The following is a 137,838-nucleotide window of genomic DNA, read 5'->3' as shown; positions in this document are numbered from 1 at the left end:
ATGAACCAGCAACCAGATGACATACAACGTGTTGCTGAGACCAGTAAAGGCAAGAGCAGTATAAAAGCAAGTAACCCTTAGTAGAAGGGAAATTCCCTTAGGGTCTATGATGTTATAAAACTTGAAGGAAAAAAAATCGTTGGAGTGCCTCTCAGAACTTAAACCAGTGTTCTCAAGTTGAGTTCCACAGTTGCCTGCATCTCAGTTATGCGCCATGCTTGCTAAAATGCCTTCCTGCCTGCATCAATCTCTGAAGTCTCGAAACCTACTTTTTATGCTCCAGATGACTTACATAAACTAAAGCGTGAGGACTGCTAGTTTAGAGAAGCAAGTACCTTCTTCAGTTTCTCCTAGGGGTTACCGTGGCAGTACAGGAAGGGACTGACCTTTGGGTCACCTCTGTGTTCCTGAGTGCTTCCTGAAATGAGCCAGACCTCAGCCCCTAGAGACCACCACTGCAGTCACCTGACAGTTGTAGGCATGAGTGTGGATATCCTAGCCGGCCTCTGCCAGCTCTTGTGACCAGGGCTTGCTCCTTGGCTCAGTCCTCACTGTCCCAGAATGTCAGTCCTTCAGGTGTGTATGGGGTATAGGGGCTTCCCTTGACACTACAGTGAGTACAGCCTCTGACACGTTAACCCTGAAAGACTAGCTGTGCTCATTCCCATCCTCCACTGCCTCAGTTTCTGTTGTATGATGTTCTACTCTGGTGTGACTAACTGCATCCACACAGCTGGCTCCAACAAGCATCAAGAAGAATGAGCATTTATGGGACTTCCCTGGCGGTCCAGTGGTTAAGACTCCACGCTTCCACTGCAGGGGGCACGGGTTCGATCCCTGGTCAGGGAACCAAGATCCTGCAAGCTGCATGGCGCGGCCAAAAAAATAATAATAAAATAATAAAAATAAGAAGAATGAGCATCTATGGAGCCACGCCTGGGAAACACAATGCGCTAAGCTTCCAGATACCCATGAAGAAAATGTGAAGACTTCCTGTTCTAAGCCCCATTTTCAATCATTCATTCTTATACTCACGTGGTACCTGTTCAGGAATGGAATTTACTTGATCCAGATCGAGACACATAAGACAAAGTTTCTAACAAGTTAGTAACCAGTTGTATGATGCTTGGCTGTGTTACTTCCTCATCTCTAAACCTGCCAAGCTGGGGATGAGATTAAGTTGATCTCTAAAGCCCCTTTGAATTATAAGCCACCTCTAAACTTTCAACTGAGCCTCCCACTCATTTTTCTGTGTTGCTGGGAGGGGGACCTTAACCAATGAAACTCTAAATGAAATAGAGAGGCCATGGAGAATGAGTTCTCCAGTTTGATGCCAGCGATTTTTTCAAAGCAGGGCTAGACAAACAAGCAGTGTGAGAAGCAGCAGAAAATTAAGGTATTAGTGGGATATGTGATTGAAATGTCAGGGAAGTTCCTATTGGGTTTTTTGTTACTGTTTCATGCTTAATCAGACCTACTAATAGTCTTTGGATGGACCCCAAAGGCAGCTCTTAGGCAAGGACACGGAGGGTTAGGAAATAAGAAAAAGCATCAGTGCTTTGGAAAGAGGGTTAGGAAATAAGAAAAAGCATCAGTGCTTTGGAAAGTGGAGACCTACATAGGATGAGAATGAGCCTGATCACAGGAAACAAGCAGTTAAAAACCAGCATGACATTCTTAAAGGCCAATTACTTTTTACTTGAGTAAGAGCAGATATTCTAGGGGTCACCTGATAGCAGATGGGCCATATGGCTCAAGGTTTCCTAAAGTGGCTTCTGTTATGGCTTCTTGGGGCTAAAAAAATGGCTGCTATCATGCAAGATGAGAAACAGTTTTAAAGACGGTTACTTGGAGAAGGGAATGATTCACTCATTTAGGGCAACATGCCTCCAGCTTAAAGAATAAAAGTATGTGTTCCTTTTACATTAACTTGAAGTGTTAAAACAAATGACCAAAAAATATTAGTAAGTTTAGAATATGTTTCTTCCAATTACTCATGCCTCACCCTGGAAAGATGACTATTATCTGTAAGAGGAATGAGAGACAAGATGCTGGCTTTGGGGCAGAGGTGAAGAATGTGAGCAGTCAGCATGACAGATCTGAAGAAGACACAGAAGCTGGCAGGGCCTTTAGGGATTAATTGAGGCTGGAGCTGTGGGAAGAAACTCAGTGGGACACCTTCATCACTGCCTCTGTGTCCACACTGAATCACCAAGCACAGCCGAGAACAAACCGCTGGGTTTCTCTTAAAGTGGAAGAAATTCTAGGGACGGGTGCCGTGAGGAAAAGGCTACTACAACCTCTGCCACAGAAAATACATCTTTATTATAAAATAATGTTTTGTTTCATGATGAGAGTAGAAAAATAACACCATGAGCTCCAGAGAAAGTTCTGGAGCTCAGTCTCTGAGAAATGGGATGAGCGGCTTTTGCATCCCTCTGGGAGCACACCCTCCTGAGGTGCCCCGTGCTCCTGCAGGGCGTGGGGCACAGCACACACAGGGAGTGTGCAGCTCAAGTCCTGCTGGAAGCCCAAGGAGCCTACACGGTCCACACAAGATGCTCTGCCCACGACGATCAAAGAGGAAAACTTGAGGTCAGAAGGGAAGTAATTGGTTCTGAGAAGGGCCAGGATGGCGACAGCCTTGCCCCTCCCTATACTGGAGTGTAGAAGAGTCTCTTGAACTGATGATCCTGGTTTAGAAGATGGTGCCCAGTGGCCTTATGCTTGGTTTGTTCCCCAAGGTGTCTGGGCTGAGGAAAAGCTGCAACCTTTCCCAGGACAACTTGACCCACCATTTCTCACTGGTATGGCTAAGTACCAGAGGTATGTGTGGTCTCAGCCTGTGAGGGCTGCTGGCTGAAATTTTTGTACTTCAAATCCTGTCCATACTGATGGCAGAAAGAAAGAAAGAAAGAAAATGTTAAAAGACCAGTGAATAAGAGCAGCTGGCTGGAACTGTTCTATATTCCAAGCCTCTTGGCCCCAAAGAACAAGGAGAATGTCTACCCTAAGTGGGAAAGGCAGTCCCACGGACACCCTGTTTGCCCTTAAAAATCTTCTAGACCCCTCAGGCTTTAGACAAACAATGAATACCCCCCTGGGATGGGAATCCAACCCTCAGGTGGTAGGAAATGGTCCCTCAGCAGCAGTACCTGGAGAAAGCAGCCAGGGTGAGCACCTCAAGCAGCACCTCTGAGCCACAGAAGAAGAGCAAGATGCCGTTCAGGATGGCTTCCAGACGGAGCACGTAGGTCTGCAGCAGCATGTAATAGGAGGCCATCATGGCAGATGGGAAGGTCAAGGCCATGCTAATACCAAGCGGCATCTTTCGTTGGCAGAGGTTTCCCTTTGTACCTGTCAGACACAGCCCATGGAGTCACCTCCAAGTGGCCTGCTTTCCTTGGCCTCAGAGGAAAGGCGGGTGGGATGGGATGGACTGGCAAGCAGAGGAAAACGCTCCTGAATGGGGATGTGCAGATTTATAAATGCCGTCCCACTGCGTTAAAAACTAGAGGCTTTGGATTGCAGTCATTCGCCGAAAGGTCCTGCTTCCAGTCTGGCTCCCAGTCAAGGGACAATGGGCTCTTTATTTGAGGAAAACTTTTGTAAATCATAAAAATAATATATAATCATTGAAAACTTTTCAGTTAATATAGAAAATACAGAGTTCCCTGGCAGTCCAGTGGTTAAGACTCCAGGTTTCCACTGCAGGGAGCATGGATTTGATCCCTGGTTGGGGAATTAAGATCCCACATGCTGTACGGGGCAGCCAAAAAATAGAAAACAGTATATAAAAAATCATTTTAGAAAATACAGAAACTAAAAGACCACATGACTCAGCCCTTAGAGATAGCCATTATTACAGAATGATGTATACTGTTTCAGACTTTTTTATGTGTATGGTCATATATTACTATTTATTATTCTCAAAATAGAATCATACTCTGCATACTGTTTTGCAACTTATTTAACCATTTAACATAGTTAGACATCTTTCCACACATAACTACCTTACCCTTTTTTAATGGCTATGAACAATTTCACTGAACCAATGCCATAATTTATTTAACTAATCCTGTACTGATAGATGTTTAGGTTGTTTCTAATGTTTTGATGTTAAAAAATACATGGCAGGGGCTTCCCTGGTGGCACAGTGGTTAAGAATCCACCTGCCAATGCAGGGGACATGGGTTCGAGCCCTGGTCCGGGAAGATCCCACATACCGTGGAGCAACTAAGCCCGTGCGCCACAACTACTGAGCCTGTGCTCTAGAGCCCGTGAACCACGACTACTGGGCCCATGTGCCACAACTACTGAAACCCGCGCACCTAGAGCCTGTGCTCCGCAACAAGAGAAGCCACCGCAATGAGAAGCCCACGCACCACAACGCAGAGTAGGCCCCGTTCACCACAACTAGAGAAGGCCCGCGCGCAGCAACGAAGACCCAACACAGCCAAAAATAAATAAAATTTAAAAAATAATAGATTTATAAAAAAAAATACATGGCAATAAACATTCTCATACAGATATCTTAGCATATCTGTAGAAGTATCTGTCTTTTTCAACCAGTTTTGGAAGGGAAATTGTTAGGTCTAAGAATACGAATTTTACCTGGTAAAACTATTAGCAAAAAGGTTGTACTAATTTATATTCCCAAAGGGTATGGGAATATAAATACCCACAAGAGTGTGAGATCATAGAGACCTGTTCCTCACAGCCATTCGAATACTGGGAATTTGGAAACCTTTTTAATCTGATGGGTGAAAATGTTATCTTGTTTTTTCAATTTGCTTTTTGTTAGTGAGTCTGGGCATTTTATCATGTGTATTGGTCCTTTGTAATTATTCTTATGTGAATTGCCCATTAGCGTCCCTTGCTAATTGTTTCTTTTTTTTTGCTAGTGATAATTTTTTTTAAATTTTTATTGGAGTATAGTTACTTTACAATGTTGTGTTAGTTTCTACTGTACAGCAAAGTGAATCAGCTATACATATACATATATCGCCTCTTTTTTGGATCTTCTTCCCATTTTGGTCACCAAAGAGCATTGAGTAGAGTTCCCTGCGCTCTACAGTAGGTTCTCATTAGTTATCTATTTTATACATAGTATCAATAGTGTATATATGTCAATCCCCTTGCTAATTTTTAAAACTAGGTTTTTTTCTTAGCACTTTATGTGAGCCTTCTTTATCCTTTGTTATATATGTTGAAACTATTTTTTTCCCCTCAGTGTGTGTTTTAACACCGTTTTCAAGGATGAGATATTCTAACTAATAAGGGCTTGCTCTGTATTTCTGGGGATATAAAACTTGTCCTAGAGAAATCCTTATTCAGAGAAGTGGAGGGGATCTTAGTGCTGACCTGTGCAGGCGTCTACTGCCCTAGATAGGCGTCTACTGCTCTGGACATGGAGTTACAACTGAATCTATTCTCCCAAGCAAACCAGTGAGAGGAACCAGGAACTCTTGTAGCAGTTAGACAACTGGGAAGGAATTATCTAATATCTCATGTCACCACCTACTTCTGGCCCTGCAGAGCAACAGACAGATAAATCCTGACCCAAAATATGAAGCAGCTTGAAACTTCAGAGAGGGGGGGTAACAGGATATACCACCAGATCCAATCTCTTATGGTGAGCCTAGGTTATGTATTGAAACTTTTCCTTGTTAATCAGGTTACAGATACCAGCTCATCTCATAAGGAATGGAAATATTCTCTGGACAACACTCACCAAAAAATAGTCGAATTACTTCAATTCCAAGATAAAGGAAGAGCATCACCACATCCAGTACTAGATTGGCTGTTGGATATGGTAGCAGGAGACCTGCCAATACAAAAGTCAGAGCTTGCAAACAACATAGAACAATACACACAAGAACTCCCCCACACCTGGGAATAAAGAGAACACGAGTCTTATCAGCGTTCCATGAACTACTTATCGAGATGTGGGCAGGATCTGTTAACCTGCTGCAGGATCTGTTAACTCCTGGTGCGGCTACGTCTGTTAGAGGCAGGCTCGTTATTACAGGGTTTTACTCCTAACTCGGAGCGTCTATGGGGACTCTGCTCTCCACAGTAATCAGACGTACATGGGTACACAGGCTGCTGAAGGTCACCAATGGGCTTAAAGTGGAGTTCAGCAAAGAGGTGATGGGGGAGAGTCAGAATGGAGAAGTCCACATTTCCCAAACTCAAGAAAATATTGCCGAGGGGCTTCTTACTAAATCATTCTCAAGGAAGTCACCTGATGAAGAGACTTCCACCGTGTAGCGAAGAGGAGCCCCAGGGGGCAGAAAAGAATGAAAAACAAGAAGGCTTTTGGTGGCAGCTGGCTCTGGGCTGAAGTGGGGAAGGGTTGTTGGGGCAAGGGGAGTCAAACCCCAGGCCTTACCTTTATACAGAAATACGAAGAGTTCCAGCAGGAAACAGGTAGCATAATACCACCCGTTCAGAAAGAACAGGATTTCCAAGGGGGTGGAGGACAACCGTTTACCTGAAAATATGAGCACAGAGAAAAGAGATGGGCTGGAGGGCAGCTCAACCTCAGTTATTTCAATGGTTCTGTGTCTAACTTGGAGGAAACACGAGGTCGCAGCTAGTGGAAAGGGCCACTTGGGGGCACTTCTGATTGCTGATGAGGAGTACGTGTGTATATACGGTGTGGAGGGGGGTTTCCTTCAATCCCCTTCTTTCCGGAATACCGTCAAACTCGACTCCTTCGGCTTTGGGGCTGAAAGTCAAATCTTCTCTAAGATCTAACTCGTCACTATTTGGGAAGGGAAATTGGGGCTCAGAGACCAGCACTAGCCTGTTTGAAGTCACGCTGCAAATTCGCAACTGAGCTGGCCTAGAATAGGCCCAGCCAAGGATTTGGGGGTATCTGAGACCCGCACCTCGAGACCTTCAGGCACTCAGGGTGGGTGAGACCGCCAAACCCTGCTTTGAACAAGTGAGGAGTGATGTCCCTAACACCCGAGAAGGAAGGGTTTAGGTCGAGCACTGGGAGAGAAGGTTGGGGGGGGGGGTACTGAGGAGAGCAGGACCAACGACTCACACACCTCCGAAATCTCACCTCGCGGCGCCATCTTCAGTCCCCATGGAAACTGCATACGCGGCTACAGCTACTCCTGGAGCAGCGAGGCGTTGCCGGAAGCTGGGGACGGAGCGGCCCTCGATTCTGGCCTCTCTACCCGCCTACCTCACTCTATGGTTACGTGGTGCCTGGGATGTCTCGGTACCGACCGCGCGTGCCAGCAAATTGCTTTCGCTGGGGTTTCGGCTGCCGACGTGAGAGAGAACAGTGGCTGCCCACCGAGCAGTTGTCCTCAGGACCCCGGGGGCGGGAGCGGCTCTTGGGCTTCCCCATCCCAGGTTTACAGTGAGTCGTCTGAGTGTAGCCAGTAGTGGTAATGTGACCGCAGGATTGGCAAACAGGCCCCGGCCCCAAGATTCTCTTTACTAACAAAGGTCTGAAAATGAGAAGCGGTGTGCACGACAGCGCTATGCCAATGCGCGGTGGGGTTTGGGGTCTTTTGTCTATCAAGCAGCCTTTTTTTTTGGGGGGGAAGGGTAGTAGGGGGTTTTGTGCCTCCGATTTATGAACCAGGTAGTTAGAAGACACCAAAATTAATCTGAACTAGAGGCTCCTTTCAAGGAGCATAAGTGAGACAGGAAGATTAAACATGATCACCAGGTGACCCGAGACGTGTATGGGAGTTGAGAAGACAAAGTATTCGCGGTGGGAGTTGAGAAAAGTTTACAAGAGATGGTCTGTAAACTGGGCCTTGAAGCTTGTTTATGATGTGGAGCAGTAAAAGTGTGTTATTATACTCAGAGGAGTAGAAAGAAGGGTCCTGAAGTGGACTCAGGTTAACTTGACTGTTAGCCACTGTCAGTAAGGGTAGGGCAGGAAACATGGCACAGTCAAACCAGGTAATTTGAGTAGAGTGACTAATTTTTTTAAAACTAAATTTATTTATTTTTTTATTTTTGGCTGTGTTGGGTCTTCATTGTTGTGCTCAGGCGTGCGGGTGCTACTCATTGTCTGGCTTCTCTTGTGGAGCATGGGTTCCAGGAGCGCAGGCTTCAGTAGTCATGGCACGTGGGCTCAGTAATTGTGGCTTGCAGGCTCTAAAGCTCAGGCTCAGTAGTTGTGGTGCACGGGCTTAGTTGCTCCGCAGCACGTGGGATCTTCCCGGGCCAGGGCTTGAATCCGTGTCCCTTGCTTTAGCAGGCAGATTCTTACCACCAGGGAAGCCCCGACTAATTCCACCCCCCCACACACACACACACCCGACTAATTTTTTTTTTAAGTGTACAATTCAGTGGCATTAATTACATTCACAATGTTGGGTAACCATCACCATCATTTACGAAGCTTTTTCATCATCGCAAACAGAAACTCTGTAACCGTTAAGCACCCACTCCCCCCAGCCCCTGCTCATATTTAATCTACTTTTTTTTTTTTTTTTTTTTTTGCGTTACGCGGGCCTCTCACTGTCGCGGCCTCTCCCGCCGCGGAGCACAGGCTCCGGATGCGCAGGCCCAGCAGCCATGGCTCACGGGCCCAGCCGCTCCGCGGCATGTGGGATCTTCCTGGACCGGGGCACGAACCCGTGTCCCCTGCATTGGCAGGCGGACCACCAACCACTGCGCCACCAGGGAAGCCCTAATCTACTTTTTATGTCTATGAATTTGCCTATTCTTTATATTTTAAATAAGTGGAATCATACAATACTTGTCCTTTTGTGTCCGGCGTAATTCCATTTAGCGTGTTTTCAAGGTTCATTCATGTCGTAGCATATATCAGAACATCATTCCTTTTTATGGCTGAATAACATTCGTGTGTGTGTGTGTACACCACATTTTGTTTATCCATCTGTTGAGGAGTGGACACGGATTTCCATCTTTGGGCTAGAAAAATGCTGCAGTGAACATCGTTATAGAAGTGTCTGTGGAAGCCTCTGTTTTCAGTTCCTTTGAATATATATCTAGGAGTGGAATTAGCGTTTTTTGGTAATTGTATGTTTAACTTTTTGAGGAACCGTCAACCTATTTTCCACGGTGTCTGTAACCACTTTAGATTCCACCAGCAACTGTACAAGGGTCCCAGTTTCCCTGCGTCCTCATCAGCACCTTTTATTTTCAGTTTTTAAAATTGTTATTATCACTATCCTATTAGGTGTGAAGTGATATCTCACTGTGGCTTGGACCTGGGATCCTTTGCTGCAGTGCTTGCACGTGGACAAACATCTCCCGGAGCAAAAGAATACAAAGAAACTATAAGGGACTGAAAATAACTGCATGCATGCACGGTTTGGACAAATTATGAACAATAAGATACAAAAAGGCCAAACCCCAACGGCTGCTTTTGGCGGGGGGGGGGCGGGGGGGCAGAAGCAGGGTACTGCGCATGATCCCTGCACACAGCACCACCGAGGGGGTGGGCAGACCACCAAAGCCACCCCTCTGGCCCGACCCACCCCTACCCTCACCCTATTTAAGGACCCAGCTCACTCCCGCCCCCTCTTTGGGGAGTGAGCAAGGGCACCTGTTTCTTGTTCTCACTCCCTCCTGCTGCAGCATGAGTTCAGTAAAGCTTTGCCTAAATTCCTCATCTGTCTTCTTATCAATTTCTGTTGATTAAGGAGTTCAAGGACTCAAGTTGGTAACAGCTACACCAATTTACGTTGCCACCAACAGTGCAGGAGGGTTCCCTTTTCTCCACATCCTTAACATCGCTTGTTATTTGTTGTCTCTTTTTTTTTGGCAGCATCAGGTCTTTGTTGCAGGATCTTCGTTGCGGCATGCAGGATCTTCCAGTTGCAGCACGCGGGCTTAGTTGCCCCGTGGCATATGGGATCTTAGTTCCCTGACCAGGAATCGAACCGGCACCTCCTGCATTGGAATGCGGATTCTCAACCACTGGACCACCAGGGAAGTCCCTGTTGTCTTTTTGATAATAGCCATTCTGACAGTTGTGAGGTGATATCTCATTGTGGTTTTGATTTGCATTCTGAGTGACTAACCTTTCAGACAGTGCTGTACTCCTAGCTAGTTGGGGTGGAGGTGGGGGTCAGGGATTGTTTTTTCTGGGCTGAAAGGAGAAGCAGCAGAAGCAATTCCCTGAAACTGGAGAGAGTAATATGCATGGAGAAGTCCCACCAGGAGCTGTGAAAGTCTGAAAAACCGGTGAATTTATATCTGAGCTCTTCCCCTCCCCTCTCCTCTGCGCTCTGATCTCCGCTTGTGCCTCCCCTTGGAACTGAACTGCAAGCCTGAGGGGCTTTCTTTAGTGTCAGCGGAGCAAGGCACACAGCAAGCCTGGGAGGGGTGGAAAGGGCTCTGGAGCCAGCACATCTGCCTCCACTGCCTGCTAGACAGGGGTTAGGCACGTTCCTTCTGTGAACCTCAGATGTCCAACTCTAAAAGGAAGGTGGGCCAGCTGTTTCCTTTTGTAAGTAAAGTTTTTTGGGGGAACACAGGCACACCCACAGATTTACATTTTGTATACAGCTGCATTCATGCTACAGGCTTTCATGCTAAGTTAAATAGTTGCAACAGAGACTATGTGGCCCATGGGCTTAAATACTTACTATCTGGCCCTTTAAGAAAAACTTTGCTGACCCCTGTCATAGAGGATGGCAAGGATTAACATGCCACAACTCCACAGGTGCTATAAGTAGGCAATAAGATTGAACTACTCATAGCACAGCAAACAGCAGGAGCATCATCATGGCAGCCTGTTTCCCCAGTACCCAAGTCCTATGAGTGACACAGTGAACCCCAATGGTGGTGCACACAGTGGGTTATTGCCACATCTGAGGAGCCCAGGGCCAAGGGCTCAGAACTTTTTTTAGCAAAAGCAGCAAATAAGCTAGGCTCCCCCTACTCTGGGGGAGGGAACAATTACACTGTAGTCACACTGTGGTGGCCTTGGCCTACCTAATTGCCTCTGTGCTCAGTGTCAGGAGACAGGCCTTTCGTTATGGAGTTTTCAGCAAAAACAACGTGCAGATCATTGTTGCTTTTGTTGTGGTCATCCATTTACAATGCTTGGTGTCAGTCTGTTTATCTCTTGTAAAAATAAAATACAGTGTGTGTGTGAAAAAAAAAAAAAAAAAGACCCAGGAAATAGGAGAAGGAAAAGGTTTATGATGCTTCTATTTAAAAAAAATTTTTTTTTCTTTTGACTTAATAGTAAACTATAGAGAAAATTGAAAAAATAAGAAATAAAAAAAAATGGATAACCAACAAGATCTACTGTATAGCACAGGGAACTCTGCTCAATGTTATGTAATAACCTAAATGGGAAAAGAATTTGGAAAAGAATAGCTACATGTATATGTATAACTGAATCACTTTACTGTACACCTGAAACTAATGCAACATTGTTAATCACCTATACTCCAATATAAAATAAAAAGTTAGGGGCTTCCCTGGTGGCGCAGTGGTTGAGAGTCCGCATGCCGATGCAGGGGACACAGGTTCATGCCCCGGTCCGAGAAGATCCCACATGCCGCGGAGTGGCTGGGCCCGTGAGCCGTGGCCGCTGAGCCTGCACGTCCGGAGCCTGTGCTCCACAACGGGAGAGGCCACAACAGTGAAAGGCCCGCGTACCGAAAAAAGAAAAAAAAAAGTTAAAAACAAAAACACAAAAAAAACAAAAAAACAACGTGCAGGGGCTTCCCTGGTGGCACAGTGGTTAAGAACCTGCCTGCCAATGCAGGGGACACGGGTTCGAGCCCTGGTCCAGGAAGATTCCACATGCCGTGGAGCATCTAAGCCCATGCACCACAACTACTGAGCCTGTGCTCTAGAGCCCACAAGCCACAACTACTGAGCCCATGTGCTACAGCTACTGAAGCCCACATGCCTAGAGCCCGTGCTCCACAAAAAGAGAAGCCACTGCAATGAGAAGCCCACGCACCACAACGAAGAGTAGCCCCCACTCGCCGCAACTAGAGAAAGCCCGCGTGCAGCAATGAAGACCCAATGCAGCCAAAAATAAATAAATAAAATAAATAAATTTGTAAAAAAAAAAAAAAGTGTGCAGGGATGCTAGGGCCCAAGGCAGGCTGCCTCTCCCAACATCCAGTGCCCTTGGTAAATCAATTATTTCTAGTAGGCTTTTATGATTCTTTTGAGTTTTAATGTACGTAATATCACATTATCAGAAAGTATAGTTTTACTTCTTCCTTTTCAATCCCTGTACCTTCAATTTCTTTTTATTACCTTATTGCACTGGCCAGGACCTTCAGTATAATGTTGAATAGAAGTGGTGATAATGGATATTCTTGTCTTACTCCTAACATCAGGGGAAAGTATTTATTTATTTAATAAATTTATTTTATTTTTGGCTGCGTTGGGTCTTCGTGGCTGCGCGCGGGCTTTCTCTAGTTGTGGTGAGCAGGGGCTACTCTTCATTGCGGTGCTTGGGCTTTTCATTGTGGTGGCTTCTCTTGTTGTGGAGCACGGGCTCTAGGCACGCAGGCTTCAGTAGTGTGGCACGTGAGCCCAGTAGTTGTGGCTCTCAGGCTCTAGAGTGCAGTCTCAGCAGTTGTGGCACACGGGCTTAGTTGCTCCACAGCATGTGGGATCTTCCCGGACCAGGGCTCGAACCCATGTCCCCTGCATTGTCAGGCGGATTCCCAACCACTGCGCCACCAGGGAAGTCCCTGATACATTTTATTGAATACTGTCTCTGCATCTGTTGAGATGATCATATGCTTTCCTCCCTTTATTCTGCTTATGTTATGAATTACATTGATTTGCAAAGGTATAATCAACCTTGCCTTCCTGGAAAAAACCAATATGGTTGTGATATTGAACAGAAAAGAGTTGTCATAGCAGGCCTGAGACTGCTATCCTTAGAAAGTCCTACTTGCAAGGTTGGCCTTTGCCTGGTGTCTGGGAACTTGTATTTCAGAAGGGTTTCCACCAATCCAAAGTAGCTCACTGTCTCTAAAATGTTAGTACAAACTATGTGGTTTATGCTGAACACCTGCTTCCTTCTGGAGTCTGGAATTTTGGTACATGCTAACTATTCTTAGTTTGCAGAGAATTTTTATCATGAATGAGTGTTGAATTTTGTCACAGATACAGCTAATGAATGATCAAATGTTTTTTCCCCTTTATTCTACTGATTCGGTGAATTTCACTCATTGATTTTTAGGTTTTTTTTTTTTTTTTTTTTTTTTGCTGCGCCATGCAGCATGGAGGATCTTAGTTCCCCGACCAGGGATGGAACCTGTGCCCCCTGCAGTGGAAGCAGAGTCTTAACCACTGGACTGCCAGGGAAGTGCCTGAATTTTAGACGTTAAACCAACCTTACATTCCTGGGATAAACTCCACTTGGTCAGTCTAGCTGAAGATTAATCAACTAACTTTTCAAAGAATTAACTTTTAGTTTCATATATTTTTCTCTATTATTTACCCATGTTTTGGTTTTTTTCTGGTTGTACATTTAGCCTTCTTTCTATCTACTTACTTTGGGCTTAATTTGCTCTTTTTCTAGTTTAACGTGAAAACTTAGACCGTTGGTTTTAGATCTTTCTTCTTTTCTAATGAAAGCTGCATCATATGCATTTAAAATGTATTTTCATCACGATGTAGTTCAAAGTGCTTCCTAATTTCTCTTATGGTTTCTTCCTTGATCGATGGTTATTTACAAGCGTATTATTTAACTTGTAAGTATGTAATGGTTTCCTAGTGTGGCAGTTACCAACGTATTGCTCCTCAGCTCCGGACAAACACTTCCGCACCCGTTCTGTGCGAATGGACTCGTCTGGATGCGTTTCTCCGTTACAGCAAGCACAGTGTTAGGCTCTGTCAGTACGGGCACTAGACGAACACTGCAGGAAGAAAGGGGCTTTTCTTCCTGGTTCCAGCGTGCCGTGTTTTGATTTTTCTTGCTCCTGCTGCACAGTCCATCCGAGATGCATGTGTGTGGGGACTTCCACTGGTGCTCTGCCCAGCTGCATGCCGAGGGGGTGTGGGGCTCACTGATCTCTTAGGTGATCACCTTGCCTCTGCCTCACACCTGCAGCAGCATCCTGATCCCCTATGTACCCCTGCCCGCCAGCCTTAGCTTGCTGCACCCCAAAGGGTTGTTTCCCAGGGATTTTCTGGTGTGGACACCACACTCTCCAGACTCTGCCCCTGCGGCAGTGCCCCAGTTCCTCTGTAATCCGCCCACCAGCCTTGGGTCACTTCATAAAAGTGAAGTTTCCTGGGGTCCTCCCAACAGAGACATGGTGTGTTCCTCAGGGCATTCTGCACAGCATTGCATCTGACCAAGATCCTCATTTCACAGCAAAGGAAGTGTGGCAATGGGCTTATGCCTATGGAAATAACTGGTCTTACTACACATACTTTGTCACCTGGAATAAGGTGGTTTAATTGAAAAGTAGAATGGTTTACTGAAGACTCAGTTATGGCACCAGTTGGGAGACAACACCCTGAAAGGATGGGGCTTCTGATTTACAGAATGAAGTATGTCTTTGAATCAGAGACTATTATATGGTACTGTCAACCCCCTGGCCAGCACACATGGGTCCAGGAATCAAGGGTGGGAGAGGAATGACTCCTCTCACTATTATACCTAATAACCCACCTACAGAGTTTTTGCCTCTTATCCTGAAAAATTTGAGCCTGCTGATTTGGAGATCTTAGTTCCCAAGTGAGTAATATTCCATAAGGGGACACAACAATGGTACCACTGAATTGGAAAATGAGATTGCCACCTGGCCCATTTGGGGTCCTTATGCCACTAAACCAATGCCCCCCCAAAAGGGGAGGGGGTTCCAACCTACTGGTTGGAATGACTGATCTGAGTCCCAAGGGGAAATTGGGCTGCTGCTACACAATGGAGGCAAGGAGGACTATGTCTGGAGCCCAGAGGATTCTCTGGGGCACCTATTAGTATATCCATGGCCGCCCCCAGAAGTAGGACTCAGATCATTTAGGAATGGGGGTTTGGGTCACTCTACCAGTTAAAGATCCCGGAGCAGCAGCAGAAGCTCTAGCTGAGGGCAAAGGAAATATGGAATGGGCAATTGAAGAAGAAAGCCATGGATATTAACTATGACCTTGTGAACAGTTACAAAAACGAGGGCTGTGGTAGCTTTGTGTATGTTTCTTTGCTTCTTGTATGCATGTGTTTATTTGTATATACTGACCACTTTCTCCTTTTTACTTCTCTATTTACAATTTGTTGGAGGTCAACTTTGTAATTTTTTTAAAATAAATTTATTTATATTTTACTTATGTATATTTGGCTGCGTAGGGTCTTCATTGCTGCATGTAGGCTTTCTCTAGTTGTGGCGAGCGGGGGCTACTCTTCGTTGTGTGCGCAGGCTTCTCATTGCAGTGGCTTCTTTTGTTGTGGAGCACGGGCTCTAGGCACACGGGCTTCAGTAGTTGTGGAACACGGGCTCAGCAGTTGTGGCATATGGGCTCAACAGTTGTGGCTCACGGGCTCTAGAGTGCAGGCTCAGTAGGTGTGGCGCATGGGCTTAGTTGCTCCGTGGCATGTGGGATCTTCCCAGACCAGGGCTCGAACCCATGTCCCCTGCATTGGCTGGCGGATTCTTAACCACTGCACTACCAGGGAAGCCCCAACTTTATAATTTAATCTTTAGGTAATAGAACATTTAGTGGGACCACGACAAAGTTTGTGGAGTAATTAATACAGTCAGTAATGGATACAGTGACTGTTGGGACTGTATGTCTTCTCATTTTTGGGGAGGGGTGAGAACGTCACTTTTAAGAAGGATAGATATACGTTGTTAGTAGGAATACGGAAGTTCAAATATGTGTAGAATGGTGCATGAGAAAAGATGGACATTAGCTCCACATTCACCTGCAGAACCTGTCCTGTGATAGCGGTACTGGAATCAGCATTTCTCCCTTACAGTGAGCACTCTCTATCAGTAGAGGGTGCTGGAGGGATACTGAAGGAAGGAAAGGGCTTGTCTTCCTGGCTCCAGTGAGTTCTGGTTTGCTTTTCCTTGCTCACGCGCTGCGCTGTGGTCTACTAGGGGTGCAAGTACACTGTGTAAGGGGACATCTAGAATATCGGGTGGTGCTCTCCTCCAGCCACATGCCAAGAGAGGCGCTCCCTCGGCAACCTCGCAAACCTGGTCCACACCCGGTGACCACTTTGCTGTGGCCCTCCTGTCAAGGACACTGCACGCTCCAGGCCTTGCACCCGTGGCAACTCCCTAACTCTGTGCACTTGCCCCCTCAGCCTTGTTTATCTATGCCCTGGATTGTTTTTCCCGAAGCCCTCCAGGCATGGACAGCGTGTATGCACAGTGGTGCCCCAGTTCCACGTGTCTGCTCACCAACCTTGGCTTTTCTCCCCAGAGGGTAGATTCCCATGGTCCTCCATGCCCTGCGTGGACATCATACACTCCAGGCCTTGAGCACACAGGGCACTCCAACTCTTTTGGTGCACCTGCCCAACAGCCTTGGCTCACCTTGTGCCCTGGAGGGTTGTTTCTTGGGATCCTCCCTATGTGGAAAATGTGTGCTCTGGGCTTGGTGCCTATAGGTTGTGTCCCTACGTTCCCTGTGCGCCTGCCCATCAGCCTCAGCTTGCCTGTGTCCTGGAGGGTTGTTTCTTGCCTGGCAACTGTGAACCAGCTCTGGCCTGGGCAAACCAGTGAACCTGTCCACCACCCAGTAGGCTGCCATGAGGTCTGAACCCCAGCCTTGGGAGTGGGGGACCTATGGTTTGTCCTCAGCCCTCAGGTACCCTTTTAGAGTTCTCTTTACATCTTTATAGTTCTCCTCTTATAATTTAATGATTCTATTTATTAACCCTGCCATGCTTAAATTACTGGGTGGTTCTATCTCCTGATTGGACTTAGACTGAACCACCAAGCTATCTTATTGTTACTAATTTCTAACTCAATTCCATTATTGTCAAAGAACATACTCTTTATCCTTTTAAGTTATTCCTTTAAACGTACTGAGAATTGTTTTATGGCTCAGCATGCGGCTTATACCGAATATTCTGTGTACTTGAAAAAAGTGTGCATCTTATATTCATATGTATTATAAAAAATAGGAAAAACATTTAAAAAGTCTTTATATTTACTCAGATACTATTTCTGATGTGCTCCATCTCTTTCTGAGGATCTGAGTTTCCCTCTGTTATCACTCCCCTTCAAGCCAAATAACACCTTTAACATTTCTTACAGCGTAGGATTGTTGGCAATGAATTCTCTTAGTTTTATCTGAAAACGTCTTTATTTCAACTTCTTTTTTTTTTTTTTTTTGCGGTATGCGGGCCTCTCACTGTTGTGGCCTCTCCCGCTGGGCAGGCTCAGCGGCCATGGCTCACGGGCCCAGCTGCTCCGCGGCACGTGGGATCTTCCCAGACCAGGGCACGAACCCGTGTCCCCTGCATCGGCAGGCGGACTCCCAACCACTGCGCCACCAGGGAAGCCCTCAACTTCTTTCCTGAAGTATATTTTTGGTAAATTTAGATTTCTGAGTTGACCTTCTTTTTCTTGTAGCATTTTAGAGATGTTGTTACACTCTCCTCTGGCCTCTGATTTCTGGTGAGAAGGCAGCTGTTAATTGTTGTTCCTCTGTATGTGGTGTGTTGTTTTTCTCTTGCTTTCAAGATTTGCTCTTCATCTTTAGCTTTCAGTGATTTGAGTATCACGTTCCTAGATGTGGCCTTTCGGTGTTAATCAAGGTGGCTTTGTGGAGTATCTAAAATCTGTAAATTTCTTTCATCAAATTTGGGAAATTGTTGACTGTTTTTGAAATATTTTTTTCTGCTCTCTTCCTAGGACTCCAATCACATATCTGTCAGACTGTTTGACCTTATCTAACTGGTCTGTGAGTCTTTTTTAAAAATCCTTTTTTCCTTTGTCCTACAGCATGGGTAATTTCTATTGGTTTATCTTCTAGTTCATTGACCCATTTTGTAACCACCTCTTTTGCTGTTAAATCCATCCATTTAATTTAAAAATTTTCAGTTACTGTGACTTATTTCCGGCGTTTCTATTTTTCAAAAGTCATTTGTTTCTATGCTCAGGTAGGTAGGTTGCCCATCTTCTTATTCACTGAGAACATACTTTCATTGCTGCTTTAATATCCTGGTATGTTAATTCCAGTATCTGGATCACCTCAGTGTTGGTGTCAGTTTTCAGTGTTAAACTGTGGAGACCCTGGTTTCTATTATTTGTCTCCAAAGAGTGATGGTTCTTTTATTAGGCAATGAGCTTGGGTGGGTATACAGTGCAAATCACAGTTACGGGGTGGCAGCTCCAATCTTAGTTTAGATTTTCAGTCTTTAGCTGAGCTGCCTTGAGTCTGATCGGCACATTTGTGGTCCAGAGTTTGGGCAGAGATGTGGGCAGACAGAACTTGGGGATTCCCCTCTCTGGCTCTTCCCTTCTGAGACTCCCATCTTTCCCTCCAGGGGCTTCAGTTGCCCTGGCTCAGTACTCGTACTGTGATTTTCCACCAGCATATTGTACCTACCACTTTGTCAGCTGCTAAGTTACAAGCAGCAAAAACAGGGACCTTTCTCTGCACAATCCTCTTCTGAGTGTGAACTCCCCACCAAACATTCTGCTTCCCTTCATTCTCCAGTGTCTTCAAGTAGCTGTTTTTCGTATTATGTCCAGATTTTACCGTTGTTGTTTGTGGAGGGGTCATTCCCAAGCATCTTAGCCATTATGAGAAGTCCCTAGGTGTAGTTTAAATATTTAATCTATTTCCTCCATATTTCCCTCTATTTCTTGAGCATATCAATCATAGTTTAAAGTCCTTGTCAACTTTCTCCAATATTTGGCTCACCTGTTTCTATTTTCTACTTTTGCTCTGGTTTTACATAATATCTCTTGACTTGCTAGTAATTTTTATTAGATCCAGAAATTGCGTATAAAAAAATTAGAGCATCTCTAGATGTTTTTTCTTCCACTTTCCTCTGCTACGCAAATAGAATGGGGGCCGATCACCTTAATCCACTCAGGGACTACATGGTCTGCAGCTACACCGTGAGTTTGATAAGCCTCAGTCGACCTGTTTCACCTTGTTCCCAGTAAGAAACCCCCGAGCTTGCAGCTGAAAGCCCTGTGTGTTCACCGGTCCCCTCCCGGCGGCGGGTCCTGAATTCTTATCATCAGCACAAGAGGCGTGCCAAAAATTCGATTCTGCTTTTCAGAGGTTTGGGGCTAGTTTTCCATAGCCTCTGGCCCTACACAGCTTCAGAATTTCCCAAGTATCTTGAACAGGAAATGTGTTGTTTTTGAGGCTCTTCCAGTCCCCAGCTTTGTTCCTCCAGTATCATGAGAGCACGAAGCTCAGCTGGCTTCTCTGGTCCCCGGCTGCAACCCTCTGGTCTGGGCAATGGGCAATGCTTGGATTCTCAGCCTCTTGCTCAAACCCAGAGTCAGCAAGTGCTCCAGGGAACGTGCTGCAAACTGCCAGGTCACATGTCCATGATTCGCTCTACGTCAGAAGTTGAGGCCCTTGAATCCTCTTTCCTTCAGCAATTCTCTAAGGCCTTTTATGAAGACAATTTTTATATTTTACCTGGTTTTTCTAGTTCTTGAGTAGAGCATTGGGCAGCCAGAAGCAACCCCATGCTACTAAAAGTCTCTAAGCACTTTTAAAGTGTTTATTTTCTTCCTCTGGTCTTTGAAAACTGACTGTCCCCAAGCAGTCAATTTATATCACAACTTAAAAATATATTCCTACTGCTAAGTGAAAAAAAAAAAGCAAACTATGTTATGGCTTATTCCCCATAATCACAACTGTGTATAAAACATGAATACAGGGCTTCCCTGGTGGCGCAGCGGTTGGGAGTCCGCCTGCCGATGCAGGGGACGTGGGTTCGTGCACCTGTCTGGGAAGATCCCACATGCCGCAGAGCGGCTGGGCCCGTGAGCCATGGCCGCTGAGCCAGCGCGTCCGGAGCCTGTGCTCCGCAGCGGGAGAGGCCACAACAGTGAGAGGCCCGCGTACCAAAAAAAAAAAAAAAAAAAAAAAAATGAATACATACTGTCAAAGATTTGAAATAAATAACTGGGGTTGGATATGGCAATTTTTTTCTTTTGTAAAAATGTTTCTGAAATGTTCTATTGTCTATAAGAGGTATGTAAGTAAATGTAGATTGTCAAGGAGGGGAGGGAGGAGGAACTCAGTGGTTGAGATATAGCCGTGGGAATAACTGCATAAAACTTTTTATGACTTGAATTTTGTATCACATGAATGTATTAACTATTAAGGAAAAGAAAGGAAGAGAGGGAGGGAGGGAGGGAGGAGGGAGGAAGGAAGGAACACCACCCCTGCCCCGAGACTCCTAGGGCCACAAAGTGCCATTTATACTGTGAGTGAGGAAACAGGCACTTGGTTGTACTCACTAGCTGCAGACTACAGGGAACGGCCTAGCCCTGATTCCTTCTGGGACACAGAAAATTGCCTATCTTTCAGGGATTGTGATGAACAAAGGGGATTATAATATTCCTATTAAGAGCTCTTATGAAAATATTTTAAATATTGGGCTATTGTCATTTTTTTGTACAGATGAAGGTATAGTAAGTATAGACAGTAGCTTTGTTAGGACTTTTTAGATCGCTTCTTCCAATTATAGGATATGGGATCTTAGGTATTTTCTTTGAATGCTGCACCTTTTAAAAAAAATATCTGATAAATCTGGACAGCATGGCTGATGAACTAGTCTCTCTTTCCCCAGAACTTCATTCTAGCCTTCTAACCCAGGGGTCAGCATACCATGGCCTGGGGGCAAACCTAGCCTGTTTTGTATGGTCCTCAAGTTAAGATTAAATTTACATTTTCACATGGTTGGAAAAAAAACCAAAAGAAAAATATTTTGTGACGCAGGTCATTCATTTATATATCATCTCTGCCTGCTTTCATGCTACAATATGTCGGAGTTGAGTTATTGCAACAGAGGCCACACAGCCCTCAAAATCTAAAATATTTACTATTTGGCCTTTTACAGAAAGTCTTCCAACTCCTGGGCTAGAGTATCTCCAAATAATGAGTTTCACAGAGCAACTTTCTGGGGTGGGTAGACTGACTGAATTAATGGCCCTCTCTGTATCCATGTCCTTTTTTTTTTTTTTTTTTTTTTGTATCCGTGTCTTTTGCCAGGAAACTTTGTAGCACTTTCCCAGATACTGGGCTCAGTCACATCACTTGCTTTGACCTATGGGAGTCTGGAGACACAATACAAGTAGAGGCTTGAAATGGGATTGCACCCTAGGGCTTGTTCTCCTGCTCCCCTGCCGCTGTCTGTAAACAGACCCAGGCAAGTCTGCTGGAGGATAAGTCATGTGAAGCAGAGTCATGCCAGCTGAGGACAGCCTAAGTTAGCCAAGAATCAAGGATCTCAAGATCATCACACCTGCCTGGCTGACCCACAGCTGACCACAGACACATGTGCAAGCCCAGCAAAAACTACCCAAACCCAGACAGATCAGCTGAACCCCAAGACTCAAGAGCCACGGAACTGTTTATTGTTATATGCCACTGAAGTTTGGTGCTGGGTCTGTTACACAACATTATTCTGGCAGTAGAAAACTGATACTATGGGCACACAAACTTTTAAATTTCTTTTGCCAGGAGTCTAGGGAACATTTTTACTCTTCTGAGGGCAATTTAGGGCTCTGACATGGGGAGAGACTGAATAAAACACCGCAGTCTGGAACTCCAGGGATGGGGGTGGGGCATCAAATTACATCCTGAATTTCATCTTGTCCTCACAGTGGGATTCAGTAAATATCCGTATTTGCTCTGTGGCTCAATCTGCCACTGGACCGAGTAGATGCTAAGGCTAGGACTTGGCATGTCTCTTAACCACGAAGAGATCTAGCGAGGCAGAGACTCCATCATTTATGGGAAAGAATTTACTTCCTATTTACAAAATGTAGAAAAAGTACCTTGGGTATAAAATCTAAATGTCTGAGGTGTGATCAGTCTGGAGCCCAGAAAAGTCACTCTTTGCATCCTTCAGTCATCAGTGTGTAGTGCAAACGGAACAGGGGCTGGGAGTTCCTCCTGTTCCGGGCTCAGTGGAAAGCTTCCCCAGGATAAAGCCACAGAGCCCTCTGTGAGGAAGAGGGGCAGAGAACAGGAAAGGAAAGGGGGCAGAACTGCGGCAGGAGGCCGGGAAGGGATGACGTGCGGGCTCTGTATTAGTGAACACTTTAATTTGCTAGAGGGAGGCTCTTCCTTCTCAACTGCTGAACACAACTGGCCTGGGCCTGTCCTAGAAATCTCAAGCTGCTTCCTAGTGCACAGGGCTGACCATCCCCTCTGCAGAGCCCCAAATGTGGCTTCTGTCAGGAAGGAAAGGCATCCATCAGTGTGACAAGAAGTGGTCACCTTCGGACTTGCATGAACTCCTTGCGCAGCCATAAGGAGTCCTGGTAGAAGCGAGGATCACCCAGTCTCACAGCTGTCTGTTTGTAGAAGTAACAGTATAACACTGCCGCTGTGGGTAATAAACAGAAAAGAAGCCTTAGGGATGCTCCTGAGTATTTGTTTCAGGGTAAGAACATAACTGGACGAGGCTGAGGGGCCCTGCTTCATGATTTCCCAGTGACTCCCAGAAAGGGCAGAGGGCAGTGGTCTCTCCTGTTCTTGGTGTGGCTGTCCCACTCATCCCACGCTGGTTGTGATGGGCTGGGAAGCCAGGATCAAGGCCCTGGCTGTCAGAGCCACAGGTGGGACCAAAGTGAGGCCTGAGGATGCTCTGGTCCTTACCTAGTCTCTGGAATACAAATAACGTTTGAAGTCCATCTGTCCAGACAAAGCGGTTGGAGTTTTTCCAGCGTACGTTCTGAAGGAGACATGAGTACATAGAGAAATGTGAATGGCTAGATGAGGCCCTCACATCTCCAACGTGGTTGGCTGCAGGGATGCCACCTGGTTTAATATCAGGCTAATGCACCCCCGTTCTTTCTTTCCACAAGCCCGAGGAGTGCTTTTCAAAGGAACCTCAAGTTCCCTTTTTTTTTTTTTTTGCGGTACGTGGGCCTCTCACTGTTGTGGCCTCTCCCGTTGCGGAGAACAGGCTCCGGACACGCAGGCTCAGCAGCCATGGCTCAGGGGCCCAGCTGCTCCGCGGCCTGTGGGATCTTCCCGGACCGGGGCACGAACCTGTGTCCCCTGCATCGGCAGGCGGACTCTCAACCACTGCGCCACCAGGGAAGCCCTCAAGTTCCCTTTTTTTTTGCTACAGAGGGAGAATTCTTGTAACTCTGAGGGAGGAAGTTTGAACTAAGCCATTTATTCCATTTCATCCCATAGCCTTTGCTGAGGAGAAATGATACACATCATCTCAGGAGTTCAGCATGGTCACTGTCTTGCCTTGGAAATATCAGGCTCAGTTCCTGTCAGATAAAGGCTTGGTGCACTCAGGGTTTAATCAGATTAACAGCTTCACAGTACAAAGCCAGGACTATTTTGGCTCCAGGAACCAGAGCAGAGACAATCCTCTCCGGGAAGCACCTGGAGATTTCGGCACTGCTCTGCTTCTTCCCTGTGAGCTCCAGTTCTCTCTGTGGAATCACAAGGGCAACTTAACGGGACGTTTGGTCTGAGAAGGTACCTTTAGTAAAGAAATGACTAGAGAACCCTGAGGTTTTAATATGTTCCATAAAATGAGTACATGAGAAGCACATGAGATACCCGAAGGGATGGAAGAATTTGTGAAGCAGAAGAAATCTGAGGGAATTCCCTGGAGGTCCAGTGGTTAGGACTCTGTGCTTCCACTGCAGGGGGCAGGGGTTCAATCCCTGCTCAGGGAACTAAGATCCCACAAGCCATGCTGCATGGCCAAAAACGATAACAACAACAAAAAACAAATCCGAAACCATGAAAACTGGATCTGCTCTGAGGCCTATGTTAGAACCAAAGGGAGGCATCTTGGGGGTCGGTTCTCCTACTGTAAGTGATGGGGATGCATCAGAGGGCATGCAGCACCAAAGGGCCAGCGGCACTCCTGCCTGGCTATTTCCCATGGGACAATGATGCTGAACAATATGCTGTACCAACATTCACCTGCCCAAACAGCTAACGATGAAACAGATTCAACTTCCTGTTTTAGCCCTGGCAGCCCTTTTGGGGCAAAAGTGAATTGAATGTTCCAGAAGTGTCCTTGGACTCTTGGATAAGGCTGTTCTTCAACATATAAGGTTAGATAAAAGTGCCTTATGAAATTCTCATGTGTCGAGCTTCAGGCTGGACCACATTCATTTCACCTGTTTCTTATCAAGGACTCTGTGAGATATAAACATCCAGAGATTCTGGGTTCCCACAAAAAAACATTCCTAGCCCTTTAAGGATTCAGAGCCTCACTCTTACCATGAACCAGACATGAAGGGAGATGCTGAGGGCGAAGTACACAGCTGTCAGGATGATGGTCCCTTTGAACTTATGGAAGAGGAGGTTGACCAGGCCAGCCTGGAAGACGAAGGTGTTGAAGAACATGAGGAAAATGATGATGATGTTGAAGAGGACTGCAATATCCTGGATGCTGCAGACACAGAAAACAAAAGGACAGCCAAATGGAGGCCTGGGGAGGACCCAGGAGCCAGCCCTGAGTCCTAAGCGACACCATGGAGTCTGTCCTTCCTTGTTATATATAGTCCTCCGAAACCCCCCCAGAGGTAGTTTGGGTTTTGGACCCCAAATGACACGAAGCTAAAACTACCCGCTGGCCCCATCAGCTGAGTGGCAGTCTACGGACAAGGCTTTCCTGCTGACACTCCCAACTCAACAAAGCTCCCAGGCATCTGTGAGAAGCAGCTAGTTTCCTCCCTGTATCCAGAAAATGCCAGCCCTGTCTGTCACATAACCTGGTCCTGTCAGACGTTTTCCTCTAGCAAGACAGCAATGCACTTTCCCTCATCTGTGCACGCCTGGCTGCCTTAGTGCCGTTCATGTCTCAGTGCAAATGTCCCCTCTTCAAAAAGACTTTTCTTTCACCCCACTACCTACAGTAGCCTTTCCCTCCCCACCCCAGGTACTTTATATCCATTGTATAACATTTATCATTATTTGAAATTATCTTTTTAAAATGTATTTGTTGTCTCTCTCCACTAGAATGGAAACTCCATCAAAGGAAGAACTTGTCAGGTTCACCACTGCAACTAGAACACTGGCAGGCTGATGAATACTTGCTGAGTGAAGGAAGACAGTGTCTTAGACTGTGGTTTTCTGTTTAGAACTTGCCTCATGGAGACTAAAAATCACTGTGAAGGGAAAGTGCCAATAGCTTCCATCCTATGGGATGCATATGTTATTAATATGATTATCCTTACCTGGGGCCACGGGAGTGAAAGTGCCAAGTACAGCAGTGAAGACCCTGAGTCCTAACCAGTGGACCACCAGGGAAGTCCCTGATTACCCTTTTTACTTGACATTTTGTAACCCTCTTTCATGGCACTGTAAGACAATATTTCTACTCGAAGATGGAGGAAATGACAGTGTCAGCAATCTGGCCCTCATTTTCAATGTGCACTGCTCCCTGTGTCCCAAAGCCTTGTTAGAAGTATATCAAAACAGGCCCATGTCTATGGACCATGACATGTCTATGGACCATGGAGTACCCAGGACAAAGTGCAATTTTATTCTCCCCGATATTTCTCTATTAATAACTTTAAAATGCTGAATTATGATTGTCGGGGACTTCAGACTGCTTGGGTGGAGCTGTCCCACCCACTGAACTTACATGAAGAGCACCAGCTGTATGACAGGAGCCATTCGGAGTAGCTCCGAGAAGGAATTGACAAAGAGGTCATAGGACAGCAGCAGGAACTGCAGGGAGAGCACCAGGCTATAGTTACTGGTCTGGAGCATCTTCCTTCTGCTATCTTGGGCCCCCAAGGGCACATTCCACAGTTCCCAGAAAGCAGTCCTAGTACTCTCCCAGGCACTGAGGGAGAAGCTATAGTTCCTCAGAATCAGAGCTGTCTCCCTTGCTCTCAGATAAGGGCCTATTGATGCAAAAAAAAAAAAAAAAAAGGAGGTTAGAAATTCATTAATACATATTTACCAAGGACTTATTATGTGCCAGGCACCATTCTAGGTGCTTGGGATACATCAATGAACAAAACCAACAACAACAAAAAAACCCCAACTAGTCACTCCTTCCAGGGACTCTCACCCTCAAACCTTTTTCCATGACTGGAACCCTCTAAATGTAGAGCTCTTTCTAAACACTTTTGAGTCCAAAGGAATCTAGGGATACTACACACAGTGACTGTCTGGTCATGTAACAATACTAATTCTATTACTAACTGCAGCAGCAAAACCTTTGTTTATCACTTACAATATTGCTTACAATTCTAAGCACTAACATTACTTAAATCTCTCAATAACCCTTGAGGTAGAAGCCACACTATTACTCTCCCCATTTTACAGAGGGGACAATTGAGGCCCAGGGAGGTAAAATAATTTGTCCAAGTTCACATTGCTAATAAGTGGCAGAGCTAGCATTCAGATCTAGGCGGTCTTGGTCCAGAGTCTGTGCTCTTAACTACTGCACAAAGCTGCCTCTTACATAACTGACAGGTTTACATGTAACTAGGTGGGAAAAACAATCGCTGGCATAGGAGAAGTGGGAAGTGGTGTAGGCAGAAAAAGCTGAGAAGAAATAGTGCTCTCCTAACGTTTACGATTATGGTAGCAACACAGTGGCCCCAGGTAAGGGGAGCTGGGCTTTTATTTTCATTTATTCCAGGACCCAGAAGCTGCTTTGGGGGTGTCCTGTGACCCCCTCCAGCTGGATCAAATCTATAAACAAATTTCAAAATGCTTCTAAGTGTTACAGAATGATTAAATTAATATCGGTAAAATGTTACAGTTTACAAACTCTTCATATTCTTTTCCTTATTTAATCCTACACCCATCGTGAGAAGTAGCAGTTCTTACGCTTATTACCCCACTTTACACAGAGGCTCTGAGAAGCTGCGGAACCTCGTCCACCTCACCTGATGGAGAAGTCCCACTTTAGTGGATGTACGAAGGTGCTTTTCTCTGAACCGAGTCTCCTTATTCATCAAATAATATTGATAGCTACCAGCTACTTACCGGCACCATGATAAATTTGTCAACCAAGACAATTTCCTTTAATCCTCGCAACTACTCTGCAAGGTGTGCAAGAATTACCCTCATTCTTCAGGCAAGGACACAGGGTCAGAGTTCAAGTCGTTCCTCCATGTTGCAGGTGAGCAGAGCCAGGATTCACAACTAGGTGTGAAAAGAAAACCCGTGCTCTTAACTACTACTTCACAGGCCACCACAGAAGGCTGCTGTGAGGATCCGTTATATAGAGCCGCCCACCGCCATCTCTACGGGAAGGACGACCATCACCTCGGGTTAGGGCAGCGGTGATTCCCAAGGTAATGAAGCGGTCTTCGCAGTTTGTCCACCGCTATCTGCCGCGTTCCCTCTGTCCCCTGAGTAATTTTCCTCAGCCTTCCTAATCCACTTTAAAATAGGGCTGCCTTAGCAAAAAACCAAAACCAAAGCAATTAACAAAATGCCGACTTCTGGCCACTTTACCCACTCCTCCTCAGCACTCTCACCTAGAAGGCCCAACGTCGGTTGTCACGGGGACACCGTCCAGGCTTCCGGAAACCGATTTTAAATTCCGGAAATAGATGGCTGACGCGGGCTCAGTCTGCGCCGTGCTACCCGCTTGTCCTCGGCTTTTTCTCCCCCGGTCCGCCCGGTCGCCATGTTTAGGCCCCCGCATTCCTGGACCCGCCCCTCTCTCCGCGTCGCTGCGCCCTGTTCCAGGGCTCCCAGGTGCGGGCCAAGGTCTCCCGCCCACCCCGCGTGCGGCCTTGCCGAGGGCCAGCCCCTGGCCAGAGGCTTCGCGTCGGCCCGAACATTTCCGCTTCCACGGAATCAAGGGGGTGGGGGTGAGGGACAGGACCGATCTGTGACGGCGTTCCTGGTCCCTGGAAGCCCGGGCTTGGGGAAGAAACGCCCGCGGAGGAACTGGAGTTAGTGTCAGCACCTCGTCTGCCGGCGACCCCGCGGCTCTGGACTTCATTTCCCAGGCGGCCGCGCGCGAAAGCGCGCGCGACCGGAAGTGCTACAAGCCTATAAGGTGACGGAGCGGCCCCGCCAGGTGGCTGTAGAGCAGCTGTGACTGGTGATAGCGGGCGTTTCTGAGAGTCTCTCACTCCATCTCCCAGGAGCCTCGGGAGCGGCAGGTCCGGCGCCGGGTGGCGAGAGGCGGGTCTCGGAGACCCCAGTACCCCTGCGTTCCACTGTGGTTCGGGGGTGAGAAAGAGCCCGGGCTGGGAGTTCAGGGACCTGGGTTCGAGTGCTGGCTCTGCTAGTGCCTCGCTTCGCGCTGTCGCGACCCCTCGCTCGGCCTCAGTTTTCTCTTTTACGAAATGGACATCGTTCTCTGTGCCCTTCCTTCCACAGGTGGTGGAAGGAAGCTCTTTGGAAAGCACAGAAGCTCTTCGGAAGTCCCAGTCAGCAGGTGGAGCCACTCGCCTTAATTTGCACCCAAGGTTAGCTGGGACCAAGGGATCTTGGTCCCAGCGGAGTTAGGGATCGGTCCCCGGGTTCCTGGAACCCTTCTCTGGACACCTGAGGCCGACCAGAGCGCAGTACGAAGGGCGGGGCTGTAATCACTCTGGTGCTAAGGAGGGCCTTGCTTATCTACCTCCTGAGTGGAATTTAGGGCCCCTCACTCCTGAGTCTCAGACTTTACGGAAGCTGCGTTTGGAAGTAAGGAGTCCTTGGAGCACAGGGGGAGTGAACCTGGAGCCTTGTACCAGCTCCGCCACTCACCGTGGCCAAGACGCTTTCCTTCTTTGGGCCCGAATTTTTTTTTTTTTTTTTTTTTTTTTTGTGGTACGCGGGCCTCTCACTGTTGTGGCCTCTCCCGTTGCGGGGCACAGGCTCCGGACGCGCAGGCCCATCGGCCATGGCCCACGGGCCCAGCCGCTCCGCGGCATGTGGTATCTTCCCGGACCGGGGCACGAACCCGTGTCCCCTGCATCGGCAGGCGGACTCTCAACCACTGCGCCACCAGGGAAGCCCTCGAATATTTTTGATCCGTAAGATAAGAGTTCAGGACTTGAGCCCTAAATCTGGTTCTCAGGATTCCTAAAGCCCGCACCATTCATCTGAGAAGTGGGAGCAACAAACAGACTTCCTGTTCCTTCATCTATTTGCACTTCTAAATAATTGTGAAAGGGTTTGGAATAGAGCCTTTTCCTAAGGCTAGGGCCAAGTAGGATATACCCATTTCCTACCCCAGGGCCTGATCTGTTTTAGTGCAGCCTGGGAGAATCCTTTTTCCTAAGGGATTGAGAAGTGTATTAGGTTGGAGAGTAGACTCCTTAGATCAGGGTCAACAAACATGACCCACAGGCCAAATCTGGCTGGCCTAAATGGTTTTTACATTTTTCAATGGTTGAAAAAAAAAAAATAGAGGGCTTCCCTGGTGGCGCAGTGGTTGAGAGTCCGCCTGCCGATGCAGGGGACACGGGTTCGTGCCCCAGTCCGGGAAGATCCCACATGCCGTGGAGCAGCTGGGCCGCTGAGCCTGCTCGTCCGGAGCCTGTGCCCCACAACGGGAGAGGCCACAACAGTGAGAGGCCCGCGTACTGGTAAAAAAAAAAAAGAAAATGATATTTTGTGACATGTGGAAATGATATAAAAACTGAAATTTCATTGTCCATAAATAAAGTTTTTTTGAACATAGCTCATGTTCTTTTGTGAAGGTATTATTTATGATTGCTCTTGCAATACATCAGCAGAGTTGATGACATAGTTGTGACAAACCGTATGGCCTGCAAAATCTAAAATATTTACCATTCTGGCCCTTTATAGGAGCTTGCCGACTTTTGTCTTAGAATGTGTCTCTACAAGTGAGGGCAGAATAGGACTGGTGGGCACATCCTGTTCTCTTGGAATAAGTGAGAGGATATTCTTAGCATTTGGATTGCATTTTTTTTTTTTTTTTTTTTGCGGTACGCGGGCCTCTCACTGCTGTGGCCTCTCCCGTTGCGGAGCACAGGCTCCGGACGCGCAGGCCCAGCGGCCATGGCTCACGGGCCCAGCTGCTCCGCGGCATGTGGGATCTTCCTGGACCGGGGCACGAACTCGTGTCCCCTGCATCGGCAGGCGGACTCCCAACCACTGTACCACCAGGGAAGCCCTGGATTGCAATTTTCACTGCATTCTTCCTTTTTCTCTCCTTTTGCTCTCTATTTCGAGCAGAGGGAGGGCTCATCTGTGTACTGTTGGTAAAACATTCCAGCCATCTGTCAGGGAAGTGTCCCCATTGTCTTTTCCAAGTCTGTCCCAGAGCAGTAATCCAGGACCTCTTCTAGGGGGTAGATGTGGTCCCTTTTGGATTATGTTTTCTTTTTTCCTCTTACAAAGGGGGGAAAAAAGTAGATATTATTCAGTGGATGGAGCCTGCTGACCGAGAGCTCCTTTGTGCTGACATTTCACTGGGGGGATGATTGAACCTCTGGTGACCTGAAACTTCCGCTGCCCTTACAGGAGCTAAGGGGATAACTCTTGAGGCTGGGTAGCAAATCTCTGAGCTCAGTAGCTAAGGCAGAAAGCTTCCAGAAATGAGGTGGCATGGTTTTCTCCCTCCAACCTCCTGGAAGCTTATCTTTTCCCCCAGACCTCAGATCTTGCTTTCTCAGAGATTACCGCCACCTTGGATCTCTTTGTGAGAGCTTAGCATCTGTTTGTGGTTAGGTGGACACCTGGTATGGAGAAAGCTGGCATGACATGGAATTGGGGCCACTGAGAGGTCTGGGCAGCCGTGGGGGCCATGAGCTTGAGGTTTTTGTTAGTCGTTAGGATGAAATGCTGTAACAATACTAAGAAAATTATAATACTGTACTCTCACGATGTCCTTACATACATTTTCTCGACCATCTGACAACCTGTGGTCAGAGGGCTTTGAAACCAAATAGACAAGGGTTTGAAACTCCCTGCCCGCTTACTGGGTCCTATTTAATCTGTCTGAGCCTTAGTTTCCTCATCTATAAAATGGGGATAACTCCACACGGGGTTGTCAAGGTGAGTAGATGGGATCATGTGTGTAAGGTTCTGGTGTGGTGTCTGCTCATAGCTGCCTTTCAGTAAGTTATATCCTATTGCCATGGCTTTCTTTCAGATGAGAAGACTGAGTCCTACAAATGTTAAGTGATTTGCTCAAGGAGCCTCAGAGCATAAGAATTGGAGTCCAGGCCACCACTCTGTCAGCCTGCCACTAGGTATAAAGGTGAGGGTCAAGTGTTTTATCTCCTTGGGAGTTTTTGATTTTAGGGGCCTCTTCTCTGTTAGCTGGTTCAGACTGAGGGACCTTGACTGCAGGAAGCCACTGTGTCAGCTTCTTGGCCTGAGTCCATGGGGCAGTGTGCCTGCCTTGAGAGCTGTGCCCATGCTGAAAGCAGGGGCGTCCTGTGGCTTTGCAGACTGCCTGCCAACTCATGCACACTTGCCTGGCTTTTAAGAGCAGCTGCTTAGGGGGCTAGGCATTCGCCATGCCTGAAACCAGGGTTGGTTTCTGCGTTTATCAGGTACACGTGGAAACCTCAAGATAAACTTGCTTTCTAGATCATGAGTTCTTGCTTCCTCTTTTCTCCTCTGGACTTTCCCCAGAGAAGAGAAAGCAGAAGTTTCAGGTCTGGAGACAGCTGGGGGCTTTTGCTCAATTAAAGGTGTGGCGAATGGGGACTCTGAAGACCCCACCTTACCTCCCAGTGGGAGGATTAGCCCACAGAGGTCACAATCTGGGGAAGAACTTTGCTGCAGAAGTGGGATCCTATAGCACTTTCTCCCACGTGGCCTAATAGTATTGTGAAGATTGTGATTTTTGCCTCCTTACGTTAGAACTGAAGGCCTGGGCATTTGTGTGATCTAGCCTGGATTTTGATTTCTGTCCTTTCTTTTCATGGGGAGTGAGGTTATAATTCTTTACCTTCTGGTCCTGTGAGGGGAGATGCATCCTAGGGCTCTGGATCTAGAGCCTTGGCATCCAGCCACAGCAGAGGCGGCTTCTCTCCAGGGCCAGCCCTAGGCCCAAGCTGGCTGCACTGTATGCTGCCAGGTGCTGGGGCGGGGCCTCACTCATTGTTCATAACCAGAGATTGGGTTCACCCAGCCATCAAGGCTTCATGGGACAGTGCCCAGGCTGATGGCAGGGGAACCACCCTTCTGGCCAAGAGCGAGGTCAATGTTACCTCCTTTAGCCTGCGTGTGGGGTGCACCTGAGCCAACAGGGACATGTGATTTCCGCTTTCTCTAGGAGTGCTTGATCAGAATGGCTGTGGGATGGTTTTATCTGTCCGTCGTGGCGCTGTGCTCCCTGGGCTTGATGTGCATCCTCTCCACCATCTATTGGATGCAGTACTGGCAAGGTGGCTTTGCCTGGGATGGCACCATGCTCATGTTCAACTGGCACCCGGTGCTCATGGTTACGGGCATGGTGGTGTTCTACAGTGCTGGTGAGTACAGGTCAGCAGAGGAGACACGGTGTGGCCTGGGCTCGTACAGGGCAGTGCTGTCCCTCGCCATCCTGGCCTTTGTCACTGTCGGGTTCAGGGCTATGGGGGTGGGGTGGGGTGGGTTGTTTTTGGGCCCAGGTGTCATTTGGAGGAGGAAGTCGTGCGAACAGGAGCATCTGAGAAGGGTAGCTGCATGGATACTCTTGGACGAGGGTTGGCGAACTTTTTCTGTTAAAGGCCAGACAGTAAATATTTTAGGCTTTGCAAGCCCTATGATCTGTGTTGCAACTACTCAGCTCTGCTACTGTGTTGTGAGAGCAGCCAGAGACAACACGGAAGTGTGTAGCTGTGTTCTGATAAAACTTTATTTATAGTGGTGGGGGGAGGAGAGAAATAGGTGAGGGAGAGCAAGAGGTATGGACTTCCAGTTGCAAAACAAATGAGGCACAGGTACAGTGTAGGGAATGTGGCCAATAATTATGTAATATCTTTGTATGGTGATGATCATAACTAGACCTATCATGGTGATCATTTTGAAATGTACAGAAATAGTGAATGACTATGTTATGTAGCAGGAAGTAACATAGTGCTGTAGGTCAATTATACTTCAAAAACAAACAGACTCATACTAAAAGACAGCAGATTTAGGGTTACCAGGGGTGGGGGGGAGGGGGAATTGGATGAAGGCAGTCAAAAGGTACAAACCTCCAGTTTTAAGATAAATAAGTACTAGGGATATAATGTACAACATGAGAAATATAATTAACCCTGCTGTACGTTATATATGAAAGCTGTTAAGAGAGTAAATCCAAAGAGTTGTCATCACAAGAAAAGTTCTTGTCTCTTTTTAAAATTTTGTATCTATATAAGAAGATGGATGTTCACTAAACTTATTGCGGTAATCATTCCATGATGTATGTAAGGCAGACCATTATGCTCTCCACAAACTTATGCAGTGCTGTGTCAGTTATATCTCAATAAAACTGGGAAAAAATAAGTAAAATTTTTAAAATTAATGTTATTTAAAGTATTATTTAATATCAAATATAATTTGATAATAGCATCCATAAGCATTTATTACCTAGGCATAAATCTAACAAAAGCCATATAAGGTTTCTACAGAGAAAAATATAAAACTGTATTGAAATTAAAGAAGCCCTAAATAAATGGAGGGATATACTACTGTGTAAGTGGATTGGAAAACTAAACATTGTAAAGATGTAAATTCTCCTGAAATTGTTTTGTAGGTTAATTTCAACCCCAAGGTCTCATTGCTTATTTTTGTGAAAATTGATAATCAGACTGAATTATCTTGAAATGCAAAGGGCCAAGATTAGTCAAGGTGGTTTTGAAAAAGAGCAAAGTTGGAGGGCTTACTCTCCCATCTATTCAGGTTTATTATAAAGCTACTGTAATTAAGACAGCGTGGGACCTACTGTATAGCACAGGGAACTCTGCTCAATACTCTGTAATGGCCTATATGGGAAAAGAATCTAAAAAAGAGTGGATATATATAAATGTATAACTGACTCACTTCGCTGTACACCTGGAACTAATACAACATTGTAAATCAACTGTATTCCAATTAAAAAAAAAAAAGTGTGGGGGCTTCCCTGGTGGCGCAGTGGTTGAGAGTCCGCATGCCGATGCAGGGGACATGGGTTCGTGCCCCGGTCTGGGAGGATCCCACATGCCGCGGAGTGGCCAGGTCCGTGAGCCATGGCCGCTGAGCCTGTGCGCCCGGAGCCTGTGCTCCGCAGCGGGAGAGGCCACAGCAGTGAGAGGCCTGCGTACCACAAAAAAAAAAAAAGTGTGGTAGTGATAAGTGAATAACAAGTGAGGAAAGGTGGCTCTGCAGAGCTGTGGGACAAGATGTTCTTTTCAATAAATGATGTTTAGTCATATGGAGTAAAAGCACTTTATTACGAAAATCGGCAGCGGGCTGCACCTGGCCTGTGAGCGGCAGCCTGCCAGCCCTTGCTCTAGGGAGGGGGGGCTGAAGCCTCTTGTGGCACAGTCGGGGGCCGTACCTGAGGGGTCTCCTTACTCCTGCCAGACCCATCCTTGCCCCGTGCATTCAGAGGTAGGCCTTGGGGCCCAGGTGAGTCTCCTTTTCGCCACTTGTAAAATGGGAATAATGATGACGTTGATAATAGCAGCTTACCCCGTGTAGTTTGGATACATCCTCCCACTTTTTCTTCCTTTTTTTTTTTTTTTTTTTGTGGTACGCGGGCCTCTCACTGCTGTGGCCTGTCCTGTTGCAGAGCACAGGCTCCGGACGCGCAGGCCTAGCGGCCATGGCTCATAGGCCCAGCCGCTCCGCGGCATGTGGGATCCTCTCGGACCGGGGCACGAACCCGTGTCCCCTGCATCAGCAGGCGGACTCCCAACCACTGAGCCACCAGGGAAGCGCCATCCTCCCACTTTTGTTATTACAGGAAGCTTGTGAGGCGGGCTCTATTGTTGCCTCCATTTTACAGATGAGGAAACTGAGATTTAGAAAGATGCCAAATAGCTGAGAGGAAGAACCTGGATTGGGACCTCGGTTGTCTAACCTTGAAGCCTGTGTCCTTGACAACTCACTTCAGTTGTGAGAATTCATTCAGTTAGATGAAATAATGAATGTGACATTGCTTTTCAACCTGTAAAACTGCATACAAGTGGCATTTATTATTGTTATGACAGAATGGCAAGTCCATGAAACCTGTTCTACCCCCCCCTTTTTAAATTGAAGTATAGTTGATTTACAGTGTTGTGTTTTCTGGTGTACAGCAAAGTGATTCAGATATATATATATGTGTGTATGTGTGTGTGTGTATATGTATATACACATATATATGTATATATTTTCAGATTTCTTTCCATTATAGCTTATTACAAGATACTGAATATGGCTCCCTGTGCTCTGCAGTAGGGACCCCACTGTTTATTTTATGCATAGTAGTTCGTATCTGCTGATCCCAGACTCCTAGTTTGTCCCTCCTCCTGCTCCTCCCCTTTATCATGGTCCCTTGTCTCCCCACTTCATGGTTGATGGCTATACCAGAAATGATGCAAGGATGGGAGATGCTGAGGAGTTGATACTGATGTCCTAGCATTTCCTTCTTCTCTTGTTGGGAGGCTGTCTGGGATCACGTCAGGGTAAGTCCCCTAGTGCACGGGTGAGCACAGGGGAAGAGGCCGAGCCCAGGGGCTGCTCTCTCTCCTACAGCATCACTGGTCTACCGCCTGCCCCAGTCATGGGTAGGGCCCAAGCTGCCCTGGAAATTCGGCCACGCAGCCGTGCACCTGCTGGCCTTCATCCTGACTGTCCTGGGGCTGCACGCCGTCTTTGACTTCCACAGCCGTAGAAAGATCCCCAACCTCTACTCCCTGCACAGCTGGCTGGGCATCACCACCGTCTTCCTCTTCGCCTGTCAGGTGGGTACTCTCTGTTCTCCTTTGGATTCCCACAGCTGCCAGTTCTGGTTGGGGCTTCACTTGCATCAGCACCAAATATCCCTTCTGCTTACTGCCTGGAGACGGTCTTGCAGGGCACATCCTGTAGAATCGGCAGTTTGAAGGGCTGTGGGAGATTGGCGGTTCCCGAATTCACCCTGTTCCTGCTCTTACCCCTCACAGGGCCCACCTGTGGTGCTGGAGTGCTCTAAGCTAACTCCGTCACAGCACGCACCACACTGACTCTAAATCATCTTTTCTGCCCTCTTCTCTTCCCCCTTTCTGTGAACCAGAAGCAATTCTAGAAGTAGTATCCGTATTCTGATGTCAGCCCTGTACAAATGAGGATTTTTGTGAGCCAGGACAGGAAGGAAGCAGAGACAAACAAGGATGGCTGGGTTTGCGGGAGACTGGGGATAGCTAAGCATTTCATGTAGGTAACGTTCCTACGTTCCTTTGTGTAAGACAAACAGACCCCAGTGAGGAGGCTAGGTGTGGTGCTGGGGCAATGCCTGGTGGGAGGTTTGAGCTGGGAGAGAAGGGCAAAGGTTCACTGATGGGTAGGAGGCACTGGTGGGTGGGATGACCTGGCGTGCCTTTGGTCACAGTACAATCAGGTACTTCCTGTGTCCACAGTGGTTCTTGGGCTTTGCGGTCTTCCTGCTGCCCTGGGCGTCCGTGCGGCTGCGCAGCCTCCTTAAACCCATCCACGTCTTCTTTGGAGCCTCCATTCTCTCTCTGGCCATTGCATCTGTCATTTCCGGCATTAACGAGAAGCTTTTCTTCAGTCTGTGAGTGGGACGGGGCCCCCAACTCTAAGGTGGAGGGGAAGGAACAGGGTCTTCAGAAGATGCACTCGATGATCATAGGACCCATCCAAAGGAGGGAAGCTTTTGGGATGGGGCTCGTTCCTGATCTGGAAGGTTAATGGAATCGGTCTTTCTTTAGGCTGAGATTGGTAAACTGGTCAGCAAATACTTACCCAGCATCAAAGTGATTTAGAACCTACTCTGTGGCAGAAACTATTCTAAACATCTTAAATTTAATCCTCTAACTGCCCTACATTTGTTGTCATTGCCACTTATACATTAGGGAACAGAGGCACAGAGAGGTTTAGTAATGCACCTAAGGGCACACAGCCAGTAAGTGGCAGAGCTCTGTGTTAGGACTAGAGGCTGCAGGCCTAACCACTACCATTCTCTGTTCTTTGAAGTAGTGGGGGTGCAGTGAAAAGCAAACAAGATTTGAGCTCAGATCTGGGTATAGATCTTGGCTGTGCCATCTCCTAGTTATGTAACTCTGGACAAGTTCATTTCATGTCTGGGAGCTTTAGCTTCCTCACAGGGAAAAGGCATTCTGCAGACACTTGTCATGGCAGAGACTTGGAAAGTATGTTGATATTCCAGGTCACAGCAGGTCCTGGGAAGCTTTTCTTATCCTCTGTTAGAGGCACTGAGTCTCGCACTGGGCAAAAACAGGTAGAAAAGTTTCTTGAGCGCCCACATTGTTTTGTCATCCTCAGGAAAAACGGCACCAACTCGTACTCCAACCTGCCCAGTGAGGCTGTCTTTGCCAACTGCTCTGGGATGCTGGTGGTGGTCTTCGGGCTGCTGGTGCTATATATCCTACTGGCTTCGTCTTGGAAACGCCCAGAGCTGGAGATGCAGGCCGAAAGACAGGTATGGGGTTTTGGTCTCCCATTCCAGGTTGGGGTAGGGCCGGGTCTAGGGAAGGGTCACCCAGTAAAGACTTGGGCTTTGCCGGGAAGACCAACCCAGTAACGTGGTGGGAAACCAAGTTGCTTAAAGGTGGGGTTAGGCTGGCTGATGGGGAGCACCAGTATCGACTCAGCACCTCCTGGCCATTGCAGCAAGTGCAGCTGTTTAGGCTCAGGCTCCTGGGGGCCTGTCCACTGGGAGGGGATGGGGGTTACTCCCCTCCCCAAATTGCTGTGGTTTCACGAGGGGAAGTGTAGCCTTATCTTCTCCAAGGAGGGGCTTGATCATGATGAGGGGTGTATGGTAATTTCTACTTCTTCAGCTTTAGGGCTCATCTAGTGGGATGGGAGCTTATCTAGTGGGTGCTTGGTGACAGTTTGAGTGCTTGGAGCACGTTTTGCCTGTTCTTGGCCACGCAGGCACCTGAGGGACATGGCGAGATGGGGTGTGTATTGGCTGAGGGGCTTTGGAGCTTCTCTGAAAGGTGTGGTGGCATGGACTGGGACTCGCCCTGCAGGTTGGGGTCTGAGCATCTCAGGCCTGGCATGACTCCTGCAGGTCAGGGGCCATTCTGACGTTATGCCATTAACCTGCGTGCATCTGCCTGTCTTTCCAGGCCCTGTTGCACGGTGGGGAGTGAAGCAGGAAGGCGCTGCCAGGAGCGGTTGGTGGTGCGGTCTGGACTCCTTCAGGAGCTCTGCTCTCCCTGGGGCTCTCGTCCAGTCTCCCCTCGTCTCCGTGGTGGACCTGCTGTCGCCACAGCTTGCTGCCCACATGCTCTCCTTGGTGGCTTTGGCTTCTCCACCTCTTCCCGGCATTGACCTCTCAGGTCGTTCGTTTACCCCAGGCCCTCCCTGCCCTGGCTGCTCACACCGCTCCTGCTCGCATGAAGTCAAGCTCACTTCCCCTCACACCCCTAGGGATGTGGTAGAGGATCCCGAGAGCTCAGATGACCTGGGAATCAAGTGCGATCCATACCGTGAAAAGTGAGGGAGCCGGTGCTTCCTCAGCTTTCCCTTGAAGTTTAGGCCGCTGCCCCGGGCCAGGCTTCATCTGCTCTGTTACCTCCATCCAGCCCATCTGGACACGAGGCTGGGCGGGAACACGGTGAGGCGATGGAAGGACAGGGGAGAATGGCAGAGCTGCTTCTGCAGAGGAGAAGCTGAGGAGCTGGCTGCCCGTTGCTGTTGTTTCCCGGCGCTGCATTCTGTGTCTGCGTGCGTTGTATGTGCCCTTCTAGCTGCTGCTGCAACTGGGGCCTGGATCCCGGCCCTTCCCTATGACTGACGTGCTGTCAGACAGCCTTATGAGCCCTGGTAACCTGCTCTCCCAAGAACAGCCTGTCCCACGGAGGAGTAGCAGGGGTGCCTCGAGCCTCCTTTCCTTTCCCTCATCGGGTCCAAGCTTGCCTGCCTGTCCCCGGGCAGGTTCAACCTTGCTCTCTCGGCAGGGCACTTGCTCAGCTATTTTCACTCTCCAGCTTGCCATGAAACGTGCCAAAGTCATGGTGCATTGTACCCAGCAGAGCCCTGGGAGCTAGGCCACCTCCAGAGGCGTTCCTCACCGAGTGTCCAAGTGCCTCACTTGCCCCCACGATAGCTACGTGCCTGGCACACCCAGTCTCAGGTGTGATGCCAGAGTGTGCCGCTGCTCTTCCAACAAGACTGTGGTGGCGTCTTGCTCCTCTCCTAAGTGTTGGCACTGCCCTCTCCAAACAAGCCCTGCCAGGTCCCAGGCTCCATACTGCTGTGCTTAGGTGACAAGCAGCATGATGACACCTGGGGTCCCGAGTGGGCCTTACTCCCTGGCAGGGGCCATGAGGCTGACTGTCCACCCCACCCCACATGGCCAGATGCTGGCAGGAGGACTATGACAACTTCTCAAGTGGCTGAAGCCCTCAAAAGCCACTGGGATGACTGCCAGGCACCTTGATCATAGGACCAGCTCCCCCTCTTTCCACATGGGTAGGCATTTCACTTATGAAGCTTGATTTTCATTAAATGTGTTTTTAAGAATCAAAGCCTTCTCTGCTGAAATGACACTGTGGTTAAGTGAGCTCTGGGCAACTTGCAAAAGCCTCGGGCTGGTTCTGACCCTCAGACCCGGAAATGGGCAGACCTGAAGACACCAAAGAACCGCATGACTGTCTTCTTAGACTCGCATGTGACTCTTGGTTCGTGTGCATGTCTTTAATAGTGAATGGCCCTTGAGCACTTGATTATCTTACAAGGAAGGAGATGTTTCCTATTTCATAATCTGAAACACGACACTCAAAAAGGGTAAGTGACTTGCCCCAAGGTCACCCAGCCAGGAAATGGCAGAGTTGGGATCCACAGTCCAGGTGTCGGATGCCAGTTTCCTTCCCAGCTGCTGGGTGTGTGCATCTGTGCACACTGATAACTGTGCCTTGTGGTCAGGGACCTGTGGTGTGGCTGATGGACAGGGGACCCTGGGCAGAAAAAGGGAAGCCGAGGGGTTGAGGAAGGCTGCAGCCAAGTCTGGGCAAAGTAAGTGGTGGCCCCCTTCCAAGTGTGATGAGCTGAGGCCACCTGGTGGTGGAGCAGACAACTGAAGGAGTTGGATGCACGTGTCGGTGATCCTGGTGACTCCCAGTGAGTGAGCACCTGGACTGCTGAGGCCTTTATCTTCACCAGTTCATTTGAATCCTTTCCACGTGCCCATGAGGTGGGCACCATTCGGATTTTACAGATTCTAAGAGGCTAAATAATAGGCCTGAGTTTATGTAGCTAGTCTGAAGCAGAACCAGGATTCAAAGTCATATATATGTCTGAAGTGAATCCATGCCAGTGCCTTTAACTGCTCCCCTGCGCCAAGTATGGGCCAGGTGTGCACTGTGCGGTCTCCACCACACACCACGTAGACTCAGCAGCCCCTCCTGCTCTCCCAGGGGCCATCAGTGATGGCTCTAGAGAGACCCATGGGCTGGCCTGGGCACAGTTTCTGTTCTACCGCTGAGCCTTAGAATATGGTGATTTCTTTTCCTTTTGGAGACCCACTTGCCCATTTGATTCCTGAAGAATCAGTGAATTCTGTTAGTTTAGTGCTGAGAAAAGCACACCCATCAGGTGTGGTGTGTGCACTGGAAGCACAAGAATTGGGGATCCCAGTGGAGTTGGCCTAGCTGCACAGACCCTGCCTTTGGGTCTCAGGCGGTAGGAGATGGGAGATGAGCATTTCAGTGGTGGGGTGAGGTCTTAGTCGGGGGCGTTAGTGGGCACACTTGTTCACACGCTTGGATAAAGGTCCCTTAGAGGAAGCAGCAGCTCTTTTGCTTCCATGTGGTTTATTGGCTTGCTTTTTCACACTCAGTTCAGGTGCAGAAGACCTTTCACAGAGAGTCTTAAAAGCAAATTAGCGTTTTTGCCAGTTACAGATTGTGCTGCCACTAGGGAAAAGCCTTATCATCGAAGCTCAGAACTGGCTGGGGGCAGAACCTGGTGACCCTAGGACTCCCCCTTCCCTGAAGAGGGAAAGGTCAGTGACCCACTCTGGGCCTGCAGTTTCTACAGTGGAGGAATTCTGCAGGCTGGTTGAGGAATTCCTGCTGAACTCAGAAGACAGGCCCCGAGGGCAAGAGGCGCGGGAGGAGGGCGACAGTTCTAAGGCAGAAGTAAGTGACAGCGGCCGCTGGGCATAGCAGTGAGTGAGGCCCTGAGGCCCGGGGAGGCATTCACGCATCCTGGCTCTGCAAGACCTCCAGGATGGCACGGAGAATGGCCGCGGCCGCCACCGCCCCGGGGTCTGGCTGATCCAGGCGCTCAGAGCTGATATAACTGGCTCGTCCAGCTCCAGCTTCCATGTTCCTGGTGGCCTCAGCTGCAGCTTCTGCACTCTGAGGGGTGGGGGTGTGGAGCAGGTTCAAGAAGCAGCCACCAGGTTTCCTTCCTGCCATGGACCCGGACCCTTCTGTCCCAGCACTGACACCAGGGTGGAGAGGTCACATCCCACACACTGCTAGCAAGGCAAGGGGCCACCCTTCACCAAGGGCCTGCTATGTCCCAGACCCTGTGTGGGCGCCCTACATGTCTTCTCAGTCCCACAGCAACCCTCTGAGGCAGGTGCTCTCCTCCATTTGTAAGGAAGAAAACTGAGGTACAGAAAGGATGTCAACTTGTTCAAGGCCGCGTGGAGATGGGAGCCTGGCGGTTCTGAGTCTGTCTCCCTGGGTGGCTGGGCCCAGCCTCACTCACCTTGACTGCCTTGATCAGGATTTGGAGATTAGCCCCTGGGCTCTTCCAGGCTTGGAGCTCCTGTGCTGCTGCCCACAGAGAATCCAGCTGGACAAGGTGAAGGAGAGGGGCTGAGGACAGGCCCTGCCACTGAGGGTGGCCTTCAGGGCTTCTACGCTCAAAAGGGGGTAGGGCTGGGCCAGATACATACCATAGTCCTATCCCCTGGGGCAGCCTTTCCATACCTGCCAGGGAAGAGAACAAATGAGGCTCCCTGCAGGGAATCACTTTGGGGGTGGGTGGCGTCCACCACCTCCCCCAGCCCACCTCCGTCTAAGGCCCAGGTCCCTGGCTCACTTCTGCATGGCCTCCAGGCCGGCATCCATGGCAGCAGACCAGGCTGGAAGGTCAGTCTTGGCCTTGAGCGGCTGGGCCGCTGCAGTCAGGAAAAGGCCATAGAGCTGGGGAGGGCCAGGATGCTGAGCACACGGGGCCGGCCCAGGCCTCGGCCAACCCAGGACCCGTCCATGTCAGCCCTCTGCCCCTGGGGGCTGCCGGCACTCACCGCCCCGGATGAGCCTCCCATCTTCTCCAGTAGCAGGAGGGACAATTTGGAGAGTAGCTGGGCAGGGCTGGCAGGGGGTGGGCCCTCCTTCAGCCACCCCTGAATCGCTGCAGGCAGAGAGATGGTGAGGAATTCACAGACCCACCCTCCCATCTGCCTGGATTCCAACCAAGTACCCAGGCCTCGCTGCCAGCCAGAAGGAATGGGTGCCGGGAGGGGCTGAGGGAACCAACATGAAGAGACTCCCAGGCTCCCCCTGTATCCTGCTGCAGTCTGGAGAGAGGTGGGAACAGGTCGGGGACAGGGACCTCGACAGTCACCCAACAGGTGATGATGCTTCCTCGCGTCCCTGCTTCTTTTTTTTTTGTCTTTTACTGATTTACCTTGATCTTGGTTTGTCTCTCCTACCACAACATAAGCCACAACATAGCAGTGATTTTAATCTGCTTTGCTCGCTGTTTTATCCATAGAGTCCAGGGCAGCACCTGACCTGTGGTTGGCACTAAATACATTTTTCTTGATGCAACGATGCTGGGAAATTAAGAACTTTTCCCTAGTCTGGTTAGGCTGAGAAAAATAAGAACAGAATGAGTTTCCCTTTAGAATAATCTAAAGTTTTTATTCACTGTAAAATATTACATTTTATTCTGCGATAACAACCTTCCTACATTCGTAGTGTTAGAAGTGTCTCTTTATGAAAACAGGTGAAAGGGATGCTAGGTTTTGTGAACGACCTCTCTTGGCAAAATAAAAGTTGCCAACCCCATGTGAGCACTCCAGATGTTTTTGAAATCCTTCTGGTTCATGAAATGCCAAAATGTCACCATCAGTGTGCCACACCACCCCCTTTGCTGCCCCAGGTGGGTCCTGGCACCAACCTCTGGCAGCACAGCTGTGGGTGGTGCCACAGTCCCCGTCGCCGGCAGCGCGGTCCAGGGCATTCAGACGTTCCTCCAGGCCCAGAAGGGTGGCGCACACCCGCTCCAACACAAGCACCATCTGCTTCGAGGCTGCGCCTGGAGAGGGAGGACAGTGGGAAGGAGGCCCGCCTGGCCCTTCTCGCAGCCGAACGTGACCCATGTGGGAGGTATGGGTGCCAGGGCCCCTCCACGCCCCTCTGCACTCCCTGCACCCTTTAGGCTGCAGGCCAAAGCCCTGGGCCACCTTCCCCAACAGCATGGCTTGTACCTCCTGCAGCAGTGGAATCAGGGGCCTCCAGGGGCTCGGCGGGGGCAGCCCGGCACCGCTTCCGCCCAGTCACCAAGACCTTGGCCACGTTAGGCCAAGCCGAGGCAGTGGTCTCAGCATCTAGGGACAGCAGGATGACTCTCTTAGAGACAGGCTGGCCGGCCAGGGACCAAGTGGGGCCCGGACTCCCCACCTGGTGGCCCCGTTCCCTCCACCGCAACAAGCAAGTACTGAGTGCCTACTGTGTACAAGGGAAAGGGGAGGGTCCCCGGGGGAGGATCCTAATACCAACTCCTTCACAGTCAAGTGAGAGCTGGAGAAGCCTGAGGAAGCCAGAGAGGGCCTCTCTACAGGGTCCTGATTGTCATGGTCAGCCCTGATGGGGTCTCTCCAAGTCCCCTTGGCTCCTTCCAGCTCCAGGGGCCCCTGGCTTCGCTGACCCCAGCTTCCAGGTCTCACCTATCAGTTTCAGGAGGGGCTCATCCACCAGCAGAAGAGTGAGAGAAATGCCAGGCATCTCCAGGGCTGACATGAAGGTGCCCACCAGGGCACGAGCAATCTTCACCCCTCGGCCCTCTGCAGTACCAGAGCACGGAAGTGTGTGAGATAAGGAGGGAAGGACGGGCACTTCCCCCCAGAGCATCAGAGAAGGAAATAGAGTAAGAGAAAAACAAGAACTTTGGGAGTTGGGGCTCTGAGGTCAGCAGGGAGCCGGTCAGATTTCCTTGGGGCATCCCTCAGTGATGACCTGAATGACCACATTCCCTGGAGGTGTCCCTTCTACAGGGGCAGATAAGTAGTCTCTGTTACTGCGTTCTTACCAGGTCCCAAGTACTGTGTTAAGTGTGTTACATAACGTTTAATCCCATTTAATCCTCACAACAACCCTATAAAGCAGGTACTATTATTACCCCCTCTTTACAGACAAGGAAACAGGCTCAAGGCACCCAGCAAGTAAGTGGCAGAGGGACCGTCGTCTAACTCGGGCTTGACAAACGTGTACAGCCCATGCTCTGGACCCTTGCAAGATCCTATCTCAGCTGCTTTTCTTTTTTTTTTTGCGGTACGCGGGCCTCTCACTGTTGTGGCCTCTCCCGTTGCAGAGCACAGGCTCCGGACGCGCAGGCTCAGCGGCCATGGCTCACGGGCCCAGCTGCTCCGCGGCATGTGGGATCTTCCCGGACCAGGGCACGAACCTGCGTCCCCTGCATCGGCAGGCGGACTCTCAACCACTGCGCCACCAGGGAAGCCCCTCAGCTGCTTTTCTTACATCCAGCTTCAAAGGGTTGGAAGGAAGAAGCTCTGGGGGTCAGGAGGTCCCCTTCAGTGTGCGGCTCACCCAGAGAGCGGACAGCGGCGTCAGCTATGATGCCCAGTTCCAGGAATGACAGGCCACCCAGGTTGTTGACCATCAGCACCACTGAGGAGCCTGTGGGCAGACACGACACCTAGCTGAGACTCTCTGGGCCCCATTCCCAGAGGGGGAGGAAAGGCTGGGAGACAATGTGACAGCCCCTCACCGGACTGCACAGGCACGTGGGACACGTTGGAGGAGCTCGTCATGTGGTCCAGCATAAGCGCCACAATCTCATCGGCGGTCGCCATCTGTCAGAGGGAGCCGGGAGTGAGCTGTGTTGGGGGCCTTGGTCTTTGGCCAACCTTCGCTGGGAAGTCCACCTACCTTTATCCGGTGCACGCCAGCCTCCCCGTGGATCCCTGTGGATAGATGCAAGCACTGCTGACCTGCTCGGGGCCTGGGGATTCGCTCAGTGTGGTCTGGTCAAGGATTTTCTAAGCGCTCAGCACCAGGCTAGGCACGTGGGCATGGGGAGTGCGGGCTGGGGGGAAACCGGCAAAATAATGAAAAATACACCGTCTCTGGCTTGGTGGTGGAGAGAGCCAGAACTTTACTTTTTTTTTTTTTTTTTTTCCCCGCCCTGTGCAGCATGTGGGATCCTAGTTCCCTTAACTTTTAACTAGTTAAGTAGCTTAACTAGAGGCAGTCACAGAGGCCAGCTGAGGCCTCTGCCCATCACTTGGGAAGCACAGGAGAGGAAGAGGGAAGGTTTTGCAGCTGGGGTGGCCTCTGAACGGCTCTTGAAAGAGAGGCTGCATCTTGGCAGGGGCAGGGGTACCTGAGAATGGTGGGAGCACAGGCAAGGAGGTGGGTAAGGCACAGAGCCCCTGTGGCCAGAGCCCTGCGTGTGGAGGGCAAAGCTGGTAGAAATCAGGCACGTTGGGCCAGAAGGGCCTCATGCACCCACTTAAAAATACTAAGACCCCCTAGGGGACGGCTCCACGTGAGCAGAAAGACCAGGTACATGGCTCCCAGGACAGAAGACAAGGAAAATCCCAGGGAGCATGCATGGCTGGACCGGGGAGGGGGCGGAGGTCACAAGCTTACCCAGGCCCAGCTCCACCTCATCGGCTGAGAGCTCAAAGGTGGGTTTGGAACCCGGCACACTGCAGGAGGACAAGCTCACTCCCAGGGTTCCTAAGAGAAATGAGATATGAAAGGGACGACCGCTGTGCTCTCGGCGTCAGGCAGCAGCAATGCCTCGGAAGCCTCTTCATCTCAGTGATGGAAGAGAAACCTGGCTCGGGGACCCAAGGCAGCTGTTTTCAGGAGCTCCCGCAGGGAGACCCTCCCTCAGCCCCTGGGGAGTGACTTGGGAGGCCTCCTGTGCTGCTGCTGGGAACCTGCCCCTGGTCCAAGGCGGGGCCTCGACCTCCCCCACCTCCTCCCCGAGCCCTGGGCCAGCACTCACCCATGGCCTTGGCGACCTCGCTCACCCGATATGTGATCTCCTCCAGCCCCGCACCTGCCTCAGCCAGGGCACCCGCCACCTGCACCCACACAGAGATAGGCCCCCAACGGGAAAGGAGTCACTGTACCACTTGAGGGTAGAAGACAGGCTGGAGCTGAATTTCTAGTTGGGAACAGGGAATCTCTTCGTCCTGCCACAACAACCTGGCCCGCCACATTTAGGGCACCTGCCAGGAATATTCAAGAATCCCAGAGCCAGAGGAACTTTACAAATGGAGAGATGGGCCCAGAGAGGGGAGATGATTTGTCCAGTGTCACACAGTCAGTTGGTGGCTAGTTTCCCAATTCCTAGCCTACAGTTCTTTCTCCATGGCATATACACTGTGGCTCACTTTACCCACCTACCCACTTTTTTCCCAAGCATCTAGTATATGCTGAAAAGGGGAAAAAAGGTGTCTAAGTCACAGTCCCTACCTTGAAGGAACTCGGTCTGGGAAGGGGTTGGGGAAAGAGACAACACAAACTGAACATTTCATATGAGGTGGCAAATCCGATGATGGACAGGTGTTATGGGAACACTGAGGAGGGGGTCCTAGCGTGCTTGGTGTGGTGGGAGAGAAAGCCTCCCAGAGGGAGGGATGTCAGCGGTGGGCCTCCACAGAATAGTAGGACGCAGCCAAGCCAAAGGGGGGCTGGACAGGGAAAGGATTTTTGAGGCCAACGACTCAGCAGCAGCAAGGCCCCAAAGGTGAGCCACAGCCCAGTGGTACAGAGAACTGGTGTTAATGGAGCATGAGGGGACCCCAGGGATGATGGGAGAGGAACTTGAGGGAGGAGGGGCAAGAGTGTGGTGGGCGCCTGACCGAGGACCCTGGGTTGACTCTGGGAACCCTGGGGGGCTTTCTGTAGGGGAACCACCTGGCCAGATACACATTTTCAAAAGACAGCCCTTGGGTGGTGTGGGGAAGAGACTGGGGGGCGGGCAGGAAGCAGGCAGGGGAGCCGGCTGAGGAGGCAGCTGCAGCCACCTGGGTGCGAGCAGATGAGCACTGAAGCGAGGCTGAGACAGGAAGGGCAGGGCTTGGACGAGGATGTGTTTGGAGGCGCTGGGGAGCAGGGTCACCAGGACGGGGCGATGGTTGCAGGTGGGGAAGGGCAAGGAAGGGGCCGGGAGGATGAATGCCTGGATCTGGGCGGACGTGGTTTTGGGGACAGTGGGGCCCTCCTGGATCGGGGAGCACTGGGGAAGGAGTGGCTTCCTGGGGCAGGGGGGGAAAGATGGGTGGAAAGGTCCAGCACCAGGTGCTGCCTGGAGAGAGAGGCCTGGGACGGGCTGGCCAGTGGTGTCCCAGGAGGGGACCCTCACCTTGTGTATGAGCACTGTGCCACAGAGCCCGCGCCTGCCTGCCTTCTTCAGGACGGTGAAGGCGCTGTCATCCCCGATGACCACCATCTCCACGGGGATGCCCTCCGCCCGGGCCTGCTCCCGGGCCAGGCCAAAGTTGAGCCGATCCCCAGTGTAGTTCTTCACGATGAGGAGGGTCCCCACTGCGGGAGCAGTCGGTAGGGCCCCATCAGCACTTGCGCTCCCCACAGCAGCCCCTCCCGCATGCCAGGCTTACCTGTGCCCGCCTGGGCCACTGCCCTGATGGCCGCCAGGATGCTGCCCACTGCCGGGGAGGTGAACACAGCTCCCGCAATGACCCCTGTCAGCATCCCCTTCCCTATGAAACCTGAGACAGAGAGGTGGGGAGAGGGTGTTGGGTGGGGACCTGTGCCTGCAATCCCTGGGGCTCCCCACGCTCCTGGGCTTCATGGTTTGGTGAGCCCTACTGTGCACTTGGTGCAGAAGAGTACCTGTGCTGCTCTCCCCAGATCTATCACCTCCTTGGAGAGGCCTTCCCCGACCTCCCAGCTGAAGTAGTCACTCACCCATGCCCAGCTACTCACTGTCCCCTTACCCTGCTCTCCTGTCTTCAACATGCTCTGGAAGGATCTCTTTCACTTATGTGTTTACCTGGTTTCTGTCTCCCCAAAGGAGAATAGAAGCTCCATGAGGGCAGGTGCCTTGTCTGTCTGGGTCACTTTTTTTTTTGTGTGTGTGTGGTACGCGGGCCTCTCACTGCTGTGGCCTCTCCCGTTGCGGAGCACAGGCTCCGGATGCGCAGGCTCAGCGGCCATGGCTCACGGGCCCAGCCGCTCTGCGGCATGTGGGATCTTCCCGGACCGGGGCACGAACCCGTGTCCCCTGCATCGGCAGGCGGACTCTCAACCACTGCGCCACCAGGGAAGCCCTGTCTGGGTCACTTTTGCGTCCCTAGTGGCCAGACAGTGCCAGGCACACAATAGGTGCTCATGAATGTTTGCTGAATGGATGGATGAATTTGCCAGAGAGAAACAGGAAAGATACAGAGGATACAAAGCCTGGTCCCTACTCCTCCCCATGCCCCCATCCCCAAGCTCTCATGGAGAGTTCACATGCCTGGCACTAAACAGGAAACAATCCAGGACTGTCCATGTTGAATGTGAAAATGCACAGTGGCAAGAGGAATACTGCGCTAGGCTGGAAAAGTCAGGCAGGCTTCATGGAGAAGGGGACGGCAGGTCAGCTGGGCCTGGGAGGCCAGGAGGAGTCACGGAATCACCGACTATCAGAGCTGGAAAGGCCTGAGAGGTCATTTGGCCCCACCTTGGGCTTTTACAGATGTAGAGACTGAGGCACAGAGAGAGGCCACGACTGGCCCCAGATCACAGCTCAAGGGAGTGGGTGAGCCGGAGCCAGGACTGGGCTCCTGATTCTGGGCCAGGCTCTGTCCTGAACCTCTTAACAGCACCAAAGATCTCCCAGGAGCCCCCTGTCCACTCTGCCCAGAGCCCACTGCCACCTCTGGCCCAGGGTGCTCACCGGCATGCGCGGGCTCATGGCCAGAGCCCCCACCCGACAGTAGTGCCACCTGGCCCTTGAGACTGTCCAGGTCAGAGCGAAGGGCCACACGGTGGCCTTGCAGGAGCTGCAGGTTGGGGTTGCAGGCCACCAGGCCAGCAAGGGCGTCATCGGCACAGCCTGCCACTGAGTTCACTAGCTTCTTGGAGGTCTGTGGGAGAGGAGTGGGATGAGGTTCTGGTAGAGTTGGCAGGGCAGCCCCATCTTGCCCAGCCACGTTGCTATGACTCACACCCCAGCCCACACCCACCCAGGAACTCCAGGCAACAGTGGTTCCTTGGATTAGGCATCTTTTTGTAAGGTGGATGTTCCCATGATTCCTTATTTTGCAACTTCTTATTCAGTAACTAATTTATGGCTTAAATTTATCCTGAAGAATGACTCTGATACAAAGAAAATGGGGTAACTGAAGTTCCGAGCATAAAAAAATTAATGAAGCTGGGGGACTTCCCTGGCGGTCCAGTGGGTAAGACTCCGAGCTTCCACTGCAGGGGGCGCGGGTTCGATTCCTGGTCAGGGAACTAAGATCCTGCATGCCGCGCGGTGCGGCCAAAAAAATAAAATAAATAAAGTAAAATAAAATTTAAAACTGGGGCCCAACAGCCTTCTGTCAAAGGAGGAGAAGCCCCAGGTTGGCGCTCCTGTGCCAGGGGAGGAGGCCAGACAGGGCCCACACCCATCTGCTTCCTCTGCAAAATAGGGATTTAATAAACTAGAGTATATGCCCGCTATATAGCAAAAAACTGAGTGCAAAGGAGCTACTCCCTTCTTCAACCAGTTCTGAAAAGCTGGAGCTAGCTGAATGAGGTCTGTAGACTGTGTGCAGCTCCTGCCTTTGTCCCAAACAGTGAAACTGGTGCCCAATAGGGTCAGAGAGGGCCAGGCTATCAGCATCGCCTGGTGGCCTGGGGGAAGCCTGCAGCTGAGCTTTCCCGGAGGCCCCTTCCCCAAGCCTGCCAGAACTCCGTTCCTTCATGCAAACTTTGGCCTTTCCTGGGTCTGGCGGGGGCCAGAGCAGTGACTGTGAGCCACACCTCGTTCTAAGTGCTTTCAAGCACATCTCATTTAATCTTCCAACAACCCTATGGAGGAAAATTAGCCCAGTGAAGAAACAGGCAGATTTACATGACTTTGCCCAGGGTCACACAGCCAGCAAGTGACCAGGTCCACCTGGCTCCAAAGCTGGTTCCATTTTGGCCTTATCGTGCTGCTCTCCCCAGGGGCTGAAGGGAGGCTGAGAGTGGCAGAGGTCCTGTCCTAGGAAGGGCACGGGTTTGTGGCTCTCAGAGCCTGCCAGGGACTGGAAATACGCTATGAAGTTGAGAGTGGGTCTCAATTCCAAGCCCAGTCTCCAGCACCACCACCCTCCAAGAACGTGCTCCCTCGCCATCCCTGACAGTCTATCCTGCCTGGGATTTGCAACCATTCCCGAACCGGAGCTAGAGAAGGGCTTGGGGTCCAGTGCCATCGTTGGTTCCCAGTGGCCTGAGGGGATGGAAAAAGAAAGAAAAGTCGACCAGGCAACTATGGGAGGCCCCTAGGACCGTGGTCCGATCAACATCTCACCTTTCAAACTGCAGATGGGGAAAGAGGCTCAGAGAGGTCAAGTCTTTGGTAGAATGTCACATAGCTGGTTGGTGGTAGGCTGAAATTTGAACCCAGGTCTGCCCAGGCCTGTTTTCCTCCAGATCAGTTCTAGAATGGGCCTGGGGCATGCCCAGGGGCATGCTGAGCCTCCTGCAGTGAGTGTGGATCCCACAAGCCCACACATGCCCAAGGCTCTGGAAGAGGCACCGGGTCCTTCTTCACGACTCCTGTGACTGGTACTGTCTATTACAGAGTAGGCAGCTGGTAATGTTCTAATCTAAAGGCATGACCCAGACCAGGGGCAGATGGGCCCTGGAGGGACTCAGAGGCTGCAGCCACAGGCCCGGCTGGGCCCAGCTGGGAAATGAAGGGAAGCCAGGCCCTGAGACGGAGGATGACCCTCTCTCTTAACCTCAGGAGGCAGTGGCATCTCTTGGTTAGGGAGCAAGGAACTCCAACATGCCCAGGGCTGGCACCCCTACTGCCCCAAGACCACAGTGCCCTTCCTCTGCCCTGGCCCTCAGGGGACTCACCATGGCGGGGAGGCTCTGAAGGAAGTTGAGTTCACACCTTCGCACTGAGCTGCCGGAGGATGGGCAATCCCGTGGGTGCTACCGGGCCTGAGCACAGTGAAGGTGGCAAGCAGTATCTGCAAGAGGGAGTAGCAACGTGAGCTGCTGAAGGCACTTGCAGCCTACTGGCACAGTCATGCTTTCAGGGCCCTAGTATTTAGGGAGCTGCCCCAGACTTTGATCCAAGTCCAAACTCTAGAATGTGACTTTGATCCAAGTCCAAACTCTAGAATGTGAGCTGGGGATGGAGAAGAGCATGGGGCTGACCAAGGTTCATGCCTGCACCTGGCTGCCAGGACACTGACTGATCCACGTTGGGCACACGGCTGCCTTACGCTCAGGAGTGGTGCCCACCTTATCACCAAGGGGCAAAGTTACTCACAGAGTAACTTCATCTATTACACAGGCCTCGCATGCAGTGATACATTCATAAAGATCTTCACACACTTGCTCTTGTCAGTGTTGGGACCACACCAGGAAGGTGACAGCTGAGTCTGACTCCATTTTGCTTTTGGGAAACCGACCCAGAGAGCTCTGGTGATGTGTCCAAGGTCATACTATTAAGAGCCAGGACTCAAACCTATGTTTAATTTTTCTACAAATCCCGTGTTCTTTCTACTGATAATTCAATGCCTCTAAAGCAAGGCAGAAAGTCCCAGATGAGTAAAACCACACAGTATACCACAACGACGTTTTAGCTCCTTTAGGTTCAGTCAGGTTCAGAGGTGTCTTGGAGTCATCCAGGGTCTTGGGCTCACTGCATGTGTCTGCAGTGGAAAGAATCCACACCTGCCTCGGCACCTAGCTCTTACTGGGGGATCTTGGGTAAACCAGTTCCCCTGAGGCTCAGCTTCCTCATCTGTAACATCGGGGCTGCCTCCTCTGTGGCCTTGCAGCAGGTGCTTCAAACTACGTGGTTCTCCTCCTATTCCTTGCAGGGCCTGTCTGACGTGGAGCGGCCTGGAAGTTGCAGGGCTAACTGACTGCTTTCCTGGGTCACTAAGGTTCTCACCAGGGAATTTTTGGTTTTGTGTTTGAGGTCAGAATTTGCACAGCCACGGGGGGACTAATTGTGCTGGGCAAGTGGCCTGCTGGGCCCTTGAAACACAAAGTCTCAAACACAAACACAAGTCCAAAGGGGAGAGGGGAGAGCCTAAGTGCCTCCCCCCCGCGCATGCCAGGTGAAGCGGAGTGATCGGTCAATCTAGGGTCAGGGCAGGGTTGGGTTGAGAGGTACTGGGAAAGCTAGCGGAAGGGAGGTACAAACCTCGGTTCTAGTCTGGGAGGTGCACAAATTGTTGTCACCTTCCTCCCCTCTCCAGGCCTCTGCAGTACCTTCCGGTTCCAAAAGGGGGAACAACCCCGAAGGCTCCCGGAGCAAGGAAGATGGAGTGGACGGGGTCTGGGAAAGGGCGAGGGGCGCGGACTAGGAATGAGGTCGGCGGGGCAGCTCCGGAGGAGGAGGAGGAGGCGTCGGTGCACCTCCGCGACCAGCTCTCGCCAGCGTCCACCACCTCAGGAACCGCCACTACTTCCCAAGGACCCGACAGGGAGCCCTCATCCGGGTACTCCAAGCTCGGGCGGTAGAAGGTGGGCGGGGCCTCTGGGGGCGGGGCCTCCCTTGGTTGGCCGCCTCGGCGCCTTGAGTCCTCCAAGAGGCCAGGTGAGCCCGTCCCGTGATGCCCCGCGCCCCGGCCGCTCTGGCCTGCAACGTGTCTCTGGGGCGGAGACAGCGGCAGTGGAGTTCGCCGCGCGCGGGTGGGGGCTCCCTGTCTCTTTGCTCGTGTCCGTCTTTTTTACGTTTCGCCTGAGTCCCGCTGGGCTTCCCTAGGCCTCGACATGTCGTACAACTACGTGGTAACGGCACAGAAGCCCACCGCCGTGAACGGCTGCGTGACCGGTGAGGCTGCCAGGGCAGGAGACCCCGGTGAGGGAGGGAGCTGGGGGGAACCGAGGCCTAGGGAAGCCCGCGGCCCCCGGGTTGCCGCCAGGACCGGGCCCAGGGAATGGAAGGCTCTGGCGGCCGAGGGACCTCCCACAGCCCACGGCTTAAAAGAAGCTGTCTCAACACGCACCTTTGGGGGGAGTAAAAGCTGCTCTTGAGGGTCCCCTTTCGTTCTCGGAGGTCACTTGGCCTCGAGGACAGGGACGCGCCCAGTGGGACAGAGAGTGGAGTGTGAGTTGTTTGTGCGGTGTTGCTTGGGCCGCGAGATTGGCCTCGTGTGGTTAGGGGGGAAGGGGCGGTGATGATGGCGACTTTGGGGCAAGAGCCTGGGAGGTGCAGGAGGTGGAGGGATGTGAGGAATGTCCGTACTCACCCGAAAGAGAGGAGTGCGCTTTGCCTGGGGCTGTTGTTTACGAGAGGGAGCTGTTGGAGAAGAGGGTTTGGAATGGCCCAGCCCAGTCCTGGGTTTGCCTTGTTTGTTTATGCAAGAATTGTTAAGGACGCAAATGTCCAGAACCCGGCAATAATTATCTTGAACCAAGTTCTCAACAGAATATGAAGCCCTCAAACTTGTATTTTTATGTAAATCCGAATCATGATTCCGAAAGAAAACTGCTGTTGTGGAGTTGGAGGCTATGAAGGAGTGTGGATGGGGTTTTGGAGGACTGCTGGGAGGGCAAGAGGTGCAAACAAAACAAGGTTTTAAGGTAAAGCTCTGAGAGTTGTCTTCGTTTGATCTGGTCTGTTTGGTAAAGATTTTGTGAAAATTCAAATTTGGACTGAATAGGGAGGAACACTTTCTCCAGCATCCCTTAATTAGAGTATGAGTCGGCCACTGCGATAGGAAAAGTGAAATTCGAGGGCACAGAGCCATCTGAAGGGTTTTCACAGTCATTGGCAGTTGAAGGACATGCTGCTCTTAGGCCCAGTCCAGTTTCTTAATCTGTTGAGGGAAGTAGCGTTCTTGAATGTGTGAAGTGAGACTCTGAGGATTTGGTGAGAAGGGAGTGAATGGAGGGAACCGGAGAAATATGTGAAGTAAATCGAAATATGTGAAGTAAATCGAGAATTCAGGAGGTTTTAGGTAGAAGTGATAGGATCACTTAGATAGTGCTTTGGCTTCAAAAATTAGAGGATCTGTTCTTTCAGGACACTTTACTTCAGCTGAAGACTTGAACCTGTTGATTGCCAAAAATACGAGATTAGAGATCTATGTGGTCACTGCTGAGGGGCTTCGGCCCGTCAAAGAGGTGGGCATGTATGGGAAGATTGCTGTCATGGAGCTTTTCAGGCCCAAGGTAAGTGCTCTGGGTTGGTTGGGCCCAGCAACAAAGGGAGAACTATTAGTTGTAGTCGGTTTTACGTTGTTTTATGTCACTGCTTGCTTAGGATGGGTGCAATAAGGCTTAGGAGAGAAACTCTTCTCTTTTTGAATGGCAGATTTCAATTTATATTCTTATTTAAAAAGCTTCCAAGAAATAGAAGGGGAGATTTGCTAGGGAAAAATTTATCAAGTTGACTTTTTTTTTTTTTTTTATCAAGTTGACTTTTTAGAAGGGAATATTAAAGAAGTTTGAAATGTGGGTCACCATCCTGTGGGTCATCATAGTGATTCAGAGAGTAGGCTCTAGAGTTAGGGCAGTACTGGCTTTATTCCTTATTAAATCTAATTTTGGGTGTCATCTAACCTTTCAGAGCCTTGTTTCCCCATCTGCAAAATGGGGATAACAGTCCAGTCCTCTGGGTTATTGTCAAGATTAAGTGATTTAATAACAGGACGTAGCACATAACAAGCATTCATTGTTAACACATCATCAAATTATTATTGTTATTATAATTCGACTGTTTCTATCTGTAAGTGAATCTGATGGGGAAGCAGTGGGTTCAAAATTTAAATTATAACCCTTTGAACAAAATACTCACTTTGTTGGGGTCTGTGTTAATAAGTAAGAGAGACTTTGTAGATGCACTTCAGCTTCCTTTGTTCACATTTTTTTTTTCTTTTTCCAAGTACTTGGAGGGGATTAGAGGAGGCGTTACATTCATCTTTCAGAATTTGAATGGAGTAATTGAGATTAGCTGACGTGGAACTAGATGAATACGTTATATGTAGAGCAGAGATGAAGAATCATGAAAGCGGACTAGATGTTTACCAGCTTCAGTTCTGGCCTTTCTGTACACACCCTTAGGGTGTGTGCGTAACTAATGTGTGTTACATACTTACCGGGGGGTTTTTTCAGGGAGAAAAGAAAATTCTTGAAGAATTTAATATGCTTAAAGGATGATTAAAGGCTAGACAGTATTCCTGTTTTCAAAAGAAAGCTCTTTTGATAGTATGATGTTGGTTTCCAGGGGGAGAGCAAGGACCTACTGTTTATCCTGACAGCTAAGTACAATGCCTGCATCTTGGAGTATAAGCAGAGTGGCGAGAGCATTGACATCATAACGCGAGCTCATGGCAATGTCCAGGTGAGGTGGCTGCTTCAGGCTGATGAGAGTTTTCCAGGTAGGGCTGTCATGATTTGGTGAAGAAAACTGCGCTGCTGGGGCAGCTCTCTCTCTGTGTGATCAGAGAAACAAGGAGAAAACACTAAGGACTTCTGTAGTTTACTCAGAGTCCAAGGGAGAAGGTAATAATTCACTGAGATTCAGTGTTTTGCAAAAAGGTGTACACTGACATTTGGGCGTCCTGACATGTCCAAAAGACGCCACTAGTTTTACTGCCACTCTTAAAATCATCCTGGGAAGGTGGTGCCCAGCGTTTTCTGTTACTCTAGGTGTTTGAGGTTCTTCGCTAACCCCAGTTTTATTTCTCAGGACCGAATTGGCCGCCCCTCAGAGACGGGCATTATTGGCATCATTGACCCTGAGTGCCGAATGATTGGCCTGCGACTCTATGATGGCCTTTTCAAGGTTATTCCACTAGACCGGGACAATAAAGAGCTCAAGGCCTTCAACATCCGCCTGGAGGAGTTGCATGTAATTGATGTCAAGTTCCTATATGGTTGCCAAGCACCTACCATCTGCTTTGTCTACCAGGTACTGGAGCAGGAGGAGAGAGGGAGAAGCTGTATGGTTTGGCACAGTGGGAGTCCATTTTGCCAGTCAGAATGTCTGGACGTCATGGTAGGGCAGGCAGAAGTGTTTAATGTATTTGTCCTAAAATGTTTTGAATGATACAATTAATATGTGTCAGGTTTTGGTTGCACCTTGAGAGAAGAAGTACTTATCGTGGAGGCAGGAAGCAGTCGGGGGCCTGTAGCAGGCTTTAATCCTGAGATTACACTCTGGTTGTGGGCCTTGGAGATTTTATAGGGTGACCCAGTTTATACTTTGTCTCTTACTGGCATGCTAGGGGATTATTAAAACTTAGCTCTAAAGAAATGATCTGGAAATTCCCTTACAAGCAATGAGAAAATGTCTTGGGGATGCTTTATGTGTCTTCCAAGAAGAGGTACATTTTGATCAGCACTCACTTTCTGGTGACCGCTGGCTCTTGACTTCTATTTTAGTCTGTGCCTAAAACTTTTGTAGAGCTGATCCCGGGCAGCTGTTCTCTGGGCTAGATCTGTTGAGGGGGTGTGGGGTGGGGGCAGGGTGGCAGAGCACAGACTACTATGCTTGTATCTTGGTAATATCTCAGCCTTTTAACAAAGGGCCGTAGAGTATGAGGTTATTTCACTAGCATGTGGTTGAATAAATGATGGAAGAAAGCTTAGTCCAAGTCTAAGTACTGTGTGTGGGCATGTAAACACTTTTTAAACACTGTGTTAAGTACTGGAAATACTGATGTACTTTTGTATATTTCTTAGTGTCACAGTAAGTGCTGTAGTTTTGAGGCTGGTTGATAGAAAGTTCATTTGAATAGGTTGAAACCAGCTTAGGAGATTTTGTTTAATCTTATTTACAATACATTAAATATCAGGTCTGAAATAATAATTTGGAATCTCTCTCACTTCTTCAGTTTTGTAAATATCACATCATTAAAACATTGATGTTGGTTATTCAAGGCTGACTCTGTGCAGCCTCAGGGCTGTGGGTTGTGAATGATCTTCATTTCCATATGTGTGTCTCAGAGGCCCAAATCCAAACGCCAGCTTGAATTTATGGTGAAGTTGAGTCTTACCCCTAATCATTGATGGGAAAATCTTTTCATCAACTAAAAATGATTTTTTGCTCCTGTTTTGTGCCCAAAGGTCAATTTGAAAAATACCACGTGAGGGAGTTCCTTGGTGGTCTAGTGGTTAGGATTCAGCGCTTTCGCTGCTGTGGCCCGGGTTCAATCCCTTGTAGGGGAACTGAGATCCGTCAAGCCACGTGGTTTGGCCAAAATTAAAAAAAAAAAAAAGAAAATACCATGTGAAAGGTAGTCATGCAGAGTGCTTCAGGAGCTGTAAACAATGATGAAGATGTGAGCCCTGCCCTGAACACACTGTCGGATTCCTTCCATAACTTCTTAGAGCTTTGTCTGGCCTTTGATGAGGCCACCCTCCACTGGCCCCATACCGGCTCTTTTAGTCTCTTAAAGGTGTCTTTGATAGCTCCAGGTCTGAAGTGAGTCAGGATTCAAAAAAAGGAGGGGAAGATGGTGTTGACAATGTCAGGACTGGAGGTTTTGACTAACTTTAGGGGAGCAGCATGCTCTGTTCTTTACCACCACCCTATCAGAATGCATATCAGAATTGTATCAAACAGAGTTTTGTTTTAGACTGTAATTGATTTTTATTTTTATTTTATTAAAAAAAATTTTTGTTGGAGTATAGCTGCTTTACAGTGTTGTGTTAGTTTCTACTGTGTGGCACAGTGAATCAGCTATACGTATACATATATCCTCTCTTTCTTGGATTTCCTTCCCATTTATGTCACCACAGAGCATTGAGTAGAGTTCCCTGTGCTATACAGTAGGTTCTCATTTGTATCAAACAAATTTTAAAAATTTGTTAGATGTGTTTCACTTCTCAATGTGTTTGTTTTTCCTCTTTAGCTATTTTATAAGTTCCTTGAAGGTAAGGACCAGATAATATATATATATATATATATATATATATATATATCTTATATATGTACATATACACACACAAATGTACACATATGTACATTATATCTCTGTAGTGATTAGTACAGCGTGACAAGTCGATTTTTCTAATTTTTAAATCTCTCTTTGTTGGTTCAGTTGTTAGAAACAGTTAGCCTCGGTCACAGTCTACCCAGACTGTCACAAGCTCAGCTGGTGGCCCTTAGCATGCTGATGGATAAGGTCGGGAAGGCTGGCGTGACAGGAGTGTCAGATGCTGTCCCTTTCAGGGCCCCTCTCCAGCCCAGGGCACCCTTCATAGGGACTAACGATTCTACCTTTCCTCACCTAGGACCCTCAGGGGCGGCACGTAAAAACCTATGAGGTGTCTCTCCGAGAGAAGGAGTTCAATAAGGGCCCTTGGAAACAGGAAAACGTAGAAGCTGAAGCTTCCATGGTGATTGCAGGTTTGTTGGAGGATTTAGGAAATCTGCCTCTGCCCCACTTCTGGGCCAGTTCCCTACTGCTCCTTCCTCACCTTCTCTGCCCTTCATCTCAGCGCTCCAGTGCTGTTGAGCACATGCGTTGTTCAGCCCTCCCTTATGTCTCCTACCTGTAAATGTGCTTCCCTTTGTTTTTTGCATTTTTGTCTTTGGGATTGTCTTGTGTTTTACCCTTCCCCCAAAAGTATAACTTCCCTTTATTTGGGGTGGTGGGGTTAACTAAAACAGTGAGATTGATTTGAAGAGTGGCATATGGAAGTTAGTCTCATTATTTTATTGTTGGGCAAAAATTTAAAAAAACTGAAGGGGACCAATAGAGCTTATTTTATCTGGCTCCCTTATTTCACAGATGAGGAAACAAGGCCGAGGGACTTGCCCATGCCTGGGCCTCACTGACAAAGCCTAGGCTGGAATCCAGGCATCTTTGCTCTTTATCCTATATTCCTCCCCCAACACTGTTGTGTGTTTCACCTAGTAGAGAAGTTTTAAAACTCTTAAGTGCAAATTGGCTCTTCTGTATGGTAGCCCTGATAATGGGGGAAATGAAGCTAAGGAACAAGGAAAAAAATCTCAGAAACTCCGAAAGAGTGGCAGTAAAAGTACGACCAGGAGTACAGAGTGGGCAGCCTACAATTTCTAAGACAGTAATCTCAGAAAAAGCTTATCATGTTCTCTGGACTTTGATGTCTAAAAAATGACTATCTTCAAGGTTGCCTCAGAGATAACTGGATCATTGTCCTTGCTGCCTCAGGGTTTGGCAGGTCCCAAATGCTGAGCATTTTAATGCTACTCTTTCTCCTGCAGTCCCAGAGCCTTTTGGAGGCGCCATCATCATTGGACAGGAATCAATCACCTATCATAACGGTGACAAATATCTGGCGATTGCCCCTCCCATCATTAAGGTGAGCAGCATTCTTTTCCCTTTTTCTTCTTTCTGTTTGTTCCCCCCCCTTCCTTTCCCCACCATTTGTCAGAAGGGGATTCAGAGGTATCTGTCACATTATTCACTATGTATATAAGATGTTGTGTTGGTCATTGGGAATACAAAGAGATTGGCTTGGTGTTGCTTACAAAGAGCTTGCTTGCTAACTAAGGGAGAGAAATAATCAAAGTTTGGTTTGTCCTTTCCATTCACTGGGGCAATTTGAAGAAAGGAAAAATTTCGGGAATTCTAATAAATGTTAATGTTTTCAGAGCTCAAATCAGGTAAAATAATATAGTGAAAAATATATATAGACTTAAAAAATTAGTCATAAAAAATTTCACCTTAAAATTTCAAGTCATAGAAATGAAGGCTTAAAAGCTTAATTTTATTTTCTTTTTTGAGGATAAATAACAAAATGTGTCGTAGCATGCATAGTCCAGTCAATACTTACAGCTGCCTCCTCTTTTATGTATGTTTTCCAGTAAAGTAATATGTGAGTAAACATTTAAAGTATGTTGAGCTCCTCAGAACATTGTCTTCAAAATAAAACGTCCTCAAAAAAAAAAATAATAATAATAAAACGTTCTCATTTTTGATCACACATGTAATGTGAGCTGAGTGGATTCCTTGCTCATGAAGTGGCTGGGTTTGGTAAAGGGAATGGTCTGCTAGGGTTTATTTTCTGGTTGTGGAGGACGCTTAATGTCTAATGACTGTGTCTTCCCTCTTGGCAGCAAAGCACAATTGTGTGTCACAATCGCGTGGACCCCAATGGCTCCCGCTACCTGCTGGGAGACATGGAAGGACGGCTCTTCATGCTGCTTTTGGAGAAGGAGGAACAGATGGATGGCACCGTCACCCTCAAGGATCTCCGAGTGGAGCTCCTTGGGGAGGTAGGCCCTGTCCCTACTCTTCTACATTCTCCTAGGTGCCTAGTGACCCCAGATGTGTGGTCCCAAACTGCACCTGGGAATTATATTACTTAACACCCAACAACAAATGCTCAGTCCTGCTGTGGAAGTTGGTTTTTGAATGAGTAGATTCTAGAGAATCTCACAGGCAGTGGGTACTACCTCAAGTATTAAAAAAAAGAGAAACAAAAAGGATACACTATAGAATTAAAGGCTAATCTAACGCTGATATTCAGTTATGGGAAGACGTTCTACAAAAGTATTGTTAAGAACAGTGCAGCAAATTTTAGAGGCCTCTAGCTATTTTGGGGAGACTGGAGCTGTTGGGATGAAAATGATCATTTGGAGCAGGCACCTGCAAGACAAATCATTGATTTTTCTGACTATAGGGATGTGATAAATGAAGAGTCACAAACTTCAGAGATTTAGGAATGATTGTTGAGTGTGACCTGGGGATTTGAAATGGAGAATTGTTTTGGGAATCATGACTGCAGGTGTGATTTTTCTCAGCACATGTCTGAGAGGTGGGTAGGACGGTGTCTGGATCCCACGTGAAGTCCATTCTCATGTCTTTCATGCCCTTGCTTTTCTTTTAGACCTCTATTGCTGAGTGCTTGACATACCTTGATAACGGTGTTGTGTTTGTCGGGTCTCGCCTTGGTGACTCCCAGCTTGTGAAGGTGAGAAGACATATTCTTTCTGGCTTCTCTTTTGCAGTCTTCACTGCTTCTTCATTAAGTTCTTTCTGTGTTTAGTATCTCTCACAGTTTCTTCAGTTCATCCATATGTCTGCTATCCACCTTTCTACTTGGTTGATTTAGCATCCTACCCTGACTAGCTCTTTGTCCTAAATGTTCATTCAACAGATGTGCCAGGCAAGGTGCTAGGTACTGTGGATACAATGATGAACAAGAACTAGCTTCTACCTTCAAATACGTCATAGTCTAATGTATTTGATCCCCTCTAGAATACGAGAATTTGAACCTTCTCTGCAGAAGAATGCATGCAAACATTTTACATTAATTTCCAACTGTTCCTCTGAAATCCATCCATGGGATGCCAGATTAGAAATCCCTGGCTGGTTAGTGGGTCACCTGTAGGATAACCATGTTCCTTAGCAGTTCCCTTCTAGAAGCATCCAGTAGAGCATAAGAAGCATCCGTAAGAGCATAAGATCTTCTTAGAGCATAAGAAGATCTAGTAGGGTTGAGTTTCTTTTGGATGATAACTCTCTGTTTAGGGTGGGTCTGGAGCATTCTAGGACTAGCATTGTTCTTTCTTTTTCAGCTCAATGTTGACAGCAATGAACAAGGCTCCTATGTAGTGGCCATGGAAACCTTTACCAATTTAGGACCCATTGTGGACATGTGTGTGGTGGACCTGGAGAGGCAGGGGCAGGGACAGGTAAGGGGGTCATCCTGGAAAGGGATAGTTGGTATGCCCACTCAAACGGTGTCCTCCTGGGTCTGCTTAGCTAGAATGGGGAGTGTGCACTGCAGATAACTTTTAAGAGCCTCACTCACTAATTCCAGTGATGTGAGGATAACTACCATTTATTGAGTGCCTATCTTGGTCTGCCAGGCAATTTACATACATTATCTATAATCACATAAGCACTGTGTTAGATAGGGATTCTTGGCCATTTCAGAAGTGAGGAGACTTAAGGCTGAGAGGGATTAAGCAACTTGTCCAAGGTTACATAACTACTAAATGGCAGGTGTGTCTGCCTTCAGATCCTGTGCTCTTTCCAGTGAACTAGGTTCCCATGGTGGAAACAAGCTTGCTAGGTATAGTGGTAGGAACCTTTTGCTTCTTGGACTAGGACATCCTGTCTGCTTGATAAATTTGAGAGACTTTGGAGATCAACTTCTGCTGAGTCTGCATCCTCAAACCTAGCTCCACAACAAAGGGTCCTTGGATTTAGGTATAGCTTGTTTACTTGCTGAGCATCAGTCTAGTTGCCCCAGTCTGGAGGGGGTTATTTAGAAACCTTTTCTCTACTTGCAGCTGGTCACTTGCTCTGGGGCTTTCAAGGAAGGCTCTTTGCGGATCATCCGGAATGGAATTGGAATCCACGAGCATGCCAGCATTGATTTGCCAGGCATCAAAGGTATCCTTTTGGTGGACATAGGATGCAGATCTTACTTGAGTGACTTTGGCCTCATTACATGTCATGAAGACACTACTAGGGGGGAGCAGATCAAATGAAGAGTAAAAAAAGTCATAATGCCAAATAAGTGTTAGAAGCTTAAATATATTGAAAAGTTCCAAAGTAAACTTAAAGAGAATATTGACCCAAATTGGATAATGGAGTAGAGGAATGGTGGAAGAAAGATTACAAGTGAAATTTAATGTTGTTTATATAAGGGAACTGATAGAATCCCTAAAGAGAGAGGAGACTGAGAATTTCATAGAAAGATGTACATGTAAAGGTAACTTCTAGAATAAAAGTACAGATCTTTGTAAATTCCAGGAGAACTATAATAATCAAAAAGATCAAAGAAAGACTACATAATGAAAGACTTTTATAATATACAAACAGTAAACATAACCTAAAAGAATATGACAGAACTGATATCAAACATCTGTATGAGTAACTCATATATCAGATATCTGGTACCAGTAAACATAAATGGGCTAAACTCAGCTGTTATAAGAAAAAGATGATCAGATTGGATCATAAGGCAAAAATTAATTCAAAGTAGTATATAGGAGGCACATCTTTAAAAAAAGTAATTCAGAATATAAAAAAGTAAGAGGATGAGAACATATTAATAAAAAATAGAGGTTTATGAATTAGGAAGAGATCATAAAACTACAAAACTCAAGAGAATCAACTGAAAAGCTAACTACAGGCAATAAGAATTCATTAAGGTAGGATATAAAATTAATGTACTGAAATCAGTAGTTTTCATGTAAAAACACAATTAGAAGGTGTAGTAGAGGGAAAGAGACAATTTACAATAGCAATAAAATACCAAGGAATAAGTTTAACAAGAATTGTGCAAAATCTATGTAAGGAAAACTTTTAAGATACTCTTAAAGGATTAAAAGGATAGATTGATCAAATGAAAAAGACATGCCAAGCTCTTATAAATTAACATTAAAACCTTTTTCTCTCTGATTTTTATATTTAATGTATTTCAATAAAAATATCAATAGGTTTTTTTTCTTTGGCCTGGGCAAGTCAAAGTCCAAATGGGAAACAGAAGCAGCAAGAAAAGCTAGGAAAACTTAAAAAAGAGCAATGAGACGGGCCTAGTCCTACCAGATATAAAAACGTACTATTAAACCTTAGAAATTTAAAAGTTTGGTTTTGGTGCACGAATAGGCAAGAGTCCGATGGGCAGACTCAGATGTCCCGAAATAGACACAACTGTGTGTGGGACTTTAGTGTACAATAGTGGTGGTATCTCAGGTCAGTGAGGTAAAGATAATTCTTTTGAATAAATGGTGTTGGGATAACTGGAGTCATTTGGGAAAAGATAAATTTGGATCCATACTGTGCAGTGTCTACCTTGCTAGAATCTAAATGGATCAAAGACTTAATGTAAAAAAATGAAGCCATAAAAAAGCTAAAAGAAAAAGGTGGTGAATTCCTTTCTAATTTTGGAGTGAGGATAGTCAAACAATGACTCAAAAGTACAGAAGCCATAAAGAAAGATTAATAAATTATCAGCATAAAAATAAAACACTTCTGCATGGCAAAAATAAAACACTGTAAGCTAAGTAAGAAGAAATGGCAAATTGGATAAAAACATTTGTAGTTCATCTTATAGGCAAGGGCCTAATCTCTCTCAATTCATAAAAAATTTCTAGAAAGACCACAAAATTTCCTGCCCCCAAATTAGCAAAGTACATGGATGGACAGGTAACAAGCCTAACTTATAATAAGAGAAGTGCGAATCAAAACAAAATAGCGATACAATACTTTACCAGATGCCAAAATCGAAGTTTGACAACACTTTGTGTTGGTGAGGCTGTGAGAAAATGAGCGTGCTCACTGAAAATGTGTACGGAAACTACAACTGCACCTAGTGATTTGCCCCACAAGCCCAATTCTGGGCATCTAGCCCATAGACCTTTATATGTATAAAGTGACATAAATACAAGATTACTCATCGTGGCGTTGTATATTGTGGCAATATACTGAAAAAGGGTCCGTCAGTGGGAACTAACTAATAAACTGTTACATCCATACAATTAAATACTGTGCAGATGTCAAAAACAAGGAACTATTCTGTTATGATAAAGGCCCAGGCATATATTAGATGAAAAAACAAGGTGCAGACAGTTTGTGATAGGCTATTGTATATATTGGCTTGCAACACAGTGTTTACCTATTTTCCTAAATTAAAAAGAATTGGAAGGATAAACTATTATTGTTTACTTATTTGGGGGCTAGGTTGGAAGGAGAGGTATAGGGGTGAGACTTCTGTGTTAAATATTTAAAAAATAAATTTTGGGACTTCCCTGGTGGTTCAGTGCTTAAGAATCTGCCTGCCAATACAGGGGACACAGGTTCGAGCCCTGGTCCGGAAAGATTCCACATGCCATGGAGCAACTAAACCCATGTACCACAACTACTGAGCCTGCGCTCTAGAGCCCGCGCTCTAGAGCCCGCGAGCCATAACTACTGAGCCCCTGTGCCACAACTACTGAGCCCATGTGCCACAACTACTGAAGCCTGTGCACCTAGAGCCCAAGCTCCGCAACAAGAGAAGCCACTGCAGTGAGAAGCCCACGCACCGCAACAGAGTAGCCCCCGCTCGACACAACTAGAGAAAGCCCGTGTGCAGCAACGAAGACCCAACACAGCCAAAAATAAAATAAATTTAAAAAAATTAAAAAATAAAAAACAAATTTTGACTTTGAGTCATGGAAATGAATTATCCCGTCCAAAATCAAATGAAAAACTTAAAAATACCAGGCTCAAACAGCTTTAAAAATATCTAACTTCTTCAGAGTCTTAAAGCCAGGGAGGAACAGAGTGGGTATCTCATCTCAGGACTGACGCCAAATTTCTTGCTCTTCCCGTGGGGTTAGGCTGCTCCTTCCTTAGATTGTGGGAGCCGAGTGTTGGTCTGTGCTGTGCCTCTTAATCTTTGATCTTTGTTCCAGGCTTATGGCCCCTGCGGTCTGATCCTAATCGAGAGACTGATGACACTTTGGTGCTCTCTTTTGTGGGCCAGACAAGGTAAGATGAGTCTGGTGCCAGCTCCAGGTGCTCATGTGAAGGTTGCAAGGGGGGGCAGCTGGTCTGGCTGACCCTGGCCTTCCATTCTGCTGCAGAGTTCTCATGTTAAACGGAGAGGAAGTGGAAGAAACCGAACTGATGGGATTTGTGGACGATCAGCAGACTTTCTTCTGTGGCAACGTGGCTCATCAACAACTCATCCAGGTAGTAACAGAGAAGAGGGCGGGCCTCGTTTACACTTGAATTTGACCTGGAGTGCAGTACAGAGCACTACCGGATTTTTGAAGTCAATTTTTATGGCTCTAAAAGTAATGTAAAAAGGCTAGGGAAAAAATTGAAATTACCTGATCACCCACTACTGAGAGCAACTTAATTAACTCTTTTAACTTTGGAGTTGTTCCTTTTAGCTTTAATTTTTCTTTGCAAATGTATATACGGTCGGCCCTTTGTATCTGCGGGTTTCGTAATACGCGGACTCAACCAACCGTGGATCAGAAATATTTGGGGTGGGAATTCCCTGGTGGTCCAGTGGTTAGGACTTGGCATTTTCACTTCCATCCCTGGTTAGGGAACTGAGATCCTGCAAGCCAAGTGGCATGGCCGAAAAAAATGGGGAAAAAAAACTTCAGAAAGTTCAAAAGCAAAACTTGAATTTGCTGTGCACCAGCAGCTATTTATGTATCATTTACACTGTATTTACAATTATTTACATAGCATTTACATTTTATTAGGTATTATAATGAATCTAGAGATGATTTAAAGGACACTTAAGGATGTGAGTAGCTTATAAGCAATTATTGTTCCATTTTATATAAGGGACTTGAGCATCTGCGGATTTTGGTATCGGCTGGGGGATTCTGGAACCAGTCCCCTGCAGATACTGAGGGATGACTGTATATTGTGTTTATTCACATTTTCTTTTATGGATGGGATCATTATATATATATTTTTTGGGGGGTGGGCAGGGGGATATTGTTTTCACACTAATTATCTCCTGTCTTCTGAGACACATTTTTTCCCTGTGTTATAATAGTAGTATATACTTATTCGGAGAATACTGAAAAGCACAAAGAAGAAAAAAAACTAGTCATAGGCTACCATCCATATATGACTTTTGGCAGCACTTTCAAGGTACTAATTATTATAACCAGAGTTCTAACTCTGTTCAGATCCTTATGTTAAATCTTTCTGTGATATGGGGGGCATATAGCCTTTTGGCACTTTTGTTAGCTGTGAGAGCCTGATTTCTTCGCACCTCTCAACGCCTGGCAGTCTTTTTCAGTTTGGAGTGACCATGATGCTCTTGGTTTTTTGCACACCCTCCTCACCTTTTGAGCCGTTCTCCACACTGAGCAGAGGCAGTGATTTGCCTGTGGCAGGTATAGCACTTGAGAGCCTGAGGACTATTGAACTGTCTCTATCTTTTTATCCTCTTGGTCTTCCTTTTAGGCAACAGGCAGTGATGGGTTTGGTAAAAACCAGAGGGAAGCTTCTGTCAGTTTGTTGAACAAATGTGGGAAGTGCCCAGTTACTGACTCATCGCTTTGTCAGTGTTTTCTAACTGGTGGCCTGAATACTGGCCCCAACTCACTTATCTGTTGTTAAAGGGCTTTCCTGTTTTTTGGGTTTTTTTTTTTTTTTTTTTTTGATTTTCAGAATTATGCTGCTGCCCTGGTTTTGTAATTTACACTAGACCAGAACCTTCAAAAGCTGATTTCCTATTTTATACCAGCCCAATTATTACTAATGATGGGTTTCTTCTCTTTTTTTTTCAAGGGCAGTATTAGGTTTTTTATTAAAATCTTTAGTCTTCCCCATTGAAGCTTCTGAAACACCTTTGTTCAGCCATCAAAAGGACCACATTTTCTGTGTATGAAACCAGAGTTCTGCCAAACTGTAGCCTTTCCTTTCCCAGAGCTGTGATCCTGCAGCCTCGGCTCGGCATCACACCCTGTCCTTGGTCCTCTAGACCCTGCACTGGGGCTTGAAGACAACCACCCCTCCCCCTTTGGCTCCTCTAGCTTTGAATTACACGTAGACCTTGCTGGCCTTAAAAAAATAACTTGTAGACCCCAGAACTTCCCTCCAGCTATTGCCCCATCTCCGTCTTCATCTAGATTCTGGAATCAAAAAAGTCTGTCTACACTGGCTGTCTTCCTTCTCCTGTCTTCACTGCAGGCTGCCCGATATGACCCCTCCTACTATATTGGGCGCACATTCCAGTAGCTGCTGCCTCTTTCTTGAGATGTGTCCCTCCTGAGCTTCTGTCCACTTCCCTCTTTTCTAACTTTCTTTCTAACCCTCTAAATGTGCCTTCTCATGTACTTTTTTTTTGAGGCTTGTCTTTAACTTCATAGTGATGTCTTTTTTTTTGAATTTTATTATTTATTTTTTTATACAGCAGGTTCTTATTAGTTATCTATTTTATACATATTATTGTATATATGTCAATCCCAATCTCCCAGTTCATCCCACCACCACCCACCCCCCGCCACTTTCTCTACAATGATGGGCTTCTTTACCAAATGGAAAGACTAATAACCCTTTGAAGTACTGTGTAATCCCATTGTAGTTCATTAGTATGAATAATAGCTTGTAGTGTTTCTGCATCCCCCATAGTGTTTATAATTCTAAAGGGCTTTCCTCTTTAAGTAGAAACTCAATTTTGATAAGTAAGGTGTATTGATACATAATAGTGTTATCAACCTGCTTTTTGTTTTATGTCAGTGATGAAATAAATGTATAAAATGTATTCATACATAGTAAAGAACTTGTATATTTTGGATATTTTTTTTATTTTATTTTATTTCTTTTGGCTGTGCTGCGTGGCTTGCAGGATCTTAGTTCCCTGACCAGGGATTGAACCCGCGCCCTCAGCAGTGAAAGCGCGGAGTCCTAGCCACTGGACCACCGGGGAATTCCCAGAACTTGGATATTTTAGAGGTCTGATTTTTGGGTTGAGAAAAACAGCTAGACTTGTAGTTGCAGGTCTTACTCCATCGACACCTTTCCATAGGGTGTGTTACCCAGGCCTTACACAGAGTGAAACAGGCCTTCTCTTTTTCTGCCTGTAGGTATATAACCTGTAAGCTGCTTGAAGCCAGTCTTCTTCAGGGCTTCAGCTAAAAATGACATCTTTATGTAATTAATCATGGAAGCACTTTGGAAAAGTAAATCTATATGGCAGAGGAGCTTATTCTTAGGGCTCCACCAGGGCAGCATTTACCACCTTCTCACCCCTGTATAGATCCCTGCAGGGGCTTGGAGACACTGCTCTTCTTTCTCTAGATCACTTCAGCATCTGTGAGGTTGGTCTCTCAAGACCCCAAAGCTCTCGTCAGTGAGTGGAAGGAGCCTCAGGGCAAGAACGTCAGTGTGGCCTCGTGCAATAGCAGCCAGGTAGTGGTAGCTGTGGGAAGGGCCCTCTACTACCTGCAGATCCATCCTCAGGAGCTCCGACAGATCAGGTGTGTGCTTCTCTGTCTGCTCTTCTTGCCCTCCCTGTTCTCTGGGACTTCTTGGATCCTTGGATTCCTTCCTCTGCCATATTCTTCCTTGTTCAGCCACACAGAGATGGAACACGAAGTGGCCTGCTTGGACATCACCCCTTTAGGGGACAGCAGTGGAATGTCCCCTCTCTGTGCTATTGGTCTCTGGACAGACATCTCAGCCCGAATCGCGAAGCTGCCCTCTTTCGAGCTACTGCACAAAGAGATGCTCGGTGGAGGTGTGTTTCTTTTAAGGACCTGGGTTGGGATCAGAATCAGAATTTGGCACAAGAACTTAATGTACCTCTTTCCCACAGAGATCATTCCTCGTTCTATCCTGATGACCACCTTTGAGAGTAGCCACTACCTCCTTTGTGCCTTGGGAGATGGGGCGCTTTTCTACTTCGGGCTCAGCATTGAGACAGGTGAGACTAGCACCTCGAGTGAGGGGCTCTTCGGAAAATCTGGAGTATTGACGTTGGCAGAGTTCTTAGCCTCAGGGTGCTGCTTTTGAAGCTTCACAATCCAGCTGTGTGTCCTGTTTCGTTTCTTTCCTTTTTTCTCTGGATGCCGTTCTTTCTGTAGGCCTGTTGAGCGACCGTAAGAAGGTGACTCTGGGCACCCAGCCCACCGTATTGAGGACTTTCCGTTCTCTTTCTACCACCAACGTCTTTGCTTGCTCTGACCGCCCCACTGTCATCTACAGCAGCAACCACAAATTGGTCTTCTCCAATGTCAACCTCAAGGAGGTGAACTACATGTGTCCCCTCAACTCAGATGGCTACCCTGACAGGTGAGCCTCTTTTTCTTTCCTCAGCAAGAGCCAGGAGTGAGGACATCGTGTTGTTTTCCTCAGACCCTCCCCTCCAGCCTTTTCCTAATGACAAAGTCAGTGAACAGCTGAGATGGGAAGTATAGAGCAGAGGTTTGCAAATCTTGGTTATGCAGTAGAAACACCTTGGAACCCTTTTTTTTTTTTTTTTTTTTTTTGCGTTACACGGGCCTCTCACCGTTGTGGCCTCTCCCGTTGCGGAGCACAGGCTCCGGACTCACAGGCTCAGCGGCCATGGCTCACGGGCCCAGCCGCTCCGTGGCACGTGGGATCTTCCCGGACAGAGGCACGAACCCATGTCCCCTGCATCGGCAGGCGGACTCTCAACCACTGCGCCACCAGGGAAGCCCTGGAACCCTTTTTAAATGTACAGAATTGTTTTTGAATCCTTCTTAGGGTTTGATTTAGTGGATCTAGGGTTGAGCCCTAGATCTGAATCTATATTTTTAGAAAACCTTTTAGGCAATTCAAATGATTAGTCAAGTTTCAGAACCCCTGATGCAGAGATCTTTATGTATTCCCCTGGAGCAGTGATTCTCAAAGTGTGGCCCCTCATGGCAGCCACAGCACTACCTGGGAACGCATTAGAAATGTAAATTATCAGGCCTCACCCACAGATCCACTGAATCAGGAACTCCAGGGTTGGGCCCAGCAGTCTAGTTTAACAAGCCTCCCAGCTGATTCTGATGCCAGCATGGTTTGATAGTTTGAGCATCGTTGCTCTATATTCGAATGCTTTAGTATTAAATAGTTAGCTGTTAAAAATCTCAGCCTAGGCCCAACCAGACCAATTAAATAGGAAAGTCTCAGGAGCAGGACCAGGCATGTTCCCCAGGTGTGTTTTAGCATAGAGTCATAGTTGAGAACCACTACCCTGGGGTAAGCTAGTGTAATTCTGCCTTGTTTTCCTTCCCCTTATGGAGTTGCCTCGTAGAATCCTTTTCTTCCTTGGGTCTCCTCAGTCTAAACCCAGAACCTTCTTTCCAGCCTGGCACTGGCCAACAACAGCACCCTCACCATTGGCACCATTGACGAGATACAGAAGCTGCACATTCGTACGGTTCCCCTCTACGAATCTCCTAGGTGAGGGCAGGGTAGGGGAGCTGCGGGGTCAGGGGTGCCCTGGGGGTTGGTGTGGAGCGCCTCAGACTTCTCCTGAGGGGGCCCTGTTGCTCTGTACTTGTTCTACAGGAAGATCTGCTACCAGGAGGTGTCCCAGTGCTTCGGGGTCCTCTCCAGCCGTATTGAAGTCCAGGACACGAGTGGGGGCACAACTGCTCTGAGGCCCAGCGCCAGCACCCAGGTGAGGGCAGTGGACAAAGAACGATGGTGTGAGAGCGGAGCAAACTGTTCTGTAAAGGCTCAGCTGGTAAATAGTTCTGGCTTTGCAGGTCCTATGATCTCAGTCACAGCTACTCAACTCTGTCTGCCATTACAAAGGCAGCCATAGACAACAGGTGGGCATAGCTGGGTTCCAATAAAACTTTATTATTTATTTAAGAAAAGTTTTTTGAAATTGATTTATTTTTGGCTGCATTGGGTCTTCATTGCTGTGCGCGGGCTTTCTTTAGCTGAGGTGAGCGGGGGCTACTCTTCGTTGTGGCGCACGGGCTTCTCATTGCGGTGGCTTCTCTTGTTGCGGAGCACAGGCTCTAGAGCGCAGGCTCAGTAGTTGTGGCGCACGGGCTTAGTTGTTCCGTGGCATGTGGGATCTTCCCGGACCAGGGATCAAACCCATGTCCCCTGCATTGTCAGGCGGATTCTTAACCACGGTGCCATGAGGGAAGTCCCAAAACTTTATTAAAAAAAAAAAATTTTATATATTTATTTGGTTGCCCTGGGTCTTAGTTGTGGCAGGCAGGCTCCTTAGTTGCGGTTTGAGGGCTCCTTTGGTTGTGGCTTGCGGGCTTCTTAGTTGAGGCTTGCGTGTAGGATCTAGTTCCCTGACCAGGGATCAAACCCAGGCCCCCTGCATTGGGAGCACGGAGTCTTAACCACTGCGCCACCAGGGGAGTCCCCAATAAAACTTTATAAAAACAGGCAGTGAGCTGGATTTGGCCCCCTCATTAGAGGCTTGAGAAGAACTTTGAGTAAGCGTGGCTGTTGATGATTTTGCTACTTGGTAGCCTTGCCTGATGAATAATTCCTTTTCTCTTAACATCAGTTTGGGTGCTTTGTGTAGGGTATGGGTAACAGTGCAGTATAATAGGTAAGAGCATGGGATTTGGAGTCTGACAGAACTGACTCCAAAGTTTATTGCTAGCTGGGTGACCTTGGGCAACTTCAGTTTTCTCATCTGCAAAATGATAATAGTGGGACAATATGGAGCCTCACATCACAGACCCAATGGAGATGTTAGCTGATCGTTTTATTCCACGTATTCTCTGCCTTCCTTGCTCGCAGACATCTGTGGTGTGGCTTCTTCCCTTAATCCAGAGTAGAAGGTCTTTACATTTTTCTTTTTATTTGCAGTGCTCTCCTGCTCCTCCCATTGAGAGAGGTGGAAGCCTGTCACTTTATAGGTGGCCTGAGTTTCTCGTTAGCTTTCTTGATTGTCGTAGCATCACTGTTTTAGTGCTCTTTAATGCCCTTAGATTCTGGCGGTGTTTGGGATTGCTGTGTCAATACCATATGGAATTTGGATCCTTAGCCTTGGTCCCTGAGTCCTCTTTTTTTTTTTTTTTTTTTTTTTGCGGTACGCGGGTCTCTCACTGTTGATGGCCTCTCTCGTTGCGGAGCACAGGCTCCGGACACGCAGGCTCAGTGGCCATGGCTCACGGGCCCAGCCGCTCCGCAGCATGTGGGATCCTCCCGGACCGGGGCACGAACCCGCGTCCCCTGCATCGGCAGGCAGACTCTCAACCACTGCGCCACCAGGGAAGCCCCCTGAGTCCTCTTTGAAGCCCTCTGTTCTTTAGGCTCCATGCAGGCGGCCAGCCTTAAGGTTTCCTCGTTCAGATTCAGCCACTGTTCCCTGATCCTGCCTGGTGCTCACACTGTTGTTCCCAGCACCCGTTCTGCTTTTGAGAGGGGTGATGTGTGTTCTCTCTGTTCCCAGGCCCTGTCCAGCAGCGTCAGCTCCAGCAAGCTGTTCTCCAGCAGCACAGCCCCTCACGAGACCTCCTTTGGAGAAGAGGTGGAGGTGCATAACCTCCTTATCATTGACCAGCACACCTTTGAAGGTGCACATGAGCTCTTTCTGTCATTTTGTACCTACGTCCTCCCCAAGCTAGGCTCTTCTGGGCTCTGCTGTATTACAGAATTTGATAGACACTGGCAGACCATCCTAGGAGGAGCAGAAAGGGGTGGGGCCTCTGAGTTGGCCATGAGTCCAGAGTGCTGGGCCTCCTCAGGTCAGAATAGGTTGGTGAGGAGACAGGAATAGCAGGAGGCAGATCTACTCTGAGCTGAGCTGCGGGCCTCACAGAAGTACAGAAGCGTGCTTGCATGGGGGTTGTCAGCCAGTCGCATCTCTTCTCCTCCCTTCTAGTGCTCCACGCCCACCAGTTCCTGCAGAACGAGTATGCCCTCAGCCTAGTCTCCTGCAGGTTGGGCAAAGACCCCAACACGTACTTCATCGTGGGCACGGCCATGGTGTACCCTGAAGAGGCGGAGCCCAAGCAGGGTCGTATTGTGGTCTTTCAGTATTCAGATGGTAAGCGGACACAGTCTCCAGATTTTGAGAGATTTGGAACTGGGAAAGTAAGCGGACTCTTTTAGGTTTCAGTCTCAGTTACGCAGAAGAACTTGGGTTAATTGCTGTGACGTGAGACTCATGATGTTTCTCTTAAGCTCTTGATGACCTGAATGAGTTGTGGAGTATGTGAGCAGAGGCACAAATAAAATCTAGCACGTGTTTCTTCCTTTTTTACTCTTTGAAAGGAAGGAAAAACGGGGAGAGGTGAACTATGAATAAGAGAACCTGCCGACCAGAACGAGAGTTAGGAATCCTAGTAGGAGTCCTAGGTGTGTTTCCCACTTGGCTGCTCAGCCTTTAAGGTCCTCTTCCCAGCGTCAGCACTTTGAGTTCATTTCTACATCTTTTCCCATCTCCCCTACTCAGGATGGTTCTAAAGACTAGCTGTCAGCCCCGAAATCTCAGATTAGATGGCTGAGATGGAATTTGGTCTCCATCTTGAGAGAGAGATCTGGAGTCCCAGGGTGGGAGACACATCCTGGATGCTGTGTAGAATCACTGCACATCTGGGGTTCACACTTCCAGTGGTGGTTAACCCCAGTGTATACTGACTCTGTATTTCCTGCTTTCAGATGAGTGGTCTTGGGGGCAGGAATTAGAGCCAGAGGGGAAGCATGGGATTCTTTTGATTAGTTAAAGTGTGGGCTCATAAAGGAGACTTAAGAGTATCTTTTTTCCCCCAGGAAAACTACAGACTGTGGCTGAAAAGGAGGTGAAAGGGGCTGTGTACTCTATGGTGGAATTTAACGGGAAGTTGTTAGCCAGCATCAACAGCACGGTGAGGCCCCTCCCACTGGTGTCATGCCTTAGGCCTCACACCATTGTCCACAGAACACGTTTCCCTTGTATTTCCTGAAGCTGCACGTGTGTCACGATTGTAAGGATCACAAAGTAGTGAGTATGGAGGATGGGGTTGGGAATGTGGGGAGCTGGGGTTGGACCGGACGGCAGATTTGGTTATGTGAAACCCAATCATATCATCCTAAGCGCTGCGGGAATTGAGAAAGGGGTAAGAGCTATGGTCCCCGCGCTTAGAATGTGTTGTGACGCGAGAATATTTCATCTTTGTGGAACAAAATGAGCCAAACCGCGTTATCCTGAGTACGTCCCTGAAATAACTAGGCCTGTGAAATATGCCACTTTGCTTCTGGCATGACCCCACCTCCTCCCTTGCAAAAAAAAATGAGTTTCATGGTCAAATACATTTGGGAACTGCTGTATCCTGTATCCTCTTCTTAGAAGCTTCACGGTGCATCTTATCATATTAAAGGTTCTGAGAAGATCAAGAATAGAGAGACATTTAAATACTTTAAATCGACATTCATTCAAGAAATATTAACTGAACACTTGCAGTATACCAGGCACTGTTTTGGTAGTTGGGATGTAGCAGTAGACGAAATGGACAAAGAGCTAGCCTTCTGGGGCCAGTGAGCAAATAGAATCCATATGTGTACCCAGGACGATGAGAAATACATGGTGAGAAATAAAAATGGGACAAAAAGCTGAAGGGGTACCAGAGCAAGCATGGGAGGTGGCACTGTTTTTTTGTCTTATTTGTTTTTTTTAATAAATTTATTTATTTATTTTTGGCTGTGTTGGGTCTTCGTTTCTGTGAGAGGGCTTTCTCTAGTTGCGGCGAGCAGGGGCCACTCTTCATCGCAGTGCGCGGGCCTCTCACTGTCGCGGCCTCCTCCTGTTGTGGAGCACAGGCTCCAGATGCGCAGGCTCAGTAGCTGTGGCGCACGGGCTTAGTTGCTCCGTGGCATGTGGGATCTTCCCGGACCAGGGCTCGAACCCGTTCCCCTGCATTAGCAGGCAGATTCTCAACCACTGCGCCACCAGGGAAGCCCCATGGTGGCGCTGTTTTGTCATGTGGTCAGGAGGGTCTTGTTTATACAGTGGCTTTTGGGCAGGTTCCCGAAGGAAGGGAGGGAGCAAGCCATGCCTTGGTCTGGGAGAAGACAAGTGCCAGGAGTCCGGGGCCAGCCTGCTCTCTGCATGGGTGGGCACTGCTGGGTGCCGGGAGATAAGTCCGAGAGGCAGTGGAGGGCCAGCACTTGTGGAACCTGATAGGCTGAGTGTGTCAGGACTTTGGGTTTTACTCTGAGGGTGATGGAGACCTCTAGAGGGTTCGAGCGAATGAGTGACATGACTGTAGTTATATTTCGAAAAGCTCATTGCGCATCCTGGAAAAGGTCGTAGGGGACCAAGAGTAGAGGCAGTGAGATGAGTTAGGAGGCTCTGGTGATGATCCAGATAGCAGTTGATGGTTGCTGGGAGCAGGGTGCTGATAGAGGAGGTGAAGGGTAGTCGGATTCTGCAGATGTTAGTATTGAGGGGCTCTGGTGATGGATTGAAGATGAGGCGTGAGAAGGGAATAAAGGGCCAAGAGTTTTGGCCTGAGTAACAAGGATGGTGTTGCTCTGTACTGATGGGGGGAGGTTGTGAGTGGAGCAGGTTTGGAGGGGAAAGGAAAACTGTTTCTTTCCTCACAACACTTCTGACACCGTATGTGGGGTTTTTAATCCCTATACCAACCAGTTTTCCAACCAGGCGTCCTGTAATTTAATTGAATTCTGACATTAGCCACCCAGAGTTAGTGTCAGATCTCACAGGTTTAAGGGCTCAGTCCCACAAGACTGTCCTTACTTCAAACCCCAGTCCTAAGTAGTGGTCCCCAAACTTCTGTCTGACTTGGTACAAAGTCAGGGGTTCCCCAAATTCCCCACCCCCCCTTAGGTTTGATAATTTGTTGCACCAGGTGCAACCACTACAACATTTCATTTGAAATGTTTACTTATATTTAGTGGCATATTACAAAGGATTTTATAAAGGATACCAATTAATAGCCAGATGGAGAGGTACGTAGGGCAAGGTCCAAAAGGATCCTGCGGGCAGGAACTTCTGTCTTCGTGGAGTTGGAATGCGCTCCCCTCCCAGTATGTGGCTGTGTTCACCAACCCAAGAGCTCTCTGAACCCCATAGTTTAGAGATTTTTATAGAGGCTTCTGTATATAGGTATGATCCATCATTAATTCAGTCTCCAGCCTCTCTTTCTTCCCTGGAGAATGGGGGTGGTGCTGAAAGTTCCAAGCTTCTGTTCATGGCTTGGTCTTTCTGGTGACCAGCCCCCATCCTGTAGCTATCCAGGAACCACCAAGAATTGCATCATTAGAACGAAAGACTCCTATCACCTAGGAAATTCCAAGGGATTTAGGAGCTCTGTGTAAAACATTCCTATTAGGAAATTACAAAGGTTTTAGGAGCTTTATGTCAGGAATGGGGGGCAGAGACCAAATGTATATTTTTTCTTATGTTGCAGTGGGGAAACCAGAGGTTTGGTTTTGAAAATGCTAAGTTTCAGTAGTCATCTCAGTGGAGATGTCAGGTAGGTAGGTGGATGAGAGAGGTATGGGTTCTAGCAAGAAGCAGACTGAAGATACCAGTGTGGCAGTTATTAGGTGGCATGTAAAGCTGAGAGTGGTGATCACCTGAGATCACCTACCTGCTGAGAGTGGGTAGAGGAGAGATCTGAAGACTGAGCCCTGGGGCCCGCCAGCCTTTCAAAGTTGGGGCGAGAAGGAAGATTCAGCCAAACAGAGAGGAGGTGCCTAGTGAAGTAGGAGAGGAACCAAGAAAAGTGTTCTGGAAGCCATGGAAAGAAAGTATTTGAAGCAGGAGGGAGGTGATAAACTGCAAGTGCTGTTGGTGGGTCAGATAACATAAGGATCGAGAAATGGCCATTGGTTTAGCTCTTTTGGTTGAGTGGTGGGGATGGAACCTGACTGGAGAGGGTTCAACCAGGACAAGGAGGCGAGAACAGCTACGATCAGGAAACCCTTTCCAGGAGTTTTGCAGTAAAGAAGAGAGTAATGGGGTAGCTACAGAGGAATGTCAGCACAGGAGAGTTTTTAATTTAATTTTTTTTTTTTTTGCGGTACACGGACCTCTCACTATTGTGGCCTGTCCCATTGCGGAGCACAGGCTCTGGACGCGCAGGCTCAGCGGCCATGGCTCACGGGCCCAGCTGCTCCGCGGCATGTGGGATCTTCCCGGACTGGGGCACGAACCCATGTCCCCTGCATCTGCAGGCGGACTCTCAACCACTGCGCCACCAGGGAAGCCCTTTAATTTTTTAAGTTAGGAGATACTGCTGCACATTTCTAGCTGATAGCAAGGGTCCATTAAAGGAGAGTTGCTGGAGCCATGTTTTGAGTAGCTAAGGGGGCTCTAATGCACAGTGTTGGCTTCAGGTGGTGGAAGCAGGTGGAAATCCTCCTTTGGTTGTGTCCATCTTCTGTGAAGTAGCTGAGAGGAAGGCTGGAAGAGGAGGTATTAGAGTTTTTATTTATTTATTTATTTATTTATTTATTTATTTTTGGCTGTGTTGGATCTTCGTTGCTACGCGCGGGCTTTCTCTAGTTGCGGCGAGCGAGGGCTACTCTTCGTTGCGGCGTGCGGGCTTCTCATTGCGGTGGCTTCTCTTGTTGAGGAACATGGGCTCTAGGTGTCCGGGCTTCAGTAGTTGTGGCTCGTGGGCTCTAGAGCTCAGGCTCAGCAGTTGTGGCGCACGGGCTTAGTTGCTCCACAGCATGTGTGATCTTCCTGGACCAGGGCTTGAACTGGTGTCCCCTGCGATCGCAGGTGGATTCTTAACCACTGCACCACCAGGGAAGCCCATGGTATTAGAGTTTTGAGGAGAGTGGAGGAGGTATGAATTTAAACTGAGACCAGTCATGCTGGTTGGTGGGTTTTCCTCAGCTTGTAGTTGAAAACTAATTTTACCAAAGTCTGTTTTTGTTGGGTGAGCATGATCGAGGGAGAGAGGGGCAAGGGAGTGGAGAATCCGTAAGACAAGGATTGTGGTGATGGACTCTGGGCATCTGAGAAGCAGTGAAACTGGGACAGAAGATTCTGTAGTGACTTTTAATGACAGGCTCTTAAGGGGTGACCATAGGAATGGAGAAGATAGGTGGGGAAGAGGGGGGTCAGCAAAGGACAGAGATGAGGGTATTGGAAGGATCTTCTCTGTGGATATTAAAGTCAGCAAGGATTACTGGGGTGTCATGTTAGGGGAGAGTGACGGCGTGGGGGTGGCGATGTGACTGCGGGTAGTCGTCTGGCGGCGTGAACTGGAGAGCTGGCGTGTGTAGGAGGCAGGCAGGGCGCCTGGAAGGCGTCCCCCCTGTAGTCCCAGTGGTCCGAGGGACAGTGGGAGAGAGCATAGCCAAGTTGAGAGGGCCACAGAGCCCTTCGGAAAGATCAGCGTTTCAGTTAGACGGACAGGGGATCGGCTAGAGAGCAGAGGCTGCCTGTGACTAGGGACCCTGTATTCCAGAGGGTACAGTGAACAGATGCAGGAATTGGGAGGGGTCAGATTATAAGACGTCCCTTGCTGTGTAATAGAAATACAGGAGCCACGTGTATAGTTTTAAACTGTCTAGTAGCCACATGGATAAAAGTTCAAAGTAGGTGAAATGAATTTTAGTAATGTATTTTATTTAACCCGGTACATCTAAAGTATTATTTCAACCTGTAATCAATATAAAAGTTATTAGTGAGATAATTTTACATTTTTTTCGTACCAAGACTTCCACATCTCATGTGTGGTTTACACGTAAAGCACATCTCAGTTTGGGCTTGCCACACTTCAGGTATTTGTCGCCCTGTGGCTACTGGCTACCATATTGGACAGTGGGGATCTAGGACCTGTTGGGTTCAGACTGGGAGTCTTGGATTTTGGTGGTGTCTGACCTTGGTCCTGACCATCTCCACGGCAGAAAGGGAGGCTGGGAGTATGAAGAGGGGCGTGTGGGGTGTGTTCCCAGGAGCGTGTGGAGTTCTTGGCCTCTACTTTACTCCACTCTTGGAGGACTGGAGGCCCAGCCAGGCTGGGCTTACCCCAGTCTGGGGTGTTCTGGGCTCCCTTCACTCTGCCGATGGATGTGTGGTAGCCCTTGTAATGATACGAATGACTCTTGGAGTGCATACCTGTGGAGCTAGGGTCCTTTGGACACATCCTGAGAAATCGTGGCTTAATATATTCTGTCCAGAGTGTCTGCATGTGCAGAGGCCATGGGTGGGGCTGCCTGGACCCTGAAGGGTCTGCCAGGGCTGGGCTGTGCTGAGTGTTCATCCATCTGCTGATTCTAAAGCATCTTCATTCTTTTGGAGCTGTAGTTGTAACTGAAGAAACACTGCAGTGGAGAAGAAAAAAGGGGTATTTTTTTCCCTTTGGGTGGAGGGGTGGCCACAGACTCTAGTGCTTTAGAGTCCTTTAGCTTCTGTTGGACTTTCCCATGCTATTTTCTTGGCTCATTGGGTTCACATCAAAAGGTGCCAGGAATGTGTGAGTTTTGAGAAGGGGTTAGAAGAGGCCGTTTGTTGGGAGGTGATCTTGTTCCTTTCTGATCAGGAAATTGGAGATGGATCCTCTTTTTCCAGAGCAATTTCCGTAGGTCAGTTACCAGACTTCGTCACAAAACCATGTCTTGTTACATGCATAGTATTACTTGTGTTACTGTTTACTTAATATTTTCTTTACCCTGACTCATTTTCTTATATAAAGGAAAACTTTGTGTTGTTAGTTTTATGGGCTCATTCTATTTTCATTTTTCATAAATACATAATACTGAAATTAAAAACGTTCATGCAAGTTCCACACCAAACCACTTCACACCCCACATTGCGCTCGGGTAAATGGTGCTGCAGTTGGAGGCTTAAGGAGGGTTCGGGCCCCTCGAGTTGACAGAAGTGCAATGCCTGTGCCAGGTGCGGCTTTACGAGTGGACGACGGAGAAGGAGCTCCGCACCGAGTGCAACCACTACAACAACATCATGGCCCTGTACCTGAAGACCAAGGGCGACTTCATCCTGGTGGGCGACCTGATGCGCTCGGTGCTGCTGCTGGCCTACAAGCCCATGGAGGGCAACTTCGAAGAGGTAGTGGGGCGGGGGCAGACTGCTCCCTTAAGCTGCGACCCCGCGGGTGTTTCTTGGTGGTGAGGGATAATCAAGCCCAGTGAGGGCAGAAATGTCATCCCTGGAGCCTACATTCTGCATCCGTTAAGTGTTTTTAGAAACCCCCAACGTGAGCTCTGAGTAGGCTCCGTTTCTGGGCTGAGTTGGCCAGACTGTGGGGAGAATCTCTCTGAAGGGGTGGTTGTTAAACATGGGGCAGGGCAGGCTCTTGGCCAAGTCCCAGCAGTGGCTTCCATGCAAACTGCTGATTGTGTTTCCTTTTGTACCTTGTCTTTTTTAAGATTGCTCGAGACTTTAACCCCAACTGGATGAGTGCTGTGGAAATCTTGGATGATGACAATTTCCTGGGGGCTGAAAATGCCTTTAACTTGTTTGTGTGTCAGAAGGATAGGTGAGTGACCAGCTGTGGGTATGGTCTGCGGGGAATGAGGACGCTGGGTCCTCTCTCAGGCTCCGGTGCTCCTCTTCACAGAGGGTTAGGGTTTCCATGAGACAGGCAGGATCCTCTGCTGTGGAGCAGGGGGCGCTCACCGGGGAGTCTGTCCGCTGCACGCAGTCCTTGTCGGGGCCCCGTTGGGGGGACAGAAGTCTGGGTAGTGAGCTTCTCGCGTTGCCTCGCAGCGCTGCCACCACCGACGAGGAGCGGCAGCACCTCCAGGAGGTTGGGCTTTTCCACTTGGGCGAGTTTGTCAACGTCTTTTGCCACGGCTCCCTGGTCATGCAGAATCTGGGCGAGACCTCCACCCCTACCCAGGGCTCGGTGCTCTTCGGCACGGTCAACGGCATGATTGGTAAGGGTGACCTCTGGGGGGCGCACCCCGTGCACGCCTCCTTCCTGAGAGCAGCGTTCCTGTTTGGGGGGACGAGGGAGAGCAGGGTTTCGCGGAGGAGCCTGTGGCCAGCTCGTCCTTCCTCGTGCTGCTGCCTGGGCTGCTCTTGGCGGGCAGTGCCCGCTCTGCAGCTCCGTGTTCCCTTTGCTTCCTCAGGCCTGGTGACCTCACTGTCAGAGAGCTGGTACAACCTCTTGTTGGACATGCAGAATCGACTCAATAAAGTCATCAAAAGTGTGGGCAAGATTGAACACTCCTTATATCCTTCCCAGAGGTGCCCCCTTGCTAGGAAGCATGTCCTGACCCAGGCAGAGAGCTGCATTACCCTAAGCAGCCTCTGGAAACTGCTGTCCGTTTAGGGAATGTCTTGACTAGGTACCCGTGGGGAACAGGCTTTTAAAAAACCTTTTCTTATGGAAAATTTCAAACACACAATAGTGGAGAGAACAGTGTAGTGTATCCCCATGTACTTATCACCCAGCTTCACTGGTTCATCTTGAAAATGTGCATTTTTGTTCCTGAAATGTGTCTGCCTCTGGCCTTTCTGGTGTTGCTTGTCAAACGTAAGTTTAGATCACAACTTCGGAACGTCCTTTCAGAGATCTTGTTGGAGGCAGTAGTGTCTGAGGACCCTCACTAGAGAGGCTAACGGAAGAAGAGGGGAAAAGCAAAGAATGTGCAAACTCCAGAAGCCCAAGGATCAGCCCCCGTGGGACACTTAGGATCCAAGTACTGCTGGAAGTTTGTTTATTATGGGAGAGAGACAAGGAGCCCGAGGGAGGCGGGAGGCGGGAGGGGCGAGGGGCTCCCGCTATGAGTCTGTGAGGGAGGAGGGAGGCTGAAGGGTTGGTTTTTGCCACAACCCGCAGGACTTTCGGCGCATCTCTTGTCTTTCTGAGCCTCAGTTTGTTTCTTTGTTTATTTTTGGCTGCATTGGGTCTTCGTTGCTGTGCACGGGCTTTCTCTAGTTGTGGCGAGCAGGGGCTACTCTTTGTTGTGGTGTGTGGGCTTCTCATTGCGGTGGCTTCTCGTTGCAGAGCATGGGCTCTAGGCACGTGGGCTTCAGTAGTTGTGGCTCGTGGGCTCTAGAGCACAGGCTCAGTAGTTGTGGCGCACGGGCTTAGTTGCTCCGCGGCATGTGGGATCTTCCCGGACCCGGGCTTGAACCCTTGTCCCCTGCGTTGGCAGGAGGATTCTGAACCACTGTGCCACCAGGGAAGTCCCGAGCCTCAGTTTATTAATCTGTGAAGGTCAAGGCTAGACTTAGAGTGGTTCTTTCTTCCCAGGGAAGCATCCAGTTCACATGGAGCACTTGTAAAAAAAAAAAACAACAAAAAAAAACCCATCCATACATGTCCAGGCTCTGAACTAAGAGTCTTATCTGTATTTTGTTTTAATCTGTATTTTTTTATTTTTAAACTGGTTTTGGCCTTGCTGCACGGCTTGTGGGATCTTAGTTCCCCAACCAGGGATCGAACACATGCCCATGGCATTGAAAGCGTAGAGTCCTAACCACTGGACCACCAGGGAATTCCTTGTATTTTTTTAATGTTATTTTGACAGTTACTCCAGTTAAGAACCATTGGATGAGGTAATAGCTTATAGGTCTTTGAAATTCTAAAACTGTCCCAAAAGCCATGTGATTTTTAGTTGAAAATGTTGTTTCCTGTTTATCCTGATGATAGTTTTATTTTATTTTATTTATTTTTTTTTTCTTTTTGCGGTATGCGGGCCTCTCACTGTTGTGGCCTCTCCCGTTGCGCAGCCTAGGCTCCGGACGCGCAGGCGCAGAGGCCATGGCTCACGGGCCCAGCCGCTCCGCGGCATATGGGATCCTCCCAGACCGGGGCACGAACCCGTATCCCCTGCATCGGCAGGCGGACTCTCAACCACTGCGCCACCAGGGAGGCCCTGATGATAGTTTTAGATTGTGGTCTTGTGCAGAGGTGGGGGTGACTTATAGCAAGGGTACTTATTTCCAGATAATTGGCACTTTCCTTAACTCACCCGTCCACCTGGAGATCCTTTCATACTGAACGGAAGACAGAACCAGCCACAGGCTTCATCGATGGGGACTTGATTGAGAGTTTCCTGGACATCAGCCGGCCCAAGATGCAGGAGGTTGTGGCAAACCTGCAGGTGAGCTGCTCAGGATTTAGCCCTGGGCCAGTTTCTCAAGTCCCTTGCAGGGCCGGGCATACCAGGAGGCCGGCAGAACTCCGGGGCCTTCCCTCCCTCGGTCCCCACGTTCTAACGGCCCTTTTCAAGTTTTCTTCTACCCACGCGGGAAGGTGGGGTCCAAGGGCAAGGAGATAAAGCTGAGGCTCGTGGGTTCCCCCGTCAGGCACCAAACACTGTAACTTTAGCAACGAGGGCACATTTGGGCATGTCTGGGATCTCTGGCAGACCTGTAGGAAGGGGGCAGGGTCAGGATCCTGTAGGGAAGAGAAGTCTCCATGGTGCTGGGGTTTGGGGCATTGCCCACTGGACATGATGCCTCTGGGGAAGTATATACTGGGTGGCAGGCTCCGGGCAGCTTTGCTGTCAGCAGACCTTGCTGACCTGAACCCCCAAGGAGAGGTGTGGGCTTCTGACTGTGAGTCCTTCCTCCCTGCATGGCAGTGGTAGAATGGGGTGCCTCCCTTGTGGTGGGCATCCCCTTCCCCAGGGGAGCGAGAGCACCCTCACAGCCTCTCCTCCTGCCCCTTCCTCGTTGCAGTATGACGATGGCAGTGGAATGAAGCGAGAAGCCACTGCGGATGACCTGATCAAGGTTGTGGAGGAGTTAACGCGGATCCATTAGCCGAGGGCAGGAATCCCCTTTCCCAGGCCCTCTCTGAAGCCTTTGCCCTCCTGCTCTCCTCCTCCTCCCCTGCCGTTGTCTCTTGGCCATGGGAAATCTTTCCCTAGGCCAGCTGCCCTAGAACCCACGGCCTACCTGTGTGGAAACAGGGATTTTGTAGAACTAAAACCAGTTCGCTGGAGACCTGGGAAAGGGCTGAAGGTGAAATATTTTCTCCCTGGATTTTTACCGGTCTCATATGATTCCAGCCATCACCTTGGGCCACCAAGCCTTGATTGGTGTCGCCAGTTGTCCTCCTTCCAGGGAGCAATTTTGCAGCTCTTTGGCTGAAAGGAAGCTGTGTGTGTGTGTGTGTGTGTGTGTGTGTGTGTCTGTCTGTCTGTCTGTCTGTCTGTCTGTCTGTCTCCCACACTCATGCATTGTCCTCACTATCTTTTTATTTAGGTTGGGGGTGTGGGGAGGTTGTGGGTAGCAGGGAGGAGGGGCGGGAGGGGTTCGTCGTCTTTGAAATGAGAGCTTCCTTTGCTTTCTTCTGTTGCCTCTGAGAGCTTTGGTCTGGAGGGCTGAGCACCAGACAGTGGGCTGCTTGAGTAGAAAACCTGCAGATGGTGGATGATCTCTAAGCCACAGCCTTTTTGTCTCTGGGGAACTGCCTTCTTCAGAGGGAAGGAGGTGGGGGGACATGAATTGGTGGTTAGTTTCTGAGTTTTACCTAATAAAGTAGAGTCTAAGAAGAAGGATCCATTTGTTTCTGCTTTTCTTCCCCTGCTCGGCTCTCCAGCATCTCAGTCACTCTGTGCCCAGTTTACTGCAAGATCCATTCCCTCCTTCACAGCCACTGCAGCAGTCGCTTGTCCTTGCTGCTGGAACATTCCTTTCAAGTAGCAAAATGTCATCTGTACATCTCCTTTGTCAGGTGATCGCTCTTGGTGGGATCCCAAGGATGATGGATGTCAGGGTTTTGAAATTCAGTGGTCTTTGGTTGCCCTTGACTCTGTAGTCATCGTTTGATTCCCAGGTGCCTGTGTTAGTAATGTCCAGGGCCTGGGGGTTGCTTGGCCTGCCTTTCCTTATGTCATTTTACAGCCAGTTGCATATGGAACATTCAGCCAACTAGCCCCCCAGGCACTGCTCCTCGTGCACTGCCCAGCTTCCTGTTGCCACATGGGCTTTGGATTCTGATTTTATTTCTTCTGGTTTAATTGAGTAAACCTCTGGTGCCTTAGGTTTGAAAATACAGGAGTAGGGCACATTTTGGGGTTCACCCTTCTATCCAGCACACAGAGCCTGTCTTCTTTCAGCTCAGTGGGTCAGAGTGTCTGGGCCCATATTTCCACCAGTGATCCAGTGGGAATAAAGGCTGCTCTGTCCCAACAGTGGAGCAGGGTTGATCCCAGGCATATTGGCTGGCTCCTTTAAGACCAGCCTTTGATACAGTGTCAGGAAAATTGTGGTTTCAAGTTCAAACTGTGGTTTTGAGAGATTCTAGCTTAAAAGGAAAAGAGCAAGGAAGCATCTCTGCTTTGGGGGTCTTCCGGAGTAAGTTTCCTTCCCTGGAGGCATTCCTTGTGTTTCTTTACCGTTCTTTTCCCCTCACTCTCCTGGGGTTTCTGAGGGTGGAGGATAAGGGTCTTAGGGGAAAAAATAATCATCTCTCAAAAACCACAGTTTGAACTTGAAACTCAACACTGTGATTTGAATTCTTCAAGTCATGGTTTGAATTGAAAAGGCCTGCCCCCATGCCAGAGACCAGCTTTAATGAGGCAGGCAAGCAACGGTCTCCAGATTGTGATTATTTAGAAAATTTAATCCTAGATGGGAGGATTGACTATAAGGTGCCAAGGTCAGAAAAACAGAACGTGGTGGGATTATTATTCTGATGCTTTTCAGTGGTCTGACCTCAGCCACGGAGACCTGCTACGTTCAGTAGAAGGTTATTACTTAACCAGTGGCTTCAGTCTTGACTTTGGAAACTGGAGTCCTTGCAGTTTTTTGTTTCCTACAATCTTGGGTATGTCCACTCCGGATTGAATTCCGGCAATCCTTTGGAAACTGATGTTCTACTGCCACTCTCCCACATCCCCTCTTAAAACCATTAATCACCTCTCCCAGGGTGAAAGGTTGCCTTTGGAGCTTTGCTACAGCCAGCTGGAATGGCTCCTTTCCATGTAGGCACTGATGAGCTCGCCTCACTCCAGGCCTCTGCACGAATGGACCTTTGGGAGAATAATAGAAACACTGACTCATCACATGACCATTTGGAAGGGTCACAAGCCAGAGGCCTTCTTTCTACAGCCAACAACAACTTGAATCCTCCGCCCTCGGTGGAGGGTCCCTTTTGTAACTGAGAAGCCACAAGCCACAGAACTGGGGAGGAAACACTGAGGAACTAATAAGTGCCCAAACTAGTCCTTGAGGATGAATGATATTAAGTGAGCGACTCTCAGGGTCCAAACTTTGAGAAGCCTCAAGGGCAAGCAAACCAAAAGACAAGAAAAACAGAAAATGGTGAAAACCAAACTAAAGACGCAAACTTGATGTGAGGAGCAAGGTGAATGCCATAAGGTCAAAGAAACGGGAAATGAAAGAAATGTCAGGGGCTGTTTAGAAAGTGTCTTTCAAAATTCACTGGTAGGAATTTAGTCTTAAATGTCCTGAGCTCCTCCTCCTGAGGGTAGATGAGGATTTTCTTTAAGCACAAACTTGCATCTCAGTCATTGCAGCTGCCCACTGACCAATATGGAGCAAAGCCTGCCAGAGTTACAGGGGTGAGATATGGAGGGCTTGGGGCACCATAAAGTAGTCGAGTTCAGAATGGAGAAAGCCGAGGTGTGCAGAAGTGTGAGAGGAGATGGCACAAGGAGTGACAGGTGTGTAAAAGGAACCTTGTCCTGTGTAAAAGTGTTAAGAACTTGTGGGTAGCTTCTAGGGCCAGGAAGAACGAGCACCTATTTGACACTGAGTGGTAGTCTAGGTAGGAAGGATAAGGGCAGTGGTGCGATAGATTTTGCGGGCTCAAGTGAAGGAAGGGCTTTGTTTATCCCTACTGAATTAGTTCAGGGCTAGATTTCTGACTCTGGACCTTGAAGGTGGGCATTGAAGTACTTTGTAAGTGACAGTGAGGAATGCAGTCTGAGCGGCAGAGGGGGAAAGTGCACCTTTGGATGTTTGAGACAAAAAGGAAAGATGGCCTGAGGGTCATTAGGACTCAGAATGGACATAAATATGGAAGTAGCATTCATCTCACGATACAGAGTATTTTGGCAACCTACTTTTTGAAAATGTGTTACTTAGATGGGTCAAAACTAACAAGGTGAGATAACAGCCCTAAAGCGAACATCCGCAAAAACTCAACCACACAGGTTCAGGTCAGGAGATCGGCTTAGTAGCTTGTGTTTAATAACAAAAAGACAGGACAACAAAAAGCATCTGAGGCTTCCCTTTACTGTAAACTTCGTTATGAACTAACAGCATCATGGGGTTGCCAGAAAAGCCGGTAATATTAGACTGTGTTGGTAGAAGTATGGCATCTGGAAGGAGGGAGGCAAGAGTCCAGACCACTGTTGGTGCACCATGTTCATTTGTGGCCACCGGTGTTAAGGACCTCAGTGACAGGCTGGGGTACCCAGTGGGAACTGCAGAGGTAGAACCAAAGGAACTGGGAAGAAAAGACACTTCCTAACAAACGGAGTTATTCAAAATTGGATTGGGCTGCCTTTTGATAGGTCTTCATCCCTGTAAGTGTTTAAGCAAAAGCTGGACTGATGGGGTCTGGGCGGCTAGGGAAGTCTGCACAGAGCTTGAAGGTAGAATTTAGTCAACCTTTCAGCTTTCTCCCAGCTGGATGATCCTGGTTTTCATCTGCCACCTGCTCACCACTTCCCTGCCTACCATTTCTGACTGTGGCCTGAGGCAGCTGCAGAAGGGGACAAAGAGGAATCTGTGCGTTCAAGACTGTCTAGTGCCCCCTGACCAGGGAGCAGGTGGACCCACTGACCGGCGCACCCAGGGTTAGGGTGCAGACCTGTTGGCAGGCTGGGGGCCGGCCTAGAAGTGCTCAGCAGCGAAACGATCCAGCGTCCCACCTTGTACAACACAGTCATCTTGGGATCCACCTAGACCAGCAATGCCCGGGGCGCGCAGCCTCCTGCTCCAGCCTTGTTCTCGGAGTCTCTTTCCTCCCCGGGCCTCAGTCTGACGCCCATAGCCCTTCGCAGGAAGCCGACTCCCAAACCCGGGCCGGGGGTGTGGGCCGAGGACGAAACCCCGCCCCCAGGGGTCCCTGATCTTTGCCCCCGCCCCGGGCTCCGCGCCTCCCCTGATGGCCACCGGCGAGCGGGCGGGCAGGCGCCTTTCCCTTTTGTGTGTTTCGTTCCGAGGTGCCAGAGACCCCCCGCCCAGCCGTCCGCCGAGTCTCCTCGCGGCCCCGTGCCCCTCCTCTCGGCGTCCCCAGCCCCCCTGCTCGGCTCCGCGTGCCAGCTAGGGGCTCGCTGGTTCGCTCCCCGCGGCGCCAGGAGGAGGGGCGAGGGCCGGCAGCCCCCTCCCCCGCGCTCGGCGCCGGAGCCTAGCCGAGCCGGGGGGACCCGCCGCCGCCGGTCATGTGGGCCGGACTGCTCCTCCGGGCCGCCTGCGTCGCGATCCTGCTGCCGGGGACCCCGGCCCGCGGCTACACCGGGAGGAAGACGCCCGGGCACTTTGGGGCCGAGAGGTAAGAGCCCCGCGCCCCTCCCCTGCCCCTCCGTGGGAGCGCTACCGGCGCGGTGCGGGGAGGTGCGGAGGGGCGTCCCGGAGCTGCGGGTCGGGGCGCCCCCCTGGGCCACTGTCCGCGCGCGGGCGCAGCCCAGGAGGTCCGGACAAAGGGACAGCAGCTTGTGCTCTGGGCGGGTGCCCGTTCTGCGCCCCTGGCCGGGGCTGTCCTAATTGGGATCTGGCGGGGGGAACGGAGATCCAGGCGCTAGGTGAGCCGCTCTGAGTCCCGTGGAGCCCTGACCCCTGGCGAAGGGGCCCCGGGACGTGCCACCTGGTCTCCGGACTGGCTGGCTTTCGCTCCCGAACGTGCCCGTGGCTCTGCCTAGGCAGTGCCAGGCCTGCCCCGCTGCTCTGGCCGCTCTGAGGCTGGGGGCTTTCCCTGTGTCCAGGCTCTGCGCACGCCGTGGACCTTGTAGCCGCCGGGGTCTCTTTGGGTTATGTTTCGGTTTCCGCCTGTGTGTGCGCGCGGGCGGGGGTTGGGTGTTTTGCCCCTTTGCTTTCCCGATTGATGTCGCCCTCCCCTAGCGTCTCCTCCCGGCGGAGGCCGGGCCGCCGCGGGCCGAGCGCGTGTGTGCGTGATGCTCCGAGCGAGGGAACACGGTGTCAGCGGGCGGCCTGGCCCGCGGCCACGGCCTCGGGGGCGCGCGGGGGGGGGGGCGGCCCCGCCAGGCTCGCAACTCGCACGTGTGTTCCGCAGCCACCGCCAGTTCCTGCTCAGATCGGCCCGGCTCCGCGGCGTGTCAGAGCCTTCCTGCCTGCCACCTGTCTCCCCGTCACCGCCAGCCCTAGGCTCCTTGGGGCGCTCTGGAGGGCGCTCGGCCCCTGCCCACCTGAGGGTGAGGCTCCACCAGCCTCCCGGGAATCCTTCCATCTGCCGCTTTGGTGGCACCCCTGTCTCCCTTTGAGAGCCCCATCTGAGGAACAGGAGCTGCCGGCTTCTCCTTCCCAGGCTGCTGCCCTAATCGCTCCAGCGAGGGCAGCAGGTGAGACATCCCTGCTGCATCCCCCACCCGCTTCCAGGGCCCCTTCTTCTGTGATGACCTCAGAGCGCGAAAAGGCTCTTGGAGGCTCCAGGGACAGTTTTCTGCAGACGTTTCTGTTTTGCCATGTGCCCTGAGTTTCCCTTTCTAGAATATTTGTCACTTTTGACACAGATTGTTCTCCCGCAGAGCAGACTGGGTCTTTCCATTCATGTCCCCAGTGCCTGCTGCCGTGCCTGGCACATCATGGGTGGGTGCTCTATAAAACACAGTTGGGAAGGATTTTCTTTTTCTTTTTTTTTTTTAAATTAATTTATTTATTTTTGGCTGCGTTGGGTTTTTGTTTCTGCGCACGGGCTTTCTCTAGTTGTGAGCGGGGGCTACTCTTCGTTGCGGTGCGCGGGCTTCTCATTGCGGTGGCTTCTCTTGTTGCGGAGCACGGGCTCAAGGCGCTCAGGCTTCAGTAGTTGTGGCACGTGGGCTTAGTAGTTGTGGCACGTGGGCTCTAGAGCGCAGGCTCAGTAGTTGTGGCCCACAGGCTTGGTTGCTCCGTGGCATGAGGGATCTTCCTGGACCAGGGCTCGAACCCGTGTCCCCTGCATGGGCAGGTGGATTCTTAACCACTGTGCCACCACGGAAGTCCCTGGGAAGGGTTTTCTTGTCCCTATTCTTTTGCAGCAGGATTCCCAGTTCAAACCAGGCTGGACTTCATCATCCTCTGCCCAGCCCATCCCAGAACCAGTTCTAGTCATCATCTCTGTCCCCCTCCAGGCCCGTGCACATGCAAGTCCTGTGTACAACATTCCTCCATTCTCACCGGCTGCTCCTATTCTCTCTCCAGCCTCAGCCTAGGAAACCTCCCCTGAGCTCCTTGGGCCTCCATAGCCTGTAATGTTCTGGCACTTGTCCCGCTATGTTGTTATACCTGGTTCCTTGTCCGCCCCTTGAAGGTGGGTGGGGAAAGTGGCTTGTTCGTGGCTGGACTGCCTCACCCAGCCTCGAGCACACTGGATTCCCCTTCACTCCTTTGGGCAGCTCACCGATGCCCCCTCCCCCATCCCAGAGATGTCACCTGGGGAATGACTTCTCTCCAGCTCCCCCCTTTCTCTTTACTGTTGGCTTTCCTTCTCAACCTTTCCCTCAACAGCCATTTATTAAGCACCTATGATGTGCCAGGCACTGCCCTTGCTGCGGAGTTGAAGAAAAAAGATGAAGCCCCTGTCCTCAGGGAGTGGTAGGGGAGCCAGGCAATGAACAAATCAACAAACTAATAAGTAATTTAATGTCCCAGGAAGTAAGTGTTATGAAGCAGAATAAAGCAAGGTAAGGGTGGACAAGTAGGCATCTCTGAGAAGGTGACATAAGCAGAGAGACCTTTTACAGGAGTGGGGGAGCTGTGTGTTTCTGGGGAAGAACGTTCCTGACAGAGGGGACTGCAAGTGCAAAGGCCCTGAGGTAGCCATCCCTGCGGCTCTTCATCCATTGCGGTCTTCTATCCTCAGCTCTTAGACCCTCTTTGCTCTGTGTCCACGTGGCAGGCATCTGTAGGAAACTAGTATCTGTTCCCTTATACCTTTGTCTTTGTCCTGCCTCCAGAAGGGACTGACTGTCTGAGGCATTTTTCTATGGAAACTTCCCATTGTCCTCCCGGGGAGTGGGGGTGGAGGAGGTCTCCAGAACTGTTGGTTGACTGACGTACTGACTGGCTGGGAGGCTTTCACTGCCCAGTAGATGAATCCTCCCCTTGGTACAGAATGTGGAAGGTGCTCTCTCCTCTCTTGCAGACGCCGGCTGGGCCCCCACGTCTGCCTCTCGGGGTTCGGGAGTGGCTGCTGCCCTGGCTGGGCGCCCTCCATGGGCAGTGGACACTGCACCCTTCGTAAGTGCCTGTCACCGTGTCCCAAACATCCTCCACGGCAGGGCGCTCATTCCGTGGGCTTGCCTGAGGGACAGAGTGGGGGCCCCAGTCCCCAATCCCTCACCTGTCTTTATCCTCTCAGCCCTCTGTTCCTTTGGCTGCGGGAGTGGCATCTGCATCGCTCCCAATGTCTGCTCCTGCCAGGATGGAGAGCAAGGGCCCACCTGCCCAGGTAACTGGGGGCGGGCAATGGCTGATGGGAAGAACTCTATTTACACTGAGAATATGCCAGGCACTGGGCAATTGTGCCCTAGCATATCATTTTCAAACAACCCTATTAGGTAGGCATTCTCATTCCCATGTTGTAGATGATGAAACCGAGGCACAGAAGCTAGTGTCTCGCCCAGGGTTACATGGCCAGTAAGTGGCAGAGCTGAATTTAAACTCATGCCTGTTTGCCTCCAGAGCCCCCTTCCCAGCAGAATTTAGGAGGAGCCGGGGAAGGCGGGGGCGGCTGGGACTGTGGAGTGGCGCATGCTCACAAGTGCGGTGCCTGTTTCAGACGCCCACGGACCCTGTGGGGAGTACGGCTGTGACCTCACCTGTAACCATGGTGGCTGTCAGGAGGTGGCCCGAGTGTGCCCCGTGGGCTTCTCGATGACAGAGACAGCTATCGGCATCAGGTGTACCGGTGAGAGGCGTGGGAGCAGCGGGGAGGGGGTGGGCGGGAATGAGGTCCCTTCCCTGTCCTCCCAGGACGGTCTCCGGAGAGATGCCAGAGCAAAGCTGAGACACGAGCAGCTCTGAAGTTTAAGAGTGGGCAGGCAGGCAGGCAAACACAAGAAATATGCCCCTTCTGCTATCTCACAAATACTTAATTGAGCACACCTCATGGACCGGGGACTGAGCTGGGGCTGGGGTTACGAGGGCAGTCCCTGCTCTTATGTTGCTTCAGAATGTGAGGCAGGGAGACAAGTAAGGACAATGACAGTCCCCCCCATAATGGGGCCATCACCTGTGGAGTGCCCAGTACCAGGGCCCACAGAGGCACAGGGAACCGGACTGGAGGTGGGCATGATCGCAAAAAGCCTCCCTCAGGAAAGTGACATTTGAAAGATGAGCCAAGAGAAACTCAATAGTTATTTTGTAAAAGTATTATTGGTTCACCATTTTAAAAATTTCCTATGCACAGTCTGTTACTGTCCCCAGAGGCAGCCACCGTGACCATTTTCTTACCTATCTTTCCAGAGAGCTTGAAAGCCTTTTTTTAATTTGGATTTCGTAAAAATAACCTTTCTTCCCCTGAATATAAAAGTAAAAAATAACTTCTTTGGAACATCTGGAAAGTAAAAGAAGGGTAGAAAGGTGAAAATAAACCTGTCCCAGAAGTCCCTACCCAAAGATATTTGTTAGTAAAATGAAGTTATTTTTTTCCCTGCCCTGTCCCCTGGGTGTGTAGGTGTTTGTGAGTGTGTATGACTGTGGGTATATGTGTGTCAGGCATGCCTATCTGTCTGTTTTATAAAATTGGGATCATACCTTATCTATAGTTTTCGTTCATTATTTTTCTCACTTAACTTTGTCTTGCGAGTAGGAAATAGTCCTATTTTTTCAGATAAAATATTATAGGTTTATTTAAAACTTAATTCTCACCTTGAGTATGCAAAATACAAACTCCACAAAATGTTCATTTTTTTACTTTGTAGTTTACAAATATACAAAATAGATGTTTGCTTAAATTTATATTACGTATTTATTAAGGCAAGGAACTATATAGAAAAAAACATTTGTTCTGCTTAAGGCATACTTGGGAATAAGCCAGTGTACAAATTATTGCACATCTGAAACCACAGTGCATAACAGACTGCATAAAAAGGTTAAAGTAAACCATGTGTATTTACCTGACTTAGGTCATAAATGTAGATCGGAAGACAAAAATAGATTTTCCCTGTCAAAGTATGCAGCAGTTTGAGAACTTTGGCCTCATTTGGTACCTTTAGGACCACGACTCACCAAGCACCATCGTTTAAGCTATTAAAACACATTTTCTGTACCTGAATTTCTTCCTCTTCTAAGATCGTAATAATGGCTTTTAGAAGGCAAAGAGAGTACAAGGTGATCTTTACGCTTATATTGCATCGAAACAGTTCAAGGGATTCTGGTCTTCCCTCCCCCCAACTCACGGATCTAATTTATACCCTGATATCCACAACTTCCAGTCACCCCCTTGGTGTTTTGTAAGTCCAGGAATATATATTCAAGTTGGATTTAGAATTGGAATGATAGAAGATCCAGTCACAGACCCCATCTGTGCTCTGTCATTTGATTTCCTCATGTCTCCTGATCATCCAATCACAAGCTGACTTGTTGGGGACTTGACCATGATTGTAGAGTTTTCCGGCTGGGTTCCTCCCCTCACCGGGAAGACAGTGTGAAAGGTAAAAAATACTGAATTCTCGTCTGCCAGTGTGGGTCATATCCACTGTTTGGGGATTTTAAAGTGCCTCTTCATGTGTAAGGCGAGGTGGTCCGACCTCGAAAATGCCCGGTCGCACTAATGACACTGGAAGGGGCAGTGCCCAGTGTGTTTGCCGTAGTGCCTGGTCAGTTCACCTGAGCGGGCAGATTTCCACCCACGGCCGTCCCAGTCACAGTGGTAAGGTTTCTCACCTGTGTGGGTTCGCAGGTGTGCCTTGAGATGAGAACTTTTCCGGGGCCACGACCTTCTCCCCCTCTTTGGCTTGGGCTCCTCCAGCATGCAGGAACCGGGTGGCATGAGCTCTTGGTAATGGAGCGGTGGGACCTGCGGCTGCATCTGGTCGGGCAGCAAGGGAGGGTAGTTGGGCCCGGGGTGGGGATGGGAGCCCGGGGGTAGTGGCAGGGCAGGATGACAGTCCCTGCTGCTCAGCATACAACATCATTTTGAACGGCTGCAGATGTAGCTGCTATAATCTAAGTACCTAGTTCTGTGCTATCCATCCTTAGCTTGTCTGCAGTGTTTCACTGCTATAAATAATGCTGCGATCAAGAGGCTTCTTGTCAGCCCCTCTGACTATTCCCAGAAAGAGAACTATTGGGTCAAGGGTCCCATGAAGGAGTTTTGGTGCTCGCCCCCCCCCCCCCCGCACCCCTTCCAGAAGGTTGAAGTACTTTCCAGACACACTTCTCATTGCAGAGGCAAACTGGACCAAGGAAAAGCCAGAGACCAATGTCAAAGCAAGTGCAGGGAAGTGGGGCCCTGGCCATCATCCCAAGGGGCCCAGTGGGATCGGGTGAATCAGGGTGGGCTTCTTAGAAGCGGTGGGTGTGGTCCCAAAGGTACCTGCTGTGGGAAGAGCAAGAAAGGAGAACGGAGGTGACCAGCAGGCATGGGGGCCAGGGGGTGGGAGCTGACCTCGTAGGTCCTCATGGTTCTGAGATAGGAAGGGCTGCCTTGAAGCCAGGCTGGGAAGATCTGTCTCCCAGCCCCCTCCACCCTCAGGCCTGAACCTCCCTAAAGCACTACTTGGATCCAGTCACCCCACCCCGGGCAGAAGCCTCGGGACTCCTTTGCACTCTATCGCTGAGCCTTTACCCACCACCTCTCCAGCTCGGCCTCATGCTGCCCTGGCGGGAACCTGAGCTTCAGCCAGACTGGGCTCCCGGCGGTCCCTGTGCTTCCCGGAAGCTTCTCGGACACTCTGCGCTCTATGGGCCCCCCTCCTGATGCCTCCTGGTCCTCTCAGCCCACCTCTCTTCCAGCACACACCTGCTGTGGCCAGGCGGTCCCTGGTAGGGCGCATACCGCCGGCCGCACGCCGGCCTCTCGTGGGTGTGTGTCGTGGTTGTGTGTTGTGGCTCCTACGTTCTCAGGCTGCAGCCATCTGGAGAGTCAGCACTGTGTCTTAGTGACGTTTGTGTCCTCGGCAGCCCCCCTTCCAGGTCTGCTGCACAGAGGCGGTGCTCAATAAGCATTTAAGGGAATCTAATCAGCCTTCCTGCCCACTCCCCCTGCCCTTTTGGGGTTGCCCTGCAGGTGGGACCACTGGAAATAGTGCTGTCTCAGCCAGCCTCTCCGTGGTCTGTTCTGCGTGGGTCAAAAAGAGACCTGGCCCCTCGGCCTCTTCTTTCTGGGGGCATCCCTAAAGCTGTATGACTTACCTGGTGCCTTCTTTCTTCCTGGGGTGGGGGTGGGTTCCACCCTGCTGAGGGCAGGCCCCGTGTGGGCACAGGGTCCTCGTGGGGTGCATAGTCTCCCCACACCCGAACCACATTCAGCGTGAGCTATGCAAGAGTGTTTCCTCGCTCCCCAGACATCGATGAATGTTTAAGCGCCTCTTGTGAGGGCCACTGCGTGAACACGGAAGGCGGGTTCGTGTGCGAGTGTGGGCCGGGCATGCAGCTGTCTGCTGACCGCCACAGCTGCCAAGGTGAGTGGCTCTGGAAGGGGTAACGATGGTGCCGTCGCCACCGCCGCTAGGCCCTGATGCTGAACTCACGGCCCTGCCAGGCCCAACGCGTGCTCTCCAGGCATGATTGCATTTCAGCTTCACCACAGTCCTCTGAGGGAGATGCTGTTCTCATCCTCACTTTGTGGTCGAGGCTTGCCCAAGGCCATTCTGTCAGTAGGGTCAGAAGGAGTCGGCTTGCATGCGGGCGCGTCTGACGCCAGGGCCTTTGCTCTGGACCACGACTCAGTAGAAACTGCTGCTACCATCACTGTAGGGTAGGGGGGCGGTGGGGGTGAGGGAGAGGCCGAGGGGAGGGCTAGGGTCAGGAAGGCAGACTAACCAGAGGGAGGAGGCCACTGAGCCGGGGGAGGGCTGAGGGGGCGGGTGACATGTCCCGGGGGCTCTGTGGGAGAGCCATGCTGCAACAGAGTCACCTCAGCCACCTGCCGGGGTGCTGGGCCGGGCTCTGGAGACACACAGCCAGGAAGAAAACATCCTGCCCCCCAGCGACCTCCCCACTCCCCCCACCCCTGGTCTGGTGGGAGAGGAAGAACAATGCTGTTGGGTCGAGGGGCTTAAGTGCTGTGGGAACCCAGGGGAGAGAAGGAATCTCTTCTCCTAAGTGAACAGGATGAGCGAGACCTTTTAAAATAATGACTCAGGGCTTCCCTGGTGGCGCAGTGGTTGAGAGTCTGCCTGCCGATGCAGGGGACACGGGTTTGTGCCCCGGTCCGGGAAGATCCCACGTGCCACGGAGTGGCTGGGCCCGTGAGCCATGGCCGCTGGGCCTGCGCCTCCGGAGCCTGTGCTCCGCGACGGGAGAGGCCACAGCAGTGAGAGGCCCGCGTACAGCAAAAAATAATAATAATAATAATAATAATGACTCATTCCTTAAAAATGACTTTTATTTACAGAAATTATGTCAGAAAACATTATCTCTTTAACAAGGCAGCTAAGACAGAAGCTCCCCTTGATACTGTGGTATCATTTTCTGGGTGTTTGAAATTTTCATAAATTATTTTAAAAGTTTATATATGTATATATTTTTTGTAATACGTGGGCCTCTCACCGTTGTGGCCTCTCCCGTTGCGGAGCACAGGCTCCGGACGCGCAGGCTCAGCGGCCATGGCTCATGGGCCCAGCCGCTCCGCGGCATGTGGGATCCTCCCAGACCAGGGCAAGAACCCGCGTCCCCTGCATCGGCAGGTGGACTCCCAACCACTGCGCCACCAGGGAAGCCCTTTAAAAGTTTTAAAAGTAATGGCCCTAGCCCCAGGCCATCTCTCCCACTCCCAACCTCTATGCTCCCTAGAGAATAGCCCTGGTGTCTTAGTATCTGCTTGGGCTGCTATAACAAAATAGCACAAACTGGGTGGCTTAAACAACAAAAATTTATTCTCACAGTTCTGGAGGCTGGGAAGTACAAGATCACAGTGTTGGCCCACTCAGTTACTGGTGAGGGCTCTCTTCCTGCCTTGCAGACAGCTACCTTCTCTTTGTGTCCTCACAAGGCAGAGAGAGAGCAAGCTCTCTCATGGCTCTTTTTCTAAGGGCAGTAATCCCGTCATGAGAGCCCCACCCGCAAGACCTCATCCAAACCTAATTACGTCCCAAAAGCCCCACCTCCTAATATCATCACATTGGGGGTTAGGGCTTCCATTTATGAATTTGGGGGGAATGCAGTTCATCCATAGCACTTAGTTATCAATCTGATGAGTGCCCTGCCTGCCTCTACCCAGTATGTGTACATACACACATGTGCACTTACAGAGGTATGATGATAAGAGATGGGTGGCTAACAGTTGTTGAACTCCTGTATTCCCGGCACCATGCTAAGCATTTAACATGCATTTTCTCAATTTTATCCTCAAAATTGTCCTATGAAGTTGGTACTGTTTATTTCCATTTTCCTGGTAGGAATACTGAGGCTTAAAGAAGTTAACTTTCTCAAGATCCCATTAGAGCTTCGATGTGAACCCGGTCATTCTTCTGCCTGCTTTTTTCCCTTCAACAATCTGTCATGAAAATCTCTTCACATCAGGGTCAATAAACTTGCTTTATTCTTTTCGGCTGCTGCCTGGTACTCCGCAGTCCAGATATCCCATAGTTTACTAACTCTTCTCTTATTGGTGAACATGCAGATCATTTCCAGCTTTTTCCCAATTTCAAACAATGGCTTGGGGAAGCTTTGACAGAGGAGGTAGTATAGAAGCTGAGTTTTGAGGTATGAGTAGGAGTTTTCCAGCCAGACAAGATGGGAAGGCATTCCAAGCAGATAGGAGAACATGGGCAAAGGGGGAGGGCCACAAGAGCATGGTGCCTTTGGAAGATGGCAAGAATTTGGGCCAGAGTAAAGGTGAGGGGCAAGGAGAGAGGTGGGAAAGGCAGCCCAGGACTCGTGAGCTATGGTGCTGCTTTGGTGCTTGTGGGAGCCTTGGAGGGATTTTAAGCAGAAAGTGGCCTGATCAGAGGTGCCCTTTGGTCAGAACATCCTGGGGGCTCTGTAGAGGGTGGCTTGGGAGGAGCACAGGGAGGGGCAGAGAGACACACAAGGCTTTTGTTATCCTCTAGACCAGAGACAAAGCCCAGGGCACCTGGGCTAGGGTATGGCAGTGAGGGTGGAGAGAAGTGGGCTGTTCCAGGGAGGACTTAGGCGTTGATAGACTGAATGTGGGTGGTGAGAAGGAGAGGGGTTACGAGTCGGGTAGGAGATAGTGATGAGAGAGGTAGGTAGAGAGGACCACGTATTTCCAAAACTCCATGGGGAAATGAGCTCCAGCTGTGTCCTGTTCCCTTCCAGACACTGATGAATGCCTTGGGACCCCCTGCCAGCAGAGATGTAAAAACAGCATTGGCAGCTACAGGTGTTCCTGTAGAACTGGCTTCCATCTGCACGGCAACCGGCACTCCTGTGTAGGTAAGGCAGGGGACCCTGTTGTCTTCACACTTAGGCTGCCAATCAGGAAGACGGACAGGGCGAGCCCAGGGACAGGGAAAAGTCAACAGTCTGGACCTCCTGGTTCCCTGGAGCCTGCAAGCGCTTGAGCCTTTGCTCAGAGCCTGCCTTTCCCTGGGGTTGGCGTGGCTGCTAATGGAAGACCCCGTCTTGGACTTTTCCTGGCCACATGCCACTTTCATCCTGTTATGTTTCTCTTCCACCCTCTCCCAGATACACCCCAAGGATTCCTCTCTGCTCACCCATTTTCTTGGCTGCCTTTGCTCCCCTTGGTAAATAAAGCACGTTATGTCTTGGTTCCTCTGGTTTAGAAGGAGACCCCTGTTTTCTCAGCCCATTGAAGAAATTTCCAGAAAGGGATTGGCATGTTTGGCTTGAGCTTGGCTCATGGGTTGAAGGTGGGGTCCTATGGGCCTGAAAAAAGACCTTGTTCTAGCAGAGTTGGGTGTTTGTCCTGAAGCCTGCCCTGAGCAGTGTGGTGGTTTTTGAGACTCTTTTTTCAGAAGGGCCCATAGCACCCGATGCCCAACAGTGGGTTGGTGGAAGGTTTGGAGGTGAGATTCCCAGTGGGGCCCATCCCCAGCAGCCAGCACTTAATCATTGCTGCACAGTGCTAGGGTATGAGTCACTGGTGCATCCATTAAATGCCTAATGGATGTATGAACCTTCCAAGGAGACTAGCACTAGACTTCAGCCCCATTCCCAGACATTCTGAGTCACACTGGCACCCTGGGGCAGGGAAGGACCCCATAAGAACATGGCAGGGAGACTCCCCCAGCCTTTTGGGGTAAGGGATGGGGGAAGAAGGACCCGGTAGCCCCGACAAGGCAGCCGTCGGTAGCGAGGCTCTCCCGCAGATGTAAACGAGTGTCGGAGGCCACTGGAGAGGCGACTGTGTCACCATTCTTGCCAAAACACCGTGGGCAGCTTCCTGTGCACCTGCCGACCTGGCTTCAGGCTCCGAGCTGACCGAGTGTCGTGTGAAGGTGAGCGCTGGGCCCCGCCCCCCGGCCCCGGGCCCCACCCTCCCGGAGCGGGCCCTCTTCCTTCCCCCTGAATTTTTTTTCAGTTCATCTCGTTTGTTATTTCCAACATCCCCCTTTCATCCTTTCTGTCTCCTTCCACTTCTTTATCCATTCTTCTATTTTCCTTTCACTGTTTCGCCAGCCCTCCTGTTTTCCCCCCAAATAGTAAAAGGAAAAAAAAAAAAAAAACAACACCAAAAAACGATGATAGAGGGGCATGTGACGCAGGAGTCCCCGTAACCTGGGCTCACAGGGACCCTTTGGATAGTGTGGTGTCAGATCTCTGCCATGATTTAACAGCATGCCTGTAAACGTCCATATAATGTCGTGTCAATACCGAAGGCATTCTTTCTAGACCAGGGCCAGTTTTCCATCGTGTAGTCGCCCATGATGGTCTGAGCTCAGCCACCCCGTTTCCCGCCCCCCCCAGTCCAACCTGTTTTCTCCCCGTCTCACTCTGATTTGTGACGCTCTTCCTTTTTCCTATCTCTCACCCTTGCCCCTCATCTGCCTCCTTCGCCGCCCTCCTGTTTTCGGACTCTCGCTCTTTCTGTCTTTCAGACTGTTGGGCAGTTGCTGTCCATCTGCAGGGAGAATGTGCACTGTTCCTAAGAGTGTGTGTGTGAGTGTGTGTGTGTGTCTCAGGGGAGGCATCCGCTTGGAAGCTGGCCTGTCTGCCATGGGCCCAGAGAGGACCCTGGGCCCTTCCTCCCCCTGAGCCTCAGCGTCTCCTCCTGGGAAGCCACAGCTGGATGGGAGAGTAGGGGACACACTCCTGACTTGTCAGGAGTAGGGAAGGGTCACTCCCAGGTCGGATCCCTGAGGGCTTAGGGAATGTCTGCGTGGTTCAGGAAAGCCCAAGTCTCCTTTGTGGCCAGCGAGGAAGGGAAGGGAGAAGACTCTGATTTTGCTGCATATGAAGCATCTGGACCTCCCGCATCACCAGCGTGTAACTTTGGGCTGCTCGTGGTACTTTTTCATCAATCTTCTCCCCTGATCGTCACCGCAGCCCCATTAGTTTGAGGTTGAACTGGTGGTATTAGATCTATCATGTTGATGAAGAAACTGGCCCAGAGACATTCAGTGATTTGTGGTGGTGGGCCTGAGTCCACGCCCCTCGAATCTCACCTCCTGCCCCTGCTGTCTCCCTGCAGACACCTCTGTGTTTCCGTTTCAGCTTTCCCCAAAGCCGTGCTGGCCCCATCTGCCATCCTGCAGCCCCTGCAGCACCCCCCTAAGATGCTACTGCTGCTTCCAGAGGCAGGCCGGCCCGCCCTCTCCCCAGGGCACAGCCCTCCTTCTGGGGCTCCAGGGACCCCAACTGGAGTCAGGACCACACGACTGCCATCTCCCACACCTGCACTACCCATGTCCTCCGCTTCTGCCCTGATGCAGCTGCTGTCTGCCCCAGTGGCCACCCCAGTGCCTAGTCCCTCTCCGTTGGGGACCCTCAGACCTCCCTCACGAATCCAGGAGAAGGTGGTGGTGACCCCTTCCTTGCCCAGGGGCCCTGAGGCCACACAGCTGGCACCAGGGCCCTCTGCCTGTTGGCACCTGGGAGTCATGCATGAGTCCGGGAGCCGCTGGACAGAGCCTGGCTGTTCCCAGTGCTGGTGCGAGGTGGGTGTGAGGGGTCCTCCGGGCTTCCCTGGTCTGGTGTCTGGGGCATTGTGGTGGCTGGAACTCCAGTTTCTGCTTCTAGGATGGGGAGGTGACCTGTGAAAAGGTGACGTGTGAAGCTGCTTGTTCTCACCCGATTCCCTCCGGAGATGGGGGATGCTGCCCATTGTGTACAGGTGGGAGCTGGTGTGGGGAAGGCTGTGAGTTTCTCACGTGGTACTGCCTCTTCCCTTTCCTAGCCTTTCTGCAGCTGAAAGGCTGTTCTCCAACTTTCGTGTGTCACCTGAAGGGTGATCCCTGGGCCTAGCCCCAGAGCTTCTGATTTAGCAGGTGCTGGGTAAGGCCCGGGAATTTGCATTTCTAACAGGTTCCCAGGTGATGTTGACGCTGCTGCTTCGGGGACCACACTTTGAGAACCACTGGTCTATGCTCTCAAGGGGAACTTTCGACCTTCCGGGGATCCTTTTTGAGCTTCGTTCTTTCATTTATTCCTTCATTGAGCAAGTTTCTCCAGACCCACTCTGCAGTCCCCTTCCCTGCCCCAGTCCCCCTCCTACTGCAGGAGGAGTAATCGTTTATAAATTCTACCCCCGTTCTGATTCCCTCCCACAATCTGCTGACAATTTTTCATTTGCTTCCCATTGTTCTTAGGATAAAGACCTCAAATCTTACCAAGTCCTTCAGCAGAGCTCCCTAACACTCACCCTGCACGTGAATCGCTGGGAATCTTGTTAAAATGCAGATTCTCATTCAGTAGATGTGGGGAGGGGCCTGAGTGGCTACATTTCTATGAAGCTCCTGGTGGTAAGGTGCTGAGGTTGCTGCACTTTGAGCAGCAGTGAAAAAGTCTTCCTAAGGGTTAAAATGAAAATGCAACTTACTGATTTTCTTAATGGTAATTGTGATCTTTTACTGTGTCCCTACTGTGTACTAAGCCCTGAGTGTGAATTGCTGTGTACATTACATCTGAGGTTGTGCATCCTCCCAAGTCCCCTGCAGGGCATGTGGTGGTATTTCCATTTTACAGTAAAGACAACTGAGTCCCAGAGAGGTTGAGTGACACATCCAGGTCCAAGGCCACTCAGGTGACAGGCCAGGTTTGGAACCTGGGGCTGTCTGGCTGCCTTTCCTGCCTTATGGGAATAAAATGCCATGCTTTCAACACAGTTCTGGGTTTATCAGACATAAATGGGACCCTCCCAGGGCACCCTCTGTGGGTGTCTCCTGTAGTTCTCCAGGGGTCTTGGGACCACACCGTTCTGAGTACCTAGATCTGTCACTCCTGGGGCATCCGAGCCAGTGAGAGAAGGTTCCAGGTACATTATGCCTGGAAAAGCAATGAGGCCTCAAGCTTCCTCTCCTTTAAGAGGTCTGATGCCTCCACTCCTGTTTGTCTTTCAAAGGCTGTTTTCACAGTGGCGTCATCCGGGCTGAAGGGGACGTGTTTTCACCTCCCAACCAGAACTGCACTGTCTGTGTCTGTCTGGTGAGCATCACAAGATCCCTGAAGCCTCGCGGGTGTTTTCTTAACCTTTGGGGGTTTTAGAGGAAGGGGGAAAGACCGGATGTTAAAGGTGAGCTTGTTGAATGGAGGGAGAGTTCTCAGGTCGTGGATTTTGGTCGCAAGCTGCGGAATTTAAAAGCGTGGGGGATGGGAAACCTGTAGTCTGGAGTCAGGGAGGCTTTTGCTGAGCAGAAAAGAGCCAACAGGCAAACAGGGTCCATCTGTCTAGGAAGGGGAGGGGATGCAACTCCCTCGGAAACTTCCTACCAGGGAGGCCTTTTTTCTCTCCAGGCAAAATATTTGCCGGCACAATAAAGGTAGCCGGGTAGGGAGGGAGAAGGCTCATTACCAGACTCAGCTTGTTAAGAGTATTTTGCTTGAGGCAAATTCACTCCTCCAAGAATAGTTATTAAGTTCCTACCATGTGCCAGACCCAGCCAGAGGCTGTCGCTTGGATTAGATCATGAGCACCTGGTGCATACCAGGCAGGGGCTTGGTATTTTCCATCTAGTTCCTCACCCGAGGCTCCTGGTGGCTCTTCAGGGTCGGCTTTACAGTCCCCATTCTACAGGTGAAAAGACTGAGGCTGGGAGGTGGCAGAGCTGGGATTTGAGCCGTGGCCTGTCTGCATCTAAAGCCCAGGCTCTGCCCACCAACCCTCACTGCCTCTCATCATCTTTAACAGCAGCCCTGGTCTGGCAGTGATGGCGGAAGCTGCAATGTAAAGGGGCGGGGCATGTAGATCGCTACCGCCACCCTTATTGAGCTCTTCCTGCCACACTTGTGAAGTGGCCAAGCGCTTTCGTGCCTGGTCACATTTCACTCAATCCTCAGCAACCCCAGCAGAGGTGCCCTTTCCATCTCATCTCACAGATAGGGAGACGGAGGCTCAGAGAGGTGACCTACTTTGCCCAAAGTCACATGACTTGGAGGGGCAGACCCTGGACCTCAGGTCTGGCTGACTCCAAAGCCGGGGCTTTTTCGTCTTGACTTCAATTTTTAAAAATTGAGTTTTAAATTTAACTCCTTGGCCGGTATTAGTCACTGGGTTCAAAACTCAGATGCACGGGAAGGTGTCTCTGGTGGAGTAACCTCTGTTCTCCACTTCTCAGCATCCTTCCGGAGCTTCTGTATGCCATGGGAGGGAATGCCATGGTGGGGGCAATGCCATGGGGGGCAGTGCCATGGGAGGCTAGGCTCGTCCATTTTCATGAGGAAGGTAGCGTGCTCTGCTTTCTGGTCTGCCCCTCGTCTTGGAAAGGGGGATGCTGGAAACTACACCATAATAAACCCTGGTACTGGGCCCCAGCACAGTATCCTTGTGTGACCATGGTGGCATTTAAAGGTCTTGGATGGCTTCCCTTTTATTTTTTAAAAATATTTATTTATTCATTTGGCTGCGCCGGGTCTTAGTTGTGGCATGCGGGATCTTCATTGCGGCATGCATGCGGGATCTAGCCCTGACCAGGGATCGAACCGGGGCCCCCTGCATTGGGAGTGTGGAGTCTTAACCACCGGGCCACCAGGGAAGTCCCAGGATAGCTTCCTTTAGGAGGCTTTCACGTGGGACAGGAATCCTGAGGGTGGTGTGAAATAGGGAACAAGCTGGTTCTGTTGGGCCTGACGGTCTACCCTCCCCCACCTGCACCACCTCTCACCTCCTCAGGCTGGAAATGTGTCCTGCATCTCCCCCGAGTGTCCTCCCGGCCCCTGTCAGGGCTCCCCGAAGTCGGATTGCTGTACCTGTGTGCCAGGTAAGGGACTCTTTGTGGGGAGAGGACAGGGTGAATTTAGCTTTTTTGTAAAAAATGACAGGGGTGGAGCGGTGTCTTTTGAGTATGTTTTTGTTTGGGGGGGGGGTGAGTGGAGGAGAGCGGAAGGAGATTGATTTCTGCTTTAGAGACAGATCAAATGAAGCATTTCAAAGTGCCCGTTTTAACTGAGCACCTACCGTGTGCATAGTGGTTTGGATGCTAGATTGGGCTCACAGCCCAGCCTGCCCCCTGCTGGGGTTGGTGCCTTTAACACAGACAGGAAGGGGTTTGGGTCCACCCTTGGCGTGGCTCTGTCCCGAGACTGGTGGGAGGTCTCCCCTGCCCTACTAATGAGTTGCTCCTTTGTTAAAATGTGGTTTTCTTTCCTGAGATGACCTCATGGCCATCACTGCTGGCTCTGGGCCATTGCTCTGTGGGGCCCTTGCCAGTCCTGATCTCATTGAATCTGTGTGGCGCAGACCTGAGGGAGTACTATTCATAGCCCCATTTTATAGATGAGGAAACTGAGGCTCAGAGAGGTCATCACTGCCCAAAGACACACACCAGTGAGTAAAGGAGCAAAGCTTGAACTCAAGCTTACCTGATTTCAAAGCTAGTGTTCTTACTAAATACTATTTTTCCCTTGACTTTTGAATGCTATTTTAATTTTATTTATTTATTTATTTATTTTTGCCACGCTGCACAGCATGTGAGATCTTAGTTCCCCGACCAGGGATTGAACCTGCGCCCCATGCATTGGAAGTGCAGAGTCTTAACCACTGGACCGCCAGGGAAGTCCCGAATGTTATATTATCTTTAATTAAAACATTTTTTGAACAGGCAATATACTCTCTGTGAGGTAGGAACTGTTAATCCCATTCTACAGATGAGAAAACTGAGGCTTAGGAGAGCTTAAGTATCTTGCCCGTAGTGAGTTGTGTAGCTGGGATTTGAACCCAGTGCCCTCTGACTAAAGCCAGGTGGGCCCCGGCAGGTTTTTAAGGTTGTTGTTACCAGCAGGGATGGGGCGTCTTCAGATGAGAGGCTCTCACTGAATCCTCCCTGCCTCCAGGGGCTGGCAGCATTCCCAGACCTTCCCGTAGGTGTCTGGGGCCGTCTTTTTTCATCTCTTCTTTTCTCTTAGTCTTTATTTATTCCGGGCTTCCCTTCCTTCTTGGTTAAGGACCTTATTTTGCATGTGGTTCATTCTCTGTCAGTTTTTTTTTTTTTTTTTTTTTTGGCTGCACCGTTCGGCATGTGGGATCTTAGTTCCCTGAGCAGGGATTGAACCCATTCCCCCTGCATTGGGAGCTCAGAGTCTTAACCACTGGACGGCCAGAGAAGTCCCTCTCTGTCAGTTTTTAACTACCGGTGTACCTTTAGGTGAGGGTTTGGAGGGGAGCAGCGATTGGGCTCTTGGGTGTGGGTGTGCCATGGAGTATTGTGGGGGTGTGTTTTCTTCCCAGAGACCCCCCCACCCATTTGCTCCCCCTTTTCTTTAGCTGCCCAGAGACCTTGAGCTGCCTCTTCCTTTCTCCTCCGCAGTGAGATGCTATTTCCATGGCCGGTGGTATGCAGACGGGGCTGTGTTCAGTGGTGGTGGTGACGAGTGTACCACCTGTGTCTGCCAGGTAGGGGGCTCAGTGGGTGGGTGCTGGGGAGGGGCAGGGCACACGAGTTTCCCAGGATGCCTTGACCAGGAGAAGAGGAGCCGCCATGCAGCAAAAGGGAAACTGAGGCGGGAAAGAGACTAAAGGGGCCTTAGCATTCACCAAGGCCTTCCCGCAGTCTCCTTGAAGTTCGTCCTTCAGCACTGCTATTTATAGAGCACCTACTGTGTGCCTGGGACAATGCTGGGCTCTGGGGACGCAGTTGAGCACAAGACAGCCCCAGCCCCCTCCGTCAGGGGCCCACAGCTAGGTGGGCAATGGACAGGGGAGCGGGGCTCTTAACCAGACTGTGGGCTCTAGGGAAGCCTACCTGGAGGGAGGGATGCTAAGCTGAGACCTGAAGATGACTAGGACAGCCCGGTGAGGAGCTGAGATAGGTGTGCCTGGCAGAGGGCACCGCGTGAGCAGAAGGCGGAGGTGGGAGAGAGCAGGGCGTGTTCTAAGGCCTGGGGGTGTCCATTCCGGCTGGAGCCCGGCCTGCGAGAGGGACTGGAAATGCGGCTGAGGCGGGGATCCTGTTTGGGCTGAGTTCCAAGAACAGGGCCTGGGGTGGGCTTCTCGTGTAAGTGGTTTTCTGAAGGAGTGCTCTCGGGAGAGACCGGCTGGGGAAGCAGGTCAGGCGGGGGGAGGGGCCACAAGAAGAGGGGTCTCGGGATGATGCCACGGGGAGCTCTGGAGTGTGAGGGGCACCGCAGAGGTGGGTGTGTCCAGAGGCCAGGGAGCTGGGCTCTTCTACCTCCAGCATCAGGTGGTTGTAGGTACTTCCTTGCTCCCCGGGGAGTGGGGGTGGATGAACCCTCCAGGCACCTGGAGGACGTGACCCTCATCAGCCAAGGGCAGTGCTTAGGGGAAGGGGTCTGTGAGGGGGCGGTGACAGCCTCTGCCTCAGTCTCAGTCATGAAGGGCTTTGCCAGCCAGGCGGAGGGTTTGGACTTGGCGAGCTGCCAAGGGTTTGAAGCGGTGGAGTGATGTGATGGGACTGGTGCCTGAGAGAGTTCTCTGGCTGCAGGTGAGAGTGGATTGGAGTGAGAGCAGAAGGCTGTTGCAGAAGTGAGAGGAAGAGATTCTGGAGGCTGCAGCTGGGGCAGCCGGGGACCCAGCAGCCACGCAGCCGCCATATTCCTGGGACCCTCTCCCAGCCTCACCCCAGCCCCCAGGGAAGGACTCGCCATTCCGTCCACTCTTGCTCCCTGGAGATCTGTCACTTTTAAGGGGGTGACGGCAGCCGGCCGGCCTCCTCTTTGGCCCTCACTGGTTTGTGCCCCCTGGCTCTCTTCCAGAACGGGGAAGTGGAATGTTCCTTCACGCCATGTCCAGAACTGGATTGCCCCCGCGAGGAGTGGTGGCTGGGCCCTGGGCAGTGCTGCTTCACCTGCAGGGAACCCGCACCCATGACAGGTGAGGGCCGCTTAGCCCTGCATCCCAGGCTGCACCCAACACCAGGCCTGGATGCCCGAGCTGGGGGAGGCTGAGCTTCACCCGCTGAGACTCTGTGTGTGTGTGTGTGTGTGTGAGTGCTCTCTATGTGTGTTGTGTGTGTCTGTGTGTGTGTGTCTGTGTGTGTTTTAAGTTTGTATGTGAGTGACATCTGTGTGTGAGCTTGTGTACATGTGTCTGCGTGTTTGTGTGTGAGTCGTATCTGTGTGTGTGTTTTTGAGTGTGTGTGTCCGTGTGTTTCTGTTGTGCGTCTGTTGTATCTGTGTGCATGTGTCTGGGTGGGAGTGGTTTCTGTATGTGTGAATGGCTGTGTTTGTGGGGGTGTGTGGACGTGGATGTTTGTGTGAGCGTGCCTGTGTATACCAGGCTCTTGTTAGGCAGGAAAATTCACTAACTGAGGGAGCCAGGCGGCAGCAGCAGGCAGCTCTGGGCCCAGTGGGTGGCTGCGTGGACTCAGTGTGAGTGAGCAGAGGTGTCTGTCTGTCCTTGCTGGGTGGCGCTGTAGGTCCCGCGGGCATTCAGGACCCTCCTCGGCACTTCTGCCCACTCGTCCTTTCTCCCCCGCTGTCCCCTGGCCAGGCTGCTCTCTGGACGACAACGGGGTTGAGTTTCCGGTTGGACAGATCTGGTCTCCCGGTGACCCCTGTGAGTTATGCATCTGCCAGGTGAATGACAACCTGCGCGCCTTCAGCTGCTTTCCCCACCCTTCCCCGTCCCGGGCCGGGCATCCCTGCCCCTGCAGAAGTGGGGCCACCTCAGGCCTGTCCCAGTCTCGCTTCCATGCTCTCAAATCCCGTTTTTACAGAAGGGGCTGGGATCCAGGTTATTCTGGCCTCGGTAGATTTTCAGGATGACAGAGCTTGGCAGTCTGTCTGTCGTAAGAGTGCTGTGTGACCCACTGTGCTTGTGCGGGGAGCTGCTGGCCTAAGGAGCTGGAAGTAGGATTCCCAGGAGCAGGGTTTTCGCCGGGCACGGATAACAGAGGGAGCTGGGCAGCCCGAGGCCTAGTAGTTAAGGCCTTTTCTGTGAAATGGCGAGGCTTCCTCCATTAATGTGAGTCACGTGACCTCACCTCATCAGAAGCGGGTGAGGGTGCGTGAGTTTTGAGAGTCAGATGGACAGACATGCAAACACAGCTATTTACCAAGAAACGCGATCGTTTTAGCTCATGTTTAAGTACGGTTGGCTTTCCTTTCTACTTTAAGAGAGTTTTTAGTCGCTTGGAGCTTAGAGCTTTATTTCTCAAAATGAGGTCCCTGCACTGGCTGTGTCGTTGACATCACCAGGGGAGCCTTGGTAGAACCTCAAGGCTGCCCAGGGCTCGGACTCAGAATCTGCATTTTAATCCCCCGGTGACTCGAGTGCACATGAGCACGTGAGAAGCGCGGCCTTCAAGTCCCTTTGATGCGCCATTTGTTAAAAAAGCCTTAGACCCTTAGAAAACTTGGAAACGTTTCTTTGGAATTAGAGTGGGGAGCAAAGTACATCCGCTGCCTTTTTTCTCCTTCAGGACTGATCTAGGGCACTCATATTACAAGAAAATAACACAAAACTTCAGCTTCTTACGAAAAAAAAAAAAAAGAAACTGTATATAGCGCTTTCATCTTCTGAAAGACATTTCCGGTGGAATAGCTTTCTATAAAAATAGGATTTTATTGGACTCCGTAGATTTGGGGTGAGCCAGGGTTTCAGGGAAACTCTGAGAAGAGTTTGGATGAGGTTGTGGTGCAGCCTTGGCTGCTGCGGGGAAGGGACGGGAAGCCGAGGAGAGCAAAACCCCAGCTCTGGGATATGGGAAGGCTTTTTTCTGGAAGGCTCACACCCCCTTTCCCAAGTAGCCGGTCCTCTTTGGGGGACCCCAGCCACCTCCCATCTGCATCATGGCGCCTCTTAGGGCAGGCTCCGGCCAGTTTGCAGCACCGCCCTTTCTTCTGGGGGCCTGTGGGTGGGGAGGTAGGGACTGGCGTGGCAGGTGGGGTCTTGGTGAAGTTCTTCCTCCCTTCAGGCAGATGGTTCAGTGAGCTGCAAGAGGACAGACTGTGTGGACTCCTGCCCTCACCCGATTCGGATCCCCGGGCAGTGCTGCCCTGACTGTTCGGCAGGTAAGGCCCTGCCTGGGGGGCCGGGGATGGCATAGCACCCCCGGCCCCCACATCTGGGGCCACCCTGTATCAGGCTTCTCTGTGCAAAGCACCACACATGCTTCATCTCTGCTCATCCTCGCAACAACCCCATGGGGCAACCCCATTTTCGAGATGAGAAAACTGAGGCTCAGGGATGGAAAGCAGTTTGCTCAAGGGAGGCCCTGTCTGGATGCTGGAAGCAGATATGAAGATATGCAGAGCTTGCAGCCTAGGTGAGATGATAAAGGAACATACCTGTGAGACAATTAGAGAACAGGGAGAGGAAATTAAAGTGATCCTTTATGTTTTAATAGTAATTTTCACCTTTTCCATTATTTCAAAAGTGATATTTTATCGTAGAACATTTAGAAAATACAGAAAACAAAGCAAAAAATTAAAAAGGACCCATGATCACTGTTAACTTCATGGTTTTATCTTCCTAGTCTCTTTTTGTGATATAACATCTATCTCTATAACATATCTGTAACATACATCTATATCTATATATCTATCATGTCATAGATATATAGCATATCATAGATGCATGTTATATCTTTTTTTCTTCTTTTTTGGCCGAGCCACACGGCTTGGGGGCTCTTAGCTCCCGGACTGGGGATGGAACCCGCACCCTTGGCAGTGAAATTGTGGCATCCTAACCACTGGACTGCCAGGGAATTCCCTATATATTTTCTCTTATAAAATGTTTCTCTACTGTCCCATCACCTGCTTTTTAAAAAAAATAATAAATTTATTTATTTACTTTTTATTTTTAGCTGCACTGGGTCCTTGTTGCTGTGCGCGGTCTTCCTCTAGTTGCGGCGAGCGGGGGCCACTCTTCATTGCAGTGCGTGGGCTTCTCACTGCGGTGGCTCCTCTTGTTGTAGAGCAGGGGCTCTAGGTGCGTGGGCTTCAGTAGCTGAGGCGTGTGGGCTCAGTAGTTGTGGCTCGTGGGCTCTAGAGCGCAGGCTCAGTAGTTGTGGTGCTCGGGCTTAGTTGCTCCGTGGCATGTGGGATCTTCCCGGACCAGGGCTCGAACCCGTGCCCCCTGCATTGACAGGCGGATTCTTAACCGCTGCGCCACCAAGGAAGCCCACCATCACCTGCTTTTATACGTACCAGTATGTGATACATATCATCAAGGTGGCGGCCCTCAGATGGGGCCTCTGTGGGCTTCGGGAAGCAGAGAGGGGAGCTGTAGGGGACCCTCCTGGAAGGAGGGGTTTGGGATTCGACTGAGTGGAGAGGAGCAGAGAGGATGGCCGTGGTGCCTGGCACCCAGGTTGAGTCTCCGGGTCCCTCCTCCTGATCCTGCCAAGTGAGGGGGTAGGAGGAACGGCTCCCTTCCCTGGGGGAGAACCTTGAAGTGAAGACGCTGTGATCCCTTTGCTGAGTCCAGCGAGAAAAAGGTCAGCGCCCAATCCAGACATGCGTTGTGTCCCTTCCCCACCCCCCTGGGCAAGTGTCTAGAGAGGCCGTTCGCCTGACCTCTGCTGCCTAGAAACACCTTGGACTTTCTTCCTGGAGAAGGCCAGCCATCCCCTGGCTGGCCCTCACCACATGCTCTCTCTGGCAGGCTGCACCTACACAGGCAGAATCTTCTACAATAACCAGACCTTCCCGTCCGTGCTGGACCCGTGTCTGAGCTGCATCTGCCTGGTACGACCACCCAGACCTGACCCCTGTCTTCGGAAACTCCCCAGAAATAGCCACCAGCTCCTGAACCCTGCAGGCAAAATCCAGAGACCTCCAAGAGAATGGTCACTTCTGGATCATGGTGAAAGCTGGCTCCCTTCAGCCCTGCCCGGGGTGATTCTTTACCCAGGGCCAGAGACATACTTTTAACCCTGCCTGGCAAAAGTCTTCTGCTTCTGGGTGACCAGGGAGGGTCTTGGGGGCCTTACGGTATAAAATATGGCCCAGGGATTCTCCCTGAGAGTGGAGGTGAGGAACACAAACCCAGGACTCTGTGCGGAATCTTTAATATACTCACATTCTCGAGCCCCTGCCACGTGCCAATCCCTGATCTCAGCACGACCTGTTAATTCACGGGGAATCCTATGAGGTGGGTACCTCCATCCCCAGCTGCTAGGTGAGACAACCGGGCACAGAGACCCCGCAACTAGTCAAGTGAAGTGCCAAGAATCAATTCTAGTATCCTGAGTCTGCTTCAGAAAGCACACTTTTACCCCTAAGCCATACTGCCTCTCAGTCTAAATGACAGGAATATCATTTAGTATTTGGAAAATGGAAAAAATAAGTCCTTATTGCTTGTCATGCTAGAGATGTTTCATGCCAATGGGGCTTCTTTGCTGGCGGTGGGTGAAAAGAGACGGGTCTACAGAAAGATCGAGAAACTTGGGGTGAACATCTTTGGCCTCAGAGTGGCCCTGTTCATTCACAGCCATGTGCTTTGGGGAGCTTTGGCTTCTGGGTCCTTCCCCCTAAGTTTTTGGTGCTCAGCTTCCCTGGGAGGTTCATGGATTTGTTCGACAGGTAGCTGTTGACAGATGAGCTCTGAGGACAAGGCTGGACCTGGGGGGCTCAGTCTTTTCCTTCACCATGGACCTCTCACCTGACCTTGATGGCTCCGATGGGCACTCAGTGGCTATGTGATGTGTCCTTCACGAGTGACCCATCAGCCCCCCAGAACAAAGGGCCTTCAGTGTTTTCTGTGTCCTGCAGCTGGGCTCGGTGGCCTGCTCGCCCGTGGACTGCCCCATCACCTGCTCCTACCCTTTCCACCCTGACGGGGAGTGCTGTCCAGTGTGCCGAGGTGAGTGGGACCAGCCACCCCTCGTGCAAGGCCCCTGAGTGGGCCTTGGCTCTCACGGCCCCTGTCTCCTCTGCCCCTGCAGACTGCAACTACGAGGGGAGGAAGGTGGGGAACGGCCAGGTGTTCACCTTGGACGATGAGCCCTGTACCCAGTGCGTCTGCCAGGTGAGCTGGGCCTGGGGACCCTAGACGTGCCGGGCCAGGGGCTGCTTCTAGCCTTTTGTCCTTTTGTGAAACTTGGAGCTCCTTAGCCAGTGTACACCCGTCTTCCGCCTGCCATTCTTCAACTTTAATTACCTGCGGGGATACCTTCGGATTTGATGGTGTTCTCTACCTTTGTTTCCTTAAGGCGGCCCCACTGTGTTTGGCTTCACCTGTTGTTCAGGTGAGGGTCAGGCCCTGCAGCTTCTGCCCCAGATCTTTCTGTGGGTCCAACTGCTGGTGTAGTAGGTCCTTGAGGGCTCTGCTGTGGAGGGGTGAGATGCTCCGGGCTTCCTCACGTGTGTCCTTCTGCTTTCCCAGCTGGGAGAGGTGAGCTGCGAGAAGATGCCCTGCCAGCAGGCCTGCTCGGACCCCTCCACGCCCCCCAGGGACTGCTGCTCCTCCTGTCCAGGTAAGCGGCCTCTGCATCCTGGAGCCTCACCACCGTCCTTTTCCACTTTGCTCTTCCACCCAGAAACACAGAACTTGTACAGGGCTGGATATGAGAAACCCAGGCTCAGAGAGGGAACGTGGCCTGCTCAAGGTCACACAGCCAGCACGTGGTGCGCCCAGGCCCAAGCCTGGGCTTGCTGACCCTCGTCAGTGCTATGCCACCATGTGCCGTGCCGTCTGACGAGTCTGTTTACTGTTCCTTTTTCTTCTTCATTTCCTCCTTTCTGAATCTCTTCCTCTGCTTTCTTCCTTTTTAAAAAATTAGAATTTAGGAACTGAATCAACTTTGCAGAAGAATAATTGCTAATATGTATTGAGTATCCATTATGTGTCAGGGAACATCATGTATTGAATGTTATTTCTTTTTTTTAAATTGTGGTGTAATTGACGTGTAACATTATATTGGTTTCAGGTGTACAACATAAAGATTCAATATTTGTATATATTGCAAAATGATCACCACAGTAAGTCTAGTTAACATCTGTCACCCCACACAGTTACAAGATATTTTTTTCTTGTGATGAGAACTTCTATGATCTAATCTCTTAGCAACTTTCAGGTATAGCATTTCAATACAGTATTATTAACAATAGTCACCATGCTGTACATTATATCCCAATGACTTATTTATTTTGTAACTGAAAATTTATGCCTTTTGACCCCCTTCAGCCATTTTGCCCACCCCTCTCCTCCCACCTCTGGCAACCACCAATCTGTTCTCAATATCTGTGCGCTCAGTTTTTTTTTAAAAAAAAAACAATTCCACATATACGTGAGATCATATGGTATTTATCTTTCTCTGATTTATTCATTTAGCATAATACCCTCTAGGTCCATCCACGTTATCGCAAATGGTAAGATTTCATTCTTTTTTGTGGTTGAATAATATTCCATTGCGTATATATATATATATACACCACATATTTATCCATCTTCATCTGTCGATCGACATTTAGGTTGTCCCCATGTCATGGCTATTGTAAATAATGCTGCAATGAACCTTGGGGTGCATATATCTTTCTGAATTAGTGTTTTCATTTTTTTTGGATATATACCCGGTAGTGGAATTGCTGGATCATATGGTAGTTCAACAACAGTTGCTGTGTCTTGTCTTTGTGATGATAGCCATTCTGATGGCTGTGAGGTGGTATATCTCATTGTGGTTTTGATTTGCATTTCCGTGATGATTAGTGATGTTGAGCATCTTTTCATGTCCCTGTTGGCCATCAGTTTGTTTTCACACGTCTTATTTCATTTTCACAGCAACTCTTTGTGATAGATACTATTAGCATCCCCATTTTCCAGGTGAGGAAACTGAGGCACAGAGAGGTGAAATGAGGTGCTCAAGGTCACACAGCCGGTTGGCAGTAGAACCAGGATTTGAGCCCAGAGTCAATGCTTTTAGCTACTCTGCTACATTCACTCCTGAAAATGATTCACATCTGTTTGTCTTTCTCCATCATGAGTGTTGGTCCATGTGGATCTTTTTGCAGAGGTATAAACAGGACGTGGACAACCTACTGTAACACACAGTTTCAAAATATTGATGTAGCCCACAGCTGGCCATTTAAAAAAGCTCCCAAATATTATGGTTTGCTTACCCCTTCCCTTTTTGGTTGACATTTAGGTGGTTTCTTTTTTCTTCTTCTTCTTCTTTTCTTTTTTTCTTCTATCCATAGTGGACCCACTGTGAAAAATCTTTGGTCAGACAACTTTTGTTTTCAAATTTTGTGAGTTGCATTCAGACCCTGTGGTTAATAGGTGCAGTAACTAGGTCACAGGGTGTTGGGAGTGGTTTGGTGACTCCTAGGGCATGACAGCATGTTACCAGATGGGGTCCTAGAGGAAGGGGAAGCATACAGAGATGTAGCTGGTGCCCCATATGCCCACCAACTCTACACTGTGCGTTTTGAATTTAATTTTTCCAGTTTAACATGTCCATAAAGTACCTTACCGTTGACTATTGTACATTTTTTAAACTTCCAGGAAGACAGTGAATTTTTCCACGGATTTGTGGCCTGAATTTCCTCTTGTATAAAATACCTCTTTAACTCCTTTGACCTTCTGAAGACGACATCCTGTATTTAGGGCAGCTCTTCAGTTCTGTGGATGGACAGCTGCTGTCAGGACTGCTGGGGCTGGAAACATCCTGATCCCATACGGTCACTATGTTGGGAACTGTTGAGTGATTATAGATTCGACCTTAACCAGCACAAAACCCTCTGCAAGCTGATGGATATTATTCCCCTGCTTTCTAGAGACTAATCGTTAGCTAAGGTGCCAGGCAGTGTATGGAGGCTTTTACCTGTATTGTCTCATTTAAATGCCCCAGGAATGTTTATGCATGGGTGCTCTTATTGTCTCCATTTTGCAGATGGGGAAATGGAGGCTCAGAGAAGTTAAGTTTCTGTCTTTTTAAGAAGAATTTATTTATTAAAAAAATTTTTTTGGCCGTGCTGCACAGCTTATGGGATCTTAGTTCCCCAACCAGGGATGGAACCCGGGCCCCACGCAGTGGAAGTGCCAAGTCCTAACCACTGGGCCGCCAGGGAATTCCCAAGTTTCTGTCTTTAAGGCCACGTTCTAGGTGGTAGTGTCGTCGGACTCAGGGCCAGGTCTCTCTGATTCCTCACCCCATGCTCGTTCCCATTCTGCTTTCCTGCCTCCTGATGGGGAAACTGAGGCCCAAAGAGGTGAGATGCAGAGCCCACCTCCTTCTCCTGGGGCACCTGCCTCAGCTGCGTTCACCATGTGCGAACTCGTTTTAAGAAGAAATGCTTTGGGCTTCCCTGGTGGCGCAGTGGTTGAGAGTCCGCCTGCCGATGCAGGGGATGTGTGTTCGTGCCCCAGTCCGGGAAGATCCCACATGCTGCGGAGCGGCTGGGCCCGTGAGCCATGGCCACTGAGCCTGCGTGTCCGGAGTCTGTGCTCTGCAACGGGAGAGGCCACAACAGTGAGAGGCCTGCGTACCGCAAAAAAAAAAAGAAGAAATGCTTTTTATTGAAATACAAGGTGAATTGTTTCCTTTTGATAATTAAAAAAAAAAAAGAATAGCTTTCTTGAGATATAATTCACACACCCTGTAAGTCACACGCTCAAAGTACACAATTCAGTGGTTTTTGGTAAAGTGGTTTTTGTGATTATCCTTTTGATCGTTTATATAAATATTTCAATTGAGGTATATTTGATGTACAATATTATATAACTTTCAGGTGTACAGCAGGGTGATTCACAATTTTTAAAAAAGTTATAGGTTATCTTTTGATGATTTTTAAAATGTAATCATTCCAGTTTGTAATGTGTTTACCAGCCTCCGTCTCCTCCCTGATCATACCTTTCTCCAATATTCTTCCTTCCTTCCCTTCTGCTCCCGCCATGGATTAAGCCCTTATGATGCGCTGGCCTCCAGGCTGAGACTTAAAAACAAAGTTTTTCAATAGACTTCTTTTTTTAAAGCATTTTTAGGTTCACAGCAAAATCGAGCAGGAGGTACGGACAGCTCCCTGAATCCCCCTGCCCCCGCCCCACGCACAGTGCCCCCTGCTGTCAACATCCCCCACCAGATGGTACATTTGCTACAATCAATGAACCTACTCTGACACATGATTGTCACCCAAAGTCCAGAGTTTACATTTGGATTTAGGCTGAGACCTCTCAGGCTCCGTTTCATTCAGTCCTCGTTGCATGACCTATGTGGTCATCACCGTTATTATGATGCCCATTTTACAAATGGGGAAAGGGAGGCCCAGGGGAGTTATGTGCCTCACACAAGGTCACACAGCCAGTGCCTTGGTGAACTGTCTCTCTCTGCTCATGGTTCCTTTTGGGTCTTCCCTTTCCTGGAGTCAGGAGCCGGCGGGATCCCCCAACCCCAACGGCCGGTGCACAGGGACCCTCAAGGGACAGAGCTGGGGCACTGTCCTTGGTGCAGCTCATCCCAGACCTGCCTCAGTCGTAGGGGAGAACCATTGTGCATCTTCTTGCCCCGCCCCCTCTCTAGATTCCCTGGAAGAAAGCCGGGGTCTCCCCCTACGTGGAGACGTTGAGCTCAGCAAAGTGGCCCGGACCCCCCGTGGAGACCCCGAGGCCCTGCTCAACTGCAGCTCCTGCCCGGGGCCCCCAGCGGTGTCGCCTCGGAGGCCAGCGCTGCAGCTCCTCCAGCTCCTCCTGAGAACGAACCTGTCTGACATGCAGACTATACCCGTGAGCCCCTCAGGAGCCCAGGCCGTACCCTCACCCCCTTTGGGGCCAGGGGGCATGTTCCCAGGGGAGCCCGGGGCCTCCCAGCCCCCTCGGCCCTCACCAGGGCCTTCAATCCCTCCAGGAGCCTCCTCTCTACCTCCGGCCTCTCCCGGGGCTCCCGGGCCACCTCCTGTTACTCCAGAGCCCTCGTCCTCAGCCTCCGGGGCCCACACAGCATCTAGACAGCCTTCTCTGCCTGCCACCATCCGGCGTAGAGCCTCAGCCCTTTCCACGATGGGCCCCAGCCCCTCAGAGGCCCCCGTCACTATCCTCAGGCCTCGCAGACTCTCTCCAGCCACCTCCAGACTCTCTGCAGCCCTTGCAGCCACGGCCAGCCCTGGCCCCCAGGAGCCCACCATGGGGCCCTCACAGGAGGAGGAGTCCACAGTGTAAGCAGGCCTCCGTTTCAGGGCCGTGCCCGGGAGACGCCAGACAGAGAAGACTCTGACAGAGGCCCTGGGAGCTTGCAGGGCAGCTCTGGGGACCAGTGAGGCTGCTGACTCCTTAAGGACCCCTGGCGGGGATGGAAAACCCTCAGGGCCCGATGTCGCCTTGCTCCCAAGAAGCATCTGGGATGTGTTGTGAGACTCCAGCAGCACGTTCTCCACCGTCAGCATCCTCCCTGGACTGCGTGGCCCGCCTGTCTTCTGAGAAAGGTTGGGGCAGCTGAGTCCCTCCTCTGGAGGAGGAGGGTCCGAGGGGCCTGGGATTCCACTGGGATTGTGCCACCAGCTGTCGTGTGTCCTCACCCGAGGTTTCCTGATTAAAATCTGTCTCAGTCTCCCCCAGGCTGCCCTGCTCATTCACTTCTCGCCTTTGGAAAGGTGGGAAAATGTCACTGCAAGCCCTCAGGTGATGAGCTAAGTGCCCACCTCAACCCCCAGCTTGGGAGAAAAGCCTGCACAGACCTGGGGCTAGATTGGGAGGGTCTTAGGTAAGTACCTGGTGGCCTTTGATGCTAGGAGACTTCTAAAGTGAGGGGGCGGAAAAGACAGATGGAGAGGCCTGTGCAGGTTGGGTTCCCTGGGAGGGAATAGTCGGCAGGTGGAGTCTTAGGGCCTGTGCTTAGCTTTAACATCTGTGGGCCGAGGGAGGCAAGCAGGAGGCAGGGGGTGGGGCCCAGCAGTGGCACGTCTCAGCCAACCCCCTGTGGAGCTCTGAGGCTGGGCTGGCCTTCAGAGTCAGCCTGAGTTGGGGCAAGGGGACAGGGCTTTGTGCCCCCATGTTGGCCAGTAATTCTATCTGTGGGGAGTGGGCCCCGGAAAGGGGTGTCAGCCAAGGCAGTTCCCTGTGAGGGCTGGTGGCTGAGAGCTGTCAGTCAACAACCTTCCCTGCGGCTGGGGTAATAAATGCGTCTATCCTGAAGGGGGCACCTGGACGGTGCAGCCCAGTTTCCATGACAGCTGGAAAGAGGACAGTACTAGCATTGGTGGGGGAAAGTGAGATGGGGTGGGAGACAGAGAACTATGCTGTCACCATGTCACCAACTTGCTATCCCTGAAACCCAAGGGGGCTGCAGAATAACCTGCACCTACACTGGCCCAGGCCATCCTCCCCTTGCATCTTCTCTGCCCTGCTGCTCACCATGTATCCCAGCGGGGAGTGTCCCCAGTGGGCACTGGCTGCAAAGGCCATCTGGGTTATCCACCCCAGGTGTTAGTGTAGGGAGGGGTCCTAATCCAAGCAGGATGGCAGGAATAATGAATTTGGAATTAGGAGCATGAAAACCAAAGACTTTAGGGATGCAAAGGACTTAGAGGCCCTCTTACTTAGAGACCAGTTAAGACACAAAGGGTGTGGTTGAGTGAGGTCTGGGGTGCCATGAAACCCACGTTTGAGCCCTACTCGCTGTGACTAGCCGTGAGACCTTAGGTCTCGGTTCCCTCATCTGTATAATGGGATCACAACAGTCCTTCCTCATGGAGTTGAGATGATAACATATAATACAGACTCCACAAGTCTCGGGGCTTTGTGCTTGTGACCTTGTGCAGCCTGCCCAGCTTCATGACGCCACTTGGGATCTAACTTCAGGATGAAAGTGTAGAACACGGACTGGCTGTGCTCCTCAAACAAGCCAGCTCTCGACATGGCAGAGGCTCAGAGTCAGTGCCAATTTGCTCACTGCTATCCCTCTGTTCAATAAAGGATGCAATTCAAGTTTTAATACTAGTCTCTCCTCTCCACAGAACTCAGGTAAATGGTGTTCATTTTGAACATTAAAAAAAATAAAAGGCTGGGGCGGGGAGTTCCCTGGTGGCCTAGTGATTAGGACTCCGCACTTTCACTGCCAGAGCCTGGGTTCAGTCCCTGGTCGGGGAACCGAGATCCCACAAGCAACGCGGCGTGGCCATAAAAAAAAAAGAGGCTGAGGGGTGGGGGGGTGGGAGGACAGCTGTAGACACTTCCCTCAAGTCGGTCCAAGTATAAAAACATGATTGGGGCTTCCCTGGTGACGCAGTGGTTGAGAGTCCGCCTGCCGATGCAGGGGACACGGGTTCGTGCCCCGGTCCGGGAGGATCCCACATGCCGCGGAGCGGCTGAGCCCGTGAGCCATGGCCGCTGAGCCTGCGCGTCCGGAGCCTGTGCTCCGCAACGGGAGAGGACACAACAGTGAGAGGCCCGCGGACCGCAAAAAAAAATAAAAAATAAATAAAGACCAAGGTCTGTGGCAAAAAAAAAAATAAAAAATAAAATAAAATAATAATAAAAACATGATTATCTGAGACACTCCCATCCCCCGCTTACAGCTGAGACCACAGAAGCCCAGAGAGGTCAGGAGAAGTTTGCACAGATTAGGAAGGCTGATCTGGGAGGAGGGCTCTGGGCTTCGGACTCCCAGTCTGGGCTTTTCCCCTTCAAGTCACATTTGGTTGGCTTGTTCCGTTGGCGTTGCAGAGAGACACTTGATGGCTGCAGTATATTCAAGGTGCCAAGACCGCCTTATCTTAGTTTGAGCTCCCCAAGGGCAGACCCGGAGAGAGATTTGGGTGAGAGTCGCTGCACCGGAAGGTGATCCCAGAGAGCACGGTGAGGGAGGGCGAAGGGAGACAGAGAAGGGAAGAAAACCAATCAGCTTTTGTTAAAGAGCGGGTCACTGCCCCGGGCAACTGGCACCCCTTCCTCCTGCGGACCTTCTGGGAGGTCATGTAGCACACATCTCAGAACTGTCCCCCGAAGGCCTGAGGATGCCACTCTTGTCCCTCTCTTGCTCTTGGGCTCCTGTCGGCTCTCCAGCATGTCCAGCTGGCCTCACCCAAGGATCACGCCTGCCTCCTGTCTGCTCGCTCTGGGCATAAGAAGACCTGGGGCATGGGGTTGGAGAGGAGGTGCAGGGGCTGCCTCCAGAGCACCCCGTGGCTGGGCCAGGGCTCTCACCACCACACCGTGGGCACCGCAGGCCCTTCTCAGGACCACTGAGGGGAGCTCGGAGCTCTCCTCCTCCCCCTCTCCCCACCCCCCTGACCCCCCACCCCGTGGGTAGGCAGTGCCATTGTGACATGTTGGGAGGCTTTGGTGGGACCCAACTTGGTAAGAACATGCTCTGCCCGCAATAAGCCCCAGTGTGACGCCCCCTGCCCAGCACTGACTGGCACCAGGAAGCCAGAGGACCACCTTCAAGACCCCAGATGGGCACAGAGTGCTTTTTTTTTTTTTTTTTTTTTTTTGCCACACCACTCGGCTTGTGGGATCTTAGTTCCCTGACCAGGGATGGAATCCTGGTTCATGGCAGTGAAAGCACCGAGTCCTAACCGCTGGACCGCCAGGGAATTCCTGGGCACAGAGTGCTTCTAACGAATGCATGAGCTGGTCTGAATTCTTAGCAGCCTGGGTTCCAACAAGCAGGTGTGTGTGGGGTGGGTGTTTGTTCTTGGGGAAGTACACCCTGCATTTCCCCCTAGCTAGGAGCCCATATGTCAGGTTCTAGGAGGCACTAGAGCAGTGGTCCCCAGCAGTTTGGCACCAGGGACCGGTTTCGTGGAAGACGGTTTTTCCACGGGGTAGCGGAGGGTTGGTTCAGGCGGTGACGTGAGCGATGGGGAGCGGAAGGTGAGGCATCGCTTGCTTGCCTGCCGCTCGCCTCCCGCCGTGCGGTCCGGTCCGTGGTCCAGGGGTTGGGGACCCCTGCAGTAGAGGACGGGGAAGGTGGGCTGGAGCCTGTTCCACAGGGTCAGTTTCACGGGCCCTAGGAAATTCCCGATGGGCCAAATGATCGGACCCGGTTCAAGAGACCTGCTTTTGGAGTTTATCAGATAAACGGGCTTGGGGACAAACCACAGTAGGTTTCAAGTTAGGATAAACCTTCAAAGGTTTAAAAATGCCTTTCATTAACTTTATTTTGAATGCGTAGTACATTCCATCACTAGAAATAAAGATATGTAAAATCGTTTTAGTGAGGACTCTCCCCATCCCCACATCCACCGAGGCTCCTCCTTCCCTCCCCACCACTTTTGTGGTGTCTGGTTCTTGGGTACACTATCTCTGTTTCTTTATGTATGTGCAAGCAAATCTTATTTTCTTTATAATTCAAAGATAAAATAGCATAGGCTCTGTTATCACCTGTTTTTCAGTTTGTTTGTGGGTTTTCACCTAACAGTCTCTTCTCAAGATCTTTCTGTCCCAGTCCCTAGCGAGCATCCTCATTTCTTTGCTCTTTACAGCTGCGCAGACGCTCCTGTGCGCACCACAGCAGAAGTCATTTAACCATCCCCTGGGGGCGGACATTTGGGTCGTTTCACATCTTGCTCTTACAAAAGATGCTACAAAGAGTAACCTCGGCCTTATATCATTTTGCACGTGTGCAAGTCTATCTTTAAGATAAATTCCCAGAAGTGAAGTTACTGGGCCAAAAGGTATACACATTTCTCATTTTGATGGATAGTGCCAAATGGCGCTCCTTAGGGGTTGTACCAAAGAATGCCCCCTCCAGCGGTGTGCAGGAATCCATGTTCGGGAGGGCCTGGGTTCCACAGATCAGAGCAGAGACATATGAGATGAAAATAACACTTCTGGGGAATTCCCTGGCGGTGCAGTGGTCAGGACTCAGCGCTTTCATTGCCATGGGCCGGGGTTCAATCCCTGGATGGGGAACTAAGATCTTGCAAGCTGTGTGGTGCAGCAAAAAAACCCCAAAAAACAAAAAACAAAAAACACCAAAACCACTCCTGGACAAGTATGAGTGGAAAAGATGGATTGAACTGAGCTTAGACCCCCGAGGCCCTCAGCAAATGGGGAGAGGTGGGTGGGGAAGAGGCCTGAGACCGTAGAGAAGGAATGTGAATCCACCTTATCTTGTGGAGCAAAGTGTCAGATCAGATATGTTAGCGTGCGGTTTTCTAGTATTAATGAGCTGTCTAATGGGGATCCTTTTTAGATTCTGTCTGGATCCAAGAATCCCAGGGTTGAGGGGCTGAGCTGCAGCTGCCGGGGCTGAGAAGGGGGAACACGGGGTGGGGGGAGGGGATGGTGCATCCCTGGAGCCTAGAATACTGCCTGGGGCATGGGAGGTGCTGGGGGGGGTGGAAATAGCAGAAACACAAACACAGCAAAGAGCCAGGACGTCATGGAATTCATCCCCAGAAGCCTGAGAATCCACCTGTTGGTCCCATGACCAAGTATGACTAGGACAGAATGTCAGTGGGGGTGAGAGTGTACCCACCTGGGGTCTTTTTTTTTTTTTAATCAATTAATTAATTAATTTTTGGCTGCAGTGGGTCTTCGTTGCTGCGTGTGGGCTTTTCTCTAGTTGCGGAGACCAGGGGCTACTCTTTGTTGCAGTGTTCAGGCTTCTCATTGTGGTGGCTTCTCTTGTTGCGGAGCACGGGCTCTAGGTACGTGGGCTTCAGTAGTTGTGGCACACGGGCTTAGTTGCTCTGAAGCATGTGGAATCTTCCCAGACCAGGGCTTGAACTTGTGTCCCCTGCCTTGGCAGGCAGGTTCTTAACCACTGAGCCACCAGGGAAGTCCCCCATCTGTGGTCTCAACCATGGCCTCTCCCAAATCGGATCCACTCTTTCATCTTATCCTAGTTGTCTCCTTTTAAAAAATTATCTTGAGGGAATTCCCTGGAGGTCCAGTGGTTAGGACTCCATGCTTTCACTGCTGAGGGCACAGGTTCGATCCCTTGTCGGGGAACTAAGATCCCCCAAGCTGCGCGGTGCAGTCAAACAAAAAAAATTTTTTTTGAATTCATCACTCAGTCAGCAAATATCTATTGAGCACCTCCAATGTGCCAGGCCCTGCTCTTGCTGCTGGGGCTTCAACAGTTAAAGGATCACAGTCTCTGCCTTGGTGGATCTGACACAAACACTCCCACTAAGGCATCATCTCCAGCTGTGCCCAGTGCCATAAAGGAAAGGAGGGCCACCCCATGAGAGGGCGGTCAGGGAGGGCTTCACAGGGAAGTGATGTGTAAGCTGACACCTGCAGGATGCTGGGAGTTCGCAGGTCAAGAAGAAGGGAACAGCAAGCAAAGGGAACAGTGTGTGCAAAGGCCTGGAGGTGGGGAAGAACTTGGGTATTTGTGGAGGTGGGCGAAGGCCAGGGAGGTGGGAGCTCAGGGTAAGAGGGATTAAGGTGACACAGGGAAGGTCCATGGGGACCAGAGCATGCAGGGCCTTGAAGCCACACCAAAGATATAATGTCTTATTCCAAGTGCAATTGCAGAGCATTAATGAAAGGTTTGAAGCAAGGGAGGGTTGTGATCAAATTTATGTTTTGAAAAGATTGCGCAGCTAGATAGGGTCTAAGTGACATTGGGAAGACCTGGGGCATGGGGTAGGAAGAGCTCACCTCACCCTTCCTTGAGCCTAATAGCTTGTATTTATGTGACAAATTACAAATTGGGGGATGATGTGACAAGAGTTCCTAAAGCCATCTTGTTCTGGGCACCCGGAAGTCAGTCCGCCTCAGCAGGGAGGCCCAGCTCCAGCGCTCAGGCCGGTATCTCCAGCGGACAGCCTGGAACCCAGCAGAAGCAGGCGCTATGGGAATTTTTCCCACGTGCACGCCGAGGAGCACAGGGCTGGAATAGGTTGACCAGCAGAAGAGGAACTGAGATCAAGCTGAACTGAGTCAAAGTGAAACAGATCGCCTTGCGGCAGGAGTTCTCAGAGCCTTTGATTGGGAACTGTGCCTTGTGAACCTTGACGAAGGGCCTAGAATGTAGCCTGTTCCATACTTATTTTGAAACTTTTTCACTGAACATTTTGCTACCAAAACCCATTCTGAGAAATGCTGCTCTAGATATTTCCTGGCTGACTTTCTAGGGCAGGTTTGCTAACGGCATGTCAGCTCCCTCTCTCAACCTCTCCTTGGGGAATGGAAAACCATCCTCTTTCAATCACCAGTGGGGAAATGGATCAGCTTGGTGTCTTGCACCCAGAATTTTCAGGGGCTCCAAAGGGTTAGTCTGCATCAACCAGCTCATCACAGAACAGCCTGGTAGATTTTGGGGTGTCAGCTTCTCTCACCACTCTGGCCCACGTCTCACGATCATTACTGCCCTGCCTGCCCTACTTAGGAAGTCACCATCGGTGGGCACCTCTCCTTAATCTTTTTCCTTTTCTCCTTATCTCTTCTTGGCTTTGGGAAAAATAAGAAGTTACTCCTTCAACCAAGAACTCAGGTGCTCTCTTCTATGAGGAGGCAACGGGCCTGGCATTTCTGGTCCCCAGCTCTTTATATGATGCTCCCAGCTGGCCCAACCGAGGCCCATTCATCTTCCCGGCTCTGTTACAAAGAGCGTGCTGCCACTGTCGCTGTGTTTGGTGCTGTCCAAATGGATGTGATCAGTTCTGTCCCCCTGCCCTGGCATGCGGACCCCAGTGATGTAAAGGGGAACACTGACAAAGAGACGCAACCCCATAAAGCATTTTCCAGGAGGTTATGATTTATTCTACGTCATTGGTGTGACAGGGAACAGGGCCGAGATTCCACCTCCACAATCCCAGAGGAAGAACAATCAGGAGAATTATCTACATCAAAGAACAAACAGGGACAGAAACTAGGGCGGGATCTTCCTGGGACGTGGCCGGAAAGACTCGGGCTCAGGCCACGGGAGCCAGGCCGATCTGGTTGTTGGCCCTGTCAAAGACGGTGTAGTACTGGCGGATGAAGATGTCACCCAAGATCCAGAGCTCTCCGGTGAAGGTGGGGATGTTCGAGCCCTGGAATCCGCTGGTGCAGCTTCCCTCGCTCTGGAGGAAAGGAGAATAAAACTGGAGCTGGGACACAGACCCAGCAGTGACAGGCGCTGGGGCGTGAGCATCCAGGGCCACGGTCCCCTGCCAGGCACGTGCGGGGAGGAGCTTCCTGGCTCACGCCTGGGGACTTGACTCTTCCTGGCCTGGGATCTGCCTGTATGAGCGGCTTACTGCACTCTTGGTTTCCAGGGATTACCAGACATTATCCAGTGTTTCTGGCAGATGCATACACCCTGACATCAGCATCGCAGCTAAGGGCTTTGGGGAGAACTCAGCTGCCGGGAAGGATTTTGGAAGCCCTGGTGACACAGCCTTTTCTCATTATTCTGATCCTGACCAGTGGCAAACCGGATCAGCTGTTAGTCCTTTTCATTCACTAAGTCACTGGGCCAGCAACCTTGGCTGTGTTTTAGAATCACCTGTGGAGCTTTGACCCCCTGCGCCCCACCTCCCACCATGGCTCAGGCCCCACTGCCTCCTAATTAATCAGCATCCCTTGGGGGGGGGCCTGGGCCTCGCTACTTCTTGCTGAATAACATCGACCCACTGGGCAAAACTAGTTTTCCATCCGGCATTGTAATCGAAGGCAGAATTTCCCTGTGGCTCACCTGACTAAAGATTTTTATTTGGTAGAGACAGTAGGAGCATCATAAGCCCTTACCCTATGGAAGCTGTGATTTCTATTTGCCCACCCCTTCATAGCTTTGATGTGGCCAATCTCGCGTGATTACCCTAACCACACCCTGAGCGTGGGGAAAGCTCTAGCTTTTAGATGAGGAAACTGAGGCTAAGGAAGGTTGTAACTTGCTCAGTATCTACGGGCTAGTAAATGAGACCCAGAGCTTGGACTCTGGTGTCCAACTAAAAGTCCTCTTTTCACGCCATCAGCCCTTGCCTTGCTTTTTCCCCCTGGGGGTGTTGCATCCCAATTCTCATTCATGCATTTATTTTTGAAGTGTTCTTTTTCTCCGGAGGCCATCCGGAGCAGATGTTAGCTCCAGCTTGTGGACGTGCACTTGCCCTTGTGCCAAGGGGGAGTATGTGGCCACATTCTGTGCAGGCACATCTAGGTGGAAGGCTCAGAGCCCGCTTACCTGCAGGATGTAGGCCGTCGGGGGAACAGGGTACTGGACACCGTTGATTGTGAAGACGATGTCAGGCAGGTTCTCGATGGAGGAGCAGCTGATCACCATCTGGAAAGAGTGAGGATTAGAAAGGCTTTCATCCCTCCTGTGTGGCAGATCCACCATCTGGGTCTAGAACAGGGCAGTCAGGGCTGGACTTACACCGCCATAGGGACCCTCGCTGGCTCCAATGTAGCTCTGGATGTTGGCAACGGCATTGGTTGGGCCAACCAGCAGAGAGGTACCGGTGTCAACGATGGCCTGGCAGCCATTGCTGCAAGCGATGGGCTCTCCGTACATGGTGATGCTGAGGATGAGATGCAAGTCAGGGTCCCCGGAGCCCCCAGGGGGTACGTCTCCCAAGGAGGAACCAGGTGACCCTGGAGGGTCCCTCTTCCCCATCCATTGGCCAATGCATAAAATTTCAGCTTCTCTCAGTCACACACTCATTCATTCTATGCATTCATGTATTCTACAAATATTTACTGAGTGCCTACTCTGTGTTAGGCACAGGAGATGCAAAGCCAAACAAGATGGGTGCACGGTTTCTGGCTGCAGGGAGCTTCCACTCTGGCTGGAAAGATAAGTTGAGTGGGCTGAGCAGAGCATATGGCAAGGGAACAGGAACACAAGCCAGGGTGAGGGCGGCGGTGTGGAGCAACCCGGGAAGGCTTCTCAGGGAAGCAGACGCCCAGAGGTTGCTAGGGAGGGGAGAAGTTGGAGGAGGACATCACAGGTAGAGGGGACACAGGGTGGGGAGTGATGGAGACACTGGAGTGGTGGCCAGGTAAGTCCAGCCCTGACTGCCCTGTTCTGGACCCAAGGGGAGCAGGGGCGGGAGTTCGAGGAACTGATGGGATGTTAGCATGGCTGGGGCAGACGGAGGGTGACCAGCGTGTCCCAGTTTGCCTAGGACTGTCTTGGTTTTAGTACCGAAAGACTGGCATCCCAAGAAACTGCTCACTCCTGGGCAAACCTGGGCAATGGGTCACCCTAGCAGGCCAGCTGGGGGCAGAACAGCCAGAGGATGAGGCTGCCTGGGGGCAGACAGGATTTGAAGGGGAAAGTGGGAGGAAATGGTTTGAAACAACTTCTCTGCCGTTTTGTCCTGATCCTAGTCCAAAAGTGACAGGCCCCCTAAAGGCCGAGATGTATGGACTGGCAGGGGGGTGTCCTCCCCTCTCCCCAGGGATGCTGGTAGATTGTCCTTGCTCAGAAGGGAAGTGGCTGTCTCATCCTTGCAGAGTGTCTGGGGGTTCCTGACAGCGCTCTTCCTCCTGTGATGTGCCCTTGTCAGGGTCTCTCTGGCTCGGCCAACTTCCGCCTTCTCCTGGAGCACGTTTCCCTGTGCTGCCTGTTCCAGGGGGATCCTGGAATTCTTAGTTAACTATGAGTCTGTAAAGAAATGGGGTCTGGGGCCCATGCCAGGATATCGCCCATCCATGGTGACCTCACCTGTCCACGGTGATCTGCCAATAACCCTCAAAAGTAACAGGCACCCAGTTCAGGGTTCCCGTGTAGTAAGAAGAATCGATGCCACCGAACTGCACCACGCTGCCGCTCTCGTCATCACTATGGAAAGTGGAGGGGAAAAGGCAGGAATTCATTTGTTCACTAATTCATTCACGCATTCAACTGAACATATAGACTGTGGGCATTCTAAGAGCTACTCTTGATTGGGCTCTTGCCGATGCCAGGAGCCTTGCAGAGTGTGTGACCCGCAGGGCTTCCTGTAATCCTTACACCAAGATCCATGCCATAGTCACTATTGTTATTATTATTGCTATTTTACAGCGAGGAAACTGAGGCTCAGAGAGGTGAGGCAATGTGCCCTAGGTCACACAGCCAGGGAGTCGCAAAACCAAGATTAGAACCCAGGTCTTTCTGGTTCTGAAGTGTTGTGTGGTTTCCACCAAATACTCTCTCTCATTGCTGTGGGGACCTCAAGAGAAATGAATGAATGACAGTGTCTGCTCTTAAGGCCTTGATAGTGTAGTTCATGGTTTGCCAACGTCTGGAGGTGTTTTTGATTGCCATGATTGGGTGGGGGTCGGGGGAGCCCCTGGCGTCTAGTACGTAGAGGCTGGGGAGGCTGCCAGACATCCCAGGACAGCCCCCAGCAGCAAGGAGTCATCTGGTCCAAAAAGGTCAACAGTGCTGAGATTGAGAAACTCTGTTCTAGTCGGCCCCATGTGAAATATCTAAGTGCCCATAGAAGCAGATTACGTTTAAGAGCTGAACCTTGAATATTAAGTGGCCAAGAGGAAAAAAGGATAAAAGGGCCCTCCTGCTGTAAACTGCAGGAGTCCTGGTTACTGGAATATTCATTGTCTAAATCTCTGCCGTTTTCGGTTAGATAGGGAAACAAATGTAGCGGACAGTAAGAAATTAATCACTGAAGAACTGGAAACGGACAGAACATGACCCCAACTCACCTAACCCCACCCTGCCTTCCCTGTAAACATCGGACAGCACCTGGGGCACAATAAGATGATAACAGAGCAGTCAATAACTAAAGGGAAGGACATCGATGGTGACATCGATGGTGACACATCGCTTCCAAAGAGAAGGATGTGAAGGGTGTCAGAGGAAAGTTGAGTGTCTTGGGAAAGTCGAGAACACACCCTCAGATATTCTGGCGCAAACTTCTACTCAGCCAACATCAAGACTTTGTTATTCCTTATTCTTAGAATTAACTCATAGTCACACCTGGAACCTAGAGTTTGTTAACTAGTGAAAGAAACTTGCTTTCATCATTGAAAAGTCTCACTGTTCAAGATGTAAGTCCCAATCAAATCTTCTTTTCATTTTTTGCTATGGACTTTTGGCCCCAATTTTAAGTGGATTCACTTTAAATGGTGGTCTTCAGGAGAGCAAATGGCTAATGATATTTGACTTGTGGGAGGCAAGGTGACAAAGACTCTCGCTAGTAAAATAAGACGAATGAAGATGGTTCATCAGAGAGGAATTTGGCACCATTCTCTCCAAAGATATACCTTAGAGAGCCTTAGACATTGACCTTTCCAATCCCCGGCTTGCCAAGACTCTCTCCAGCCCACCCAGCCTTCGACAGCCCCCTGCTGGACCAGGTGACCGCAACTTCCTTGCCTAACTTACTTGCTCAGGTAGACGGAGAAGAGGTCTTGGGAAACCAGACCCTGGTTCCATATGTTGTCAAACACAGGGGTGGCCCCGGAGGAGGAGATGCTGGGGTAGGCCAGACCCAGGATGCCGTCGAAGGGAGCGTAGTACAGGAAGGAGCCGGGTTCTGTCTCACTCAGGCCAAAGATCTGGTTGGTGTCAGAGATGCCTGCAACCTGGGTGGGGAAACCAAGATGTGCATCATCAGCTTGTGCCGGCTGAGCACTGCGGGGTGCCAGCCCCGGGCTCAGAGCATCCCTGGTTCATTTCGTGTAGGACTTGGCTTCCGGGGCATCAGGCTGGAAGGAGAGGAGAGGGGTTATCCCTGGGAATGCTTGTTATTCCACTGAAGGTGACAGTCGAGGCTGATCTCCAGATGGGCACCGTCTGCAACTTGGTGTGAGAATTCGCTGTGGAACAGATGGTCACCGTGTGTTTGTGTTTCTGAAGATCGGATGCAAAGCAGACCCCAGGCAAATCAGAGCCCTTGACCCCTGCTGTGCCCTGGAAAATGGGGGTGCTTGTGGAGATTTTGTGACTCGAGGGGGCTGTGGGTTGGGGGGAGGAGGAAGAAGAGGAAGTGCTAAAAGAGAACTGAGGCATTTTCTCCCTTCTCGCTGCCCCCTCCATAGCATTCAACGTGGGTGACTCTGAGGTTGGCTTCTGGCTCCAGGCACCCACCCCCTTACCACTGCTGCTCCTCCACTAGAAATGTCTGTGGCGTCTCTGCTACTTTCCGCATGCCCCAATCAGGTTACTTTTTGGATCACTGAGACCCATATTGCTTGAATGAACTGGTTCGGGGGGCCGTGTGCTGTCCCTGGAAGCTGGCCCCGGGGCCGGGCAGGATGAGGTGCTGGCCAGCGGGGGCTCACCTTGACTGTGTCGTATCCAAGGATGCCTGTCATGCTGCCGGTGCCATAGGCGATGGAGACCGTGTTGCTGGTGCCCTTGAAAGTGGAGGACTTCTGAGGGTTGAAGCGCTTGTGGTTGGCTGTGAGGGCAAGAAGAGACATTGTCAAACTTCAAAAGCTGAGCCAGAGACACGGGCTGGGGACGTCTTCCTCGGTGGGTGCCTTGGTTCTGGGCGGGGCTTTGGAGGAGAAAGTTAACTCATCTGGCTAACCGTCTCACTGACTGAAGGCCCTCCTGAGGACCCCCTGGGTTAACGCCGAGTGGAGCAGGCCCACAGCTGCCCATGGTGACGTGCAGCTTCACACTCTCTCTGCCATTGGACTGAAATTTCTGAGGGCTGGAACCACGTGTGATTCACCCCTTCACCTCCCAGGGCACCTAAGCCTCGTGCTTGGCACATAGTAAGCGCTCAGTGAATGCCTGTTGAGTGGATCCCTGAGTGACTCCAGCAGGCTTGAAATCGGACCTGTTTGAGGCCCCTGAGTGTTCAGGGCTCCTAGGTGACTTGCTGCTGGGGGCCCAGAGAGGGCAGGGAGGGCACTCACTGCAGGCAGAACTGGTGCAGTAGATGGAGGGCACCCACAGGTTGGAGGAGCCGGTGTCAAAGATGACGGTGAAGTCCTGGGGGGGGGTTCCGATGCTGATGGTGCCGAAGTACTCCAACTGCCAGGGTGGGGACAGCATAGCTCAGTGACTGGGGACTCCACAGCATGGCCTCCCCGGGGACTGTCTCTGGGTCATCTCGGCCACCTCCCGCCTTCCCCTTCACTGACCTCCTTGCCTTTGTCTCTCTCTCCAGTGTATCCATCCTTTAAGGCCCAGCCTGGTCTCCCCTCCTCCTTGAAGCCTTCCCCTATTGCTCTCCTGTCACCCACTGACTCTTCTCTCCCAAGCCTCGTTAACACCCAGTAATCATCTGCTGTCCCCTCTTGAGGGTCTTAGTGTCTTGAGTGCCTTGAGGGTCTTAGTCTTGCCATCCTAGAGAACGTACACTCCCGGACAGGAGTGGAACCTTACAGCACCCAGCCGAGTAAATGCTTAAGCGCTTTTTCATTAAGTTGTTGAAGGGGAGATAAACAAGTCACCCACCTAAAGGCGGAGACCCCTTGAGATATCTTATTCCTAAATCTAGGTGCGTACAATGGGTTTCAGGAAAGGGTGTCCTCAGTCTTTTTCTTCTTAGTGGCAGCAGTGTCTCCCTTGCTAGCTCTGTCCCGGCCACGCTGATGTGGCTCTTCTTTGAAGACCAGCTCATTCCCATCCCAGGGCCTTTGCACTTGCTATGCCTTGTGCTAGGAAAATGTTTATCCTAGATCTTCTCATCAGTCCTTCTGTGCTCTAGTCAAATGTCACCTGCACCGAGAGGCCCTCCCTGACTACTATATCTAAATTGGCCCCTGCCCCCTTCTTCTTCCCCTTACTCTAATTAATTAACTATTCTTTGTGGCACGTGTCATTACCTGGAATTATCTTACATTCTTATTTGTTTATCTCTTATTTGGCTTCCCCTCTAGAATATAAGCTCCAGGATCTTTGCTCAGTCACCATTGTTTCCCCAGCTCCTGGCAGAGAGCCTCTGACACAGGGAAGGCGCTTCATAAATATTTGTTAAGTGAACAGAGGGGCTAACTTTATCAAGCTTTGAACAAGCTCTTACCAAGGGCCAGGCCCTGTGCTAAGCACTCCACAAACAAACAAATAAACAAAAAACCCCCAAACCTACATTATTGCATGAATTACTTGAAACAAGCCTCTGATGGTAGATAGTAATGGTTCTGTCTTGCAGACAAGGAAGCTGAGTCTCACTCAGAGAACTTAAATGACTTGCCCAAGGTCCCATGGCTCAGAAGCTTTAGACCCTAGATTTGCTCCAGGTCTGGCAAATTTCACAGGCTAAGCTCTTAACGAGAGGCAGCGTTGCTTCCTAACCTTGACCTTCACACGGGGGACACACTATCTACTGAAGGGATTTGCATCCCAAACAGAAGAGTCAAAGTGATCTTCCTGAAATTCCCTAGTTAAAATGATGCGGTGGCAGTTAGGATGCAGACCCTTATCCCAGACTCTGGTCTGGCTCCACCCGCTGACCCCCGCAGACCTCGCTTTGAAAACGGACACTGGCTTCCTTTCCTCAAATACACTCTGCTCCCCAGTGTCACAGGGTCTAGTGCAAGTTGTCCCACTCTCTGGGACCCTCTCCTGTCCTCTTGGAACCCCCGCTGTCTCTTCATTGCTCCAGAGAGGTGTCCCTGCCCACCACCTGCACCACACTCAGTGAGTCACGTTCACTGCATGGCCTCAGCCTGCTTGTACTTGTTACGCTTTGTGAGGCTCTCCTACTAGATTGTGGGCTCCCTGAGGTTCATTCACTGCTGCTTCTCTGGGCCCAGCACAGTGCCTGACACATAGAAGGTGCTCCACCCATGTAAGCACTGGACGAGTGAATGAATGAATGAATGAACGAGAGCAACAACTCTGTGAGTTTTCCTGCCCTCCCTGGGCCTCTGAGATCCAGGGAGCAGATCCCTGGGTTACTGCTGCCTGGGGGCTTGGAGCGCTGGCCCATCTTCCCAGACCCCTGGGACCCCCTTCTCTCCACTGGGCCAAGTCCTCGGAGCCGACCCACTGCCTGCCCACGCACTCACATCCATGAAGTTCTGAAGGGGCTGGTCGGACATCGAGGTGGTGGCCTCCGAGGGAAAGTACTTGCTGCCTATGTTGTACTGGTGATTCTTCAGAAAGTCCTTCAGCTTGCCATGCTCGATCAGGTTCTGCCTCAAGGACTTCTTTTTGATGAGCGGGACCCTGTGGCGGAGCATTTGCAAACAGATGGTTTGGAGGAAGAAGAAGAATTAGCCAAGGGGCCTGCTCATGGGGTGCCGTGGAAGGCCTGGAAGGAAAAGAAAACTGGCTCAAGAGCGCAAGAAGGAAGTCGAGAGGGGAGTTGCTCCCATTTTGGGCACAGGAATGCAGAGAGGGTACATGGTTGCCCAAAGTCACCCGGCCCAGTGCTGGAGCTCAGGACCCAGCCCGGGCTGGACTGGAGGGTCTAGGCTGTTGACCACGACTGCCGTGTTGTGTCCCCAGATGAGCAGAGAAAGGAGGCTTGGGACGGTTGAAGAGAGAGGAGGAAGGGAAGAGGGAAGAGGAGAAATACGGGAGGAAAGAAAGGCAGTGGGAAGAGCAGCAAAGGGAAATAGCCCCTGGGAAGCTGCTCGTCGTGCAGTTCGTCCCCCAGACTCACTTGTAGGTGGTGCACTCGGAGAGCGCTATCAAGGTAAGGAGAAGCAGCCACTTCATGGTTCTTCCTGGCTCCCGAGACTCCAGAGAAGGGAAGATGGGAAGCGGTACAGCAGCAGGAAGGTGCCGCTCCTTATATGCAGCCCGAGTCCTCAGGCATGGCCTTATCAGCCGCTAAACGTCACGCTTTACCCTCACCCCAAACAGAAAGTTTCCTGATAAGATTGTCCCTGCCCTGAGCTAGTTCTGGGAAGTTTCCAGTTGAGTAGCTTTCCACTGTAACCACATCCTGGGTTGGGATGGCCCTGCAGAAAGCAAGCGGCGAAGTGGCGACTTATTTCTTAAATAATAGAATGCATCCAAACCTGACAAGTTGAATATTTTGACGAAATTGGTCCAAAGTGCACTTAACATGGAACACATGTCAAAGGAGCTCCAGGCACCCGGATTTGTCCTGATGGGATAGACAGCTCGGATTCTCGGAGAGCAGCAGTCCTTTCAGTGATAGGCCGTGTCCCTGGAGCTGCTTTCCTCAAGCACGTTCATAGGTCCGTAGTTTGGGACTCAGGACACATTTCCCCATGGAAATGTCGTTATATGGGGTTGCTGGTTGTCTAACTAGCCTGTGGGCCTTATTTTGCTCTTGCTTCTCATGGCTAGTGGGCTGAGTCTTGGGAAAGTGGTGTGTACAGTACAGAGGAAGGGGATGGAGTGGAGAGGGAGTGGAAGAATGCTTCTTTTCCTGGAGGAAGCAAACTTGAAACAGGCCGAGTTCGTCTTTGGAATCTGTTCCCCTCACTTTCTGCGCCCCCTTTCTTCCTACTGCTCCTCTCCTACCCTCTCAGTTACTCAAAGCCTCCACCTTTGAGACCCCATCTGGGTCTGACTCCCAGGTGCTCCGTGCTTAAAACTTGGCTGAATCAGCTGCAGTGAGCAAAGCAATCTGGGAAAATTCATACTAGGGTGTGAATGACTTAGAAAAGTTCTCTCCCTCTCTCTCTCTTTTTTTTTTTGGCTGTGCCACATGGCATGTGGGATCTTAGTTCCCTGACCAGGGATCGAACCCATCCCTCCTGCTTTCCAACCCAATGGATTCTTCCCTTTGTGGGGTTTATTCAGTGGACCAAGTGGAGTGAGAACTTCTATTCAGGAATTGTGGCAGAGGCGGGTATGCAGGAGGGAGGTCGCCAGTAGGTGGCGAGACCTGTCTGCGGATTTTGTTCTGAGATCATATTCCCTGGGCCACCCCTGGTTTTTCCAACATTGGGAGGCACAGAATCTATAAAAGCTCCAAATTCCCCCCAGTGCTTCTGGATGAGTACGGAGGGGTGGGGAGTGTGGATCAAGTTTGGGACCAGTGGTGTTTAGTACAAAGCATATTTGCATTTCAAACTCGCCCGTTAAGACAACTTTGTGCCTCAAATGCGGGTCCTTGACCCGTGTTTTCCATTTTCACATCTTTTGATGCCTGCTTTCTCTCTGCTCTCTTTTCCTCCCCCTCGAGCATTTCTTCTTTGATCTATGCTAGCACCTTTGGGTGGATCTCAGCCCTTCTGTGGAGGAGCTGATGGTCCTAAAGATGCCTGCCTAGGTCCTGGGAGCAGCAGATGGAAAACCTGGCTCAAGGGACCCTCCTGGAGGGTGGAGGGAGGGGCATGTGCTGGGGGCTCTCCGGGGCCTTCAAAGGTACATGGTGTCTCATGCTGGGCACTGGGTACATGGGTGCTCATCATGATTCTTTACACTTTATATATATGTTATGTATATATGAAATTGTTCATGATACTTTAAAAAAAATAAGGAGGATCTGCATACTTTCCAACTTAGAAATGGAGGCAACTGAGGTTGGGTGGGGTAGGGTGAGGCAAGGAACCCTCAGGACTGAGGTGTGGGGCATGAACCATGAAGAACATTACGTGTGTTTTATTCATCTTTCATCTCCCTCAGTGAGTTATATGGTGTGTCAACATAGTGTGTTTTTCTTGTTTGTTTTTGTTTTTTTTGCGGTACGCGGGCCTCTCACTGTTGTGGCCTCTCCCATTGCAGAGCACAGGCTCCGGACGCGCAGGCTCAGCGGCCATGGCTCACGGGCCTAGCCACTCTGCAGCATGTGGGATCTTCCCGGACCGGGGCACGAACCCGTGTCCCCTGCATCGGCAGGCGGACTCTCAACCGCTGCGCCACAAGGGAAGCCCCAACATAGTGTTTTAATTAATCCCATGTAAACTCGGCTTAGTTAAGAGCAATTTGGGAACGTGCTCAGAGTAGGGTCATGATTTTGTAATTGGCAGTTTCTGCCGTTTGCCAGCCATTGTAGTAACTGACACAGAACAACATCGTTCACGTGTTTCTCTTCCCTGGCAGTGAGGGGAGACAGGGGAGCTTAGATTCACTGACCACTACTCTTAGCTGATTGTGGTAAGTGACGTTATTATCCCCATTTTACAGATGAGGAAACTGAGGGCCAGAGAAGTTGCGCCACTTGCCTGAGGTGACATCAGTAAGAAGTGGTTGAACGGGGGCTTGAATCCGGGTCTCTGTCACTCCCTGTGCCTGCTCCCTTATGTACCCATGGACTGAGATGTACTGGAGGCTGTGGAAGAATCTCAGGAAGAGCCCTGGCTCCAGGTTCTGGGTTTGAATCCCAGCATTGCTTCTGAATAGCTGCAAGACCTGAGACTGGTGATCCAGTCTCTGAGAGACTCAGTTTTCTCATCAGTAAAAGGGAGATAAATAGTACCATCAATTCCATGGAATTGTTGTGAGGATTAAACACAGGGCACTCACCAGCCATACACATACAGCGGCTAAAATGAAGAGTACTGATGAGGATGCTGAGC

General features: G+C 50.1%; 7 protein-coding genes across 19 annotated transcripts; 3 read left to right on the top strand and 4 right to left on the bottom strand.

The window, feature by feature from the left end:
• Positions 1 to 2,303: 2,303 nt before the first annotated feature.
• On the bottom strand, positions 2,304 to 7,148 carry TMEM216 (transmembrane protein 216). Of its 2 annotated transcripts, none has more exons than XM_081239365.1 (5): positions 7,062 to 7,148; positions 6,395 to 6,496; positions 5,735 to 5,827; positions 3,156 to 3,357; positions 2,304 to 2,891 (listed from the first exon to the last, which is right to left on the bottom strand). In XM_081239365.1, the coding sequence occupies exons 3-5, from the start codon at positions 5,778 to 5,780 to the stop codon at positions 2,876 to 2,878; spliced, it is 264 nt and encodes an 87-aa protein (XP_081095491.1). In that variant the 5' UTR covers positions 5,781 to 5,827; positions 6,395 to 6,496; positions 7,062 to 7,148; the 3' UTR covers positions 2,304 to 2,875. The 2 variants fall into 2 exon arrangements, with proteins under 2 accessions (XP_081095491.1, XP_081095490.1); XM_081239364.1 differs by having other exon boundaries at positions 7,076 to 7,134.
• Positions 7,149 to 21,490: 14,342 nt separating this feature from the next.
• TMEM138 (transmembrane protein 138) lies at positions 21,491 to 28,063 on the bottom strand (the record flags this gene model as incomplete). 5 transcript variants are annotated; one of them, XM_081240372.1, is made up of 6 exons in its annotated part: positions 21,491 to 22,489; positions 22,762 to 22,837; positions 24,364 to 24,535; positions 25,733 to 25,997; positions 26,994 to 27,252; positions 27,376 to 27,584. In XM_081240372.1, 4 exons carry the CDS (start codon positions 25,858 to 25,860, stop codon positions 22,377 to 22,379), a joined length of 489 nt encoding a protein of 162 aa, XP_081096498.1. In that variant the 3' UTR covers positions 21,491 to 22,376. The 5 variants fall into 5 exon arrangements, with proteins under 5 accessions (XP_081096498.1, XP_081096497.1, XP_081096499.1 ...); XM_081240371.1 differs by having other exon boundaries at positions 26,994 to 27,584; XM_081240373.1 differs by lacking the exon at positions 26,994 to 27,252.
• A 78-nt stretch (positions 28,064 to 28,141) lies between these two features.
• Positions 28,142 to 39,683, top strand: CYB561A3 (cytochrome b561 family member A3; the record flags this gene model as incomplete). Of its 5 annotated transcripts, XM_081240379.1 has the most annotated exons (8): positions 28,210 to 28,296; positions 28,447 to 28,504; positions 31,175 to 31,282; positions 32,309 to 32,507; positions 35,719 to 35,927; positions 36,582 to 36,736; positions 37,468 to 37,624; positions 38,280 to 39,683. In XM_081240379.1, exons 4-8 carry the CDS (start codon positions 32,324 to 32,326, stop codon positions 38,301 to 38,303), a joined length of 729 nt encoding a protein of 242 aa, XP_081096505.1. In that variant the 5' UTR covers positions 28,210 to 28,296; positions 28,447 to 28,504; positions 31,175 to 31,282; positions 32,309 to 32,323. The 5 variants fall into 5 exon arrangements, with proteins under 5 accessions (XP_081096503.1, XP_081096504.1, XP_081096505.1 ...); XM_081240377.1 differs by lacking the exon at positions 38,280 to 39,683 and having other exon boundaries at positions 28,142 to 28,226; positions 37,468 to 37,726; XM_081240375.1 differs by lacking the exon at positions 38,280 to 39,683 and having other exon boundaries at positions 37,468 to 37,726.
• Positions 39,684 to 40,948: 1,265 nt separating this feature from the next.
• TKFC (triokinase and FMN cyclase) lies at positions 40,949 to 53,070 on the bottom strand. Of its 3 annotated transcripts, none has more exons than XM_081240367.1 (18): positions 52,744 to 53,070; positions 51,438 to 51,553; positions 49,279 to 49,468; positions 47,996 to 48,106; positions 47,740 to 47,921; positions 46,375 to 46,453; positions 46,011 to 46,100; positions 45,288 to 45,322; positions 45,127 to 45,211; positions 44,946 to 45,035; positions 44,066 to 44,182; positions 43,607 to 43,726; positions 43,297 to 43,434; positions 42,419 to 42,525; positions 42,211 to 42,314; positions 42,065 to 42,098; positions 41,875 to 41,961; positions 40,949 to 41,516 (listed from the first exon to the last, which is right to left on the bottom strand). In XM_081240367.1, the coding sequence occupies exons 2-18, from the start codon at positions 51,438 to 51,440 to the stop codon at positions 41,355 to 41,357; spliced, it is 1,734 nt and encodes a 577-aa protein (XP_081096493.1). In that variant the 5' UTR covers positions 51,441 to 51,553; positions 52,744 to 53,070; the 3' UTR covers positions 40,949 to 41,354. The 3 variants fall into 3 exon arrangements, with proteins under 3 accessions (XP_081096493.1, XP_081096494.1, XP_081096495.1); XM_081240368.1 differs by having other exon boundaries at positions 52,812 to 53,070; XM_081240369.1 differs by lacking the exon at positions 44,066 to 44,182.
• A 95-nt stretch (positions 53,071 to 53,165) lies between these two features.
• On the top strand, positions 53,166 to 85,342 carry DDB1 (damage specific DNA binding protein 1). Of its 2 annotated transcripts, XM_081240361.1 has the most exons (27): positions 53,167 to 53,376; positions 54,571 to 54,719; positions 55,774 to 55,890; positions 56,239 to 56,460; positions 58,788 to 58,902; positions 59,743 to 59,840; positions 60,598 to 60,756; positions 61,371 to 61,454; positions 62,062 to 62,178; positions 62,782 to 62,884; positions 65,896 to 65,971; positions 66,067 to 66,175; positions 69,260 to 69,438; positions 69,535 to 69,698; positions 69,777 to 69,884; positions 70,045 to 70,252; positions 71,279 to 71,374; positions 71,483 to 71,594; positions 73,350 to 73,473; positions 73,782 to 73,946; positions 74,672 to 74,766; positions 80,760 to 80,930; positions 81,251 to 81,360; positions 81,591 to 81,760; positions 81,956 to 82,058; positions 83,815 to 83,938; positions 84,519 to 85,342. In XM_081240361.1, exons 1-27 carry the CDS (start codon positions 53,316 to 53,318, stop codon positions 84,600 to 84,602), a joined length of 3,423 nt encoding a protein of 1,140 aa, XP_081096487.1. In that variant the 5' UTR covers positions 53,167 to 53,315; the 3' UTR covers positions 84,603 to 85,342. The 2 variants fall into 2 exon arrangements, with proteins under 2 accessions (XP_081096488.1, XP_081096487.1); XM_081240362.1 differs by lacking the exons at positions 83,815 to 83,938; positions 84,519 to 85,342 and adding an exon at positions 82,399 to 82,441 and having other exon boundaries at positions 53,166 to 53,376; positions 81,956 to 82,073.
• A 3,858-nt stretch (positions 85,343 to 89,200) lies between these two features.
• On the top strand, positions 89,201 to 118,770 carry VWCE (von Willebrand factor C and EGF domains; the record flags this gene model as incomplete). Its single annotated transcript, XM_081239310.1, has 20 exons — positions 89,201 to 89,310; positions 92,116 to 92,210; positions 92,332 to 92,421; positions 92,752 to 92,880; positions 96,482 to 96,598; positions 99,420 to 99,536; positions 100,433 to 100,561; positions 101,778 to 102,220; positions 102,303 to 102,420; positions 103,624 to 103,706; positions 105,391 to 105,478; positions 107,024 to 107,109; positions 108,429 to 108,546; positions 109,165 to 109,250; positions 110,591 to 110,687; positions 112,282 to 112,364; positions 113,349 to 113,481; positions 113,564 to 113,646; positions 114,004 to 114,094; positions 118,136 to 118,770. 20 exons carry the CDS (start codon positions 89,201 to 89,203, stop codon positions 118,768 to 118,770), a joined length of 2,931 nt encoding a protein of 976 aa, XP_081095436.1.
• A 7,583-nt stretch (positions 118,771 to 126,353) lies between these two features.
• LOC308620721 (pepsin A-like) lies at positions 126,354 to 135,058 on the bottom strand (the record flags this gene model as incomplete). The annotated part of the gene is made up of 9 exons (XM_081240637.1): positions 126,354 to 126,572; positions 127,673 to 127,771; positions 127,865 to 128,009; positions 129,158 to 129,274; positions 130,820 to 131,019; positions 131,719 to 131,837; positions 132,304 to 132,421; positions 134,404 to 134,563; positions 135,003 to 135,058. 9 exons carry the CDS (start codon positions 135,056 to 135,058, stop codon positions 126,423 to 126,425), a joined length of 1,164 nt encoding a protein of 387 aa, XP_081096763.1. The 3' UTR covers positions 126,354 to 126,422.
• Between the last annotated feature and the right edge of the window lie 2,780 nt (positions 135,059 to 137,838).

The sequence above is a fragment of the Mesoplodon bidens genome, assembly GCF_964165515.1.
Source record: "Mesoplodon bidens genome assembly, chromosome: 7".
In the NCBI taxonomy this organism is placed as follows: Eukaryota; Metazoa; Chordata; class Mammalia; order Artiodactyla; family Ziphiidae; genus Mesoplodon; species Mesoplodon bidens.
The sequence above is the reverse complement of the archived record's forward strand: the minus strand, read 5'-3'. Positions and strand labels throughout refer to the sequence as shown.

What these genes read in the sequence shown, in the direction of transcription:
- TMEM216 (XM_081239364.1), bottom strand. Translation starts at nt 7,112, where the DNA reads ATGCAGTTTCCATGGGGACTGAAGATGGCGCCGCGAG. An exon ending in ACTGAAGATGGCGCCGCGAG is followed by an intron (nt 6,497 to 7,075) that starts GTGAGATTTCGG and finishes TCATATTTTCAG; the next exon opens with GTAAACGGTTGTCCTCCACC. An exon ending in AGTAATTCGACTATTTTTTG is followed by an intron (nt 3,358 to 5,734) that starts GTGAGTGTTGTC and finishes TGTGTCTGACAG; the next exon opens with GTACAAAGGGAAACCTCTGC.
- TKFC (XM_081240367.1), bottom strand. An exon ending in TGATTCCACTGCTGCAGGAG is followed by an intron (nt 43,435 to 43,606) that starts GTACAAGCCATG and finishes CTCCCTCTCCAG; the next exon opens with GCGCAGCCTCGAAGCAGATG. An exon ending in CCCCAGGGGATAGGACTATG is followed by an intron (nt 41,962 to 42,064) that starts GTATGTATCTGG and finishes CACCTTGTCCAG; the next exon opens with CTGGATTCTCTGTGGGCAGC.
- DDB1 (XM_081240361.1), top strand. Translation starts at nt 53,316, where the DNA reads ATGTCGTACAACTACGTGGTAACGGCACAGAAGCCCACCGCCGTGAAC. An exon ending in TAGCCAGCATCAACAGCACG is followed by an intron (nt 74,767 to 80,759) that starts GTGAGGCCCCTC and finishes TGCCTGTGCCAG; the next exon opens with GTGCGGCTTTACGAGTGGAC. An exon ending in TGGAGGGCAACTTCGAAGAG is followed by an intron (nt 80,931 to 81,250) that starts GTAGTGGGGCGG and finishes GTCTTTTTTAAG; the next exon opens with ATTGCTCGAGACTTTAACCC.